Source organism: Cibotium barometz, chromosome 65 (genome assembly GCF_041138505.1).
Source record: "Cibotium barometz isolate CiBa-2024 chromosome 65, ASM4113850v1, whole genome shotgun sequence".
NCBI classification, from domain to species: domain Eukaryota; kingdom Viridiplantae; phylum Streptophyta; class Polypodiopsida; order Cyatheales; family Cibotiaceae; genus Cibotium; species Cibotium barometz.
The window spans coordinates 13,594,250-13,738,428 of NC_141110.1; the positions used below are offsets into that span (position 1 = coordinate 13,594,250).

General features: G+C 44.5%; 2 protein-coding genes across 6 annotated transcripts; both read left to right on the forward strand.

Annotated features, from left to right (window-relative positions):
• The first annotated feature begins 2,031 nt into the window (after nucleotides 1-2,031).
• Nucleotides 2,032-107,302, forward strand: LOC147602946 (Polynucleotidyl transferase, ribonuclease H-like superfamily protein). Of its 5 annotated transcripts, XM_086797113.1 has the most exons (8): nucleotides 2,037-2,474; nucleotides 56,746-56,822; nucleotides 64,626-64,707; nucleotides 64,885-64,940; nucleotides 85,987-86,079; nucleotides 95,563-95,653; nucleotides 106,872-106,933; nucleotides 107,029-107,088. In XM_086797113.1, exons 1-7 carry the CDS (start codon nucleotides 2,117-2,119, stop codon nucleotides 106,889-106,891), a joined length of 777 nt encoding a protein of 258 aa, XP_086653239.1. In that variant the 5' UTR covers nucleotides 2,037-2,116; the 3' UTR covers nucleotides 106,892-106,933; nucleotides 107,029-107,088. The 5 variants fall into 5 exon arrangements, with proteins under 5 accessions (XP_086653242.1, XP_086653241.1, XP_086653239.1 ...); XM_086797115.1 differs by lacking the exon at nucleotides 95,563-95,653 and having other exon boundaries at nucleotides 2,036-2,474; nucleotides 107,029-107,302; XM_086797111.1 differs by lacking the exon at nucleotides 106,872-106,933 and having other exon boundaries at nucleotides 2,039-2,474; nucleotides 107,029-107,302.
• LOC147602947 (uncharacterized) lies at nucleotides 42,881-44,007 on the forward strand. Its single transcript, XM_086797337.1, has 3 exons — nucleotides 42,881-43,026; nucleotides 43,144-43,305; nucleotides 43,405-44,007. The coding sequence occupies exons 1-3, from the start codon at nucleotides 42,943-42,945 to the stop codon at nucleotides 43,525-43,527; spliced, it is 369 nt and encodes a 122-aa protein (XP_086653463.1). The 5' UTR covers nucleotides 42,881-42,942; the 3' UTR covers nucleotides 43,528-44,007.
• Nucleotides 107,303-144,179: the final 36,877 nt, after the last annotated feature.

The following is a 144,179-nucleotide window of genomic DNA, read 5'->3' on the forward strand; positions in this document are numbered from 1 at the left end:
CTCATATCATCTCTTTAACCCACAAGCTTCCATAGGCATAGCTTGAGGTACTCATGTTTTTCAACAGTATGTATCGATATTATCTGTTTATGTTATCACTTGATTATAAATGTATTAACATGTTAAATCGTATGTGTTGGTTATTTTCCCCAACACTTTTAGTGATCCTACTGGGGTTCATGTCTCTTTTATGGATGGAGGCCATGAGTATTCCTGATGCAGCGGGCAAGCTCAAACAAATGTAGAAGAATGGTACAGTTCATACCAATAACTGTGTATAGGTCATCGACTCGCTTTATGTTTCAAAAGTCTTCATGCTGCCATTGGAGGGTGCAATAGCCATTAGTCTAGCAACAACTGAGGAAGAAATGGAGGCATTCTTTGGCCTGAAGGGGTTTGGTAAGGAGCACAAGATAGCTAATCATCCCAACCATATCAATCATCTTCATTTTTTACTTATCAAAAGAGATACTCATGTTAACACATAAGACCAGTTAGTGGGATGGTTCTTCACTACAGACATGGGCAAACAGATGTCATGGGCTACCTTGTTGTGTAACCAACTTATCAATAGAGATACTCATGTTAACACATAAGACCAGTTGGTGGGATGGTTCTTGACTACAAACATGGGCAAACAGATGTCATGGGGGGCTACCTTGTTGTGTAACCAACTTTTTGTAGAGATAAAGCATTAATCAGGAAAACAAAAATTTCTTCTTATCTTTATCTGCTGGGCCTAATAGTTTCTTTGCGACATAAACACAAGCAAAGGCACTATTTCCCCACAAGCCCATTGCTTCAAGATTGACCCCTAAACCCCAATTTGTAAAGAAGAAAAAGATTAGGACTGGACACATCGATGAAAATTAGGTAGCGAAAGCACATAAAAAAGCAACACAAAGAAGGAAGTAGCAACATGACAAGGCAGTGGAACCCAACCCCAAAACACACCACTAAAATAACTGGAGAAGGGTTCGAACATACTCATGAAACCCTTGCGATGCCTTCATCATAATTTTTCCTAAGGAAGTCATCCTAGATCTTGTGCAGTCTCCCTCCATGCCCCCTTCGCGCAACGGATTTGGGGGTGCTAGCAGCCGAAGTAGCACTCCTTGTGCGGTGCAGGGTCCTCTGGTGTGCCTTGCTGGTAGGAAGATCCATGGCAAATCAAGGAGAAAAACCAAGAAATGGAGATTTACCTTCGGAACGCACAAGCCAAATTAGCAGAAGTTCTAACCATCCGAAACCGGTTGGAAGCATAGAGAGAGAGAGAGAGAGAGAGAGAGAGAGAGAGAGAGAGAGAGAGAGAGAGAGAGAGAGAGAGAGAGAACACTTGGTACTACACATGAAGAGGCTACACATAGTGAGCAAGAAAGTAATATTAATGTCTACAAAAGACCCTCTATGAGACCATAAGTGATACATTGAGATATAATGATACCTTGGATATATTGAGCCATGAATGAAAGAAAAGGAAAAATGGCTATCACTAGTGTATACAGATGTGATATCAACATGTGACCCTATATGGGAGAAACTAGCCGTGATCAACTAATAATGATGCCCTCCTCAACCAATATGGATCTGATGGTGGGCTGAGAGAGTATACAGCCTGTGTGATGGAAGCTTATCAATGACATTTCAAAGAACCTCCTAGATTTGCATTTGTCTGCCGATGGAGGGTTGTGATGCTCTAGGTCGGGGGCGTTTGGCCTGAAAATAGATCAAGCTCTATCAGTGTGAAGACCATTCTAGGGCGGAGGACCGGACTACTAGTGTGGGCAGTGGATGCATGACAACTGAAGAAATCTGTAATGGCCCTCTAGGAAAGCACAACCTTTATGTGGCACCAACATCTTATTCTAATCATGCGTGATAGCATCATGACCTGTAGCCTCTCTATGCTCTTCTAGATAGCCTCCCCTAGCATTGTTGCCCAACATATCTTACTAAATGAAGGAAAAAAATGCTATCAAAACAACCCCCAAGGTTGAGGAATCTCCCATATTTGTTAATCAATTAATGCCTTTAACAAAAGGGCCTTAAGACTAAGGCAAGCAACCTTATGGCAGCAATTATGAGAACTGCTGTGTGATTCCCCGCACCTGTGTGCATGGCCAGGCCAGCGAACTTGTTCTCCTTGTTGTCGCTGGACCCCGAAACGAAAGCAGAAGAAGAAGGAGAAGAGGGGAAGGTGAGCTCCATGCCCTCCTCCAAGAAGAAACGCCGGAAGCCCAAGAAGGAGAATGTCGAGGCCTTGATTTCTAGCCTTAGCATTCGTGAAGACTCGCAGGACACCAAAGTCGACGCAAGCACCCTGTCCTTGGATTGTAAGGACGAAGACTGTATTGGGTCGCTAACAAACTTAACCACAGGCGAACACGTTGCTGCTCCGATCCTCTCCATGGAGAGAGGTGCAACCCTTGGATGCTTGAAGTGGCCTCTCGTGTGGATCGACCTTGAAATGACAGGTATGTTGCTGACCTTAGCTCCCAACTCGTCTCACCTTTCTCTAAGCCCTGGAACGTTTTGAAACAAAGATTGCTATATGGTACAAAGCAAACCTTTGCCATCTATTCAAGGAGTCTGCCAGGGAATTACAAACTTGATTCTCTTAATGCCTGCTGCATTGCTGTAGCATGCAGTGCAGATACTCATGCACGCATGGGTGCGGTGTGTGTGAGGTTGACTGGTCTCAATTATTGAGCATGCGAGTAGAGACGAGAAACCATTCTCTGATGGTGTGCATAGGTGGAGCAAACAAAAAGTGTGCATTCCTCAGTCTCTATCTACGGCATGTCACTGAGGGTGTTCTGAGTATGTGGGTTTTATGTGTGTACATTATTATTCAAATTTATTGACCGTTTTGGACCTTCTTTCCCATCTTACTGTGCAAGACATTGCACAGATGAAATCTTTGATTTGCAACTTTATGATTTATTTGAGCAAGCTCAATAACCATTCTGCATCTCATCTAGACAGTGCTCTCTCGATGCGTAATGCTGACCCCAACTAGGCAACCAACTCTGAAGAATGGTTTAGCAGAAGCCCTAACTGTGATGCCAATTATAAGGCTATTGGTCAAGTGCATGTTGGGAAAAGCATAATGAGTGATAATAAAAGCTTAATGAGATCATGGAGTGATGAAAGAGCTATGGTGGTTCAAGATAAGCCATGGTGGTCACATGAACAAAAGTGTAATTAACTAGTACTTAATCCAAGATTAAGAGAGCATAATGACAGCACAATAAGGAGCATCACATAGCATATAAAATTCGTGTTTTTCTCATTAGGAGGGCCACCATTTTATAGCCAAAGTGTACATGCTTGAATGACATCATTGCTTACATCTCATCAAGAGCATCCAAGGCCATCTCCCTCCACATGGCTTCCTAGAATATAGCCTCCATGGAATCTTCTGAAACTCGCCTACTTCAAGTGGGGTTTGACCCTTACATTCACCTGGATTCTCTTCACATTACATGGTCCTTTTACATTTTATTGAGTGCTTTAACCTTAGACCATGACATTGATCATAAATTCCAACATATTCCAATACCCTCCCTTGATCATGGCATGGTATATTGCCCTCCCTTGATCCAAACATTACATGAAAGAAAAAGCTTAACTCATAAGGAGTATAGCTCTACAGTACATAAAAGAAATTAGCATCGCTCATAGGGAGCATAGCTTCTACATTGCAAAAAGAAAATGACATGACATGAAAACATTCCTACATGAAAACATTCCTCTCCCATACCCCATCATCATCATAGCATCATCATCATCATATCCATGGGCATCATCATCATCTGTCATCATTTGTTGGTCATGGAGACCCAACTCCCCATCAATCCCCCCTTGAGGGCTACATGGCCTACTGAGAGATATTGTGGGCATCATAACAACACATAACCTACATCATCGGTGGTTAGAGGTGTCCATACATAAACATTTGGGTAAGAGAGGGCATAAACATTGTTGGCTTTAGAAAGCCCATTCTGCATCTACCTCTGCATCAAAGGAGGTAGTAACATTGTTGCATGCTTGAATTGCTTCTTCGGAATCATTCGAAGTGCTTACCATATTTGCCTGGTTGGTGTAACATTTGTCGGCGAGGTGACCTGGCTTTCCACATTTGGTGCATATTCGCTTTGGCTTGTCTTTGTGGTAGCAATTCTTGGCAAGATGTCCTGTCCTTCCACAATGTGTACATTGGAGTGATTTGCCGGTTTGCTTTTGAACAAGGTATGCCTGGTTTGAGACAAGATCAATGGCTCTACCTTTCAGCTTCTTCTCTTCTTTCAAGAGAACACTCTCTATTCCCTCCAAAGTGGGATCCTGCATGTACTTTAAGGTCGGCATGAGTGTATCATACTCGGATGGCATTGACTTTAGGAGGATGGCTATGGCATCACTCTCCTTGACTGGTTCATTGATGGCTTCGAGCTGGGCCATCAAGCTCTTCATGGTGTTGATGTGAGATGCAAGTTTCTCATCAATCTTGTACTCTAGACTGTAAAAGTCTACTTTGAGACTGATTTTGCTGTGGAGGCCTTGAGCACCAAAAGATTTATCCAGTGAATTCCACGCAATTTGTGAAGATGTTCCATTACCAATGTAATGTATATAACTATCTTCAACTCCAAGGGCAATGAGAGCTAATGCTTTCTCATCCTTGGTTTGCCAAGAGATTTCTCCTTCTCGTGTGGCAGGTTTAGGTATAGTGCCATTGACTATGCCCCAAACTCCTTCTTTCATTAGTAAAAATCTCATTTTGACTTGCCAAGTGTGGAAGTCATGACCGTTGAATTTCTTGATGAAAGAGGATGATATGTAAGTTGACTCCATGATTGGAACTGAACAATGCAATAGATTAAAAGCTAGAATCCCCCTTCACCATATAGATGCATGAAATTACTCAAGAATTTCCCAAATCCATAAGCCTTTGCATAGTGATAATAATGGGGCCTAGACTTGATCCTAGGTTTTCTAGTTTTGCTTTTGGGTTTCAATGATTTTTTGATATAATCTTCATTAGATGATTCAGCATCCGAATGCATGACTACAAAGAGATATTCAACTCAATATGCATATTAGAATGTCATCTCAATAGATAATTATATGATGATTAGTGGAGATGATTAATTAAAGAGGGAAAAACTGCCCCCAAAAATAGAGTGAGCTTTGAGCAATTGAATGAGGCTCTTCCCAAATGAGAAACATAAAATGCTTTAAACCAAGTGAGAACCAAGGTATTGGCTCTAAGCTCAGCACTCAAACATGCCAAGATGTTGCTTCAATCTCTGTAAATCTGCTCTGCAACACAGCATGTAGTGTCACTGAGAAATTAGTTCAAACAGCAGCTACAGTGGACCATTGCTCATGAAAATCAACAAGGAGGAGCTTCATAGCATCAATGTTATGCTCATAAGAGGAATTTGCAAACCATTCTTTGTACAGCTCCAATTTAATGAATTTCGCAGCGCAGAGGCGGGCTGTTGCAGAGCCAAATTCGCCGCGTGTACTTCGTGGGAGCTCAAATGGAGCTAGGTGTAGAATGCGCCGGCTGTTAGCTTTCTTTTGAATCAAAAAGCTTGAGATTTGGTGGAGTATAGAGCTCACATGAAGCAAAAGACCAGCAGGGGGTGCAGTGAAGCTTTAATGGAAAGCTTGAAAAAATGAAAAACTAATCAATGTGGTTAATTACTATGCCTAGGGATAATCATGGCTCTGATACCATGTTGGGAAAAGCATAATGAGTGATAATAAAAGCTTAATGAGATCATGGAGTGATGAAAGAGCTATGGTGGTTCAAGATAAGCCATGGTGGTCACATGAACAAAAGTGTAATTAACTAGTACTTAATCCAAGATTAAGAGAGCATAATGACAGCACAATAAGGAGCATCACATAGCATATAAAATTCGTGTTTTTCTCATTAGGAGGGCCACCATTTTATAGCCAAAGTGTACATGCTTGAATGACATCATTGCTTACATCTCATCAAGAGCATCCAAGGCCATCTCCCCCCACATGGCTCCCTAGAATATAGCCTCCATGGAATCTTCTGAAACTCGCCTACTTCAAGTGGGGTTTGACCCTTACATTCACCTGGATTCTCTTCACATTACATGGTCCTTTTACATTTTATTGAGTGCTTTAACCTTAGACCATGACATTGATCATAAATTCCAACATATTCCAATAGTGCAGGTGTAACAGAGACGGAGCAGAATACAAGCACACATTAATAACCTAAACCACTACCGTATTTCTATTGTATCTTGAGCAAATGCTGCATGTAAAGCCTGCCAATTGATTCAAGGCTGAGCGTTAAAGAGTAAACCTAATATTTTACTCAAGAACAGTTTCCCTCGCAATCCAAGTTGCACGAGAACCACTCTCTAGAAGCAATGCTGGCTGGGGATGGAAGAAGAAACTCACTACAGGGAGTTGGGTTGTGACATGTCCTTGACTTTCTTAATCCAGGCCTAAGCGTACTGGTTAGGAACATTATTGCAAAAGCAATGATTAGACAGTAGAGAGAAGAGAGAGAGGAACTGTATTTTCAGTATATTGATATGATACAAAGGAATGTCTGGTTGTGGCCTTTGGCCTTCCAAAATGGGCTGAATCCTGACTAAAGGACTGACTATTGATTTGCCTCCATTTGGGGATCAGATAATCTAATGATTAACTAGCCTTGCTATTTATAGGCTCATGGAAATACCCCTATGGCAGCCCGACTGCTGTTGGGCAGCAGAGACGAGCACGAAAATCATTTAAATATCCTTTAATGATGCTGATTCCAAGGCAATGTCGCTGAGACTCCTGGGGTGGCCGCACCTCAGGCAAGTTGCTGACCGACCTGCGACTGCCAGCCAAGTACCAATCGCCAGACTCCTGTGTGCCGTCAGCCGAAGAAAGAGAGTGATCTTCCTCGGCCGAAAGCTATCCCAAATCCTCTTCCAAAAATCTGAAAGGAAGCACTGTGATAGGCCCTGAGATTGCCAGTGTGTTGCTGTTGCCGGTGTGCCATCTATCTCAGGCATCTGGATCCTGCGGCCAAGCCGAGCTGTATATGCAAAGAAAAGGGCATCCAGAGTCTCCACCTGATCTGTGGGATCATACCAAATCCACTCTCCAGGGTCCGACTGCAACCGTGTGAGAGGTCGGCACTCTGAAATCCATAGCTGCCCCAAAGTCTCTTCTTGGCCACCTTGGCCTGTGCTGGATTTATGTGCCATGCCTGTGCTCGAAAACCAATCACCCTCACCCTCACCCTTTGCAAGGTGCAGCCTCTAAAATCCTCCAAGGGGTGCTCTGATCTCTCTAGTCTGCCATGGGATCCAATAGAAAAGGTGAGTAGACCACTGTCCTCATCTACTCCATGGACTTGGCTGGTCCCATGCTCACAAGCTGCTTCTCTGAGGCCACTGGAACAATCTGTATGAGGGCTGGCCTGAGATGATCCCAAGCATGAAGTAGAGTTGCTGCGAATCTGTCCTCAAAGGCAGGACTAAAACCACGGGCTCGCATCTCTGTGAAGATCCATCTAGTACTCTGCGGCCATGGGCCTCCAAGGCTCAGAGTGCGGGCTGAAATCCGGGCCAAGAGGAAATCCTTCCAAGGCTCACCACCAGGTAGGAGTCCTCTAACAATCAACTTGCCCAGCAGGGCACGACTGTATAGCTAGATCGATGAGGCAAAGCCCCCCTTTGCTACGTGGTTGAATGATCACTCTCCATGCCACCTTGGCCTTGGCTAGCCTCCCATCACTTTCGGTCCACAAGAAGTTCCGGATCAAATGTTGTACCTGGCCAATACATGCTCGAGAAAAGGCCTAGCACGAGGTGATGTACCACATGGTGGCAAGCAGTACCTGGTTCGCCACCACCACTCTGCCTGCTAGGGATAGCCTCGCCGAGCTCGAGTATAAAAGCTTCTTCCGAATACTCAGAAGAAGCGAAGTGAGCTGTTGCTCGGGAGAGAGATCAATTGTCACATGCATGCCACGTGGACATGCTTCTTCTAATCTGGACAGGCAGTAGGATAGGGTCAGACACCTTTCTAGGGCTGAGTGGGACCAAGAGGACTGTAGCCAGTGACCAGCAGCAGTGGATGAGAAGGCGTGAACCAGGCGGCAACCTCACAAGGCTGTGAAGGGCAGCGTGGAGCATTCAGTAGTATAGCCGTAGTCGGTAGGCAGCCAGCAGTAACCCGACAGGAGGAAAACGCCCAGAAGTGCTGGTCGGCAACATTAAATGCTGGTTAGCCAGGTTTGGTCCAATCAGCTAGATTATAAGGGCCTATATAAAGAGGGCGAGGTCTCTTAGTCAGTCATTCAAGTTCCCACTTGGGACTTGGGTCACAAGTAGGAGTACATGTCACCAGCCTGGACATTTCTCAATATGAAAGGGGTCTGGTGGACTCGTGGATGTCTAAATATTTGGAAAGTACAAGCTTTGGGAATGGGGGATTATCCTAGAATACAAAGGACCACACTCCTAAAATTTAGGAGAGTTGCTCTCCGAGGAAATTCTGTTCGCGTCATTACATCTGAAATTGAGTAGATACGATACCAAGAGTTGGCAAAGTGCCTATGACAGAATGTCTACCAGTTGGGATATTTTTAGAGATAAGTTTATGGAAGGACCCATCTCTTAGATTGGGACATGTGGCAAGAAAGTGGACCAAAGTGAGACAAGTGGCCTGACACTTGTTAGAAAGTGGATCAAAGTGAGACAAGTGGCCTCACACTTGTCACTTCAGCTATTGTGTGGCTCTCCACTTGTCATTGTAGCATTCTCTTGCCATTTTAGCTCATGGGAGGCCCAAATCTATAAATTGGAGCCCTCTCTCTTCATTAATAGAGGCTCTCTTGCTGCACACTAGCCTCTACCACCGTTATAGGCTGCCCTAATGATGGCTACTCTCTTTCTCTCTCTCTTGAAGGTTGCCCATGAAGAATACCGGCTGTTGGGGACTGTTTTGGAGGCTTCCATCGCGAAGAAATACTGAAGGCAAGGGTTTCCATCTCTTGAAGGCTGCCCATGAAGAATACTGGCTGTTGGGGACTGTTTTGGAGGCTTCCATCGCGAAGAAATACTAAAGGCAAGGGTATTTAATCATTTATTATGATTTCTAGCCATTGTACTTGTTGTACCAGCCTTTGTACCTATTGTACCAGCCATTGTACTGGCTGTACCAGTCCTTGGTACTTATTGTACTTGTTGTACCACCCATTGTACCGGCTATACCCACTTATGTACTTGCTATACCAGCCATTGTACCTGTTGTACTAGTCACTGTACATGTTGCACTAGCATTTGTACTTGCTGTACCTGTTGTACCAGCCACCGTACTGGTTGTACCAGCTGTACCGGTTGTACCAGCCATTGTACGTGCTGTATCGGCTGAATGGAGAGTTATACTTGTTGTACCAGCTCTATTGCATGAAGACCCGTGGTTTTTGGGGAAGAATCAGTACCCACACGGAGGTATATGGATTATATTATTGGCTCGGCATTTCTACAGCCTATGTTCCGGCTTGGTAGCCTCGTGTTGGGCTGTGTCATGGCATTTGTATATGGATAATCCGGCATCTCCCATGGGGAGAGTAAGGCCCTCAAAGCTTGTACATGATATTATTCTCCTTGGGTAATAAAATACTCCAAGGGGGGGGGGGGTCGGCCCATCCCGGCCTCTATGCGGTGTCACACGTGCAAGCTTCATTTTCAGCATTTGTGGATGTTTTTGTCCAGCTTTTATATTTAAATGTTTTAATATACATTGATGGTATCAACAAGTGTGTCAAAGGTCCTAGTCCCCCGGGCACCCACCGCGAGTTTCATTGGTATCAGAGCATAGGCTTTCTTGGAAGCGGAGGCTTCCTTCTATCAATAAGGAAGAGAAAAGATCTCAAGTGGGGACCACACTTACCATCATTGCTGTTAAGCATGGTCAGCCGCTTCATAGCTTATGAAGCAAGAGCATGAGCAGTAGACAGGTTGTTGATCTAAGGATTTATGAATTCACAAAAATTTATCTTGGAAGTGTGGAGTTGGCTTTATGTGCACACATTTAGCACTCTTTTCATATGGATATTGTGGATTATATTATCAAGCTTACAGGCAAGCTATATGGAGATATATCTCAGGATATCTTAAGGATATGGTGACGAGACATTTCTTTTGGCTTCATGACCAACCTGGCAAAGAAAAGCTAAGTATACTTTGAGTTTGCAAAGTTGGTGCTTTTGCTATTTACTATGAAGTGTTTTTGATGTTCACTAACCCTTGTATAGCCATGCAAGGAGAAAGGTGGTGTCGTTTGCCTTGACATGGTTTCAAGGAAACATTGTTTATGGCTCCCTTTATTGGGATGGATTATATCTATGGAGATTTCTTTCTTGGACAAGATTTATATAGATAATAGCCTTCACAAGCAATTTCTATGAACGAATCTGTCCTAGTTTATAGAGAAGAAATATTTGAATCTCTCATGGATATGCTGCTTTTATGGATAAAAGTCCACCTCTACTCCAAGGTGTGGTTAGCACGGAGTATGTGGTAAGAGGTATGGTATACAGGTCTATGGATTCCTGGACTTCTTTTCTAGGGATTTGGATCCATCCTCAGGTTTATGGATTATGTTTATGACTCCCTTTTACTGGGATGGATTATTCTTTATGGCTCCCTTTATTTGGGATGCATTGGACTTATGGAACTAATGGTTCACATAAGTGTTCTCTTGTCCTACGTGCTCTCTTGAAGATTGTTTCTACCATGTGTGGGTGGAACAATAGAGAGCAGATGGAAGGGAACATGGGCACTTCAGAGGGTAGTGTTGAGCACAACATGCCGTGTATAGTGTTCTCTTGTCCTACGTGCTCTCTTGAAGATTGTTTCTACCATATCTGGGTGGAACGATAGAGAGCAGATGGAAGGGAACATGGGTACTTGAGAGGGTAGTGTGAGTTGGTGGCCGAAATGCCTACAAACTATTGGTGACCGAAATGCCTATAAACTATGTGTAGCAGAAATGCTTATGGAACACCAGGCTATCTATGCCTGCGAGTGATTGTTTTATCTTGTTACTTGAGCCCACCTCTCATCCAAGGTGTGTGGTCAGAGTACCAACACAAAGTGCAAGTGGTAAAGTGGACATGATACCTGGTTGGCAAGGGACTTATGTGTATGCCAAGGGGCATGTGGATTGGCACATGTTTGTGTGCTTTGAGCTTGGATTATGATATCTGGACTTATCGGACTATTTTGTCTTGCCTGTTTATTTGGGACATGGATTTATTTATCTTTATGCCATATTAGAATTACTATCTCCCCATACAGAGGCCAAGAGGTTCATTGTTCATCTCACCATGCATGTGAAAGCTCTATGGATCTATATTTGAGTCTGAGCTCAGCACACTGGTAGAGAGAGAGGGATACATAGCACCACGGCAGGGAGGATTTAGGAGGACCTTCTCCATGCTGGATCACATATTCACGCTTTGGGCTATCATCGAGTAGGCCAAGGCAGATGACTGATTATACTGTTGCTTTGTGGACTGCCGCAAAGCTTTTGATATAGTGCCTCGGGCTCATCTCTTACAGTGTTAACAACATCTTGGGGTCCCATGTGACATGGTCTGGGCTATCATTGCCTTATATGAGTCAGTTATTGGTAGGGTGAGATGCCCGGGAGGACTATCTGAGGAGGTCTCTAGCACCATCGGAGTGAAACAAGGATGCTCACTATCTTTGACCCTCTTTGGACTTTACATAGATGAGATCTCAGACTTCATTGATAGAATTGGAGGCAGAGGAGCTTTTCTAGGAGATATTCTTGTTTCCATCCTTTTATATGCTGATGATATTGTACTCATTGCAGATTCTGAGGAGGGGCTACAGAAGCACATGGATACTTAATAGGATATTTGCGCACAGAGGAGGCTCTTAGTCAACCTTGGGAAAACCAAGGTTATGGTATTCCACATCTCCTACCCAATTGCAGGCCACACAGAGATCACTTACATGGGTAGCAAGGTTGAGGTGGTGCACTCATGTCACGATTTGTGACTAATAATATTAGTATTCATTAGTGAAGAGTTGTTCCTTCTCGACTAGTCACCAGTCAAGGGACACATCTGTCAGAATATGCAGCGGAGATGATGACCAAATCTGGGAACACGAGCAAACGCAATGCAGAAAAACAGCACAAGAGAGGGAGAGAGAGAGGCGTGTAACTCTGCTCTATATATACACAAGAAGATCCGGAATATGATACACAAAAGTGTGGGGGCCATGGGGCCATTTTATATGGCCCCATATGAGCAGTCGGTGAGCATTATGGACAGCCGACAGCCTCACGACCAGGTCCTCTCCAGTCGGCCAGCCCAGAAATAGTCCACGACCTGCAGCTACTTCAGTCGGCCAGCTCCAGTGAATCAGCCCTCACACGTGTGGAGTCGGCCAGTAGTAAAGAGAAGCACGACCCATAGGCTAACACCTGGACTACTCAGGACAGCCTACCCCATCTGGTAAAAATAGGAAAAAAATATGGAGAGTGGGGAAAAATGAGAAAACACCTAATACGGGCGGGCACACCCACAACAGAGGCCCTGGTGTCTCAGTAAAGACAGGAGATGACTTCTAACACCCCTTCTCAGCTCCTGGCTGTGAAGCCAACCACAGGGAGCTGGGGTGCCGCCTGAGCAAATCTTGAGATAGTGACTTCATGAAGAGGTCCACCGTACTGTTCTCCGTCGAACAGAACTCTAGCAAGATGTCATCTTCAACGATCTGTTCACGAACAAAGTGCCTCGGGATGACCATGGGTTCCTCCAGTGGAAGCCCAATCCTGCAATGCAACCTCTACAACCTCACCACCTCACAAGCAGCATCACAAGCAGCTCGGTAGTGTGCCTCTGTCAACGACAAGGCAAAAGATGACTGCCTCTTATTGCTCCATAAAATTGCTCCTGGGCCTGAAGTAGATCTCCTCGTGTCTGGATCTCCTCCCCAATTTGAGTCACTCCAACTGTGGAGTCGGACTCCATCCATCAACCCTCCTCTTGTGTAAAAGAGTCCATGATCCTTTGCATGCCGCAAAAACCACAAGATACGCAATCCTGCCTCCCAAAGAGTCATCTGCAACCATGAGCTCAACTGCCTCATCAGGAAGCTCACGTCCAATCTGGTGTCCATCAACCAAATCAATGAACCATTCTGCTTCCGAGTCACAGAGGCATCACACTGCTCACAAGGATCAACACCTGTTACGGTGCAAAGCCAAGTCCTGGAAACCTGCTGAAGACCACGCACGGCCTTTTGAAACCTGTCAACCACCCCTTCTGAATCCGGAACCACAAAGCCTGGAGAATTCACCTCCTTCTGCAAGTAATCAACTGCCACCTGCCTGGCTTTTCAAGAGGTTCCCGTGGAAAGAACATTCTCATCTACAGGAATTTCTTTGTCCGGAATACTATGAGACATCAGAGCATAAGTTACCTGTTCAGTTTCCTCTGATTGACGAACACAAGAACCACCAACATCAGTACTGGAAAGTTCCTGCCAACTAACTGCTGCCATCAACTGGCAAGCTATCCACCATCTGGTCTCGGAAAGCCTGCACCTGCTGCATATCCACACTTAAGTGGCCATTACTAGATTGCCACTCATCACAAACCTGAGAACCTGGGAGAGGGAGTGCTGAAAGCTTGTAAACTCCATTCTCCACTCTGCCTTCCCAAACTACATGGCCTATTGCCTTGTCTCGGAGAGCAACAAAATGCTCATCAAACTCCACCGTACGCCAGTCTTGCAAACTTCATGCACTGACAACAGATGAAAACCAAGTGACGAAACATACAACACCTGGGAGGAATGCTTCCCCTCTCTGCCATCGGGAACTCTCTCTCCAACCTGCCCTCACTGTGAACTGGGATAGTGGATGTATCCCTAGTAAGAATGTGACCAGAATACCCGCAGAGCTCCTGTAAATCTGAACGGGAAGGAGTCATGTGCTTGGAAGCACCACTGTCTAGAATCCACTCCCGAGTATCCGTAGCGAGTCCTCCAACCTTCTCCCTGCCTGAAGAAAATGAAACATCAGTGTCCATCACCTCCAAGTGCACAAAAGCCGGAGTCTTCATGATTGCTGTCGAGGAATCTCCACCCTTCTCGGTCTTCCGCTTGGGACACTGCCTCCAATAGTGGCCTTTCTCGTCACAATCATTACAGGTCCTCTCTGCCTTTAGTTTCTTGCGATCAGCGTTGGACTTCTTCTCAAAAGACTTCTCCGATGAAGCCTCCCCTTTGCCCGTGTTACGACCTTTCGACCGTTGGCGAGTTAGGGCCTCCGAACCTCCGCCCTGTGGAGATTTCGTGAATCGTTCCTCCTTGTCCAAGACCATGGGCACAAGCTCCTCCCACGTGATGGTGCTGAGCCTGCCACTAGTAATCAAAGACGAGTAAAATGCTGAGTACTGAGAGGGCAAGTGCTACAGCAACGTTACGGCCATGTCTTCTGATGATATCTCCTACCCAGTCTGGAGAACTTCCTGCTGAAGAGACTGCAGTTTGTTAATATGCTTCCGCATCGTCGACGACTTTGCAGGGCTCATAACCCGCATCTGTACTTCCAAGGAAATCCTCTTCATGGGTGATACCCTGTTGTAAAGAGAAGCCAAATGCTGCCATAAACCTCTGGCCAGCGTCATATGCTTTACATGATTGATTACCTGCGGTGTGCAGTTGAGGAAGATAAACTTCCAAGGAAATCCTCTTCATGGGTGATACCCTGTTGTAAAGAGAAGCCAAATGCTGCCATAAACCTCTGGCCAGCGTCATATGCTTTACATGATTGATTACCTGCGGTGTGCAGTTGAGGAAGATAAACGAACGGACCCTGGCGTTGACACGATCCCACAACTGTGCCTGTGCCTCCCGGTCCTTTCGGATCAACAGTAACTCCCCTTCCTCGACTTCCGGCCGTGGAACCCCAACAACGATGAAATCAGCAAGGTCGTAAGACTCCAGAATAGATTCCATCATAACCTTCCATATGCCGTAGTTGTTCCCGTCCAACTGACAGTCCACTGGGAACGTGGGGAGTGTAGGGACTTCACATGCCTCTCGACCATCTCTAACAGATCCCCATTGTGGGGATGTACTCTGAAAAAGGGTGGGTGGGTGGGAACAAAGAAGAACTTACACTTGCAAGCAGGCTTTAAATTTGGCACCTAAGTCTAGGTGTCATAGAAAATCTAGTGGCACTTTTGCCATCAACCATGGGTGTCAAAATGTCACCTTTGGCTAAAATTTTGAGTGCCCCTTTTAATAACAAACATAGCTGCTGCTCGCAATCGTCCATAGCTGCTGGCAGCTGCTCTCGAGCCTCGCTTCTTGTCACACACAGAGATACAAGCAGCCGCGCGTGCTCTTTGCCTGTTTAAACTTTGCGTAGCTTAATTCTTTTTGCCCTATGTATATTATGTCGGCCTTTTCATATTAGTCCTGCTCCAGCTTGTGTATAATATTTGGCCTTTCCATATTTATTATGTATTGTGTACTATATTATATATATTTACTATATTATATATATTATATAGGATATATACCCCTGGTCACTTAGACCCCTAAGGCTAGGTGCCATTGGGCACTTCCCTTGTTTTTTCAAAGTGCCACGTTGGCACTTTAACCAGAAAACGGAGGTGCCATTTGGCACTTGAAATTGTGAACGGCTCCCGTATTGCCAAATTTAAAGCCTGCTTGCAAGTGGCTGTCCAGCAAATCAGCACGCCGTCCTCTTGCTTCTCCTCTTCCCAAACAGTCCCGTACAGTCCACCAATCAGCAACACAACAGTCCCCCTCTTGCTCACACAAATCCCAAGAACTATCAAGAGCCTAGGGCTCTGATACCATGTCAGAATACGCAGTGGAGATGATGACCAAATCTGGGAACACGAGAGCAAACGCAATACAGAAAAACAGCACAAGAGAGGGAGAGAGATAGAGGCGTGTAACTCTGCTCTACATATACACAAGAAGATCCCGAATATGATACACAAATGTGTGGGGGCCATGGGGCCATTTTATATGGCCCCATATGAGCAGTCGGCCAGCATTATGGACAGCCGACAGCCTCACGACCAGGTCCTCTCCAGTTGGCCAGCCCAGAAATGGTCCACGACCTGCAGCTACTTCAGTCGGCGAGCTCCAGTGAATCAGCCCTCACATGTGTGGAGCCTCCCACATCTGGTAAAAATAGGGAAAAAATATGGAGAGTGGGGAAAAATGAGAAAACACCTAATACGGGCGGGCACACCCACAACAGAGGCCGTGGTGTCTCAGTAAAGACAGGAGATGACTTCTAACAACATCCTCTCAAAGGGTCACACCACTTCACTTGGGACACGATTATCAGTCTAAACTTTAAAGACACATCTATTCATGAAAGGGCATGATCCTGCATAGGAACACAACTCTTTGATTGTAACTCTTTAGCCTCTATTTAAAGAGGGATCCCATGTGCAAGTCAATCAAGTCAAGTTCTTTAGCTTAATCTTTCAAGTCTTGCCATTCTAGTTCTTAATCATGTGATTAGAATAGTTAATAGAGAGATTAGAAGATAGAAATCCTCACAGTGGTATCAGAGCAAAATAGGATTCAGCCTGTGTAGCCTACTCCCTTCTTGTATATAGCTAGGGAGTTGTATGGAAGAAACAGAAAGGATGAAAACCCAATTTTTAAAACCCCTCTTCCTGTGCATGTGGGTCCTTAGCAGAGAGAAAGCAAGAAAAAAAAAAACAGAACAGCCAAGAACTCCCTCATATATATATATATACTCACACTTACCGGGAGGCACGCGCTTGGAAGAATCATGGTGATGTGTAGCCCTGCCAGCCATGAGCAGAACTTCTTGCGCTGCGAGAAGTTTTGCACTCATGAAGGGACACAACCCCTTCCTCCTCTGCAACAATTGTGAAGCATCACGCCCCCCACCCCCCCCCCCCCCCCCCTCTTCCTTTGAATCATCACAATAGGCGCTTCACAAACAAAGCTTACGCAACATTCAAAAAAAAAAATACCAGCTCGCCAAATGTGCCAGGCTGCAATGTTGCTACAAATCTCTCATCTCTGGCATGAGATTGGTATTTTAGGTGGGGCTGGGATTGGTATTGCCGAAATACTATGGTGAGAGACCTAAAATTCTAGCCCTCCCCCATCCTCCTTATAATCCCTGACCACCTCAGCCTATGTGGCCCAAGTGACAGTGCCCCATGTAATGATCTGGGTCGAGGCCTTGTCCATAGTGAAGATGCGGAGAATCCGTTGCCAGATGTGCCGAGCCTTCGGGCAATCCCAAAGACAATGTCGTTGAGACTCTTGAGGGTGGCTGCACCATGGGCAAGCTGCTGGCCTGCCTCCAACTGCGAGCCAAGTGCTAATTGCCAAGCTCTTGTGTGCCATCAGCCAAAGAAAGAGGGTGATCTTTCTAGGCCGGAAACTGTCCCATAGCCTCATCCAAAAATTTGAAAGGAAACGTTGTGACAGGCCTTGTGACTGCCAATGTGTTGGTGCTGTCGGGGTGCCATCAATCTCTGGCATCTAGATCTTGCGGCCCAGCCGCGTAGTATATGCAAAGAAGGGGGCATCCAGAGTCTCCTCCCGATCAACGGGGTCTTGTAAAGTCCACTCTCACGGGTCCCACTGTAGGCGCTTGAGAGGTCGGCACTCCCATATCCATAGTCGCCAAAATCTCTCCCTGGCCACCTTGGCCGGCGGTGGGTCTATGTGCCACTCCTGTGTCCGAAAGCCAATCATCCTCACTCTCTACAAGGTGCTGCCCCAGTCCTCTAAGGGAAGGCTGGATCTCTCTCGTCTGCCATGGGATCCAATAGAAAAAGTGAGCAGATCAATGCCCTCATTTGCTATGTGGACCGCCACGAGAATATCATGTCTGGTAAACACACCTAGCCACATTGGGGGGGTCGGGTCTGGGATAGGAGTCAGCCACTCCTGAGGGATAGTTGAGTCGATGTTGTTCCTAAGCCTATCTCTACCCTAGATCCTTGTTAGGCCTCTCTCTTGCACCTTCGGGGGTAACTGCATGTGTGCAATCCAATCTCCAAGAGACTTGGCTGGTCCTATGCTCAAGGTGTCCCATGATACATGCGGTCGGGCCCCCAACATGTGGCCATTGGGTAATATATAGGCTATATGAACAGGTCTTTGGGAGAGTCCGATGCCCAAGAGGCTTGTCCGACACAGTTGCTAGCACCATTGGTGTGAAGCAGGGGTGCCCGCTCTCCCCCACGCTCTTTGGGCTCTATATTGATGAGGTGGTCGACTACATCACACAGGGAGGAGGCTCTGGGGTTGAGCTATCAGGTATTACTGTCCATGTTATTCTTTATGCTGATGACATCGTCTTGGTATCCGACACGCAGGTTGGGCTTCAAAGACACCTTGTGGCTCTTGATGACTTTTGCGCACAGCAGGGTCTCACAGTGAACCTTGGGAAAACCAAGGTTATGATCTTCCAGACCTCACCCGCAATCAGGAGCCACACTACTCTCACATTAGCAGGAGGGCGGGTCGAGGTGGTGAGCTCTTATGTTTACCTTGGCATCACATTTACTAGCTCAGCTGGACGCTTCTCCATGGCTCAGGCAGTCCGAGACACAGTGATCCAGGGGTATGCAGCTCTTGCTGGCCTTGAGCGTCAGTGTCATCAGGCACATTTTCAGGAACCCCGCACGAAGGGGTGGCTCTTTGATACATTAGTGACACCAGCCTTGATGTATGCAGCAGCGGTTTGGGCACCAGGGCTTGCAGCCTCCACATGGGTACAGCTGGAGAGACCACAGATCTTGATGCTCTCGAGGATGATACGTAGCAAACCATCCGTCCCGCACGACATTGTTCGAGCTGAGTTTGCTGCACCACCTATGGCAGTGGAGGCATTGTGTCATGTGCATCAGCAATGCCATGGACCTTCTCAAGACTAAATCCAGAAGGGGCAAGCAGATAAAGAACATGAACCAGTAGAAGATGGACATGGAGCAGGACTTGGAGCAAACCTTGATCCAGATAAGTGCAGTCGGCTGGCTGCAGAAGTGAGTCGGCTGGCTGTAGGAGGTGTCGGCTGAACCAGGGGACAAGGGCAGCAGGCTGCGCATCATGAACAAGAAGACCAGTCGGCTGCGTTAAAAGGAAAAGCATTAAATGCTTTTAGAACTGGCCGACCAGCAGTCGGCCAGCTCCCACATTGTCCAAGAACCCTATAAAGGGCACCAAGTGCTCAATGACTTATTCATTCAAACCCACTAGGGGTTGGGATCACTAGAGGTCCCATAGGGGACAGGTTTTGGTGTTTTACCACCTTTTTATGAAGGCAGCCAAGGGCTGCAAGATATGTACCTTTTTGTACCATAGTATATACTGAATTTCCAGCACTTCTCACTCTTCTGCCCCCCCATTTCGCCAGTTCGCTTCTGCCCCCCCATTTCGCCTGTTCGCTTCTGCCCCCCCAGTTCGCCATTTTGCCCCTTTCCGCCAGCTTGCTTCTGCCCCCCCAGTTCGCCATTTTGCCCCTTTCCGCCTGTTCGCTTCTGCCCCCCCCCAGTTCGCCATTTTGCCCCTTTCCGCCAGTTCGCTTCTGCCCCCCCATTTCGCCTGTTCGCTTCTGCCCCCCCAGTTCGCCATTTTGCCCCTTTCCGCCAGTTCGCTTCTGCCCCCCCATTTCGCCTGTTCGCTTCTGCCCCCCCAGTTCGCCATTTTGCCCCTTTCCGCCAGTTCGCTTCTGCCCCCCCATTTCGCCTGTTTGCTCCCTTTCCCCTGTTTGCTCCCCAGTTCGCCATTTTGCCCCTTTCCGCCAGTTCGCTTCTGCCCCCCCATTTCGCCTGTTTGCTCCCTTTCCCCACCCACCCTTGGTCAGGCCCCCAAGGCAGCAACATAAATCTCTCTCTCTCTCTCTCTCTCTTCTCCCTGCTTGTGGGAAGGACTGCAGAGTGACCTGGAGGGATGGCCCCGAGTCTCCAAGAGAAACTCGAGGCCCTCGAGATGGCAATGAAGGCACTAATCAAGGAGAACAAGAAGACATCCGATTCCAACCTCAATGAGGTGGAAAACAAACTACATCGGCACATCATAGCTCTCGAAGCACGGGTCACGAACCTCGAACAAGAGAACACGGCACTCAAGGAGGAGGTGAGTGCATTGAAAGTGGAAATGGTGGCCATCAAGAATGCTGAGAAGGAAGAAGGGGAGATCAATGACAACACTCTCACGGCCATCAAAGAAGAGATCTCCAAGGAGATCACAAAGGACATGGAGGGAAAGCTCGAAGCCAAGCAATCAGGATGGGTCGAGGTGGTGAAGAAGAACATCCGTAAAGAAGTGAGGGAGGAGACTCAACGGGAAGAACACCAAATCATTCACACCACCATTGAGGAGGAGAAGATGAGGCATGCCCGCCGCCTCAACATTCGAGTCACAGGTATAGCCGAGACACCCGACTCCACTCCCGAGAAAGATGGACAGCTTCTCTATGCATGAAGCTCGGCTACAAGGAAGAGCACCCTCTCCCCTTCACCAAAGCATGGAGAGCTGGGAAAGACTCAACACGCAAGCGAGCCCTCATCCTACAGTTTGCAGGAGAGACGGAGAGGGTCACCTTCATGAGGAAGAGGGTCATACTACGAGGTTTAGAGGGAGCTCCTATTTTCTTGGATGATGATCTCACGAGGATGCAGCTTGAGCATAGGAGAACTTGCATGCCACGAGTCTTACACGCGAGGAGAGAAGGCAAGAAGGCCTTCTATCGAGATGGTCGGGTCATCATTGATGGCCGGCCCATGGATTAGCGGTTTGGGGCCTATGGGACACAGACCAGGCAACTGACACATGGCAATATGGAACTGTAATGGTTCACTATGGGTGCAGCCTGGACGACTGGAGCATGTTATGGTGGGGAGAGACATCATACTTCTAACAGAGACACATCAGAGCCCAGAGAGAGGGCTACCTCGAGTAGAGGGATTCCAGTGGGAGTCAGCATACAGGAGGACCACACGCCAGGGTACCTCGAGAGGGTTGGGGGGAGTAGCAGTCCTATTCAGACGAGAGCTACAGGGGAGACTGAGAGTGGTAGCACAGGATCCAGAGGCCAGATACATGTGGATCAGCTTACAGCTCTCATAGGACAGGGTTATATACATAGCTCTATGTTACTTTTCTCCATCAGGATCCTCCTATGTCATTACAGAGGACATGCCACAGGAGGAGGAGACAGGAGCCTCGCCATACACTTGTCTGTCAGAGGAGATTATGCATTATTCTACACTAGGGGAAGTATTTCTTACGGGTGACTTCAATGCCCACACACAGAGCAGACAGTGTGAGGTGTATGACTATGATAACATGGAGATCCTCCACCCTGTGGATCCAGAGGAGATAGGGACTAGTCGGGCATCAGAGGACACTGGACCAGACAGAGGACATTATGGGGACCACTTACTAGAGTTGGGAGCCAGGCATCGTCTCGTTATTTATAACGGGATGTTATAGTGGCCGGGATCAGGAGGGCTGACATGCTTTCCACATGGGGGTCATACACGGACCAGAGGCACGGTGGTAGACTACATTATGGGGTCTGTGGAGGCATCACAGCTTGTCACCTCATTCTCCATTCCACCTCGTCCTATTGGGGCGGATCATACATACTTGGCATTTTCACTAGCCGGATCACCAGTATCACCAGTCCCCCACATACCGACGCCACACACTACCATCTACTTCACACATGACATGGCAGACATATACACTGGCAGAGTAGAGGATGGACTCCTACTCATGGATCCCCTGGCACCTATGGATACCATTACGGCCCAGCTGGCGTCACTCCTACACACGGCTGCATTACAGAGCTTCCCACATCGTGTACACTCAGGAGAGCCTGCGAGACCTGGGACTATGCCCCAGAACAGATGGTATGATGACGAGTGCAGAGCTCTATACTCACGGCTCCGCATACAGAGAGCCTTGGGAGCCATCACAGAGCAGGAGTCGAGGAGAGAGATGAGGAGACTTACTCGCCGCAAAAGGCGGGCCTTCGCAGAGATACAGGAGCTAGAGATCTTTCATTTCTTCATGAGTAGAGATAGCCCTGTCTCATGGCGGCACTTCAGAGAGCCCCGGACCCCGACACCTATTGCAGACCCACAGACATGGCACACATATGCAGAGGGTCTATACCATGCCCCACAGCAGCCACCTATACCTCAGCCACAGGAGCCTCGACCTACCACAGCTAGCTTCTTTACCCACTCGATGGTACAGGAAGCTATCCGCCGCCTACAGCATGGACGGGCCGCCGACCATATGGGCCTGCAGGGTGAGCACCTCATATATGCAGTAGATTCTTTAGCTCCTTTTCTTGCACACCTGTTTAACAGGGCACTAGCAGAGGGTCTGCCTGCGGAGTGGACGATGCACACCATCGTGCCGATTCACAAAACAGGGGATATGCTCGATCCGAGCAACAACAGGACGGTTATGGTTGGCCACGTGCTGGCCAAACTCTATGGTGCAGTGCTGGAGCAAGAGCTTAGCTTATATGCTGAGCGAGCAGGTTTACGCTCATCAGGGCAGGCAGGCTTCAGGAGAGCTTTCTCTACCACTGACCATGTATTCACTTTGAGATGTATGATTGATCAGGCCAGAGTGAGGAAGAGAAAGCTCTATTGCTGCTTTGTGGATTTCCGCAAGGCATTTGACACAATACCACGAGAGAGGCTCTTTCAGCGCCTACAGTCTCTTGGCATACCAGCAGATATGACATGGGGCATCTATGCATTATACGAGCAGGTTTTTGGGCGAGTCAGATGTCCAGGAGGTATGTCTGAGACTATTGCTAGCACCATTGGTGTGAAGCAAGGTTGCCCACTTTCCCCCACGCTATTTGGGTTATACATTGATGAGGTGGCTGACTTCATTACACGGGGAGGCGGAGATGGAGTTGATTTAGCAGGTACCTCAGTACATATTATGCTCTATGCTGATGATATTGTATTAGTGTCTGAGTCTCCAGGTGGTCTACAGCAGCATCTACATGCACTCGATGATTTCTGCACACAGAGGGGTCTTACTGTGAACCTTGGGAAAACCAAGGTTATGGTCTTTCATACATCGAGACAGGGCAGGAGTCAGCTGACATTCACTCTCGCAGGATGCCAGGTGGAGGTGGTGACATCATACGTGTACCTAGGGGTTACCTTCTCTGCAGCAGCCACACGCTTCACCATGGGTTCAGCAGCCAGAGCTAGATTGACACGGGGATATGCAGCATTGGCTATGCTAGAGAGACAGTGTCACCAGGCGCATTTTCAGGAGCCCCGGACGAAGGGGTGGCTATTTGACACATTAGTCACACCGGCATTGATGTATGGAGCAGCGGTGTGGGCGCCAGGCCTTGCTACCCATTGGTGGACACAGATAGAGAGACCACAGGCCCTCATGATGGCACGCATGATACGCAGCAAATCGTCAGTACCTCATGACATTATCCGAGCAGAGTTTGCTGTGCCTCCTATGATGGTAGAGGCCATATTTCAGACCATATGCCTGCTAGACAGATTCAGAGAGATGCCACAGGACAGATTGTCATACAGAGCTTTTGAGGCATCTAGACAGCTGGCTGAGGCAGGAGACAGAGGATCATGGTATGCACAGGTCACACATTGGTTCTCACAGCATGGCCTAGACATGGATCATCTACCACCATTCCAGTATGACAGGAATGCACCACATATCCGTCTCTCATAGTGAGAGGAACAGAGTATTGAGGCAGGATCTATGGCAGCTCTATACACGAGAGACATGGATATCGCCTACACAGCCTCTTCCACCGAAGATGCTATACTACAGAGATCACTTCATGAGTATCACTGATGATGGATTTATAGAGAGGCCTAGATACATGGAGGGCTTTTTACCACACGGCTCCCGAGTGGCTATTGGTCAGCTCAGAGTTTCATCACACCGATTGGAGATTGAGACTGGCAGAGCAGCACGGATCCCCCGAGAGGAGAGGGTATGCAGATTGTGCAGAGAGGAGGTGGAGAGTGAGGAGCATTATGTATGCAGATGCAGAGCATATACAGCCATCAGAGAGAGAGATCCCATTTTATTCAGAGAGCCACATTCCCTACGCCAGATCTTTGAGGCAGCAGACCAGCGCATACTGGGGAGATACATTCTAGACATACAGCGCCACAGAGAGACATTATTACAGGCTCAGACAGCTCCAGGGGGGGGCGACAGACACAGATTACTACATTTTTTCAGAGATCCATCCCCCTCCCAGCCCCTACACGGCAGGGAATTACTCTCCAGAGAGCAGAAACACTTAGAGCCCGCAGGAGACAGAGGACACCTGGCTTTCGGACACCACGCCTATACCAGAGAGAGATGACAGAGATCAGAGCTCAGTTTCACAGAGAGGGTGCGGAGCGACTGGCTCGCTTCAGAGCACACCCAGGCATGTTCTTCAGGGAGCTGTGGACACCCCCTTCACTGATGTATACCATTTTATACCCCCAGTATGGTACAGGATGGAGCTAGCTAGGTTGCATATCATGATTGTATACTCCATGCATATAGCTTTGCATTCTCCTAGTAGTAGAGCTCCATCCCCTGCACACCCAGATTCAGCTTTTTTTTTGTTGTTCAGTACTTTTTCATTTTGTTGGGATGACAAAGGATACCCCATACAGGTACTCCGATTTGTCTCATAGGCCGAGTTCGGTCTTTCGGAAGACGTTAATAAAATCTTTCTTTCTTTCTTTCTTTCTTTCTACTCTCTCTCTACCTGCGTTTTTGCATCAGAAGGTTTCCAAGAGTGTTTAGGGCTGAAAGAAGACTACCCAGAGCTTCCGCGCGTTACATTGGTATCAGAGCATCAGGCTCAGCCAGGCTAAACGCTGATTCAGTCCCATATGATGGTGTACAGGTCCAAGGTACAGGAAAGTACACGGATTCGAAGCCCAAGGCGGGAACACAGATCGGGAAGAACTCCCAGGAGGTTTGTTGGTGGTGTTCCACAGTGCCAGATGGGGATGGCAGTTCCGTGAGCTAGATAGGTTCTCAGGTAACGGTCCCAAGGGAGGTTGATCCTCCAAGGGTGATGTGAGAGTGCCAGACTCAGTTCCAGGAAAGCAGACCAAGACGGTGTTCAGAGTCAGGGCAGGAATGGATTGTGGACTAGAGGAAGACGAGATGCATAGATCTTCATCAGAGACAGAGTGGTTTGAAGAACAGACCGGATTTTCAGAGAAAAAAGGTTTGCAAGGGATGGATGATGACAGAGGGACTTCGGAACAGGATTGGGATGATGACAGTCATCCAAGAGCAGGTTGGATTCCCGTCATCAAGTTTAGCAGAGGGGGATGTCATGTGCATCAGCAATGCCATGGACCTTCTCAAGACTAAATCCAGAAGGGGCAAGCAGATAAAGAACATGAACCAGTAGAAGATGGACATGGAGCGAGACTTGGAGCAAACCTTGATCCAGATAAGTGCAGTCGGCTGGCTGCAGAAGTGAGTCGGCTGGCTGTAGGAGGTGTCGGCTGAACCAGGGGACAAGGGCAGCAGGCTGCGCATCATGAACAAAAAGACCAGTCGGCTGCGTTAAAAGGAAAAGCATTAAATGCTTTTAGAACTGGCCGACCAGCAGTCGGCCAGCTCCCACATTGTCCAAGAACCCTATAAAGGGCACCAAGTGCTCAATGTCTTATTCATTCAAACCCACTAGGGGTTGGGATCACTAGAGGTCCCATAGGGGACAGGTTTTGGTGTTTTACCACCTTTTTATGAAGGCAGCCAAGGGCTGCAAGATATGTACCTTTTTGTACCATAGTATATACTGAATTTCCAGCACTTCTCACTCTTTCTCTCTACTCTCTCTCTACCTGCGTTTTTGCATCAGATGGTGCGTTTTTGCATCAGAAGGTTTCCAAGAGTGTTTAGGGCTGAAAGAAGACTACCCAGAGCTTCCGCGCGTTACACATTGTTCCAGACGATCTCCTTTATATACAGAATGAGGGAGATGCACGGAGAGATTATCCCGCCGAGCTTTTGAGGCATCCAGACAGCTGGCCGAGACTGGACACACTGGTTCTTGGTATGCACAGATGCTACAGTGGTTCTCACATCATGGGATAGACATTGAGCGGTTGCCACCTTTTCAGTATGAACAGTCTGCTCCACGGGGTTACCTCTCTCAATGAGAGGAACAGAGTGATGAGACAGGACATATGGCAGTGCTACATACAGGAGACATGGACAGCACCAGAGAGCCCACTACCACCGAAGATGCTGTATTACAGAGACCACTTTATGAGCATCTCAGGGGATGGGTTTATACAGCGACCGCGGTATATGGATACATGCCACATAGCTCTCGCGTTGCTATTAGACAGCTACGAGTCTCATCACATCAGCTAGAGATAGAGGTTGGGAGAGCGGCACGGGTTCCCAGAGCCGAGTGGATATGCAGATTGTGCCGCGAGGAGGTGGAGATTGAGGATCACTTTGTATGTAGATGTAGAGCCCACTAGGGGGTCAGAGATAGTTATGCAAGATTGTTTGAGGAGCACTCTTCACTACATCAGTTGATGGAGGCCTCGGACCAGTGAGACAGCTTGGCAGACTACTACTAGAGCTTCATAGTTCTCGAGAGAGACTCCTCCAGACACCCACTCCCCCTGGTGGGAGACAGTCCCAACTCAGATTTCTTCCAGAGAGCTATGCCAGTGCCAGCTGATGTACCACGTGGGGTGACCGCACAGAGAGCAGAGGAATTGAGAGCCAGGAGGAGACCTAGACAGACTGGACACAGAGCACCCCGACTCCGTCACCGAGAGATAGCAGCTATCCGGATGAGACACCAGATGGAGACACAAGAGAGGCTAGCTCGCTTTCATTCAGACTCAGGGTACATGTTCACGCCACTCACAGCCTCAGCATCGGCGATGTATGATATCTTATATCCCTCTTATGGCACTGGATGGAGTTAGACATAGATCTACATAGCATGCTTGTACTACCCCTTCAGCATATAGAGATGCATCTTGTGTCATGGCCCTGTGAAAATGGAGCAGGACAAGTGTGGGCATGGTGGTTGCAGGGTCAGAATATTTTATGATTCACATGGGGGGTGCCCGGACAGAGTTTAAGATGTGTGGACATCCCTAGGTGTGAAGGGGGGAACTAGAAACATTAATTTTTAATGTTTATTGGAGTTTGCCCCTAGGCCTTAGTGGCCCTAGGAACTTATTAAGTTGGGGCCCTAGGGATTAAATTGGGGAGGAGTTTTCTCTCTCTTCCCTCTCTCTCTTCCCTTTTTGGGGAATCGTGTAGCAAAAGGAGAGGCTTCTTCATGCGCTTGTGTTCTATCGTGGAAAAGCTGAAGAGAAAGGAGAAGGCGACTGATTTGCTGTGGCTGTAGCTGTTTTTCTGAGCAGAACCAGCCGTACAGCACTGTACGGCCAGGACTGGGCACTCTCTCTCTCTCTCTCTCTTTCTCCTCTGTTGCTGGCGGCGCACAGGACAGCTGCTGGAAACTCTGCGCAGAAGCCCTGTACAGGCTGTACAGACTGTTTTCCAGCAAGTAAACTTTGTACAGCTGCCGTACAGTGTACGGGCAGCAAGGTACAGAAGGTACAGGTGCAGGCGGCGCTTTTCTGGGTGCTGGACAGACCCGTGTATGCTGATTCAGGCTGGTACAGAAGTGGACAGCAGGCTGTTTATGCAAGTACAACGCTTGGCACGTATCCCGAGGCGGTACAGACGGGTACTGTGCTGAATTTCAGATCTGTACTTTCAAGGACAGCATAGGAGTGAGCATCAGGAGGAGGATACAGGCAAGAGCAAGCACACGTGTGAAGCAGGGTTGTGGATTCAAGTGCCTGCAGGCACAGATTAGTGCTGTTGCTTCCTCCAGTGTTGTTTCACGAGCTGAACTTGGTAAGCCTTGACTCTGTTCATCTATCTCTCTTTCTATTGCTTGATGTCTGCTACAGGTATGCACTATCTGGCTCCTTGTGAGAGGAGGAGTAGGGCAGATTGACAAGGGATTAAGACAGAGATTGAACAGCATATGTATGTTTGAGCTGAGAGGATGTATCATGCTCTTGAGTTATGCCAGATGTATGCCCATGGCTGGCCTGCTTTGTGATCTTGGCTGATCAGAGGGAGGCACAGTGTGTTGCTTGAGGACACAGATCTGTGTGCATAGATCCTCTGTGCTGAGAAGGATTTGTGGGCAGTCAGATTGGACTTACAGGTGTAAACTCTTGGCTGGTTTTTGTGTTGTACTCAGCCATACATATTATTTTAATTGAATAAAGAAATACCGCAAGGGGCGCCAAGCTTTGGGGCCAACAGGTGTCGCTGTGTTTTCAGATTTGGGCACTCTAGCTCCAATCTGTGTTTTTGTTTCTCATCTAGACTACAAGTGGACGGGTGATTGCTCCTACCGCACTCTGGTTTTCTATCAGAGGCCGGTTTCAAGGTTCCGTTGCCGGGACCAATCATCAACTTTCTGAAGGGGGTGAGCTCGTGGTTGCTTTGGAGAAAGCCATCGCTGAAAATTCAGCAATCATGTCTGATACAGAGGAAGAGTACTTCTATCAAGAAGAAGAAGAGCAAGAGACTTCTCCTGAAAGAGATGTATCTGAGGATATTTTTGCAGGAGAACAGGCTGCAGATGTTGAGCCTTATGAGGATGTAACACAGCCAGAAGATGTGCATGGTAAAGAGGATGATGATGCTCGGTTCAAAGATCGCTTGGCTAGTGTTATGGATACTTTTATGCAGCTCACACAGAGTGAGAGATTTGCTGAATTTATGAGATCTCGCACAGAGCCCCGCACAGAGCCCCAGAAAAAGAAGAAGAAGGTTCGTTCGAAGAATCTTTCTCAAGGTCATAGTGGTACCACTCCACAGGAACCATCTCCTGCCCAGTTTCCGAATATGCAGCATGCTTTTGGTGCTAACCCACAGAGTTCCTTCTATGGACAGCCACCTATTCCTCAGCAGAACATGCATCCAGGGTACTTTGGTGGTGGCTCGGTGTTCCAATCCATGACTGGGGGTTATCCTCAGGGAGGCATGGGTATGTATGGGCCTTTTGGAGCCAATTTTCAGCCTGGCATGCAAGGGAATATGTATGGTGGTATGATGCAGTCCGGTATGCAAGGAAATGTGTTTGGAAGCATGCAACCTGGGATGCAAGGCAATATGTTGGGTGGCATGCAGCCAGGTATGCATAGTGGTATGTATGGAAACATGGCTGGGATGTATGGTATGCCTGGTGTTGGAATGGGAAATGTTGACCCAATGATGGGTATGAATGTTGGGGGCAGCAATCTCACGAAACCACTTCCATATGATAATCTAACGCCTATGGGAAAGGCGAAGGATTACAAGGAAGGGGGAGCTGCAGTGAAGTTTGATACTTTCAGTGGGGCCAAGGATAAATTGAAGGCACTTACCTTTTTACAGCAGTTTGATGCTGCTTTTTCTGGCGGGAATTACACAGAGTCCTCAAAGGTGAGGAAAGCTGCCACTTTTCTCAAGGGCAATGCTTTGCAGTGGTGGTCTACTCTTCTTTTGCAGGGCATAGCACCCACTACATGGGTCCAATTCAAACAGGTTTTCTCTTCCGTATGGCTCACATCTACATTTGAGGTGGATGTTATGACCGCATGGCACAAGCTAGATGCTTCAAAGTGTGATAGTTTGGAGGATTATAACAAGAAGTTTTGGGAAGCTCTACTCCCAGTGACTTCTTATCGTGCCGTGCCTTTATCTGAGCAGGTAGAGAAGTATTGTTGTGGGCTGCCCAAGGAGGTACGAGATTACTGTATAAAGACAAGAGTAACGAACATGTCACAGATGATTGAAAATGCTATGACAGCTAATGCGTTACTCACAGGTGGTTCATCTGGGTTTAAAGGCAGTAAGAAATTGGGCAAGAAAGCTGAAAAATTTGGGCACGCTTCTCGTGATGCTAAAGGGTCTTCAGAGACAAAGTATAAGAAGTTGCCAATGCCCAAAAGGACTTCTGAGGAAAGACAGGCTTTGAGAGATGCTCAAAAGTGTTTTTACTGTACTGAAGAGGGGCATATGTCATTCAATTGTCCCAAGAGAACGTCCAAGAAGGACCCTGACAATAAAGGAGAGCCCAAGCCAAAGAAACAAAAGCCTTCTGTAGGCTTAGTTCCTGATCTTGTGGGGGAGCAGCTAGGTGGTGAAGCTACAGAGTTGTGCAGGGCATGGGGCAAAGTGAGAGATCAGAATGCTTTGATCTTCTTTGACACAGGTGCTAGAGCCAACTTCATTTCACCAGATTTGGCTGGCCGATTGGGGATTCGCGCAGAGGAGATGGGGCCGTTACATGAGGCTAATATGGCTTGTCCAGGGTATGCAGAACCCGTTACTCCTATCATTGGGAAGCTTCGGCTTCATTTGCAGGGTTATGTGGACAGTGAAGAGTTCTTCATCATGCCTTTGGATGGCTGTGATGTTTTGTTGGGGATGCCATGGTGCCACAGGGTACATGCGGTGGTGGATACTTACAATAGGAAAATTACTTTGACTCATAGAGGGAAAGAGCATGTATTGGATGTAAAACTCAAAGGGGAATCTGTTCCTATTGTATCCGCTTCGGCGATTTCATTAGTAATGAAAAGCATCTTTTTGCGTACTTGATTTATGTAAAGGATGCACAGGATGATGAGTCTAAGTCTAATTTGTCAATGTTAGATAAGGACAGGGCTGATTTCTTAAGTGAGTTTCAAGACTGTTTTTCCGAGTCATTGCCAGGAGAATTACCTCCTGAGAGGCCAGAAGATCATGCCATAGATCTGATTCCTGGTAGTACTCCACCGAATAGACCGCCGTATCGTGTTAGTGCAGCCCAACAGGAAGAGATTATGAGTCAGGTGCAGGAGCTATTGAATAAGGGGTTGATTCAGCCTAGCTCATCACCCTTTTGCTCACCTGTGCTCTTAGTGTAGAAGAAGGATGGTTCTTGGCGCATGTGTATTGATTACAGGGCGCTGAATAAGAATACCATCAAGAATCGATTCCCCATACCAAGGATCGATGACATCTTGGACCGCTTACAGGGCTCCACAGTTTTTAGTCGTATTGACTTGAAAAGCGGGTATCATCAGATACGCATTAGACCCGAGGATGTGCATAAGACAGCATTCCGAACCACGTTTGGGTTGTATAAGTTCTTGGTTATGCCCTTTGGTTTAACGAATGCGCCTGCCACATTTAACAGAATGATGGACAGGATTTTCAGGCCTCATAGAGAGTTTGTGGGCACATTCTTTGATGATATGATTGTGCATTCACAAAATGAGGAAGAGCATAGAAGGCATTTGGCCATTGTGTTTGCAGAACTCAGAAACCATAGGTTGGTGGTTAATGGCAAGAAGAGTGAGTTTTTCTTGCAGGAGATACATTTCTTGGGGCATATTGTGTCTGGTCATGGAGTCCGTATGGATCCAGCAAAGGTGGAAGCAATACTTAATTGGCCAGCTTTGAGGACCGTGCATGATGTACGCAGCTTTCTAGGATTGTGTTCCTATTATAGGCGTTACATACGGCACTTTGCTGAAATTGCTTCGCCTCTTCATGCTTTGACGAAGAAAGCAACTCCGTTTAGATGGGCTGATCGGGAAATTACAGCATTCAAAAAGCTCAAAGAAAAGCTTACTTCGGACCCAGTATTGGTGTTACCGGACCTCCGAAAGGCTTTTGTTGTCCAGTGTGATGCATGTGGAAGTAGCATTGGTGCAGTTCTCATGCAAGAGGGACACGTGATAGCCTATGAGAGTAGAGTTTTGCAAGATGCCGAGAAGCATTTGCAGGTGTATGAGAAAGAGATGTTGGCTGTAATTCACGCTCTTTCTACATGGAAACACTACTTGCTTGGGGCTGATTTTACTGTACAGACAGATCATCAGACTTTGCGTTACTTCCTCACGCAGACTAAGCTTTCAGAGAAGCATATGCGTTGGGCAAACTTTTTGTCAATGTTTCACTTCCAGATTGTGCATGTGGAAGGCAAAAAGAATGTAGTGGCAGATGCTTTGTCACGCAAGCCACAGGTCTCTGCAGTTTCACTTGCTTATCATCATGAGCTTGATGAAATGAAAGAGCAGTATGCCCATGATGAGGACTTTGAAAGGTTGTATGATCAGATGTCTGAGGGTCAGCGGCATGAGCATTACACTCTCAGAGATGGGTTTTTATTGATGCATGGCAGACTGTGTGTTACCAGGCCATTGCGACTCAAGGTTATGATTGAAAGTCATGCTCCACCGTATGCAGGTCATAGAGGTATTGACGCCACGGTCAAAGCAGTGGAGACTTTCTTTTATTGGCCAACCTTGAGAAGAGATGTTGATGCCTTTGTGAGGCAATGCATCGTATGTCAGAAGGTAAAGTTTGACCGTCAGAAGACACCAGGGTTATTACAGCCTTTACCTATTCCGGATAGACCTTGGGAGAGCATTGCCATGGATTTTGTATTTGATCTTCCACGGACACAAACGGGAAATGATGGCATCTGGACTATCATATGCAGGTTCAGTAAGCAGGCTCATTTCATTCCCGTGCGGAAGACAATTAAAGTGGATCATATGGTGAAGTTGTTCATGGCGAACATCTTCAAGTATCATGGCTTGCCTACGTCTATCATTAGTGACCGTGATCCACGGATGACGAGTTTGTTTTGGAGAGGGTTGTTTGACAACATGGGTACAACTCTCAAGTTTTCATCGTCATTTCATCCACAGACAGATGGTCAGTCAGAAGAGGCTAACTCTACAGTGTTGGATCTTCTTAAGTGTTATGTGTCAGAGCACAAGCAACAATGGGAAAAATATCTTCCTTTGGTGGAGTTTGCATATAACAACACTGTACATAGCTCGATAGGCAAGGCGCCTTTTGAGATTGTAGAAGGAGGGAAGAAGGTACCACCCATTTTGCATACAAAGGATAAAATCTTTGAGGCTGATCAGTATGTGGAGAGCTTGGATGAAGCTTATCGGAGAGTTAAGTTGGCCCTCCAGAAAACTCAGCAGAAGCAAAAGAAAGCCGCAGACCGTCACAGACGTGATTTACAGTTTGCATTGGGTGATTGGGTTCTTTTGCGCTTTGAAAAGGCTAGACTCAAGAAGATGAAGGGTAAAGAGCGCTTATTCCCTAAATTGAGCATGCGATATTATGGGCCTTTTCAGGTTTTGGAAAAGATTGGTGAGGTAACCTATCGTTTGAAGTTACCAGATCACTGGAGGATTCACAATGCTTTTCACGTGAGTCTTCTTAGACCTTTCCGTGGGGATGTGCCTGAGGATGTATCAGGTGAGGCTCAGCCGGAAGTTGAGGAACTTGATGAGGTTCTGATTCCAGAGCAGATACTGGCACATAAAGAAAGGAAGGTACGAGGTAAAGTTTCCCGTCGCTATCTTGTGAAGTTCAAGAACTATTCACCGATGGATGCGAAGTGGATGGAGGAAGGTGACTTAACAGATTCACCTCAGGTTTTGCAGCTTTATCTCGATGCCTTTGAGTTAGAGCTGACTCTTATTGTGGCTCATTCAGGTTCAGCAGAGCATGGGTCTGGAGCATTACCTGATGCTCAAAAGGGGGGTAGCACCTCCACTCCCTTGATACAGACAGGCTCAGATGACATCTAGAGGTCGCTTGGTGCAAATTTTATCCCACCCGAAGGTACTGAGGCTGACAGTACATCTGTTTATGGGACTTCTATGATATATGTGTACTAGTCACATGGAGATTTTTATGGATATGTATGGTTCACAGTGGTATACAACTTGGACTATTACTATGCCATTGGTTTGCAGTGAATATTGATACATGTGTATGGCTCAGAGAGATTGGGACGCTGATCTTGCCATATCGTATATTTCACTTTGGATATTTTGATGCATCACCAGAATGCAATCGAGGACGCTTGCCATCTTTCAAGAGGGGGGTATGTCATGGCCCTGTGAAAATGGAGCAGGACAAGTGTGGGCATGGTGGTTGCAGGGTCAGAATATTTTATGATTCACATGGGGGGTGCCCGGACAGAGTTTAAGATGTGTGGACATCCCTAGGTGTGAAGGGGGGAACTAGAAACATTAATTTTTAATGTTTATTGGAGTTTGCCCCTAGGCCTTAGTGGCCCTAGGAACTTATTAAGTTGGGGCCCTAGGGATTAAATTGGGGAGGAGTTTTCTCTCTCTTCCCTCTCTCTCTTCCCTTTTTGGGGAATCGTGTAGCAAAAGGAGAGGCTTCTTCATGCGCTTGTGTTCTATCGTGGAAAAGCTGAAGAGAAAGGAGAAGGCGACTGATTTGCTGTGGCTGTAGCTGTTTTTCTGAGCAGAACCAGCCGTACAGCACTGTACGGCCAGGACTGGGCACTCTCTCTCTCTCTCTCTTTCTCCTCTGTTGCTGGCGGCGCACAGGACAGCTGCTGGAAACTCTGCGCAGAAGCCCTGTACAGGCTGTACAGACTGTTTTCCAGCAAGTAAACTTTGTACAGCTGCCGTACAGTGTACGGGCAGCAAGGTACAGAAGGTACAGGTGCAGGCGGCGCTTTTCTGGGTGCTGGACAGACCCGTGTATGCTGATTCAGGCTGGTACAGAAGTGGACAGCAGGCTGTTTATGCAAGTACAACGCTTGGCACGTATCCCGAGGCGGTACAGACGGGTACTGTGCTGAATTTCAGATCTGTACTTTCAAGGACAGCATAGGAGTGAGCATCAGGAGGAGGATACAGGCAAGAGCAAGCACACGTGTGAAGCAGGGTTGTGGATTCAAGTGCCTGCAGGCACAGATTAGTGCTGTTGCTTCCTCCAGTGTTGTTTCACGAGCTGAACTTGGTAAGCCTTGACTCTGTTCATCTATCTCTCTTTCTATTGCTTGATGTCTGCTACAGGTATGCACTATCTGGCTCCTTGTGAGAGGAGGAGTAGGGCAGATTGACAAGGGATTAAGACAGAGATTGAACAGCATATGTATGTTTGAGCTGAGAGGATGTATCATGCTCTTGAGTTATGCCAGATGTATGCCCATGGCTGGCCTGCTTTGTGATCTTGGCTGATCAGAGGGAGGCACAGTGTGTTGCTTGAGGACACAGATCTGTGTGCATAGATCCTCTGTGCTGAGAAGGATTTGTGGGCAGTCAGATTGGACTTACAGGTGTAAACTCTTGGCTGGTTTTTGTGTTGTACTCAGCCATACATATTATTTTAATTGAATAAAGAAATACCGCAAGGGGCGCCAAGCTTTGGGGCCAACAGGTGTCGCTGTGTTTTCAGATTTGGGCACTCTAGCTCCAATCTGTGTTTTTGTTTCTCATCTAGACTACAAGTGGACGGGTGATTGCTCCTACCGCACTCTGGTTTTCTATCAGAGGCCGGTTTCATCTTGCCTTAGCACTCCATCCACATCCCCACTCCCCTTTATATTGTTTGTATATGGGCTCCACCGATCCATGATGATTCACAGTTGTATCCAGACACATGCACACTTTTTCTTTTCTTTCTTTTCCTTGTCTTCCGATGACCGGAAGAACACAGTTGTATTATTTTTTGTCTCATAGGCCGACTTTGGCCTCTGGTAGACGTTAATATATCTTTCTTTCTTTCTTTCTCTCTCTCTCTCTCTCTCTCTCTCGGTTCAAGAGTCAAGCTCAAGGCTCAAGCTCTCAAGCTTTGGAGGATCTAGATTCACAGATATACATAGCAGTTTAGAACTGCAATGGAGCACTTTGGACACATCTTGGGAGGATGGAGGAGGTCATGGAGGGACGGGACATCATACTACTTACACAGACGCACCAGAGCCCAGAGAGGGGGATACCCAAAGTAGAGGGCTATCAGTGGGAGTTTACATACAGGGGGACCACACGGCAGAGCACATCGAGAGGATCTGGAGGTATAGCGGTACTCTTCAAGCGAGAGCTGCAAGAGCGCCTACAGGTGGTAGCACGTGACCAGGAGGCTAGATACATGTGGATTAGACTGTAGCTCTCAGCAGACAGGGTGTTATACATTGCTCTATGCTACTTCTCTCCTAGAGGATCGAGATATGCCATGACAACGGAGGATGAGAGTAGAGGCGAGGAGGAGGACACAGGGCCATTGGGAGAGTCAGCATATGTAGCCCTTTCAGATGAGATCATACACTACTCCAACCTGGGGAAGTCCTCCTTATGGGGGACTTCAATGCACGGACATAGAGCTGGCAGTGCGACATTTATGATTTCGAGCACCCTGAGGTGATGCACACACTAGAGGTGGAGGACACGGGAGCCTGCAGGGTGTCAGAGGACATAGGGCCGGATAACACCAGATATGGTCATCACTTACTTGAGCTGGGAGCGCGACACCATCTCGTTATTTATAACGGGATGAGACAGTGACAGGATTCAGGAGCACTGACATGCTTTCCACGATTAGGGGGGGTAGCATAGTGGACTACATCATGGGGTCCATGGAGACCACACAGGCAGTGACATCTTTCACCATCCCCCCCTGTCCTATTGGTGCGGATCACACGTACCTCTTACTCTCACTGGCGAGCTCCACACCAGCACCCACATAGCCCACACAGGCATCGCATACAATCTTCTACTTCACCCATGACTTGGTAGACATATATGAGCATCATGTATGTGACGGGCTATTCCAGATGGATTCCCTGTCACCTCTAGACACACTCACCACCCAGCTGTCATCTCTACTACATACGGCTGCCACCCGCAGCTTCCCCCATCATACACACATTGCACACATTGCACACAGAGATAGATCTGGGAGCATGCCCCAGAATCGGTGGTATGATGATGAGTGCAGAGAGCTATATAGACACCTCCGTGCCTAGAGAGCACTAGGGACCATTACACAGAGACAGGCGAGCCGACAGATGAGGATCCTCACACGCCATAAGAGGCGTGCATATGAGGAGGCACAATACTGGGATACATACCAACCTACTCATGAGCAGAGATGCAGCCCCCCCCACTGCATGGCGCAGGAAGAGAGAGATGTCTGATTGACCAGGCTAGGGCGCGGGAGAAGAGATTATACTATTGCTTTGTGGATTTCCGCAAAGCATTTGACACGGTGCCACGAGAGAGACTCTTCCAGCGCCTACAGTCATTGGGGATCCCATCAGAGATGGTTTGGGGCATCTATGCTTTTATATGAGTAGGTCTTCGGGCACATACGATGCCCTGGGGGGCTATCTGATGTTATTGCTAGCACCATAGGTGTGAAGCAAGGATGCCCACTCTCTCCTACACTATTTGGGCTATACATCGATGAGGTGGCTGACTTCATTGGTCACGGTGGTGGGGACGGGGTAGACATCTCAGGTACCACAGTCCACATTATGCTATATGCAAATGATATTATTTTGGTCTCCGAGTCGCAGATGGGACTATAGCACCATCTCCATGCACTCGATGACTTCTGCACACAGAGGGGGCTTATAGTGAACCTTGGGAAAACCAAGGCCATGATTTTCCACACCTCAGGGCTGGTTCGACAAACAGGCCATCTTCACACTAGCAGGAGGATAGGTAGAGGTGGTAGACTCATATGTGTACCTGGGGATTAGATTTACCACTCCGCCAGGAAGATTTACTATGGCACAGGTAGCCAGGGATAGACTCACACGAGGGTATGCAGCTCTGGCCATGCTAGAGAGACAGTGTCACCAGGCACACTTTAGGGAGCCCCGCACGAAGGGGTGGTTGTTTGACACACTAGTCACCCCTGCTTTGATGTATGCTGCAGCAGTATGGGCACCTGGGCTCGCCACCTCCACATGGTCTCAGATAGAGAGGCCTTAGATTCTCATGCTCTCACGGATGATCCGCAGCAAACCCTCCGTCCCACATGACATTGTCCGGACGGAGTTTGCTGCACCTCCTATGCTAGTAGAGGCCCTCTTCCAGACGATCTGCTTCATACAGAGGATGAGAGATATGCCATCACATCGACTCTCACATAGAGCTTTTGAGGCGTCCAGGCAGCTCGCAGAAAGTGGAGATAGGAGATCATGATGATACAGTGGCTCACTCAGCATGGTCTCGACATAGATCACCTGCCACCTTTCCAGTATGATATACATGCACCACACATCCAGCTCTCTCACAGTGAGAGGAACAGAGTCCTTCGGCAGGATTTATGGCAGCGATACACTCAAGAGACTTGGATTACACCCAGTCAGCCTCTACCGCCGAAGATGCTATACTACAGAGATCAGTTTATGCGTATCTCAGCAGATGGATTCATACAGAGACCTGGATACTTGGATGTGTACATGCCTCACAGTGCCCGAGTGGTGATTGGCCAGCTCAGAGTGTCATCACACCAGCTTGAGATTGAGGCAGGTAGGGCAACATGGATCCCCAGAGCAGAGAGGATATGCAGACTATGCCAGGAGGAGGTTGAGAGTGAGGAACATTATGTATGCAGATGCAGAGCATATAGTGTCATTAGAGAGAGATACACCACCATCTTCAGTGGACATCCCTCACTCCGCCAGATCATGGAGTCCGCAGACTAGCGTAGATTTGGCCAGTTCTTGCTAGAGACACAGCGCCACAGAGAGACACTGCTACGGACTCATACCACCACAGGGAGAGGTGGGCGACAGCTCCAGCTCACTGATTTCTTCCAGAGATCTATCCCAGTGCTTATTCTGACACAGGAGGGGGTTACACTTCGGCGCGCTGCGGACCTCCGAGCCAGACAGAGACCCAGAGCAGTAGGCTACCAGACTCCCAGACTACATCAGAGGGAGATCACAGAGATACGGGCTCGACATCAACGCCATATCCAGGAGTGGCTAGCTCACTTACACTCACACCCGGAGATCATGCTCCGAGGTATTTTTGCCTCGCCATCGCCTATGTATCACATATTACACCCCCATTATGGTACTGGTTGGAGCTAGACAGATCTGCATTGCATTCTTGTATACCCTGCGCATATAGGTTGCATACTGAGCCTCTAGCAGTAGTGCTCCATCCATCACACCCCCCACTAGCTCAGTACCCTCTACTAGGTCATTTTGGCCTTCTGAAGACGTTAATATATCATTTCATTTCATTTTTCCTCTCTCAGGCTCTCTCTCTCTCTCTCTCTTTAGACTTTGGCAATGAGGTCTAGAGGAAAGGACAAGCATAAGGCTTTTGCCTTATGTACCACCACCGGTGAGAAACCTACTGGTAACTCGTCATGGAAATGGACGTGTAACTTTTGCAGGAAGGGTTACACAAGTAGCGTCACAAGGCTCCTTGCACATGTGTCCACGCTTGGTGGGGAAGTCCCAATCTATTTACTCAATTTCCCAGAATGTTCCAGGCAGCACAGAAAAACACTCTTGTTCGGCAAGCTCTTCCATCGTCGTGAGGCAAATTGACAAAGCCCAGAGTGACTTCTCGTTCTCCCTCGAGTTTCCCTACTACAGTGCCGAAGTGAATAAAGTGGCGCCGTGCGAGGAGATTCCCCAAGAAATTGCGGATGGTATAGTGAAGAAGTACTCGCTCATCCGCAACCAAGGCAAAGGTGGACTTGGGGAAGCTTCCATGTCTGGTACCTCCGTATCTGTGACTCCTTCGTCCGTTCCATCCGGCTTCGACTCCGCCTCGGGCGGTTCCAATTTCCAATCAAAGAGACCAAGGGAGGAGAGCTCTCCGGTAATGAGGCAAACCGCCATCGGTGCAAACATTAACAACCTCACCTATGTGAAGGCGACGATGAAAGCCGTGAATGAGGAGATTGCACGCACGGTGATCGATTGCAATCTCTCCTTTCATGTGCTCAAGGTTTCACAATGGCACAAAATGGTGAAGGCCATTGCGGAGGTGGGGCCATCCCATGGTGAATGGTATGGTATCACCTACCATGAGATGCGCACCACCGTGCTTGATGACGATTGGCAAGGATCAACGACAAACTCACACCCGTGCGGGAAGGATGGGCGAAGTATGGTTGCTCTACCCTCTCCGATGGATGGAGTGATTGGAAGAAGAGGGGTATCATGAATATTGTAACTTGGTTGAACACAATGCTAATCAATACACTTGAATACACTAAGATTTGATGGACACTTGCTTAAATACAAGAAGTAAATTGCTGAATTGACAAGAGACACACAATGAGCCGGAACGGCCGACCCCTCCCTCAAATAAAGTATATTGATCTTGGGAGAATCAAGTACATAGTGTCATGGGCATTTTTGACCAGATTTCCATACCAATGCATATGAATACAGTATTGCAAACAAGTGGTTGTCGATGTAGACTTGCAATCCACACTACCCTCTCAAGTGCCCATGTTCCCTACCATTTGCTCTCTATTGTTCTACCAACACATGGTAGCAACAATCTGCGAGAGAGCATGTAGGACAAGAGAGCACTACACAAGGTATGTGATCTTGTAATCCGGTTCCTTCCTCCTGCTACTTGCTTCCATATTTAAGTATTAAAGCTTACCGATTGCAAGTAGAGTCGATGACAGTGGAAGTCTTCGCGATGGAAGTCCTTGGAGTGAAGAGATATTCGATTTGTCGCATTTCTTCGCGACAAAAGTCTTCGAGAGGATGAAGGGAACCTTGGGAAAGCTTTCCCTATGGTTCAACTTGAGAAAGGAGGGCTGAAGTTAGGGTTTTCAGCAAAAAGACCAGAAATTACAGCAATAAAGAGAGCTGTTTTGCTGAATTTCAGTCATTGGGAGAGTGTAGGAGAGTGATTAGCATCCGGAAACACTCTTGGGGAAGCTTGAGAAACACCTTAGTAAGCTTGGAAATGGTGTTGGGAAGGAGAAAGTGCAGCCCAACAGTCCTCATGAAGGAGGCGCCCATCTCTAGAGAGAGGAGGAAGAGTGAGGTGGTGAGTTGTCCAGTGTAGGTTGCAGACAGGTGCTTTGTGGAGCAAGCTAGAGTGGACACATGGCTGGTTACTCCCTTTGTACAAAGGGGATCAGGTCTGGGCGGTGGACATTGGGTTATGTCCACCTCGGGACATCAGTGTGTGTGAACACTGGGTTGGTCATAATTTATAAGTGAGTTTTGGTCGCCCAAAACTTAATGAAGTGTGTACACACTCACTTATAAATTAGTGCTAACTCCTAAGGCCAAGTTCATGACCAATACTTACCACCTCTCACATGCCACATAACCATGTCAGCAGACAGTTTCACACGCACGGTTCGCAGGCGGGCGTCCCCATACCTGGAACTACACTTGGTCAAGCAAGCATGAAAACAGCATGCAATTTCAATTGCAAGCAAGCACGTAAAGATGCTATGCAATGCAGCATTGGTATGGACAATCCCCGTTCATGAGACTATACCAAAATAGACGTGCTCTAGGCAAGTACACGAGGTACTAGACCCAATGGAACACCAATCCACCAAGCATTTCCGGGCATGTACATGGAGACACAAGTCCCAACGGAAAGCCAAGTCCACAATATCACATGAGTGGCATCAATCCCCGGCATAAACAACTGCCATGGACACCAGTCCAATGTACATACATGATAAGAAAGCACGGGTGGACCAATTGGGTGGCCAAATGGTGACAAATATCCTTGTTTCATGCGCCCTCGGCACATACTTCTTACGCGCCGTGGATACCGGAAAGGTGGGGCAAAAAACATCGGGGGACTTTATCTATCGTCATATCCGGCAAGCCATCATAGAGGTATGTACTATGTCACACGTCACATGTGCATTGCGATTTAAGTTTTAACTCTCAAGTCTCGATCCTCTAGTATCTATGTAACATGTTCAAGCTTCTAACTTCTAAGAATGTCATTGCATTTGCCATTATGTTACTTGTAGGTCGGGCATGAAAATGTCATTCAAGTCATCACGGACAATGCGTCCAATTGTCGCAAAATGGGGCGCTTGGTAGAGGTGGAGTTGCTATCCATTGTATAGACTCCTTGTGCCTCCCATTGTCTAGACCTACTCATGGAGGATGTGGGGAAGCTAGAGTGGGTGAAGAGGGTGGTCGCACAAGGCCTATCCTTCTTGACAAAGAAGGTAAAGGTACTCGCTATGTTTCGCGAGCAAAGCGACTTGGAGCTTAAGAAGCCCTCTTCCACGCGGTTTGCCTACATGTGGCTTCTCTTGGAGCGGCTATATGACGTGCAACCGAAGCTCCAGATGACCGTAGTCTCCCCGGATCTCGTCGCATGGCTTGGTGACTAGTGCAGACGAGGCCCGAGCCGTTCAACAGCTATGCATGAGAGAGTCCTTTTGGCGCGAGGTGTGTCATTGTCATTGCGGTGACTCCCTTGTATAGGGTTTTGTGCATGGCCGACATGGAGGGGTCCACATTGAGGCTACTCACCCACTTCATGCGAGAGGCTCTAGTGGAGATTCGTGCGACCACTGTGCTTGATGATGACGACCCTGACATTCCTATGGAGGGGATTAGGTAAACCCATGTCCCATGTTTTCAAATCTCGCTTTCACATCTCTTTCTCGTTCCTGGCTTAACCTTAAAGTGAAATTTTTGCATTCTATGAATCCCACTGAGTCTCCACCCACTCTGTGACGCGATTCGATCGTGGCGCTTGTGGAGAGGAGGTGGTGATGGATGCATAGACCTATCCATGGTCTTGCGGCCTTGTTGCATCCCGCCTACAAAGTACCAAGGCTCTTTGCCGATGAGGAGCTACTTTTCGATCGGTATGCCTACTTGCTAAGGATACTTCCCATCCACGAGCAAAGAGACTTCCTCCAAGAGCTTATTCGGTATAATGATCAGAGGGGAGCCGCTTTCACGAACCCACTTTGCTTGAGTAGGAAGTCAATGGTCCGACCACTTTTTTGGTGGGAGTCATTTGGTTATCAAATGGCTCACGGACAAAAAGTGGCTTTGAGAGTCTTGTCACAGGTGACTATTGAATAAGATTTTTAACTTTAAAGTTTATAACTTTATAGTATATACTCTAGAGTCGTAACTACTAACTAGTTCTTACATTCTAATTTCTAACTCTCTTATTTTTCATAGGATTGCTCTTCGGGGGCATGTGAGAGGAACTGGAGTTCCTACTCACTCATACACACAAAGATACGAAACCGTCTCAGCACCATGCAGTTAGAGCGGCTTGTTTATTGCCGTGCTAACATGCGCATGGTGGAGAAGATGCATGACATGGAGATCTCCAAACAGGTAGAGATCTCCAAAGTTCAAAGTTCAACTCATTAATGATGATTTATAAATGCATGACTAAAGTCTAATAATTTATAAATGTTTGAACTTTGCTTTCAGGTGAATGTCGACGAGTTCAAGTTGACAGTGGACACTCTTAAGAGTGTCCACAAGGAGCGAGATCCAGATGAGGAGGCCATATATGCCGATCTCTACCGGGAGCTAGAGGAGATTGACCATTGAGTTTCTCGTACTCGCAGAGGTCGCGAAGCTAGAGGTGGCACACGAGTCACAGATGCACTGCTCGGCGCCCTACTTCGACCCCGGTGGCTACATATGTGAGGCGTGGCTCTGGCTCGACTTCGAGGAGCACTTTAGCACTTGTTGTTGAAGAAGAGGATGCTCCTATTGCAGGCATCAGAGAGCCCGAGTACGATGACGAAGGCAATGTCCTTAGCGAGGGCAGTTTTGGGTTGGCCTCTGATGATGGGAGCACCTCTAGCGAGGGCATTCCTTCCCCTAGTGATTTCTTTGAGGAGGAGGACTAGAGTCTAGACTTGGACATCTTTGTACTTAGTGTTGTGACTAGTGACAACACACTTTTTTGTATTTCCTATTGTAGGCCGTGGGCCACAACTCTTATTTATGGCATGTTCAGTGTTCATTGTTCATGACTCTTTGAGTTTTTGTACTAGTGTTTTAACTTTTTTCTAGTTTATGACAAATTGCAACTTCTCTAGACTTTGCATCTCTAAATGTGTACAAATATCTTCTTTTCAAGTGTTTTTTTAAAGTGGATTCAATCGAACTTATTTTTCAAAATTTGAAAGTCCTATACCGGTACCATCGTTTCGTACTTGACAACTATGAAACCTTGTCAGAATTTCTGCTCAGGAAGGGTTGGTATAAGTCCTCGTGCTTGTTTACGGCAATGTGCTCTTTTCTTGCGGGGAATAAGGTACCGGTTAGTTTGTTGAGCTTCGCGCTTTTGGATTTGGCCGGTAGCTAACTCACAGAAAAGATGTGCATGTGTGATACGGCATTCGTCGTTATACCAACAATTCGGAGGCATGGTACCTGTGTGGGCCTTTGCGGTGGACTGACAGGTGTGTGTGCGTGGATGATTGTTGTGAGCTGTGAGGAGGTGAGGGGTGCACAAGGGTCTACATCCAAGAGACGACGATAGAGCTGATTTGCATAAATAAGATCACAATCATGGGTGAAATGGATTTGGATGTAGTGTGAGATGGGCAGTGCCTATGGTGGGGTAGATGGTGTGCAGATGAGGGTGAAGGCGAGGTAGCTGTGGTTGACACCAAGCGGGCATGGTGGGATGGTAAAGTTAGGTATCAGCGAGGCTGGTTCGGGCTAGTTCAGGCTAGTTCGGTAGCCAAGCTCTAGGAGGCATCTCCCATAAAAAGTGATGCCTCCATGATCTTGTGAGAGCCATTGTATGTAGCCCTGTGCCATCCTGGTCTCTCACTTGCAACCTCATAGGGTCCTCAAAATCATACATCTGTATCTGCTCACTCTTTGTCCTAGCATTGAAGTCCCCAAGTAAGAGGACCTCGCCTAGTCCCAAGAAGCCAGTGATATCCTCGGAGAGAGCTGTGTATGGAGACTCCCTCCGCTCCTGTGGAGCTCGTGAAGAATCCAGGACGAAATAGCATATTGCCACATAGATGCATCGCAAGGCTGTAATCTCCAACCACACCCACATATAGCGGGCCTCCTCATTCCTCTTGACTATGCTAACCATGGGCTATAAGTGTGTTTTGAATAAAACCGCTACTCCTCTTGATCCCCTCACCCCTCTTGCTGTTCGGGTCTTCCCCTGGTAAGCTGACGCCCACTGGTATCCCGAGACATGCGGTAGTCTCTTGGTGTGTCTCTGTGTAGAAAATGATGTCCTATCCTGTGAAAGTCTCCTTGAATTCCCCCATGTCTGACCACAAAGTCCCATTGCAATTCCATTGCTATCCTTAGATGTGTGGTCCCATAGACCCTGTGTCGCTATTTGGGACTTTTGCGTATGATGATGACCTTGCCATCTCTATAAACTGCCCACTTTCCCACCTTATGGGCTTCCAGCACCTACGACATGCTCATTTTTCTATGCTCCACCTGTGTGGGAGTGAGGTCATCACCAATATAAATTTTCACCTTTGAGGGTTGCTCTATGATCCAAGATTGCTTGTGGGCTGGTGGTGTCCTTGAATTTCAGTAGTGGGCGGGCACGTGTGGTGTCGTTACCTGTTCTCCATGCATCCATATATCGTGTGCCTTCTATGCCCATTTTCCGACATAGTATGGTGGTGTCGTCTGCCTTGGTAGACTCCCCTTCTTGCAGCCCAACCATCCGCATATGTAATGTCCGAATCTCCCTTCTTTTATTCTCCTCAATCGTGTCATGAATATTAGTGGGCATGTGTGGTGTCCTTTGTCCACTCCTCAACTTCTTTCTTCACTACTGCATCCCACCCTCGTTCGATCTCTCTTTTGGTCTCCACAATGTCCTCCTGAAGCTTCACCTTGAGGTCTGCAACTTCAGAGAGGATGGAGGGACTGATTTCTTATTCTTTTTCCTTCTTGCAGTCCTATATTTCTCCATTCAACCTGGTAATCTCTTTCTAAATTCCATCTACCTATCTAGCATGTTCTTTCATCTTGGCCATTTCCTCTTGTATTTCTGCTATCTCCCGTTGGTGTTGATCTTCCTGGATAGTCAAAATTTCTTTCAGCAGTGGTCTTAGGCGCCTAGCTCGCTGCATTTGAACCGGTCTACGGTAACCCCGGGGAAACGGAGAGGCTCTTGTGTGTAGTGTCTAGCTCGTCTGAGAGGTGGGGGGTCCTGGGTGGGTTCTTCTCTCACGCGGTGGAAAGAGGCTTCCTGGATGTGGGAGAAAAAGGTCTTGATCCAAGGCTGCAAGGTATCTGTGCTGCCCAGACACTATTGGCGTGATCCAAGCAGCTGGTCTTTGTGTCTACGCAACTCCAGAAGGTAGAGCCCAAGACAACGCTGATCCGGATAGTCAATGACTCTTGGATAATGGCCCAAAACCCTCTCTGAATAGACAGTGGAATCTGCCACGTATCTTATAATACACAGGGCATCTGCAAACATAGTGCTCATCAGCCTCCACCTATACAATAATGTCCATGGCATCTCATCATGGAACGGAAAATAAATTAGAGAGAGAGAGAAGAAGAAGAAGAAGAAGATTGTATTATCGTCCGTTGGGGGCCAAATATGACCCATGGGACCAACAAACTAGTACAAGACAAAAAAAAACTCTCCTTCTGTCACTATGAAGGGTAAAACTAGCAAGCTAGTGTGTGGCATAATGTGACTCAAGCTCCTCTCTATGTTTGAAGAGTCGAGTGATGATTGTCCCCAAAACAGTGGGTGTGGCTGTAAGCAATACTAGAGAAAGAAAGAAAGAAAAGAAAGAAAGTTATATTAACGTCTATGGAAGACCCCAAGGGCCTATGAGACCAAAAGTAATACAATGGTACCATGGATATACTGAGCCATGGAAAACTGAAAGAAAAAGTAAAATGAAAAAATCTGACAGTACATGTGATCAGCAGATGATACTGTGTGGAGTGAGATATGCTGTATAGAGTGAGATATGCTGTGATTAGCTAATGATGATACCCGCCTTGGCCAGAACCGATCTGATGGTGGAGTGAATGTCAAGCCTCTGTCATGGGAGCGTGTCATGTCGGCGGACAACCTCATGAATTTGTCTTTGTGTGGTGGAGGGTCCTGATGCTTTGGGTCGATGCTCTGGGTCGGGGACATCTGGCTCGCAGAATGGATCGAGCTCTCTCGCTAAGAATTTCTCTAGGGCGTGGGTACGGGTGGTGGGCTCTGATGTCATAGTAGAGAGAGAGAAATGAAATGAAATGATATATTAACATATCTAAGAGGCCATAATGGCCTATGAGACCAAAATTGAGAGTACATCTGAAGTTGGTGTCTCATCAAAGAGAACAACTAAATGAGACTAAAAAGTACAATAAATTGATTGTCTTACAGTTATAAGAACAGAATTGTAAGACTCCGAGATGATACCGAGTAGAAAATACTGGAAAATGTATATTAGGTAGATCTATGTATGCTGATCCGTTGAAGTGTTGCCCTCTCCTTAGATCAAGTATCTCCGCCATGGGGCTGTCTAGAATGGAGAGGTCGTAGAAGCGAGGTAGGCACCTCCGATGCTGAGCAATAATGGCTCTGATCTGGCGATGGTGAGGATGCCGTGGTTGGGATCCTGGTGGGTGTGGCCGATGAGCACGACATAAGATGACTGCTCTATCAGTGGTGACTCCCTGGGAGCGTGGTGGATGCCCTGATGGCCCAATGGAGGAGGTATCAGGAGGTGTGTGGGCTGGGTGGTTGGTGCTGGTGCCGAAGAAATCTGTCAGGGTCCTCTGTCTAGGTACATCATGGCTCGGTCACCTGTCTGCCAAGAGGGTCTCTCTGTGTCTCCTGAGCTCAAGTAGGAACAATCCCATGCATCTCTGATCCTCAAACTCCATGACCCTGCGTAACGGCCCAAAACCCTCTCAGAAGAGGCAGTGATATCTCCTTGGAATCTCATAAACATCGGCAAATGTAGTGCTCCTTTGTCTTTGCCTCCTGGTAGCATAGGTGTGATAGGTAGCATATCGCCCGGTCTCAATCCGCAGCTGGTGTGATGAGGTCCGGATTTGTCCAATGGCACAACGTATCCCATGTGATAGGTGTACATCCATGTACGCCGGGCGGGTGATAAAATCATCTGGTGAGAGGTGTAGAAAATGGCTCTTGTAATGAGCCATTTTTGTGCCTAAGGGCTAAAGGGGGCTAGTCCATGTCCTCTTTGTGTCCACTCTGATGATATCCATCCTGATCACGTGGTTTTGCTCTGAGCGGGTGAGATCCAAAAATGGACAATCGAGACTGTATTGAAAGGATGGTAGTGCCTCTATCCGCAAACCATGTAGGTCAAACCATGATCTCATCTGAGTGTACCAGCAATGAGCATCTCCATCCTTTGCCAACTGTATGGATGAGGTCAATGCCAATCGGGAGTACCTCTGTTGAGGGAGCTCCCATAGCTGCTGTAAAAAGGTAATTGCTTGGAATAGGGCCTCGGTTACTACTGGTGCGGCACCCAGCTCAGCCCGAACAATCTCATGTAGTACTGATGATTTGGTTTGAATCATGTGGGCAATCATCATAATCAGTGGTCTCTCCATTTACCTCCATCCCTCATCTGTCCCTCTCTGAGATCTGTGATGTATGCTGGGCCCCCAAATTGGAGCTCCGTATAGGAGGGTCGGTGTGACAAGCGTATCAAACAGCCACAATTTGGTGCGCAGCTCTTGAAACTGTATGTGTGCACACTGCCTCTCAAGTGTCCCCAAGGCTGCATGCCCTCGAGCTAATCTAGCTGCTGCTGCCTCCTTCAGGGAGAAACGCAGTCCTGTGAAAGTAACTCCCAAGTAGACATATGACCTGACGTACTCAACCGGCTCCCCTCGGAAATTGAACTGAGGCTTTGGTCTCGTCACCCATGCCTGTGTGGTGTTAAACACCATAACCTTGGTTTTCCCAAGGTTCACTGTCAGATCTCTATCCGCACAGAAAGCCTGTAATGCATCCAGGTGTCTCTGTAATCCCTCCGGAGAGTCCGAGATTAGAACAATATCATCAGCATATAACAAGATGGGTATCAACACCCCATGCCAGGCATGCCCCTGGGCCTCCCAATCTGTCTACATAATCAGAGACTGCATCAATGTACAGTCCAAAGAGGGTGGGCGATAGCGAGCATCCCTGATTCACCCCTATCATGCTGGTTAGCATATCGAATAGTTTGCCTGGAGCTCGGACTCTACTGACTCATACAAAGCGTATATCCCCCACTGCATATCCTCAGGTACCTCAATGTCATGCAATCTGTGCATAAGCCTTGCACGTGGTACGGTATCGAAGGCTTTGCGGAAGTCCACAAAGCAGCAGTATATCCTTCTCTTCTGTGCCCTGCCCTCTTCAATAAGTGCCCGAAGTGTCAGTATGTGATCCAAGGTAGTAAATCCTCTCCTGAAGCCAGCCTGTACATGTGCTCGATGATCATGCCTCTCTGTCCAGCGGCTCAGCTCCAACTCCAATATAGAGCCATATAGTTTGGCCAAGTAATGACCAATCATGATCGTGCTGTAGTTGCCTGGTACCATGGGGTCCCCACTCTTAAAGAGTGGTACAATGATATGCTTTGTCCAGCTTGCCGGGAAACCCTCACAAATGGCACGATTAAACACATGTACGATGAGCGGAGCCAAAGTGTCGCGGGCATATGAGAAGTGCTCTCCAACTAGCCCATCATGATCCTGTGCCTTTCCATTCTGTAACTTGTCTATCGCATCTAGCACCATCCGCATAGTAAAAAAGGTGTTGCTAGCCGGTCTAGCTCCTAGTGGAGGGGGGGTGGGGGGTTGTCCTGGTGCATCATATAGCTCTCTAGCATAAGTATGCCATGCCTCAGGTATAGTAATCGGAGTACCAGGCTGTCTCTCTTGAAGCATCTTCCATGCCCTCTTGCTGTCCTTCCCCAGGAAGAGTTGGTAGATCTCCTCTTCTAGCTTAGCTAGATAGGCTCATTTCTTCCTCCGCACAAGGCGCCGAAAGATCATCCTGGCCTGTCTATGAGTGTGAGTCCCAATGGCAATCTCACACTGTAGCTGTGCTCGTGTCTCATGACACTCATCATCATACGAACTGTTCTGTGGGGCAGTGCTGCAGGGGTGGGTGGAAAGGATCATAGTGCAGGGAAATGCATATGAGGCGGATGCATGTAGTACACCTGCCAATCCTCTCGTGATCTCATCCAGAGGGTTATGCGGGTCTAAAGCGAACAAGCCATCAGATACTACATCTCGGTAAACCCCAACTATCTCACGTGTAAACTGATATCTCGGGTACCTAGGTAGATGAGTGGCTGACCCATCTTTCGGGGATCCACCTACTAATGTGAAACTCATGTATGCATGATCGGCTGCTATGCCAATGGGCCGACTGGAAATCATGAAACCCCGCACATGAGGTATCATTGAAGGAGATTCAATCAAGTAGTCCACTTTGCTTGCTCCCCCTTTAGAGTTCCAATGTGTGAGAGCATCTGATCCTTGCCATCTCGATAAGCCATTGTATATGACCAACCCATGTGCACTCCCAAGTGTGAGAAAATGCCTGCCATAATCTGTAATCTCCCCCTCATCCTGTGCCGATCTCTGCAACCCTACATCCTCTACTGTGATCTCCTAGTACATAGCCTCTTGAGTATCATACAGCTCTGTCTGCTCTGTGCCTGTACATGCATTAAAGTTTGTCAATAGTAATATGTCTCCCACGCTGGCAAACCTCATGATATCATCATATAGTGGCATATAGGGCGACTCTCCTGATGGTGCAAACCTGGAGTGGGCTGGGGGAAAGTAGCATACCGCCACATATAGCTCGCAGAGCCCCTCTCTGCATATTTGGACCCACATGTACCTCGCATCTGCATCTCTATGCACCACATGTATTTTGTCACGAAGCTCCTCCCTGAAAAGTATTGCCACTCCTCCAGATCCTTTGGTAAATGGAAAATAAAACAGAATGAAAACATAAATATAGCTATCTCACTGGGGTGATACAAAACTATCCATGGAAACTCGTCATGGAAAACTAAGAACATAAAAACATGAGAGAGAGAGAGAGAGAGAGAGAGAGAGAGAGAGAGAGAGAGAAATGAAATGATATGTTAACGTCTTCAAAAGGCCAAAATGACCTATGAGACCAAAAAGGTTACAACAATTGGTGGATCTGATACAATGTCTGTGTAAGGAAAGCTAAAAACAACTAAACAACTAACTGAAACTGAAACAACTATGAGGAAAAGTACGGTACTAGGGGCTCCTAATGGATAACATCTGGGAAGAAAACTCCAGCAACAAAGGTAAGCATCATACACATCACTATCCAAAGATGTCTCTCATCGGTCGATGGCGGATATCCTCAATGTCCTCCATGGTGAGTACTCTGACTGGACGTCTCCCATGCCGTGCTAGTATGGTCCTGATCCTCTGTTGTAGTCTCCGCCGGTGTCGAGATGGGCCTCTCATCTTGGGGCGCCTGGACCGCCCCAGCTCTATAGCCGAGAGAGAGAGAGAGAGATTTTATTAATGTCTTCCAAAAGACCGAACTGGGCCTCTGAGACAAATCAGTGTACCTGTGTGGGGTATCCTTTGTCATCCCAACAAAATGAAAAAGTACTGAACTAAAAAGCTGAATCTGGGTGTGCAATAAGTACAATGAGTGGGGGAGGTGATGGAGCTCTACTACTAGCAGAATGCAAAGCTATATGCATGGAGTATACAATCATGATATGCAACCTAGCTAGCTCCATCTTGTACCATACTGGGGGTATAGAATGGTATACATCAATGAAGGGGGTGTCCACAGCTTTCTTAAGAACATGCCTGGGTCTGCTCTGAAGCGAGCCAGTCGCTCCGCACCCTCTCTGTGAAACTGAGCTCTGATCTTTGTCATCTCTCTGGTATAGGTGTGGTGTTTGAAAGCCAGGTGTCCTTTGCCTCCTGCGGGCTCTGAGTGTCTCTGCTCTCTGGAGAGTAATTCCCTGCTGTGTAGGGACTGGGAGTGGGGTGGATCTCTGAAAAAATGTAGTAATCTGTGTCTGTCGTCCCCCCTCTGGAGCTGTCTGAGCCTGTAATGATGTCTCTCTGTGACGCTGTATGTCTAGAATGAATCTCCCCAGTATGCGCTGGTCTGTTGCCTCAAAGATCTGGCGTAGGGAATGTGGCTCTCTGAATAAAATGGGATCTCTCTCTCTCTGATGGCTGTATATGCTTTGCATCTGCATACATAATGCTCCTCACTCTCCACCTCCTCTCTGCACAATGTCCTCTCGGTCGGGGGATCTGTGTTGCTCTGCTAGTCTCGATCTCCAATCGATGTGATGAGACTCTAAGCTGACCAATAGCTACTTGGGAGCCGTGTGGTAAAAAGCCCTCCATGTATCTAGGCCTCTATAAATCCATCATCAGTGATACTCATGAAGTGATCTCTGTAGTATAGCATCTTCGGTGGAAGAGGCTATGTAGGTGATATCCATGTCTCTCGTGTATAGAGCTGCCATAGGTCTTGTCTCAATACTCTGTTCCTCTCACTATGAGAGAGACGGATATGTGGTGCATCCCTGTCATACTAGAATGGTGGTAGATGATTGATGTCTAGGCCATGCTGTGAGAACCAATGTGTGACCTGTGCATACCATGATCCTCTGTCTCCTGCCTCAGCCAACTGTCTAGATGCCTCAAAAGCTCTGAATGACAATCTGTCCTGTGGCATCTCTCTGAATCTGTCTAGCAGGCATATAGTCTAGAATATGGCCTCTACCATCATAGGAGGCGCAACAAACTTTGCTCGGATGTGCTTGGCTTCGAGTTTTCCCTCCATGTCCTTTGTGATCTCCTTGGAGATCTCTTCTTTGACGGCCGTGAGAGTGTTCTCATTGATCTCCCCTTCTTCCTTCTCGGTGTTCTTGACGGCTACCAGTTCCACTTTCAATGCACTCACCTCCTCCTTGAGTGCTGTGTTCTCTTGTTCAAGTTCCGTGACCCGTGCTTCGAGGGCCATGATGTGCCGGTGTAGTTTGTTCTCCACCTCATTGAGGTTGGAATCGGATGTCTTCTTATTCTCCTTGATTAGTGCCTTCATTGCCGTCTCGAGGGCCTCGAGTTTCTCTTGGAGACTCGGGGCCATTCCTCGAGATTGAGGAGAGAGAGAGAGTTATGTTGCTGCCTTGGGGGCCTGAGCAAGGTGGGGATGTGAAGGCGGGGTGCGGGTGCATGGCCTACCGGACACGCAGGCGGGTCAACATAGCGCCAGCAGTAGTGAGCGCCAGTGGCGAACAGAGAGGGTAGCTACGCACAGAGGCGCGAAGCGAACAGGGAACAGCGAAAAGTGGGCGACGACCAGTAGTGAGCAGCGAAACAGGGGCGGCCTGTCTCATCCCCTGTCGGTGAGGTGACTCCCACTGATAACCCTCAACCCGTGGTAAGCCCCTCTCCGGGCTCTCATGTGTCTCTGTCATCAAGATGATATCCCGGTCCTCCATCACCTCCTCAAGTCTCCCTGGATGTGTCCATAGGACTCCATTACAGTTCCAGATTGCTATGTGTATCTCTTTGTCTTCATGTTGTTTCCTCCGTGTCTCATAGGCCAGATGGCGCTATTCGACTCTCTTCCCATCAATGTAGATGTGACCATCCCTATAATGTGCCTTCTTTCCTTCTTTGCGTGCCGCCTTGATCTTGGGCATGCATAATCTTTTGTGCTCCAGTTGCATCCATGTGAGGTCATCATCGAAGTAGATGGGGTCCCCTGGCAAGCTCCCCAAGATAGCCCGTCTTCTCATAAAGCTCATCCTACTCTCCTCGTCCGGGAACTGTAGCACTAAGGCCTTGCCTTTGGTGGAGTCCTTTGGGGTTGTCCTCCATACTCTAGTGAATGGGAGCGGCTCATCCTCTTTTAGTCCTAGCTTGGTACATAGGTTCCGCCTGTCAATCTCGGGCGTGGAGGTAGTGCTCTCTGGTATCCCTGTGACTCGGATGTTGAGGCGCCGGATCCGTCACATCTTCTCTTCATTAAGAGTAGACTGCATCATGTGTAGACTGCATCATGTGTACATCTTCTTGTACCTCCTTCTTGATGTTCTTCTTCATCACTTGTACATCTTCTTGCACCTCCTTTTTGATGTTCTTCTTCATCACTTCTACCCATCCTTCGCGGGCCGCCTCCATTTTCCCCTCGATTATGTGGGTGAGGGTTTTGGTGATCTCTTCTTTGATTGCCTCTTTGTCCACCTCAAGAGTCTCTCCTTCCTCCTGTGGACGATCGCGTAGTAAGGATGCCACTTCGCCCTTCAAAAGGTATATTAAGCGTCTACTAAAGACCCAATGGGCCTATGAGACCAAAGTGGTACAATAATGTCCATGGCATATCTCATCATGGAATGGAAAATAAAACAGAATGAAAACATAAATATAGCTATCTCATTGGGGTGATACAAAACTGTCCATGGAAACTCATACTAAGAACATAGTGTTACGACCCTGTGTTTTTCCCTCTGGACAACAAGCAGGTCGGCACGGGCACGGGACGCACAGTGTGGACAGGCATCAATTGAATGTGAAAAGGAAACTCATAAGTGTGGCCAGCCCAAGTGTGAAAGGGGACAAAAGATATTTTAAATTTATAAGGTTTAGTAACCTTTGAAGGCTTAAAAAAAAAAAGAAAATCTTATTATTTTTTAGGCATGCGTTTTTGCTAAAGTTGCTTTTGGCATTTTTGAGAAAAGCAATTTGAATCGCATGCTTATAAAAGCAAAGGTGGCAGAGATTCGTGGTGTGGTGGTGAGGCGAATCATTTTGGATTCGAGAGCAGGGGGAAGGTCGCCGGATGGTCTTCACGAGCACATCCCCTGGAGTATTGCCACTACTGATAGGCGCAGCTGCACATGGATGGGTGCTGTAGCCGCTGCCGCCTCTAGGAGCCGCCGCCGCCGCTGCCGCTACTGCTACTGCTACTGCTACTGCTGTTGTGCTGATGCTGCTGTTGGCCACTCGGTGCTGCTGCTGCCGCCACCACTAGGAGCTGCTGCCACCGCCAGAATCTGTTGCTGCCGCCAGGAGTATTGCTTACCGCGAGGCGCTGCTACGCTAGGTGCTGCTGCTGCCGCCGCCGCCAGGTGCTGTTGTCGGGCTGCTGCTGGGTGCTGACAAGGTGCTGATGCACATGGCCTACAGCAGGGCATTGCTACACATGGGCAGCCAGGCGGGTGATTAGGTAGTTGAGCATGGGCTGCTACCAAGTAAAAAGCGACCAGGCGACTACATCTATGGGCTATAGCCAGGTAGGCATCAAGCAGGAATTTCTCTGCAGACAGTTGGGCAGCCAGACGAGTGTTAGATGGGAGGCCCTCTACGCCAGGTGGCTGCAGGTGTGGAAGCAGTCAGCATGGGTCTCTCGACACCGGCGGAGACTACAACAGAGGATCAGGACCATACTAGCACGGCATGGGAGACGTCCAGTGAGAGTACTCACCATGGAGGACATTGAGGATATCCGCCATCGACCGATGAGAGACTTCTTTGGATAGTGATGTGTATGATGCTTACCTTTGTTGCTGGAGTTTTCCTCCCAGATGTTATCCATTAGGAGCTCCTAGTACCGTACTTTTCCTCATAGTTATTTCAGTTTCAGTTAGTTGTTTTTAGCTTTTCTTACACAGACATTGTATCAGATCCACCAATTGTTGTAACCTTTTTGGTCTCATAGGTCATTTTGGCCTTTTGAAGACGTTAATATATCATTTCATTTCATTTCATTTCTCTCTTGAAGAAGGTGAGCTGCTGAAGGAGGCACCGAGGGGCTAATAGCCAAGGGGCTTCGCAAGCAAGCTTTGTTTACGAGATTTGGATACAGAGGATCAAGTTAAGATGCACAGGATGATGTTCTTGGAAGAGATGTGTGTTGCTCTTCGTCTTGGACTTATGTGTATTCAGGGATGGCTTGACACGTCCTCTATCTTTCTCTCTATGGGTTTTTGGCACCGTGATTGGATGGTGTATTTGTGGATTTATCTCTCATGGAAACAGGACATTGGTCTTTCGTGAAGAAACAGGACTTTGGTATCGAGGATACAGGTCTCTGGTTTATTAGATGAGACAGGTCTTTGGTTTCATGAGGAAAGCATGTCTCTGGATTCATGTGAACAGGTTCTAGTTTTTCTTGAGGTTACACGCAAGCTGTGACTATAGGAAGGACATATGGTTTGGTACATCCCTACTGCTGTCTGGGAAAGGGTTTGTGAGATCCATAGTTGAGATGGAGAAGACCTTTTCAAGCAGGGAGGTGTCGTACAGGTGTGCCTTCTCTATAGAATGCTTTGCTGTACTAAGCGAGAGTTCTTATTTGGAAAGTCCTGGGTGAAAAGCTATAAAGGGATCCTAATGGTAAAGGATTCGACAAATTGTACTTTGTACTCTTATTTAATCAAGTAAAGAAATACCGCAAGGGGCACCACTACGTTTTGGGGCCAATCGGTGTCCTTGTACTATTTGTAGGAGCACTCTAGCTCCCCTGTTTGTTTTACTTTTCCAGGTTCCCATGGGTGATGAAGTGTTTTGTGTGTGAGTGTTTGTTCCACCGCCCGTCAGATTTCTGAAGGCTGGTTTCACATAGAAACATGAGAGCAGCATCAGCTCCGAGTAGATGGTATACCACTCTCCAAAATATCAAGCATGGGGCTAATGTGTGTGTGTGTGAGAGAGAGAGAGAGAGAGAGAGAGAGAGAGAGAGAGAGAGAGAAATTGGTTCTGACACTTTTTCTCGTGTATGGTCAGGCTTGGATCTTGAAAATGATAGGATTTTGGAGATTGCTTGCATCATCACAGATGGAAAGCTGCAAAAATTACTGGAGGTTATCTTTATTAATTTTAAAATGATTTTTCAAAAGGTACTTAAATGTTTGCAACAATGTACATTGTAGATGCTGCATTGGGGCACTACCTTAGTGAGGAGCTTGCAATTGTCTACATGGAGCTATTTAATTGGATGATGGATAGTCATTCATTTTGGACCCGCAACCTACCCTCCTACTAGGTAGGAACTTAGAAGGGCACACATTGAGGCTTTTAGGTTGTATCTACTACACTTAATATCTGTTTTGTCAATATAATGACTAATTAGTTGTTGTGGAATCATGATTAACAACTGCCTAGGCCCTCCTACTAGGCCAACCATCTAGCTGCTGAACTGACAGTTCATAATAAGCTTGTCCAGTACACTACCACAGCCCTCCCCCTTGTTTTTCTGTGCCATGCACTTGTGCTGAGCTTCCATGCTCATCCACGAGCCCACTGTACTGAATTGCCAGCTGGCTGTTTCGACCATTGATTAGCCCTCCTGGTCACATGCATTAGCCCTCAAATGTATGTGTCATGGCTTAGCTGCCCGTTCAGGCAGTCGGCTGGTCAGACACTAGGGTCGGCTGGTCGGGTAGCCCTATAGGAGGTCAGGCAGCAGGTTGTGAACCTGGTCAAGCAGGTCGACCCTAAAGGAGGGCACATTGTCCCTTATAAAAGGGCATGCCCCACCCCCCCCCCCCCCCCCCCCCTCGTTCTGAAGAAGTAGACATTACCAGCGTCCTTGACCTATGAGGAGAAAGCAACCAAGATCCTCCAGATCCAAGCAGACTGAGTCACTATACACTTCAGTGATCGTTTTTTATTCAATCAGTGTACATGGTTTGTTGCATGTGGGGAAGCCTTGCTGTTCTGATCCACAGCCCTAAGCCTTATTAAGAACTAGATGCTGTTTAAACATGATTAAGACAGGAGAGACAGAGATTGGTGTCAGGGTGACATGATTAAGACAGGAGAGAGAAGAGAGAGAGGAATGTATGTACATGACTGAGCCCTAGGTCAGCCCTAAAGAGGGTGACCCTTGGCCTTTCACATGACTTCTACTGATGGCTAGACTGATGAATGAATGAATTGACTTGATGGAATGACTTGCTTCTTGATGAAAATGACTTGTGCTATATATATGTGAGGAAGGGAGCTGGTTGGCCAGTCCAGAAGGCTGTCGGCCTGCTGCCGGGACAAGATACCTTGGAAAAATTCCTTAAAAACTGCGCTTAACTACCATGCTGTCCACACAATGTACCTTTCCTTTTGGCGCTTGGCTACTGGCTGCAGAGGACCCTCTGTTGGCTGCCGACAGGGTCCCATCCCCTTTCATGGCTGATGATGATGCTGCTGCTGCTAATGTTGATGATGCTGTTCTAGTACATCATTAAGCTCTCAGATCAATTCCAAAGGCCTAGCAGCATGCATGATCAGTTCTGGCACATGACCCACCGCCGTGTTGGTAAGGGAAGAGCAGGAATAGGGACAACAGTGGAACATATGCACAGATCTTCAACAAGACTTGAGAGTGGAGATCAAAAGTGGAAGGTGTTCAGACAAAAATATGAGTCAAAGTCGAAGTCAATTAAAGTAGTAGGTCAAAGTCAAAGTCAGTAGCAGTCCAAGGAGGAAGGATGACCGAGTGTGCACCCCGTCATCAAGTTTTGCAGGAGAGGATGTCACGTGCACGCCCGTGCCATGGTTAATCTCCAGCATGAACAATCTTAATCCTTGATTAGTATAGCAAATAAACAGCATTTGGAACATCATTACCATCAACGGTTATGTCATGTGCAAGACATGTGCATGCTAATTCCCAGGACTAATCCTTGATGTAGTAGCTAGGTGTGGGCAGGGAAGACACTAGAGGAACCCAAGGGGCTGTCGGCCAGCATTTATGGAGACTGATCTGAGTCAGCTACAACAAATGAAGAGGACTTGTCGAGGGACCTAGCCAACAACAGGTTGGCCAGTCCATATTGGTTTTCCAAGGCTATAAATAGCATTGTGCTGAGTTCTTGTCATTCATTCAGCCTCCCATGGGCTGAGTCATAGATTAGAACTAGATTAGGTGTCTCCACCTTTTGATGGGGCAGCCAAAGGCTAGCCATGATTTGTACATCCTTTTTGTACTATAGAATATATTGAAACTCAGCTCTCTCTCTCTCTCTCTCTCTCTTCTCTCCATCTCTCTTGCTTGCGTTTTGCATTAGGTTGTTCTAGGATGGTGTTTAGGGCTGAAAGAAGACTCCAAGAACTTCCCCATGCGATAGGTTATGCGTACATACCCTTAGAGAATGCTTCCTCTAGCTTGGCTGCTTGTTGCAGAGACCACTCCATCTGCCACTTTGTTGCATTCTTCTGCTGGAACTGTGTACCTTCCTTGGGACTATGCTTCGTAGGATGAGTCTAATACCAATGTTGCATGTGTGGAAGCCTTGCTGTACTGATCCACAGCCCTAAGCATGATTAAGAACTAGATGTTGATTAAAGATAGAGGAGAGAGAAGAGAGAGAGAGAGATTGTTGTTAGGGTCTAGAGATAGAGGTACATGGACAGCCATCTGATCTCCGTCAAGATCTGCGTTAGACCCCCCACAAACCAATGGATGCAAACGAATGGCGCGTCCTTCTATTAAGATGGGTTGAAATGCCTGTATACCCAATCCTATATGTACATTTTTGACCCCTAGGTCAGCCCCAAAGGGGACCCTGGGGCTTTCACATGACTTCTACTGATGGCTAGACTGATGAATGAATGAATTTTCTTGATGGAATGACTTGTTTCTTGCTGAAAATGACTTGTGCTATATATATGTGAGAAAGGGAGCTGGTCGGCCAATCCATAAGGCTGTCAGCCTGTTTGCTGGACAAGATACCTTGGAAAAATCCCTTAAAAAGTGCGCTTAACTGCCATGCTGTCCACACACTGTGCCTTCCCTTTTGGCGCTTGGCTACCCGCTGCATAGGACCCTCTGCTGGCTGCCGACAAGGTCCCATCCCCTTTCATGGCTGATGATGATGATGATTGTGCTGTGACTGATGATGCTGCTGCTGCTATGCTGGTGACATTGATGCTACTGATGCTACTACTGATGATGCTATAGTGCTGATGGTAATGATGTCCTAAATAGTGTCTATCTGCTATACTAATCAGGGATTAAGACTGTTCATGCTGGAGATTAGCCATGGCACGGGTGTGCACCTGACATCGTTACACATCTAACAATACACTCAAATACACCGCAAGATGGGGGCCCTTAGGTGGGCTAGTTGGGACCAAATGGGTGTACTTGACATGTTTTTCTTTCTTTCTGCATAGGCTAGACTGATGTGAGGGTATGCTTCTCTCACTTTCATGGAGAGACAGTGCTTCCAGACCTATTTCTAGGAGCCCAGGACCTAGATGTGGCTATTTGACACCTTGGTCACTGTGGCATTGATGTATGGAGCACCCTTTTGGGCACCTAATCTCACAGTGGCCAAATGGCCGAAGATAGAGAGGCCTCAGGTCATGATGCTCTCTCATATGATACGCAAGAAACCATCGGTCCCACATGATATTATCCTTGAAGAGTTTGTTGCAGCACCCATGGTAGTAGAGGCACTCTTCCAGACAATCACATACATTCACAGGATCAGTGCCATGGCCCCCTAGAGAAGAGGAGGCTCCCAAGCTTGTACATATGAAATACTCCTTGGTAGTAAAATATTCCCAAAGGAGGGGGGGGGGGTCGTCCCATTTGGGCCCCAATTTGGAAATATTCTACACCATATCTACTCCTTGGTAGTAAAATATTCCAAAAGGAGGGGGGGGGGTCGTCCCATTTGGGCCCCAATTTGGAAATATTCTACATCAAGATATGGTGTTTTGGGCATGCCGTGATGTTTTTGTAACATTGGTTATTGTATTTTGGATAATTGGGCCTTTCTCTAGGCAGGGAGAATAGGAGGCTCCCAACAAATATATGAAATACTCCTTGGTAGTAAAATATTCCTAAAGGAGTTTGTGGGGGGGGGAGGGGGGGGGGATTCATCCCATTTGGGCCCCAATTTGGAAATATTCTACATCAAGATAAGGTGTTTTGGGCATGCCGTGATGTTTTTGTAACATTGGTTATTGTATTTCGGATAATTTGGCCTTTCTCCAGTCAGGGAGAAGAGGAGGCTCCCAAGCTTGTACATATGAAATACTCCTTGGTAGCAAAATATTCCAAAAGGAAGTGGGGGTTGGGGGGGGGGGTTAAGGGGAGGGGGGTTCTGTTCCATTCGGGGCCCAATTTGAAAATATTCTACATCAAGATATGGTGTTTTTGGCATGCTGTCACCATTTGGCCACGCGAATGGTTCACTCTTGCTTTCACACTATGTACATATTGGATTAGTGTCCATGGCTTATGGAATATACCTATGCAGGTGATTGACACGTGTCATGCTGTATAGTTGGATATGATATTCCACTGGGACTCGATGTTATCATGCCCGGAATATCTGGAGGACTTGGCTTTCCGCTGGGACTTGTGCCTTTGTGTACATGCCCGGAAACGCCTGGAGGATTGGCTTTCCACTGGGTCTGGTATTGCGTATACTTGCCTGGAAACGCCTGGTCTTATATGGTTTCATGAACGGAAATTGCTCATGCCAATGCTGCATTGCATAGCATCTTTATGTGCTTGCCTGCAAACGAAATTGCATGCTGTTTTCATGCCTGCATGACCTATGTGTAGTTCCGGGTAAGGGGACGCCCGCCCGTGAACCGTGCGTGTGAAACTGTCTGCTGACATGGTTGTGTGGCATGTGAACAGGTGGTATGTATTTCCCGATCTAGGCTCAAATAGCCCTTAGGACTTGGCCAATATTTATAAGTGAGTGCGTTCCCATTTCATTAAAGTTTGGGCGCCCAAAAGTCACTTATAAATTATGACCTCTTCCAAGTTCACACTCACTGAAGTCCCGAGGCGGACAAGACTCAATGTCCAGGACCTGATCCTCCCCTTTTACTCATAAATGGGCATCTCCCCATGTCCCTTCACCTGATCGGACCCCAATTCACTTACTTATTAAGAGAAATTCGTGTTTTCTCTTCATGAGGATTTTTGGAGGCTGAAAACTCTGTTTTTCCACCATTTCTCTCCATTTCCAAGCTCTCCATAGCCATACCCAACTTGCTAGGGTGTTTTCCAAGCTTCCAAGAGTGTTTCCAAGTGCTGATCACTCTCCTACTCACTCCCAATGACTAAAATTCAGCAAAACAGCTCTCATTTTTGCTGTAATTTCTGGTCTTTTTGCTGAAAACCCTAATTTCAGCCTTCCTTTCTCAAGTTGAACCATAGGGGAAGCTTTCCCAAGGTTCCCTTCATCCTCTTGAAGACTTTTGTCGCGAAGGATTGCGGCAAATCGAAGATATCAACACTTCTAAAGCTTCCAACGCGAAGGCTTCCGCTTGCAACTTCTTCTATGAAGACTGGTAAGGTAATTGGACAATGTATTATCATTACTTACTCAGTAGAAGGACAGGACTCCTTGTTTAGCCGCCCTGTGTAGTATTTCTCTTGTCCTATGTGCTCTTGAAGATGTTGCTACCTTGCTTGGTAGAACATAGAGCCAATGGTAGAGAATATGGGCACTGAAGTCGGGCCGGGCATCAAGGCAGCTCCTTGGTGATCTACATCGACACACCATTGTTTTCTAAATGCTGAATTTCATATGCATTGGCATGGAGGATTTGGCAATGGATGCCCGTGAAGCTATGTATTGGATTTCTCCAATAGTAATACAATTTACTCAAAGTAGGGGTCGGCCGTTCCGGTTCATTGTGTGTCTCTTGTCAAATTCAGCAATTTTACTTCTTGTATTTGAGCAAGTGTCCTTCAAATATTAATGGACTGATTCTGGCCTAGCCTTTTTATAAGTCCCAAATATGCTGGTCGGTCTGCCCTTCGTGGTGCTGGCTGACTGCTCCCTATGCTGGCCAACAAGGTCCTAGGCTTGTTCTAAGGCTGCCCTAAATACCTTAATCCTATTGTTGATCTGCTGCCTAATCAGGATTTAGCCTGGAAATCAGCCATTTCCATGTGTGCACATGACAGAGAAAGCGCTCAAGATCTTCCAGAGCCCAAGGCAGCTTGTGTAAAGAATCAGCTGGGGTGAGCAGAGTAATGCCTGCAGTTTAGCATGGAACTAAGCCTATGGTTAGTTCAAAGAGTTCAGTATACACTTCAGGGATCATCTTTGATCCACAATCACTGTACCTCATTACACATCCAACAATACAAGCAAATACACTGTAAGGTAGGGGATCTTAAGTGGGTTAGTTGGGACCCAATTGGGTGCACACGTGTCATCCTTTCCTCGAGCTAAGTACCAAATTAAGTAGGCCTTAACCAGTATGGTACTGCAACCCATGCAACATCTCTGCATTCATTGTCATACCACTCAGTTAGAGGAGTGTGGCCTGCAAGCGATATCCCTCTGATGTTAGTTTTACGAGGAAAAGATTGCAAGCCCACTTGCTGAATAGATCGTGTTAGATATTGGACTCTATCCTCTAATGAAGGTAAATGATGGATAGCATGTTGAGCATCATAGAAATGATGGACACCCGTTCTAATTGGTAGTCAAAGTAGATCTGTGTCACGTGTATGAGAGGAAGCTTGATGTAGAGGGGTCTGTTTTGGGACTACACATAAAAGGCTGAAACTAGCATAATCTCCTCCCAATGGAGGGGGGTGTGTGATGAGCTCTAGAATATTGTGGTAAAATTTGGGGATCCTATGACAAAGTCAACTGTAGTGGAGCCTTCACCATGAGAAAAGCAAGTAATCAATTCACATTCCTGTTCAAAATCCAACAAGTGGAGGTCACATGCAGTAATGTTTCCCTTACCATAAAAAAATCTGGATGTCTGTGTATCCTCAGGCTCAATCTCTGGGAGTCTAACAGGATTTTCTTCAAAGCTAATCAACTTCACTTGCTGGTCTGCAGTTCTGTCATTGAAATTCCTACTAGAAGTACTTGTCCCTCTTTTAAAAATTATAGCCCTCATATAGTGTGAGGACTGGTGATGCACCCTCTTTCACTTTGTGGCTCAGATATGATGATCCACTTGGTGGGAAATAGCATATGTATTGTGCTTGCAAATACTGGCTCAGATTTTCCTCTATTTGTTTCGCTCGCATGTGTTGGTTGTCTCCCCTCTGGACTCTTGTATCCCAGTGTAAAAGATGACATCTCTTCTTCTGTAGGTCTCACTAAAGTTACTTGGATATGGTTACATCATGCCATTACAATTCCAAACAGCCACGTGCAAGTGTTTCTTGAACCTTGACCATTGCAGTTTTTCCTTTCCTCTAGATGAAGCTGGGTGAGATCCTTATTGGCATAGATAGGGTTCGTTTTAGATTTTGTGTATGCATGAGGACTGCAAGGTGGCCTCTCCATTTCTTAATTTAATAAATTGGTCAATTATGTTTAGGGAGAGGAGAAAGGGAGGGAGGTAAGAGTGTGAGAGGTATTTTTGTTGTTTCATAATTTGCAAGTCCAGAAAGTGTTTTGTTAACACAGTAGGGGTTTGGGGTGTCAGTAATGACTGTTTTTCTTTTGGTTTTGGAGTATACATTGAAACAATCATGCTTTGAAGTGTTAGGGACCAGAGTTGATAGTCAATCAATCAGAAGAACCACTCTCAACTCTAGAAAGTGTTTTGTTAACACAGTAGGGGTTTGGCGGTGTCAGTAATGACTGTTTTTCTTTTGGTTTTGGAGTACACATTGAAACAATCATGCTTGTTGCTTGACTTTGAAGTGCTCTTGTTAGGGACCAGACTTGATAATCAATCAATCAGAAGAACTACTCGCAAGCATGGGTGAATGGTGTCAAACTCACCACACTGCCAATGGTGAGTGAGTTTTTGGATGATAGGCTGTCTGTGCTGGATGCTTTAGGCGTTTTACTCAATATATGTCATAGGAACAGTTCTGCAATAGAGGAATTACATTGTCATTATTTCTCATGGTCTTTTTCTTGCTAACTCGTGTTTGATAAGGGAGCTGCATGTTTCATGTTTCATACTTAGGGCTTGTTGAAGGGGTCCGTAAAAGCAAAGTGACAGAGAAGGACGCGGAACAAGAGGTTTGATACTTCTTTGGCACTTCTCCTTGTCAATGAAGCCATGCATATATATATGTGTGTGTGTGTGTGTGTGTGGCGCATAGGCGATGGTCGCACAGGCGCACACAACTTACGACCTGTGTGCTTGTTGCGACCCGTGACCTGTGCGATTGATGTGCGACCTACTGTGCGCTTGTATCTTCTGTCCTGTGACCACCTCTGATCTGCGTCATCTTCTACCTTTCGGTTGTCTTTTCTGGACATCCCTTTCTGAGTGTGTGTGTGTGTGTGTGTGTGTGTGAGGGCCTGTGTACAGTGAACTCTGCAATCATGGCGGCTCTTTACGAAAGAAAAAGGAATCAAGAAACCAAGAAAATACATTTCAAAGTCAACAATTCAGGGGTGCTCCATAGCAATGAAGATGCTCAGTTTGTTTATGATGTGCTGCATGATGAGTTTGAACATATTCAGAGAACCTGGGATAAGCCTGTACCTACTCTCAAATACAAACTCAAGCTGTCTCGTGTGGTCTTGCCGATCAGAAAATATTCACAACAAAATGCAATCATAGTGTTCTTTCTGGGTAGAATGCCCACAACAAGCAATGTTGCACAATGGCTTCAGTCTTTACTAGGTGGCAATTACGTGGAGGGAGTGTATTACGCAGACAAAGGATTTTATGAAGTGTTGCTCACCGAAAATCAGTATAAGCTGCAGATGCTGGAAAAATTGCCATTGTACTTTGGAAATCAAATGGTGCATATACATGCGAGAAGATTTGCCCGGGCTTGTTTCTTCTCTTGGTACAGTCATATGCCCACCTCGTCCTTCGGGTAATAGGAACATGTTTTGTTTACTTTGGGACACGACTCAACCCACGCCCTCGTCCATTGCAGTGGAAGTAGACGAGGTTCATATTTGTGAAGCTTTTTATGAGTTGAAATGGGGTGCATTTTCTAGTGCATATTACACGTGGTAAATTTGGTCATATGGCCACTCAATGTCCCATAGTGTTGCATCCTCCACTGCCTACTGTGGTCTCACAGTCAACATCAAATGTTAATGTGAAAGTTCAGGCTCTTGTTGAAGGCAGGCAAACCGATAAGGGAAAAAAAGCAGCCTCATCTGTTGCAAATGCAAATATATCGTATTCACAAGCTGTGCAAAAAGGCAAAGAAAAGGGAAAAGAAAAATTGGCAAATGATGGTTGGCAGACGCCTAAAAGACCAGTGTTGCAGCGTAGGCAACCGTTGCTAGCAAGAAACTGGGCCTTGGATGATTCCTCCTCGCACATGGCTGTGTCAAATTTGCAAAATAATATTGTTGGCAAGAAGTGGGAACAAATGGTAGAGCTACATAGAGCGCACTCCTATGAAAGTGCAAGAGATGAAATTTGCAAATGTAGGCACATGAAGATGAAATGTAAGAAAATATGTGCATAATGATAATGGGGAACACATGCCAATGGCAGATGCCTGAGCAGGTCGTGTCATCTATTTTCTTGTACATATTTTTCATGGTAGTCCCTCTTAAATGCTTTACGTACAATGTCACTGGTCTCTGTGATGTAAATAAATGGAGGCGTTTCTGGTGCTATGTAAATATGATGAAACCGGATATAGTTTGCTTGCAAGAACATAATCAGGATGAGTTCATAGGACAAGTAGGTCACTTTGCTGGTTATGGCATCTTTTACGCTGTCCTAGGTGCATATTCAGGAGTTGCCTTGTCCACCACATGGCTTTTTCTCGATGTAGAGCCCGCTTGGATAGATCGTATTTATTACATGCGGATCAGGATGATGATTTTATATGCAAAATTTAGGTGGATCACTCACAAGTGTTACCTGATCATGTACCATTGTGTATGGGGCTATACTTGAGGCAGTGGGGGCATGATCGGTATCTTGGCGGGCACTACTTTTTCAGATCACACACTGGTTATTCTGTCCTTAGAGGACCCCTGGAGGCAAGACATGCATGCAAGCTCTATGATTCCGGACAGCCCCATTCAAGACCTTGAGATTTGTAGAGCATGATAGAGCAGATATGGGTGGGACTGGATTTTATTTCAGGCTCTCTTGCGTGCACCTTGGATGTGGGCTTGGGGGAAATCAACAACTTCTTATAGGAGGCAGCCCAGCGCAGATTGGAGGGATTTCGGGAGCAAGAGAGGAGTCTGAGAAGGGGTCTGCCTTCTCTTCAGCAACTTCAAGAGAGTTCCCCAGATAGCCCTTGGATTGTGAGCTTGCTGCCGCCCGCACGGAGATTAGATCCATAGAGGAGAGGAGGGTGGAGTACCATGCCAGGGCTTCCTTCTGGACCCAAGCTGGCGACAGAGTCACACGGGATTTCTTTGAGATAGCCGGCCCCCTCAAGAGGAGAGACGACATTTGCAGGTTGCGTGGCCAGAATGGAGCTATTGTTTCTGATCCCCCCCATGCGAGAGCCGTCGCCACAGATTTTTTCCGATCTCTTCTCACTGGTTTCCCATTATCCCCACAGGTTTTTTCCGATCTCTTCTCACTGGTTTCCCATTATCCCCACAGGTGATGGATGCGTGCGAGAGGGTCTGATGGCACACGAGAGAGGTGGCTCCCTCCGCTCTCCGGTCCTTCTTATTGACTCCATTCACTGCAAAGGAGTTACCAAAGGCACTGACGGCACTTCCCATGGGCAAATGCTCAAGGGCGGACGGGCTTCCAATCTCTTTCTTTCTTCGTCACACTGGGACCCCATGGAAGGCAGCCTTCGAGCTTCCTTCAATGAGATTATGATCACTGGTGCCATGCTAGATTGGCTTTCAGAGGGTTTGATACACTTGATTCCCAAGGAGGGTGGTGATAGATTGGAGATCCGACAGTGGAGACCCGTTACCCTTCTTGGGACCGCCTACAAGATTTTGGCCAAGGCCATCAATAGGAGACTTCAGCCTTTCCTCGTTGACTTGATTCATGACACTCAGACAGGCTTTGTTCAGGATTGGAGCAATGTGGACAATATCTTCACCTTCTGGGAAGCAACAGCTTCGGCCAGGATGCGGCAGCAGGACCTCATAGTGCTCCTCCTAGACTTTGAGAAAGTCTATGATAGGGTTGATTGGAGCTTTCTGGAGGGCACTATGAGCTGGATGTCCCCGTGGAATGGATCCGAGGTCTCTCAGGACTCTACTCAACTTCTGAGAGTTAGGTTCTCATTCAAGGAGCCCGTGGAGATAGATTTCCCCTTCCGCTCGGTCCGGTAGAGCTGCCCTCTAGCACCTTATCTTTTCTTATTCGTCGCCGAGGTCGCGAGCTGTATTCTCTCAACTCAGGAGACGGGACTCCAGGGATTGCATCTCCCCCTCTTTACTCAGGAGGAGCTGTTGGACTCAGAGTTTGCAGATGATACATCAGCTTACTATTCTGGAGATGTTGGGAATCTCCAGAGATTCGCTGAGGCGATTGAGATCTTTTGTCGCGCATCAGGAGCGCAGATCAACTGGCAAAAGTCGTGTGGCTTCTGGGACCTGGTTAGGCTCTGCACCCACCCTGACTTTGTGTCCAGTTGAGGCTTTTCAGTGGATTACTAGAGGCACTCCAGTTCGCTATATTGGATGTAGGTGGGCATCGATATCTCTTCGGAGCAACAACTCGTCTCTCTTCTTCTGAGCATTCGGAAGAAGCTTCTGTAGTGGAATTCCACGAGACTCTCCCTAGCTAGTAGAGTGGTGGTGGCGAACCAAGTCGTTCTTGCCACAATGGCAGCAAGGCAGAGCACCTTTAGGAAGGGGGAAATGGCTTTGGTAATGACAATTGTGAGGTTCGGGAGGGCGAGTAGGATGGTTCACGGGGATTGCTGCCATGGTGGTTGGTGTAGGAGGATTAGGGATGAGTAGTGGAAGGTAGGTCACCTGGGGAGTGGGGGGCAAGGAGGAGGTGTAGCAGTATGGAAGGGTTGTGGAACGGCGATGGCGGGGACGGCCGAGGCGGGATGAAGAGTTTGTTGCTGATGAAGTTGACGGAACCCATTGAGGTAGTATCAGTCTTTATCTTCATGTCCTCCTTTTTCACAAAAGGAGCAGGACCTCCTTTTTGGGCATTCTTGGACAGTGTGTCCAAGTGACTGGTATATAGCACACCATAGCCCCTCGTTTTGAGTTGGAGCAGGGTACTTTCTTCGCTCGGATGTTTCTGGCTCACTTTGAGTGCCTCCAACTTTTGCTTTAGCTGAGCCACCGGGTCACATCCGATTGTGTCACTGTTGGATGTTTAGAGCCTACATCATGCTCAAACATGAGTCGTGCATTTTCAAGTTGGGAGGCTAGCTCCTAGAATTCTAGCAATGTTGTTGGTGTGGGCTGACTCTCTCGAATCTTTTGCTGGGTGGACCTAGGTAAGGCTTTTGTAACCCACTGACACACCATGAAGTTGCCAGCGTAAGTCGGTAAGCGGGCCACGAGCACTATGGTCAGTGTCGTGAGTTTCGACACTCTCTCCCCTGGTAGCAATTGGAGCTTCCCTAGCTCTTGGAGAATGCGGTCCTCATTTAGTGATCTGCTACCTTGTACAGGTTCACACTTCCACTACAGGGGGGATTTGTAGGCATATGCTCACTTATGGTAGTGCTATGTGTGAACAGGGCTTAACCAAGGGCACTTTTTCCCATGTGGTTTTTCCCCTTGGACATCAAGTGTGAAAGGACACTCTAACATATAATATTTTGTACTTCTATATTATATGGATGTGGCACACATGCAAGGGTTGACTTGCATTTTGTGGATACCACACTTTTGGCTCTCTCTCTCTCTCTCTCATTTTTGTGTGTGAGCTTCTCTACCCTGCACCTAACCCTAATGTGCAGGTTTGTGTGTGTGAGTGTGTGAGTCCAACACCCAACATTTGGTATCAGAGCTGGGAGCTGGGAGCTGGCCTTGGAAATCTGCTGCTGGAAAAATTTCTGCGAAATTCCGTCCACAGGCTGCGAAATTCCGTCGCCTGCGTTTTTTCGTCCGTGAGATTCCGTCGCCGTTGTGTTTCCATCCATCGGAGCTCAGCCGTCCGGCCGCCAGGATCGGGCGGCACTACTGGGGAGCCCACCGCCGCCGCCCAGCTCGCGGGCGGCGCCGCCCTCAAAGGCTGCCGTGGTCCCGTCAACGCCACCAGCCCAGGCCCGTCGACGCTCAGCACAGCTTAGCCGTCCCATTCCGTCGACGACTGCAGGCTAGCCGTCCCAACGCCCGTTCGCGCCTGCCGTCACCGTCGTCCGCTCGCGCCTGCCCTCCTCACCGTCTCCCGTTCGCGCTGCCCTCCTCACCGTCTCCCGTTTGCGCTGCCGTTCCGTTCCGTCTCGCTCCCGCCAGCGACTACAACGGCTTCCCGTTCTGACTTGCTTCTCCGACTCCAGTCGCCCTCCGTTCGCGCCTGCCGTCCTCACCGTCGACCGTTACAGGCCATTCGCGTTAGCTCACGACTCCAGCACGCCTAGCCGATGACAACGCTTACCTCCTCGCTAGCCCACGACTCCGTCTACCTCTTCGCTAGCGACTCTAGCGCTGGTCTCTCGCTTGTCCGCCTACCTCTTCGCTAGCCAGCGCCCGTCTGCTTTTCTCCCCGTCGGCTGCCCACAGCCATCGTAACGGCTCACACCTGCTCTCAGTGTGCTCTGCAACGACTCCCTACAACAACAACTCCCTCCAACACCTTCACTTGCAACGACACCTTGCCTGAAGGTATTTTTCTGTACCAATTTCTAGGTCAAATACAAAATCTGCAGCCATTGCAGGGCAGGTCATATGCCGATTTTGCAGACAATGAATACTGTGCAAGTCAGATTGAAAAGAAAATTGCAGATGAAATTTGGGGGTTTTTGAAATTGAGGTCAAAATCAGCAAATTGAACCTCTCTTATTTGCAGAAATTTGGGGGGTTTTCAAAATTGAGGTCAAAATTCGCAAATTGGAGCTCTTACATTTGCAGAAATTTGGGGCTTTTGTGAAAATTGGCCAATTAGATGCACATTGAAGCGATTGGAGTGCATAAAAATTGGGGATTTTCTGATTGGAGCATGTAATTGGGCATTACAGCTGCGATTTGTCGCGTATGTATACACATTGAGTGTAATTGGACAATTTGGTGCAGGTTTACACTTGCTTTGGTTTGCAGGCATACATTTGCACAGGACATTTGGTTGCCTGGCAGTGCACATTGGTGCTTGGTTTGCTTGTAGTTATACTTTGTTGACATGGCACAAAATGCTACGGATGTATTTGGTGTGCTCACCCAGAAGGACAAGCTGGATGGATCTAACTACTCCCTCTGGAGTTTTATGATCCGTAATTTGCTGGTAGCCAAAGGGCTTTGGGGCATCGTGTGTGGTGATGACACACGCCCACATACCATTCAGCCAGCCACGCCTCAAAGGGGAGGTGCTCAAAGAGCTCCTGATGTAGATCCTGCTCCCACACAAGAGCAGAAGAGATGGGACTCTAGAGATGCACATGCCATGTCATTGATAGCCCTTTCAGTGAAAAGGACTATTATTCCGCACATTCGTTCATGCAAGACATCGAAGCTTGCATGGGACACATTGGAAGCAATGTATCAGGTACGCAACGAGGCAAGAGTTGCCTACTTGAAGAGGCAATTGGATCTTCTTTCTATGGATGAGGGTGACTCCATGGCAGATCATCTCACCAAAGTGAAAGATTTGCAGGAACAATTGCTCAACATTGATGAGGTTATCCCAGACAGACAGATGGTCACCAACACTCTTCATTCTTTACCGCCTTCCTACTTGGGTTTTCACACCTCTCTCAACCTCTCAATGAGAGGAGGTGGTGATCCCGTCACTTTTGAAGAGCTCGTGGGTTTACTCTTGCAGGAAGAGCAAACAAGAGCAAACATATCGAGCAACCGTGGTGGAGAAAAGGCATTTACAGCCAAGGATAAGGGTAAAGCAAAGAGCTTTAAGCATGGGGGACAACAGTCTAGCAAGGCTGGTCATGGACAGCCCTCTTCTAGTGGTGAAAAGTCTGACAAAGGGGATGCAAACAAGCCCAAAAAGAAGGGCAAATGTCACTACTGCCATAAGCCTGGACACTACATCAGTGAATGTAGGAAAAGGATTGCAAAAGAGAAAAAGAAAGAAGCAGGCAATGCAGTAGCAGACTCTTCGGATGACAAAGCACAGCAATCAGCTAATGTAATCCAGGAAGAGTACACTTTTTTGGTCACATGCACTAGTGACACACCAGGTGCTTCAGACACTGATATGTCTTGCATTGCATCTGACAGACAGAATGCATCATGGTATTTTGATAGTGGTGCTTCGAGCCACATCACTTCATGCAAAGATGTATTTCAACACTTGGTTTATGCTTCAAATGGCCGCACTGTATCATGTGCAGATCATACCACATATCCAGTAAAGGGAATTGGTAATGTCATACTTATTGCAGCCAATGGTGCCAATATATGTATGAAAAATGTATTGTATGTTCCAGGGATAAAGAAAAATCTGCTCTCCGTCTCAGCCATAAACGACCAAGGTTTAAAGGTTGAATTTGAAGATGGGAAGTGTTTGGTAAAAGACCCATTAAAGGGTTATGAAATAGTCACTTCTGGAACACGATACAAAGGCTTGTATAAGCTGGACAGCTATGACAAGCGCACTTATGATGTAAATACAGTGGCTGCCCACACTCCTGCTATGCATGATGCAGAGCTATGGCATGCTCGTTTTGGGCATGTAAATTTTCAGAGTTTGATGCTTTTGCAGAAGCATCATATGGTTGATAATATGCCGCCTCTTGAGTCTCCGCCAAGACATGTATGTGAGGGGTGTATTTTGGGAAAGATGCATCGGAAACCATTCCCCAAAGATGGAGCTGTTAGAGCTGAAAATAAATTACAGCTCATACATAGTGATGTATGTGGTCCAATGCGGACACCATCCATAGGGGGGCATCTTTACTTTGTCACATTCATTGATGACTACTCCAGGTTTGCTTGGGCTTACCCTTTGAAAGCGAAAGAAGATGTGTTTACATGCTTTCGACACTTTGTCGCAATGGCTGAAAATATGTGTGCATGTAAAGTCCAAACACTTCGCTCAGATAGAGGTGGAGAATACATGTCAAATGCATTCAAGGATTATATGCTTCAAAAGGGCATCAAACACCAATGTACTGTGCCTTACACACCGCAGCAGAAGGGTGTAGCTGAGAGGAAAAATAGATTTCTCATGGAGATGGCAAGATGCATGGTGAAAGCACAAAAGTTGCCTCACAAATTCTGGATGGAAGCTATAATGTGTGCAACTCATGTGTTGAACAGGTGTCCAACAAAAGCTTTGAAAACCATAACACCATTTGAGGCTTGGTATAGCCGAAAGCCAACAGTGGATTATATGCGTACATTTGGGTGTTTGGCATATGCACATGTGCCAGAACAACTCCGAACAAAGCTTGATGACAAAGCAATTAAATGCATTTTTGTGGGCTACAGCAATGAAAGCAAAGGATACCGTCTTTATAATCCAACTACACGAAGGATTTTTGTGAGTAGAGATGTGGTATTTGCTGAAAATTCAGAACAGCCCATGGTCAGCTTGTATAAAAGCAATGATACAAGCTTCCAGGACATGTTTGATGGACTTTTACCCATTGCAATTAGGGGGGATTCAGATCAGCCAGCCCCTACACAAGAAAATCCACAGGGCCTAAAGGCAAGCATGTAATTGGCACAAAGTGGGTGTACAAAGTCAAAAGAAAGTCTGATGGTACTATTGACAGGTACAAAGCAAGACTTGTGGCTAAAGGCTACTCCCAGAAAAAGGGAATAGATTATGAAGAGACTTTTGCTCCTACTTCGAGAATGACCACAATAAGATCTGTGATTGCATTGGCTGCCCATAAAGGGTGGAAAGTGCATCAATTGGATATCAAAACTGCATTCTTAAATGGGGATTTACAGGAGGAAGTATATGTAAATCAGCCCATTGGTTTTGTAGTTCCTGGTGAGGAACATAAAGTATGCAGGTTGCACAAAGCATTGTATGGGTTAAAGCAAGCTCCAAGAGCTTGGTATGATAAGATACATGCTCATCTAACCAGCCAAGGTTATGAGAATAGTCCAGCTGAAAGCACATTGTATGTGAAGAAAACCGATGCCGATATTCTCATAGTCATCTTGTATGTAGATGACATGCTCATTACAGGTACAAGCAAAGCACAAATTTCAGATTTCAAAGCTGATTTGAAAGCTGAATTTGATATGTCAGATTTGGGGCCTTTACACTACTATCTCGGCATACAGTTTATGCATACAGATGATGGCATTGTTATGCAGCAAACTAAGTACATAAAAAGTTTGCTAAAAAGGTTTCACATGGATGAATGTAAGCCCATTTCTACTCCGGTAGAATCAGGTGTACGGCTTACTATGCATGATATTGGAGAGCCTTTTGAGGCCGGCCTTTATAGCCAGGCAGTGGGATGCCTCATTTACTTGTGTAACACGAGGCCAGACATATCTTTTGGGGTGTCTTTGTTGAGCAAATTCATGCACAGCCCAGGCACAAAGCATTGGCAAGCAGTCAAACGCATCTTTCGTTATCTTAAGGGTACCTTGGATCTTGGTTTGTTCTATCCCAGGGGGGCAGCTTGCAGCTTTATGCATACAGTGATTCAGATTGGGCTGGTGATTACGATACCAGGCAATCCACCAGTGGGAATTGTTTTTTTCTTGGCAGCTCATGCATATCTTGGTTGAGTAAAAAGCAACCCACTGTTGCTACATCTACTTGTGAGGCTGAGTACAGGGCAGTCTTTACAGCTACAGTAGATTGTGTATGGTGGAGGAGACTATTGGCTGATCTTCGTGAGTGTCAGCAGACACCCACCACCATTCTCACTGATAGCCAGAGTGCTATGGCCGTGGCACGAAATCCAGTATTTCATGCACGTACCAAGCACATTGAGATTCATTATCACTATGTCAGAGAGAGGCTACATGCAGGGGAGATCAGTTTATCTTATTGCCCTACACAGGATAATGTTGCAGATCTATTCACAAAGGCTTTACCTCGAGAAAAGTTTGAAGCTTTCCGCAAAGCTTTGGGCTTACTCTCATACAGAGAGTGATCTGCTACCTTGTACAGGTTCACACTTTCACTACAGGGGGGATTTGTAGGCATATGCTCACTTATGGTAGTGCTATGTGTGAACAGGGCTTAACCAAGGGCACTTTTTCCCATGTGGTTTTTCCCCTTGGACATCAAGTGTGAAAGGACACTCTAACATATAATATTTTGTACTTCTATATTATATGGATGTGGCACACATGCAAGGGTTGACTTGCATTTTGTGGATACCACACTTTTGGCTCTCTCTCTCTCTCTCATTTTTGTGTGTGAGCTTCTCTACCCTGCACCTAACCCTAATGTGCAGGTTTGTGTGTGTGAGTGTGTGAGTCCAACACCCAACAATAGTTACCGGTTGATTGGCAATTGACTAAACCACTTGTCTGCAGAACCTTCGAGAGTGGACGGGAAGAGCACCAAGAAGGCATCCTCCCGCTCAAGACCGTCCTCTTACAAACGGAGATGAACCGTCAGATGTGGTCATCCACATCCTCAGTGGATTATCCTTTGAAGGTGGGAAGCTTGACGTTGACTCGGCCTAGCACCGTCAAAAGCGGCAGGAGGATTGGCTGGACCAAGAGCGTTGGCTTGGCGTACCGCGTTGTCAAGGGTGGGGTTACCAAGGTTAGCCGCCATAGGAAGAGGTGGAGGAGGTTCCCTGGGTGGCACGTAGGTGAACCTCTTCCGACTGTAGCAGCGTATTGAGAGAGGATGTTTGGATGGGCTGTCTGGACTACCACGAGAGCATGTATTGGGCATGTAGAGAGGACGCAACACAGAGGAAAGGGTGAGCTAGCAAGACTCCCAGTTTCGAGGGTCCCATCAGATGTGCCAAATTTTAGTGTACCTGTAGCAGGGCTAGTTGCCCGGCACACTACATGGGGCTCTTCTCTAGACAGTATGTCCGGAGTCCTCGATGATCACAATGCTACAGAGAAGACATTGTGTACTGGAACACAACACAAGAAGAGAGAGGACTGTGGAAGAAACGAGAACACTTGCACTAGTCAGAGAACACTGATACATGTCCTTCATTGTACCGTGCACACTCAACAGAGGTCATAGTGAAGAGGACGACACAGCTCAAGCTGATGACAAAACATAGGGTACAAGTGGTATAAAGGATTAGCATGAAGGATGCCCTTCAGGATGATGGTGAGGGATGTCGGATAAGGATGTCCTCCAAGATGGGATAAAAAGGATGTCCTCCAAGATGGTCGAGGGGCAATATATGCTTGAGGCCGCGTCGGTGGCATCCCCTATCTTTGGTGGATGCCTTGAGGTGGAGGTGGCAGCGTAGCCTTTGGAGGAATCTCCTATCTCTACGAGATGTCGTTGGATTGTCAGTCACGGTGCCGTTAGTGCCGTTGGAGCCTTCAATGCTGCATGCACCTCTTTGTGTTGGTTGTGGTGCGTCTCCGCTTCGGATGATCCCAAATGCTTGGTGCCTCCGTTGACTCACTGTGATGGTGTGTTAGTGTGACACTGTCACGCTGTTGCGGTGGACAGTCTGTGTGGGCACCCTTGGCGCCTAATGGATAAGGCATTTGACTTCTAATCAAGGGATTGTGAGTTCTTGTCCCACCGGGCGTGCCATATTTTAGTGTACTAGCAGGGCTGGTTGCCCGGCACACTACGTGGGCACTGGGGCTCTCCTCGGGACAGTATGCCCAAAGTCCTCGATGCTCACAATGCAACAGAGACGACACCATGTAGCGGACCACAACACAAGAAGAGACAAGACTGCAGAAGGAACGAGAACACTTGCACTACTTAGAGAATACTGATACATGTCCTTCACTATGCCGTGCACACTCAACAAAGGTGACAATGAAGAGGACGACACAGGTCAAGCTAATGACAAAACACAGGGTACAAGTGGTATGAAGGATGTCCTTCAGGATGATGGTGAGCCATGCCGGGTAAGGATGTCCTCCAAGAAGGTGGATGCTTGAGACCGAGTCAGTGGCATCTCCTATATTTGGTGGATGCCTTGAGGTGGATGTGGCAGCATAGTCTTTGGAGGAATCTCCTATCTCTAGGAGATTCCGTTAGTGTCAGTCGATGCCGTCAGTGCCGTTGGAGTCTCAATGTTGCGTGCACCTTTTTGTATTGTTTGTGGTCGTGCGTCTTCGCTTCGGATGATCCCAAATGCTTGGTGCCTCCGTTGACTCATTGTGACGGTGTGGCAGTGTGACGTTATGCTGTTGCGATGGACAATCCGTGTGGGCACCCTTGGTGGCTACAATCATGATGAGGCAACGGTCTCCAAATAGGGGGGGTTGGTGGTGGGTTCCTTGAAGGTGCTCAGGGAGGGGGGAGGGGGGGGGGGGAGGGGGGCTAAGATAACTGCTCATAACGGTTCTCTAACAAAATTGTATCCTTCTGTGGCCTGCCAGACTTGCACGCTTGGTGACGCCATTTTGCTTTGGAAGTGCAATGGCAGTTCTGCCTCGGATCGGCAGTCTGCCACTCTCCTATATTGCGATCCTCAGAGGCCAGACCATGGTGCTCTGATGCCTAGGGGCTGGGATCCCGCTCCCCCTTGATGAGGAGATGAACTAGGAATTGGGGGGGGAGTAACCATTGGAGGTGCTTTCCTAGATTGATGACGGGGACAAGCTCTAGCAAGGTGTCCCATCTGCCGGCAAGTGAAGCATCGACCGGGGAGGTCAGAGTACTCAACTCTTTGCAAAATAGAATCTCCCTGGAGGCAAGGAAGCTATATGATATGAGGAACAGACTCCAAAGAGGCTATGTAGATATGAAGAGATGGAATCTTGGTCATCCGAGCTAAAACTGAAGCAGTGGTTTAGGGGGGATTCCATCACTCTCCCGATTACACCACCTATCACTAGGAGGAAGGGAAGGTATTCCTTCTTGAGACTAGGAAAGCAAATTGTCACAGGAAAGCCTAAGATGCTAGACTAGCCAGAGGGTCGGATGCTGGGTCGAAGTTGTGGTGCCACCTTGCAAAGAAGGCCTGGGCCATACGTAGTGCAACGGGGCTCAACTGCATGACTCTGTCCGATGCTGTAGGCGAGTCAAACTAGATATGGTAGTATCCACACCCCAAAGGATGAACACGAGTGATCTTTCGAGGCCCGCCGATAAGGCCTGCCTACATAAGATCCTTGAGCTTTCCACATGCTGGGCGGCTACCCACAATCTTGCAGACAAAGGTGGAGGCCTCCAAGGAGGCAACTGTTTAAGCAAGGAGTTGGAGGTCTGCTTTTGAGAAGGAAAGGCAAGGGACGGCGGCCTTGGTTAGGGATGACAGAGCGACTGCCATGCAGTCCTCCTGGGGGTGCAAAGACCAGTAGATGCCGACGCTTGCCGAAGATCAAGAACAACCTGAAAGCTAAAACACCTGACGAGGGAGAAGATAGGCTAGGGCGATGAAAGGGGTTGAGGCGCGGGGGGGCGCCCCCCGAGGGGGGGGGTGGGGGGGGGTTGTGTGCTGACTGAAGGGGGCAAAATGATGAGGAAAGCAAGGCGGAAGAGGGGTTGGTGGCAAGGAAAGGGGCCAAACAAGAGGCGGTGTAGACTGGAAAGAGAGGGAAGGCTAGGGGAGGAGGCGGGCAAGAGTTGAGCGAAGGCAGAGGCGGGCTAACGGGGGAAGCTATAAGCCGACAATTTTATTTGCAGAAGATGGTGCCCATTTTATTATATGCAGATGACATAATTTCGATCTCGAACTCTACACAGGGATTGCAACAACTTTCTTTCTTTCTTTCTACACATACACCGTGGATCTTTTTGATCCTCCATAGCTTTGGCTTGTACCTATGTAAACCCTAACCTACAATTGGTATCAAAGCTAGGTTATTCTCTTTGCACCGGTCACGTCTCTGCTTGCCGTTGCCGCCAACCTATGCCAATTGTTTGTACGACGCTCTCTGTCCCATCACCATCAGCAGTTGCTTTAAGTGTCGCCATCTCCACCTGCGCTAGCCCGTCTTCTCCTTGTTGCTGCTATTGCTCACAGCCACCGTTGAGCTCCACCCCAACCGCCTTGCCCTTGCGCTAGCCTAAGCTGCCCTCTGTGCAGCATCTGCACTGTGCAGCCCCCCATCGACCTGCTGTAGTAGCCCGCCACCTATGCGCCAAACTGTGTCAACACTGCTCACGCTGCCATCTGGTGCCCACACTTCTGTTGTGCTGCCCATACCAGTTGGTTGTCATTTGGTCGCAGATCTACACCACACCTGTACCTGCATGCTTCCACGTCAGAAAAAATCAGGACATTTTGGAGATAAGGTGAAATCCATCAAATTGATGCTCTTACACTTACAATATTTTGGGGCTTTTAGAAATTTGACCAAATTGAAGCGGTTCCGTCCAGTGTATTATGCAAGCAGAAGCTTGTCGAAGCCATAGAGGAATTATTCCACCATGGAGAAGGAATCATTGGGGATGATCTATTCAATCAAAAAATTCAAGCATTATTTATTGGGTAATGTTTTCGAATTTCATGTGGATCACAAAGCACTCTTGTATCTGGTGAACAAGTCATATTTAGCAGGAAAGTTAGCCAGATGGATGGTATTGCTACAAGAATTTGAGTTTACATGTCTTCCGCAAAGACCATGCTTTGGTGAGCCCCGAGCCATGCTTGTATGTGAGCCTCTGAGCCATGCTCATACTAGCCTCTAAGTCTGAAGTGGAGAACAAGCCTTGTTCTTGCTGTAGTGGAGTACGTGGTGAAGTCCAGAGAATATCTTGACGCTGCTATTGAAGGTCTTCTCAAGTATCTCCACCTTTGCTCCAAAGGGTGGTTTGTTGGGATGTGTGAACAACCCCTAAAACGATTAATGGTTCTAGTAGTGTGTGAACATAATCTTATGAGTGGATAAGATAATTGTGCCATGTGATAAGTGTGTGTTAGTTGTATGGGTTAAAAGATAAGGTTGCAAGCCTACAAAACCATTGTACTTGGTGAATATCAATCATTTCTATCATATCATTAAGTCGTGCAATACTCTCTCTTGATCTCTCTCTCTTCGTTTGGAGCATCATCGCCATCTATGAGTCCGTTATTGAATGAGTGAGAGCTCCAAGAGGTACATCATAGGAGATATCCAAAACTATTGGGGTGAAACAGGGCTGCCTTCTATCACCCACTCTTTTTGGCCTCTACATTGATGAGATCTCGAGCTTCATTGACGGATTAGGCGGGACTGGTTCCACACTGGCAAGCGTATTGATCCCCATACTACTTAACGCAGATGACTCAAATTCAGCCGAGGGGCTTCAAAGACAGTTGGATGCCTTATTGGACTTCTACACTTAGCGGGACCTCTTTGTTAACCTTGGTAAAACCAAGGTAATGGTCTTCAATACTTCCCGCCCCTTCACATCCAGATTGAGCTTCACATACAGAGGGGATCTTGTGGAGATTGTCTTATCCTATGTCTACCTTAGTGTCGCTTTTAGTGGCCCACGCTTCATTATGGTTCGCGCAACACATGCCAGAGTGACACGGGGATATGCAGCCTTGAGCTTACTTGAGCAGCAGTGCTTCCAGGCACATTTCCAGGAGCCTAGGATGAAGGGTTGGTTTTTTTGACACCCTCGTCACACCAGCTGTGATGTATGGAGCAGCTTTTTGGGTCTAGATTTATCCGATTAGCGAGTTGAGAGGCTCAGGTCATGATGTTCTCCTGTATGATCTGCAACAAACCATCAGTCCTACACTAGATTATCCAGGCAGAGTTTGCTGCAGCCCTGATGGTACTAGACGCACTCTTCCAGACAGTCACATACCTCCATCGCATTACTTGTTGGTGTTGGACTCACACACTCACACACACACAAACCTGCACATTAGGGTTAAGTGCAGGATGGAGAAGCTCACACAGAAATGAGAGAGAGAGAGAGAGAGAGAGAGAGAGAGAGAGAGAGAGCCAAAAGTGTGGTAGCCACAAAATGCAAGTCAACCCTTGCATGTGTGTCACATCCATATAATATAGAAGTACAAAATATTATATGTAGAGTGTTCTTTCACACTTGATATCCAAGGGGAAAAACCACATGGGAAAAAGTGCCCTTGGTTAAGCCTTGTTCACACATAGCACTACCATAAGAGAGCATATGCCTACAAATCCCCCCTGTAGTGGAAGTGTGAACCTGTACAAGGTAGCAGATCACTCTCTGTATGAGAGTAAGCCCAAAGCTTTGCGGAAAGCTTCAAACTTTTCTCGAGGTAAAGCCTTTGTGAATAGATCTGCAACATTATCCTGTGTAGGGTAGTAAGATAAACTGATCTCCTCTGCATGTAACCTCTCTTTGACATAGTGATAATGAATCTCAATGTGCTTGGTACGTGCATGAAATACTGGATTTCGTGCCATAGCCATAGCACTCTGGCTATCAGTGAGAATGGTGGTGGGTGTTTGCTGACACTCACGAAGATCAGCCAATAATCTCCTCAACCATACACAATCTACTGTAGCTGTGAAGAATGCCCTGTACTCAGCCTCACAAGTAGATGTAGCAACAGTGGGTTGCTTTTTACTCAACCAAGATATGCATGAACTGCCAAGAAGAAAACAATTCCCATTGGTGGATTGCCTGGTATCATAATCACCAGCCCAATCTGAATCACTGTATGCCTAAAGCTGCAAGCTACCCCCCCGGGATAGAACAAACCAAGATCCAGGGTACCCTGAAGATAACGAAAAATGCGTTTGACTGCTTGCCAATGCTTTGTGTCTGGGCTGTGCATGAATTTGCTCAACAAAGACACCCCAAAAGATATGTCTGGCCTCGTGTTACACAAATAAATGAGACATCCCACTGCCTGGCTGTAAATGCCGGCCTCAAAAGGCTTTCCAATATCATGCATAGTAAGCCGTACACCTGGTTCTACTGGAGTAGAAATGGGCTTACATTCATCTATGTGAAACCTTTTTAGCAAACTTTTTATGTACTTAGTTTGCTGCATAACAATGCCATCATCTGTATGCATAAACTGTATGCTGAGATAGTAGTGTAAAGGCCCCAAATCTGACATATCAAATTCAGCTTTCAAATCAGCTTTAAAATCTGAAGTTTGTGCTTTGCTAGTACCTGTAATGAGCATGTCATCTACATACAAGATGACTATGAGAATATCGGCACCGGTTTTCTTCACATACAATGTGCTTTCAGCTGGACTATTCACATAACCTTGGTTGGTTAGATGAGCATGTATTTTATCATACCAAGCTCTTGGAGCTTGCTTTAACCCATACAATGCTTTGTGTAACCTGCATACTTTATGTTCCTCACCATGAACTACAAAACCAATGGGCTGATTTACATATACTTCCTCCTGTAAATCGCCATTTAAGAATGCAGTTTTGATATCCAATTGATGCACTTTCCATCCTTTATGTGCAGCCAATGCAATCACTGATCTTATTGTGGTCATTCTCGAAGTAGGAGCAAATGTCTCCTCATAATCTATTCCCTTTTTCTGGGAGTAGCCTTTAGCCACAAGTCTTGCTTTGTACCTGTCAATAGTACCATCAGACTTCCTTTTGACTTTATACACCCACTTTGTTCCAATGACATGCTTGCCTTTAGGCAATTCCACAAGATCCCAAGTATTGTTCTTCATGATAGAAGAGATTTCAGCTTGCATAGCTTGCACCCAATGCTCATTCTCATGTGCTTCTTCATAAGAAGAAGGCTCTTCTGAATCAAAGAGACCACCCATGGCTAATGCAGACTCCCCACGATGTATATTCAATGCATGGCTGGAACTAGCCCTTGTTCTACCTGTGAGAGTGGAGTTGCAAGTTTGCTTTCTTGCAAAGTTTTCAGCAACCATCTTGGCACTGACTTGGCTGTGTCTATGGCTGTTTGCTCTTCCCTGACAAGATGTTCCACTTCTTCCATAGAAGGGGGCTGAATGGCTAGCTGTTCTACATGTTCTACATGAGGATTTTCTTGTGTAGGAGCTGGCTGATCTGAATCCCCCCTAATTGCAATGGGTAATAGTCCATCAAACATGTCCTGCATGCCTGTATCATTACTTTTATACAAGCTGTACATGGGCTGTTCTGAATTTTCAGCAAATACCACATCTCTACTGACAAAAATCCTTCGTGTTGTTGGATTATAAAGACGGTATCCTTTGCTCTCATTGTTGTAGCCCACAAAAATGCATTTCATTGCTTTGTCATCTAGCTTTGTTCGGAGTTGTTTTGGCACATGTGCATATGCCAAACACCCAAATGTACGCATATAATCCACTTTTGGCTTTTGGCTATACCAAGCCTCAAATGGTGTTATGGTTTTCAAAGCTTTTGTTGGACACCTGTTCAACACATGAGTTGCACACATTATAGCTTCCATCCAAAAATTGTGAGACAACTTTTGTGCTTTCACCATGCATCTTGCCATCTCCATGAGAGATCTATTTTCCCTTTCAGCTACACCATTCTGCTGCGGTGTATAAGGCATAGCACATTGGTATTTGATGCCCTTTTGAAGCATTCAATGCATTTGACATGTATTCTCCACCTCTATCTGAGCGGAGTGTTTGGACTTTACATCCACACATATTTTTAGCCATTGCTACAAAGTGTCGAAAGCATGTAAACACCTTTGCTTTCGCTTTCAAAGGGTAAACCCAAGCAAACCTGGAGTAGTCATCAATGAATGTGACGAAGTAAAGATGTCCCCCCTATGGATGGTGCCCTCATTGGACCACATACATCACTATGTATTCGTTGCATCTTTCCCAAAATACACCCCTCACATACATGTCTTGGTGGAGACTCAAGAGGCGGCATATTATCAACCATATGATGCTTCCGCAAAAGCATCAAACTCCGAAAATTTACATGCCCAAAATGAGCATGTCATAGCTCTGCATCATGCATAGCAGGAGTGTGGACAGCCACTGTATTTGCATCATAAGTACGCTTGTCGTAGCTCTCCAGCTTATCCAAGCCTTCGTATCGTGTTCCAGCAGTGACTATTTCATAACCCTTTGATGGGTCTTTTACCAAACACTTCCCATCTTCAAATTCAACCTTTAAACCTTGGTCGTTTATGGCTGAGACGAAGAGCAGATTTTTCTTTATCCCTGGAACATACAATACATTTTTCATACATATATTGGCACCATTGGTTGCAACAATAAGTATGACATTGCCAATTCCCTTTACTGGATATGTGGTATGATCTGCATATGATACAATGCGGCCATTTGAAGCATAAACCAAGTGCTGAAAGACATCTTTGCATGAAGTGATGTGACTCGAAGCACCACTATCAAAATACCATGATACATCGTGTCTATCAGATGCAATGCAAGACATATCAGACTGAGGTTGATGACTAAGGTTGATCAAGGCACCTACTGATGCGGATCCTCCTATAGGACCTAACTTCCATGGGCTAAATGCTAAGGATTCACCTAATGCATGCCTGACCTTTCTAATGCTTCCTCTGCTTGCGTTTACCTTGCTTGGACCTATACACTCCTTATGACACTGCCCTTGAGAACTGTGACAATGCCGTTGTGTTGCAAGTATGATGGCCTTTGGGTGGAGGTTTGTCCTTGCGCGATGAAGGTAGGGTGGGTGTGGCTACTACTCAAGGCATGACTACTAGTCCGGATATGGCAACTTTACATATTTTGATGTGAAGTTGTGGGACCTGCAATGCTTGGTGATGTGGCTGCACCCAATGCTCTGATACCAATGTGACATAGTGAAAGCCTTGATGCGGTTAATCACGGCCCTTAAGCACTCTGTAGGAACCTTGATGCAAGATGATGAGAGAAGAGAGATAGACAGGCTTTCTGCACATGAAAAAGGTTTACATGTATGCTTGGCCATAGGCCTTCCCAACAGGGCTACTGACTACTCATGACCAATCTCCAAAAGGGAGAAAGATGATTTATGAGACAATGCACTACCTCCTTATATATGATGCATGGATGCTGATTGGCTAGTTCTAGGGGCTGTCGGCCAGCTTTTGTGTCCTCTGACATGAAATGTGTGACATAAAATGCCAAACTCTTCACCATAAATACTAATAAATGCTGCCAACTCTCACACAATGCTGCCGACTGATATTCCTCTGCTGCCGACCTGATATATGTGTGCTGAACTCCTGCCGACCTGATATATGCTGATGAAGATGCCCTAAATGCACCTAATACTGCTGCCTAATGAGGGATATGATCAGGGATTAGCCATGGCACTTCCTTGTGCACGTGACATTCTAGTAGAAATAAATTGAGCCAATTCGTTGAGTCGATCAACAATCGCCATATTTGCATTACTTCCATGAGAGGTCTGTGTTAAACCTACCATAAAACTCATAGAAATGCTTTGCCATTTCTTTATAAGTGTTTCCAATGGATGCGATGGTCCACCTCGTCTTAAGCACTCAGCTTTGTTGACTTCTCATTGTTGACAATTCTAAACATATTGTTTGACATCAACCTTAAGCCTGGGCCAAAAGAAAGTACTTTGACTAGATCCAAATTCCTTTGTACACTTGGGTGTCTAACATTGGAACTGCCATGACATTCATACATATTCGTAAGTGGATCTGCCAGTAGTGATAGTATGTTGAAGGATCTTCCTTATTCCTGGTTGACTCTCCGCTGCTATATATTTATATTATACTTTACATTTTTTGAATAAAGAAGTTGGAGGCAAGCTAATGCATTCCATGGGACTCCATAAACTCTACCATTCTTTTTTCTAGTATAACTGCATTCTTTTTTTTTTTTCTCTTAATTGTTTCCATTTATATTTATTTATTCTTATCAATGTTGCAGCGGTAACACCCAGTTTTGAGTGCTGATGTGTTTGAAATTTTTAACGCTTTCATGATTCGTAGATGCGTAAGGGTCATGCTATTGAATTCTAGTGCTTTGTTTGGATGGTGCATAAAGCCTTGCTGATTTTTTTTTCTTTTGTTGAGGGGTGGGTGTAGGTCCTAGATTTTGTCCGCTTGCATACAGGAAATGGAACAAAGCAGCCTTTGCTTGCTGGCAACTCTGTCTATGTGGACTTAATGTTTCTCCGGGTCAGTGCTTGTTTTTATTTGTTGTCTCTGAGCTATGAAAATAGAAATATGTATCTTAGGGATGTTTTTTATTAGAATTAAAGGATACACAAACATACTTTTTTTTTGTAAATATTGTGTTGTTTATAAAATATTAGATTAGATAATTAATGTTTATCGTTTAAAATATATTGCACATAATATCTAGTGGACTGTTTTTTGTTCAAATATTGTAATGTGTAGAATATGTAATGTTAAATCCAGGCTTAGTTAGTACGAAAGGTACGGTACGATAAAATACGGTACTAATTGGTACCTTAAAATTTTGAGGTACGGTACGATATTAGTACGTTTTTTTTAAAAAAATACTTCCTAAACTTAAAAATTGTAGACAAGAAGCTACAAAATAGTAGAACCATGAACATAATGTCATCATGCCATTAGAGTACAAAAAACGGGCAAAAAACGGCTACTTCCAACGGGCAAAAACTGGGAAAAATCGTACCTAATTGTACGGATACGTACGGTACCGTACGGTACGAATCGTACGTACGATCTGATCCGTACGACGTACGGAACTAAGCCTGGTTAAATCATAGTACTTTATCATTAAGTGATTTAGTGAAGTATTATGTGACATACTATGATGGTTTATGTTGGTATCAACTACATTTACTATTATTGGCAAAATAGTGTATATTGTATCCTACCCACCTACCTAGCTACTTACATACATAGATACATGCATACATACTTATGCACTTATGTATGACATACATTCATGCATGCATACATACATACATACGTACATGCATGCATATATAAACACATATATGCATGCATGCATTCACTTAGTGAATATACACATTGTTAACCGATTCCTTGATTAACGAGGCGGACGTCTCTAATGGGTCCCACCAATAGTGATTCCCATAGCCACAAGTGTTTACAAATGTCCAAGCTTCAAGACATAATTTTCAGCACTCTGTAATAATGTTGTCTGATTCCACAGTTGAGTGGACGGATGGCTTTGATGGGTTCCATGTCCTAATATTTTTACGAAGTCGGAGCTATAACAAGTGATCGGTATGACTGGTATAAACTTTCCAAGCCCGTTTCCAAAACTCGACCACGCCTTGCGGGCTGTTTCAACTTGCTCTCCCAAACCATTCCCGACTTGCCTTTGATGCCTCACCGACTTAGAGTTTTGCACAGCTTTCCAGTTTATAGCCCATTGGCTTCATGAACGGTTCCCACATCATACTTTCCAACGTGCCGGCCCGGCCTCATGTTTCGGCCCGTCAGCGCAGCTTACCTCGGCACATGACTTTCCATCAAACCCATCTGGCGTAGTCTCCTTTTCGGCCTGTCAACACGGCTCCATCCATAACAAAGCCTCACACACGAATCCGACTTCATCGGCCTGGCCCCGTTGCAACCCATCGGCTTGGCGTCACCGTTTTGGCCATTTTGCTCGTTTCCGCCGTTCTTACCATTTTCCCTGATCGTTTGCTTGATGAGCCTCCTTTCAGGGTGAAGGGGAGGCAAATCTCGCAAGGACGCGGCAATGGACGAACACCCCATGGTCCTCGGGGGCAAGGGGTGCCTGCCCGAGTGCATGAGTGAACGTCATGCCTACATGGTCCACATGGTCCGGTCTTGCCTCTTGAGTGAGACCACCCTTCCATAATATACAGCCCTTCGCCGATGGTTGTAGCCTTGCCATATAGCCAAAAGCAAGGCTATTGTCTAACCCGATTACAAGTGCACATTTTTGGTATTCACAACTTTTTTGAATAAAGTTTGGACTTGAAGCTCCTCTGAAATCAAAGTCTCCCAATCCCACAAAAGTTGGCGAGGTTATCTACATAGCCCTGTCGAAGCTCTTGTCTAAACTAGTGCAAGGGAATACAAGAACTAATGACAAAAAGAGGATGGTTTGCAAAGCTTGGGGACAGCTCAAGGATTAGCCCGCACTCTTTAGGTTTGATGATTGTGTCACAGATAACTTTATTTATGTGGAGGTGGCATTAGCATTGAACATAGATGTAGGGGAGACCGCTTTTGTGGAAAAGCAATTGCACGTGACCCCTATCATTGGGAAGTTGCGTATACATATCTAGGGGTACCTTGATCAGGAAATTGCTTAGACAAGAGCCTTGTCGAAGCTCTGTCTAAGCAAGTGCAAGGGAATACAGAAAATAATGACGAATAGAGGATGGTTTGCAAAGCTTGGGGACAGCTCAAGGATCAGCCTGTACTCTTTATGTTTGATGATTGTGCCACATATAACTTCATTTATGTGGGAGATGGCATCTACATTGAACATAGATCTAGGGGACATGGGACCCCATATTGAGGCGGAGGCCACTTTTGTGGAAAAGCAATTGCAAGTGATCCCTATCATTGGGAAGTTGTGTATACATATCCAAGGATACCTTGTTCATGAGAATTTCTTGGTTGCACCATTGCAGGGATGTGAAGTATCTTTTAGAAAGCCGTGGCATCACCGCATTGAGCCACACAAGGAGCATAAAACAAACAGGATTACGTTATGCATAAGCGCCGCATGCATGTTATTGATGCTAGCCAAGAGGGAAACTCCATCCGAGTTGTATCTCATGTCCATATTAATAAAGCAATGAAAAAGAGTGTTTCTGTGTACTTGGTTTTTGTACGTGGCATTGTCAAACGTGATGATGTAAATGTAGACACACTTATGAGTGACAGGCTGAAATTTTTAGATGCATACAACGATCGTTTTGACGCATACAACGATTGTTTTGATCCATTGCCACGAGAGTTACCTCCTGAGAGACCCGAGGATCACTCCATTGATTTGGCACCGGGTAGGACACCGCCAAATAGACCTACATATACAGGGTAAGTGGAGCGCAACAAGAAAAGATCATGAAACAGGTGACCGAACTATTGGATTGCCTTTAAACGAGCTTACTAGTAAGAACTCGTTTTCCAATCCCACACATAGATGACATCCTCTATAAACTTAATGAGTCTGCATGTTTCAGTCGCATATCTTAAGAATGGATATCACCAGGTGTGTTTGGCACCACAGGATGTACACAAAAAGGCATTCAAGGCATCATTTGGTTTGTATGAGTTTTTAGTTATGCCATTTGGACTCATGAATGCCCCAGCCACATTTATTAGAATGATGGATCACATTTTCTGTGAGCATCGGAAATTCATAGGTGTGTTTTTCAATGACATCTTGCAATAAAATGAGGAGGAACACTGCCAACACTTGGCTATTATGTTTGAAGAGCTTTGTAAGCACAAGCTCTTCATCAATGCAAAGAAGAGTGAATTTTTCATCTTAGAGATTCATTATTTGGGGCATATTGTATCAAAGGATGACGTCAGGATGGATTTTGCAAAGATACAATCCATTTGGAATTGACCTGAGCTATCTTCTGCACATGAAGTACGAAGCTTTTTGGGTTTATGCTCATATTCGTGGCGTTTTATCGGGCACTTTGTATGGATTGCTTCGCCATTGCATGAGCTCACTAAGAAGAAGGTAGTCTTCAAATGGATAGTTGATGAGAAAGAGTCTTTCTTTTGTCTCAAGGATGCCATTATGACTAGGTCGGTATTAATCATCCCAGATTTGTAGAAATCTTTCTGTTTTGAGTGTGATGCATTAGGAATTTGCATTGGGGCTGTTCTAAATCAAGAGGGACATGCCATAGCTTATGAAAGCTGTCGTTTGTATGATGCCGAGCTTTCTTTGGGCATCTATGAGAAGGAGTTATTGGTTGTAATTCATGCCTTGACTATTTGGAAACACTACCTTCTTGGGGCTAATTTTATGGTCAAGACCATGGTTGTTTCTCGTACCAGTACGAACCTATTCGTACCGTACGGTTCGTACAATACGGTATGAGTTTTTTTCCTTTTTTTTATCCCCTCCCCCCTTCCAATCTTGAGAAAAAATTCCAAAATACACAAAAAAGAAAAAAAAAAAGGAATCCTGCTCAACGAAGATCCCAAATGTCCGCAATACTTCGCAACTTTCGTGTCCACTCAGTATTCCATATGGGGTTGCTAAGAGACCTAAAAAATCTGGCAAGGTAGACTGGTAGTGTACACTTGAGTGGCAGGATGAGAGAATCTTGCTACATCACATGGAGATCCCTAGTATTGGTAGGCTAGATAGTCAGATCCTCAAGTTATGTACGAGGGAGAAGATTTGGACAGGGCCATTTTGATCTACAAGGGAGTCCCTAAACCTATCATCCTAGATGCACTGCCTGCATTTGTGCAAGGATGGTCCCTTAGTCATAAACGCTACACTGGGAGACCTTTGGTATCGCATTACCCATGCAGGCTCTTTTTTGGAGACAATTGGGAGATCGAACTGGGAGAGACACATCTCCATGTTCTGGTTCCTCAAGCACTATAGACTCCTCCCCCCCCAACCTTCCCTCACATTCAAGCTTGAATCTCCATAGTTTGTTAAGTGTTTAAAAAAAACCGTATTCTATCATACGGTATCTAAAATTTCATATCGTACCAAAAATTCCCGTACGGTATCGTATTTTCGTACCGTGACAACTATGGTCAAGACAGATCATCAAAGCCTAAGCTATTTCTTAACGCAAACAAAGCTTTCGGAGAAGCATATGAGGATGGCAAACTTCTTGTCCATGTTTTATTTTCAGATTATGCACACTTCAGGAAAGAAATATGGTGGCAGATACATTGTCCAAAAAAGTTGGATGTGGCTGTAGTGTTAGTTACCACACATGGAGACTTGTTTGCCATACGTGAACTATACCATATAGATGCTGATTTTGGGCATATATGGATATTTTAATGGCTGGTTATGTACATGCCTCCTATGTGATCAAAGAGGGGTATCTCATGAAGAATAGTTGCCTATGTGTTGTGTAAAAAATGAGGCCAAAGTTATGGGTGCCATGCTCCTCCGTATGTAGGACATAGAGGTATCATACCTACTACGCGCATGATTGAGCGCTATTTTTTTTGGCCACATATGTGCAAGGATATTGAGGCATATGTAGGTGCATGTATCACATGCCAGAAGGTCAAGTTTGACAAGCAAAAGGCTCTAGGTTTTCTTCAGTCGTTGCCTATTCTCTCACAGCCATGGGAAAGTATTGCAATGGACTTTATCATGGATTTGCCTCATACTCATCAACAAGGCAATGATGCTATTTGGACCATTGTTGACAAGTTTAGCAAGTAGGCACACTTCGTGCCAGTCAGAAAGACCATTAAGTCTGAGCATATGGTCAAGATATTTGTGGCACCACAGGTGTTCAAACACTATGGTATGTCTTAAGTCCATTATGGGGGATAGAGATCTCAGGACTACGAGTCTCTTTTGGAGAGCTATTTAACAATATGGGCACTAAGCTGGGCTTCTCGTCAGCTTATCATATCCCCAAATGGATGGGCGAAGTGAGGCTGTGATTCAGCTATGTTGGATCTCCTCAAATGCTCTATTGTTGCAGATCAGAAAATTGCTTGGGAGAAGTATCTATTGCTGGTAAAGGTTGCATACAACAGCACAGTGCATGTCTCCATGGGAAGGGCCCCGTTTGAAATTGTTTATGGCAAAGTGATATTGCCACCCATCCTACACACTAAGGATGAGCTTGATGGTGAGCTTGTTAAGAGCTCGATAGTCAACACAGAGACGTGAAGACCCATCCTTCTTGACAAAAAGGATCGGAGCTACAAATGGGGAAACACTAGTCGTATGAACCCTGACATAAAGAGCTCATCTAGCTGGTGACCAATTCGGCCTCCGTAGACTTGTTGAGGAGATGTGGGAACTTGCTTAGAGGCTCCGAGCGTGGGAGGAGCTCAATCCTATGGTCCTTCGAACGTAACAATGGTAAGAATCTGGCATAGAGTTCCTTGTATCTTTTCGATGTGCTAGTCCTATTCGTAATCATCTTAATGAACACCACAGGACGCTCGGCACCCTTCCTAACCTCTTGCTTCAGACTTGTTTGCCATACGTGAACTATACCATATAGATGCTGATTTTGGGCATATATGGATATTTTAATGGCTGGTTATGTACATGCCTCCTATGTGATCAAAGAGGGGTATCTCATGAAGAATAGTTGCCTATGTGTTGTGTAAAAAATGAGGCCAAAGTTATGGGTGCCATGCTCCTCCGTATGTAGGCCACGGCCCTTGGGCCTCGAATTTCACTTGGGTACTCTACCTTGAACCCTGCTTCCTGTCGCTCAGTGGGAGTCATAGTATAACGGGCACGACAAGTGGCATGTTCGGTAATGAATCCTCGGTGCGCCACAACTGTCAAATAAGGCAATGATACACTGCCCTCCTACACACCGGTAACACCTAAAGAGCTCTCAGGGCTCAAACTCGGGTGAAAACCCCCCCTCCTAGCTTCCAACTTCATGCTAATGAGAGCACCCACTGCAGTAGACGAAATAGACAAAGTGCTTGGGGTCAACTGAGGGATTGAGAAAGTGGCCACACCACCACAACTATGCTAGCTGCTGGAATGGCCAGGGTGACTAGGCTTGGGTCTGGGAGGACCTTTGCCCTTGGTTCTTCTGTCCTTTCCCTTGGGGTTTTCTGCTTCTGGGAGGAGTGGTAAGGTCAAAGCCTGTTTGGGCTTTCCATGGTTATACCTCATCTTCATGTCCAGGGCCTGTGGATAGCATTCGCCAGTGTCTGGGGCAAAGTGACTGGACGTTCTACTGAATTTTCTGGTCTAACCCATACAAAAAGGCCGCTAATCTCTCCTTGTGAGACTTCTGCAACTGGATTCCTAACTGGTCACCTTATTGCATAGGTAAGAACGGGCTACGAAGCCTAATGAAGGCCCCAAAACTCGTCCTCAAGATACTCAAGATCTTGAGGAGGCAAGAACTAAGTCTTGAGATCCTTCTCAAATTCGGCCGATGAGGTCGTCGGATCATTCGTCTCACGAGATCGGTGTGCTGATGTAGCCAATCATGCCACCAAATGCTTGTATCCCAAGAGAGGTGCATAAGGGCGAGCCTGATCTTTTGATGGTCAGACTGTTCGACAACTAAAACATATGAACTGAATTGATGCAACCAAGAATGAATGGTATTGGCGTCGAGCTTACCATCATTGTGACCAAACTGATCTTCTCTGGAATGGCCTGAGAACTTGATGGTGTGCGTGCGGTTTGTGGCTTTATTGTTGTGAGGAGAGCATCGAATTCTTGTTTGTCGCTTGGCGGCCATGGCATTGAGGTGGTGCTGCCACTCTTGCTGACGCTGGTCTTCTTTGGTTACTTGCTTTGCTTCAAGAGAAGCCTTCAATTGTTCTATCTCCTGTTGATGGCGATGAGTCATGGCATTGAGGTGGTGCTGCCACTCTTGCCAACGCCGGTCTTCTTCGGTTACTTGCTTTGCTTCAAGAGAAGCCTTCAATTGTTCTATCTGCTGTAGATGTCGATGCGCTTGTTCGAGGGCTTTTTTGCTGAATGGAAGCCTCGAGCTGCATCCTCTCCATGGATTGCTGATGTGTGAAAGAATGCAGCATCGTCATAACATCTGCCACTAGAGTAAACTAAAGTGCTGGAGTAGAAGTCTGGTAGGGAGAAATGGGGATCTCTTGCTGCCCCTTCTCGACTTTGGAGTGATCTTCCTAGGTAATCATAGTGGGTGTTAATGTTTGTGCCCGAACGCAGGTAAACCATCCACTAGAGGTGTGGGAGGTTCATGGGTGCTTTCCGGGGGCTAGTAAACCAACTACCCTTTGAGGGGTAGGAGTCACCTGGTATGGCTCACGGAACCTGAAAACCGACCACACAAACCCTTTTCTTAGGGTTTTTTTTTCTTCTTGAGCACTCTCCTATCGAAGCCAAAGCCTTGGTTCCAATAACATGCACTTGCTTTGCGGAAGTGTTTTAATGATAAGATATTGGTGCTTTATACTTGCTGAAAACTGAATTGGTAGAGATGGCACATAGAACACCAGATTGGGTCCAAATTACTCTCAAGAGCTCCCACTGTTGCCAATGTATTTGCTTGTTTGTATTGCAAGAGTAAATAAATGTACAATGACCACTTAGTGCTCTCCACAGGCTGTGAACAGAGAACACCTGTGTTTGGAATGTATGGAGCTGAGATGGACTGTTTTGGGCGGGCTGAGTAGAGGTGCCCACGATGGTGTGTTTTGCTGCCTTGCTGCATTCTCTTTTGGGCGGCCTGTCTTAATGCATTTTGCTACTGGATCTGGCTGCCAATGATGCCTTCTTGCTGGCTGTGTTTGACTTCCCCTGGCTGCCCTTGGAATGGTGCATTAATGGGCTGAATGCTGGCTTGCACAGCTGCCTTGTTGTGCTTGTATATTTATTTTTTTAATGATCGATGAGTCATGTACTTGGGATTTAGATTATGCTATCAATCCCTAAACCTTTAATTTTTGTTACCTGCCTGTCTCAAGGGCTGTTTTGGTTTCTTGGATGCCAAGTGTTCCTGTTTCGTGCCACTTTGTTGGCAACTACACAAGCAGTAGAGAGGCACTGCAATAGTGCCTGACATTCATCCGCATGATTATGGTTTGGAGAAGGAAAGGTACTATCCAAAAAGTGTAGAGCTCATTAAGGATGATAGTCTTTTTAAAATTACTTGATTCTTATGAGATCTTAAAGATAGGTAAATGTGCTAAAGTTTCTCCTACATGGTCCATTCGCAGAGAATAGGAAGATAGGTAAAATTGCTCATGAATGGAAATTACCAACAGCATATAGAGTACATCTCAGTGTTTCATGTAAACTAAAGACAAAAGTTGAAGGACAAGGATAACTTGGCAGCTGGAGGCTCTTGTTGATTTCATTGAATCATCTAGTCCTCAACATAAACTAGAAAGACTTTTGATATACAATTAGCATAGGGATTCATGATATAGAGTGCAAAGAATGTAGTGGTGAAATAGAAGGATAGGTGAGAGGAATTTTATCCTAACACTGTTTTCAAGAACGTAAAGGTTTTTTAAGGGAAGCAAAAGTTACATTTGGTGTATTATGGGCCTAAGGACAGATATGTGTAAAGGGTAAGCCAAGGGCTGAGGTGGCTAGTGTTGAAGAGGGACGTAGATCTTAAGGGAAAAACAAAACTTGTAGAAGCCTCTTCAGGAAGATATGAGTGAGGAGAATTATGTTATGCTGAGGTTGAGTCATGACCAGGAGATGAATTGGGGAAGATGTCCTTTACGCTCTATAAACCCAGCCAGAGGACCAACCGGTGCCCATCCCCATCGAAGTGGTTAGCTTTGAGCACACTGCCAACCTCAACACCAACATGAACAAGGGTTAGTAGGCGGAATAGTTACTTGAAGTTCCAAAGGCTGTTCTATAGGAGCTCCAACATAATATGTCTTGCAAACTTCAGTCACCCTATGTTTGTGAAGGTTTTCTCTGAGAAATTATGTTCACTTCTTCTTTACCATGTTTGCTATCTTACTTTAAACTAAACCTTGTGTGTTTGTGAACAGAAATACATGCCTCAGTTGGCTGCACTTTTCCCTCATGTGGTGGTTGATGTAAGCAGCATCAAAGCTCTCTGTTTGCGGTGGTTTCCAAAAGGTAAATTAATCTCCCTCCCCCCTTCCTCCTCTGCGGCCCCATGACAAGTCGGGGTTACAACATCAAGGGGGATGAAGAGGCAAAGCTGGTAATGTTGGCAATTGGAGAGACTAAAGGCATACCGTTCTGTCCAGTTAAGCCTCACACAAAAACTGCTCAAATGATTAGCATATAGGGCAATCATTACCTGAAATGGCCAGCGCCTGGAGGGCATGCTCCAGCTCATCATCCAGATAAGAGCTCAAAAGGGGGAGAACGATGGCTGCAGTGTACTGCTGGACCTGCTGATGCCTCGGCTCCTCTGAGGGGTCACCAGCTCTGATGTGAAGGGGTGTAGAACTCCAATGTGAAGGGGTGTAGAACTCCAAAGCAAGGGTGCAGAGGCAAGGTGGGTCCAACTCCACCCTTTCATTTGGCCCAAAAAGATTCCCTACGATGGTGGGGGACAGGCTGCGAAGAAATCATGTGATACCGTGTCGTCGGCCACCTCCATGTAAGCCCCAATCCGAGGCATAGTAACAAGAAAAAGCCATTTTCTAGCCAAAATGTAGAAATGCCGTTGCTCTCAAGCTACCATCTCTGTTTTCGTTTTCCATTTTCTAATCTCATCTCAAGAAAAGCCGAGGCACCGCGGGGGGGAGGGGGGGGAGGGGGGTTGTGTGTGGGGTGTGGGGATTCATCTTTGACCCCTAGTGCAATATTTTTGGTCTTGAGAGTATTTGGTTTTATTTTTCATACTTATGTGTGGTTAATTAAGTTAATGGTTGATTCTCTTAGTCTGGCTTCCTTCCCGAGCGCAGGCAGAGGATCTTATCTGCCTCATCGTGAAGGCGGGAGGTGACAGACACTCTCCCAGTTATAGATACCAACCTGGCATCATAGGTAGCACACCGGTCGCCAAGTCACAGTGGGGAAGAAGTAGAGCACCGACATTCCTCGCACCCATATATCGAAGAAGCCCATCTGGATCACGGTGCAGTCAAGGAAAGCCCAAGTGAGGCAGCCAACGCCTTCTCAAAGTCCAACAAGACCACTAGATCCTATTGGCAGGTCTGGGCCACTATTGTCTTCTCCCAAAAGGCGAAAATGTTATCGAAGACACTCCTATCCTGGATAAAACTTGTTTGGGTACCATGAATCAAGTTGGGGAGGAAGGGTTGCCAATACCTTACCTCCAAAGGATTGCCTCCTTCTAGGATCAGGTGATTGAGGCCCTTCGCAAGGCACTTTGTTAGGCTGCCTGTATACATGATCTCGTTGAATGCTGTTCGGATGCCAGCCTTCATGAGATCTGAGTGTTGCTGAAAGAGTAAAACCGGTAGGCCATTCTCTCCTAGCCACTTCCTATGTGGGAGAGCCTAGAGGGCATGCTCCAGCTCATCATCCAAGAAGGGGGTCTAAGCTCAAAAGGGGGGGAATGCTAGTACTGCTATACCTGCGTCTGAGGGGTCAGAAACTCTGATGTGAGAAGGGATATGGAGAACTCCAAAGCGAGGGCACGGAGTCAAGGTGGGTCCTCCAGCTTCCCATTTGGCCCCAAAAAGATGCTGGCGGACACCATCCCTACGATGGTGGGGGGCAGAGGCTGCGAAAATATCACCTGATACCGTGTCCTCGGCTTGCATCCAGGAGGCCCACACATGATAGCTGTACTCCCTCTGAGAGCCTCCAGTACCTCCAAAGACGTGCAGGTGGCCTCTTCTGAGGGGTCATGGACACAGGGTGGGTCAAACTCCAGCCTCCCATTTGGCCCAAAAAGGGAAAAGTAGAACTCCAAAGCAAGGCACGGACACAAGGCGGGTCCAACTCCAGCCTCCCATTTGGCCCAAAAAGATGCTGGACACCATCCCTATGGTGGTGTGTGGCAGAAGCCGCGACGATATCATCTGATAGCCTTTCATCCAGGAGGCAGCCCACACATGATAGCGGTACTCCATTCTTTGAGCCTCCAGTGCCTTTAAGGACGTGCGGGTGGCATCTATCAAAGCCCCAATCCAAGGCACAGTAACAAGAAACAACCATTTTCTAGCCAAAATGTAAAAATGTTGTTCCTCTCAAGCTACCATCTCTGTTTCCATTTCCCATTTCCTAATGTCATCTCAAGACTTTTCCCACAAATTTCTGAATTTTGGTTTTTCTCAAATTTCTTCCCCATCTCCTCCAATCATGATCCATTCCTAAATTTGACTGGAGCCTTTATTGGGCTGCCACCTGAAGATCTGAAATAAGGCCTTGACCAGGGAAGCAACAGTGGATCTAGGGTAGAAAGCAAAGGACTCTCTGATCTCTTTGATGCGCACACCCCCCTCTGGGTCTTGGTCCCTCTTGGATAAGACAACCTGAAAGTCGCACAGTCTGCTGTTTAGCTGGCTGCCAAGGATCCCCAAGGTACGGGAGAACGAGGGCATGGTCGGAGAAGGTTGAAAAGACATGGCAGTAGGATTACCAGAAGTATAAAGAACCCACACTCTCGCAGGCTCTTGATCAATAATGAGAAAATAGTTTGCAGGCTCTCATATAACTCATGAATCAAACAAGAATTGACTAATAGAATTAGACTCTAATCAGGAGGACGGGGGCCGAGTTTTGAGTTGACCAGATCAGTCCGTCAGGGGTGTCCTCTCGCCCCGTTTCTTTTTCTCTTCTTTGCTGCCTCTACTATGAGATCCAAGATGAGGGCAGGCTTCAGAGAGTGGAGGTGGAGTCGCCTTTGGTTGCAGAGTGCATCTTTCAGAGGATACGGGTGGTGGCCGCTGCTTCTTGGAAGTGGCATATTGACCCAGACCCTGCAGATGTGGACTCTGATTGGCGCATATGGGCATATGTAGCGCACCCCTTGGCCCGGCTCCAGTGGGACCCAGGCGAGTACGAGTGGCATGATCCTTATGCATCCCTTGAGGCCACAGAGATCACCTTTTTCCAGTGTACTGTTCGGTTGGGGCGATATATTTTGACGGCGAGGAGAATGGTCTCTCCAGCTGCATCGGGGCACTGGCGGCTACATGGACTCTCTCAGGTGTTCCTGGAGGATTTTTGGACCAGGATCTGGGCTAGTCGTCAGGCACGTAGGATCTCGACTTTCGAGTGGGCTGGTCGCCCACAGGGGCTCTGCAGTTGGCACCTGGCTTGTCTACAGCGGTCTTCCGGCGGCCTGCTTCCGATGCGGCCACCCTAGGGAGACACAATGACATTGCCTATGAGACTGCCCTCAGGCGCAGCAGATTTGGCTGCGGATGCTGCGCATTCTAGCCCCCCTTTCTCCAGAGGATATGTATACGTGGGGTACCGCTGCTTGGTCGACTTCGTCAGGGCCTGCTATGGGCTATGAGACGGAGCAGGACAGCCAGGCCATCAGATTCAGCCAGCCTCGCCTTGTTCCTTCACCGGACTTCTCGTCCGCCGGCTGGACACAGGAGAGGGATCTACGATGGGAGCTCCTCAGGAGCCTCACCATATGGTTCACCTGGAGGGCCCGGTGCTTCAGGGCCTTTGAGGGGAGACTGGAGCCACCAGTAGAGACGGTTCAGGGGATCTGGCAGGAGTTGATCCACACCCTGCGAGGACAGTATGACCGCATCCGGGGCGACTCGGATGAGGCGATCTTGCGGCGCCAGGCCTTTCACACCACTTGGCGCAGCGGCCCCTTCTATACCCTACACGCGGGGTCCCCTTGTTGGCACTATAGGCCACCTATTTGGCTTTTCCCCTCTCCTATTGTATGATATAGCCTCTCAGTTCTTTGTACTGATACTTGTACTTTTCAGCACCTAGGGAGAGTCTCCCTGGCTGCCTTGCTTTGTTCTCTGCTCTGTTTTCTTATGAGCAGAGAGGATCTTTTGTAGCCCTACGGGCGTTTTTATATAACTAATGAAAGGATCTTTTCTCGGGGGAAAAAAAAAATTAGACTCTAATCATCAATAAATAGAAGATATATCAAACATGTTTGTGTGATTAGTGGTCTCTGTTAACACACACACATGCTAATTCATGAAAACGTCGAATTATGCAGTAGAGAGAGAAAACACAGCTTATAGAGACACAGAAACACGTAGATTTGGCCCCAAATATTTTCTTAGCAATGTACAGAGATGAAAACTACATTCAATTGTGCTCTAAACTCTTGCGAGACTCTTGCAAAGTGGCTAGAAACATTCCTAAACTCCACGCTAGTAGGCACCTTCTTTTTTCCCTGTTTTTCCTCATATTTTGACTCCTCATGTCCACAAACTTTGGCTACTCAGTTTGCAAGACTTGTGACTCCCAAATCTCGTCTTTTTACTCTGTAAAGCTATCTTTAAGGTTTACGACAAGCTAACACTTCTAAAATTATTTGTTGACTCTAAGATTGCCCGGGAACTTGAACTTTATTCTGCATCCTCAACACTTCCTCTTAAAAGAAAGCTCTCGTCTTCCAATCCAAGGTGTCTTCTAAATTTCTCATGCTTCTCTCTTGCCAATGCCTTTGTGAGAATATCTGCAATCTGATCATGTGTGTTGATATACATCACATCAACTTCTTTTGCCCTCTCACAAAATGATATTGCACTTCTACATGCGTTGTCTTGGCATGGAAGACTGGGTTATTAGCCATGATGGAGCTAATATTGTCACAAAATATGTTTACTGGCTTTTCCACTTCAAACCGTAAATTGTCCATCCATAAGACTTCACATGAAGCTTGAGTAAGTGCCTTATACTCATCTTCTATACTGCTCAAGGCAAGTGTGGGTTGCTTCTTGGGTAACCACGATATGAAACCATTCCCAAGAGAATATGCCATACCTGTTGTACTCCGTCTTGTATTAGGATCTTCTTCCCAATCTGAATCACTATAGACTTGAAGTCTCGTCTTGTTTTAACATACCTCAAGATCTGTTTCATTGCAGCAAAATCAGGTTTTCTCAGCTCATGTAAGAATTGGCTCACAACTCCCACACTATATGCAATATCCAGTCTAGTGATGGTCAAATTGACCAGTTTGCCCACAAGAGTCCTATACACAGATGAAGGCAACTGCACACTTATGGTAGTGCTACGTGTGAACACGAGCTAACCAAGGGCACTTTTTCCCATGTGGTTTTTCCCCTTGGATATCCAGTGTGAAAGGACACTCTATCTATTGCTTTGTACTTTCATATTATTATTATGGATGGACATATGTGGTAGGTTGACTCTTATCACCTCCATTGATTCTCACTCAACATTGTGTATTGTCTCCATCTCCATCTCTGTGTGGCTGTAAGCTGAAACCCTAAGCCTCTCTGTCTACGCTGTGGCTTTGCAACATTTGGTAGCAGAGCTTGGCCTACTTCTCTTGGTGGTGGACTGCTTCTATCCATGCCTTCTCTAGGAGACTGTGCGGTGCAGATTTCTCTCTGGCCCAGCTGTCCATTGCAGCTATCTAGCCCACCAGCTTTGCGCCATGACTCTGCTTAGCCCCCTTGGCGGCTCTAGTGTGGAGTGCACCGCCTCTTTCCGCCGCCTGACTGGGCGGCACAAGTGCGGGGAGAACCACTGCCGCCCAGCCAGTAGGCGGTGCTGCAAGTTTAGCGGCACTCAGCTCACTTTTTGGCTTACGTGGCAAAGGGCCTATATGCTTGCGGTTTCGGCTCCTCCTACACATCGCCGTCCCGTCCCGTCCCGTCCCGTCTCCATTGCCATCCCATCGCCGTGACCCATCGCTGTCGGTTCCTCACCGACTTAGCTACCGTCATCATCGCCTGCCTGAAGTTCGACCAGCATGCCGTCACCCATCTGCTCTCAGTCCAGGGTTCTGTCGAGAGTCTACAAGTCTGCATCTCTGAATCTGTGAATTTTATGAAGCTTTCAGCCTGTAGGTACAACACTACAGAGCACACAAATTTTGGGGCTTTTCTGAAATTCATGCAAGTGAGTACAAATTGAGGCAAAAACTGTATACAACTTTTGGGGCTTTTCTGAAATTCATGCAATTCAGCACAAATTGAAGCCAAAATTGTATGCAAAATTTGGGGCTTTTATGTTTGGAACATTTATCAGGGTTACAGAGCATAGATTTGAAACATATGTACACAAATTGAGTTTTTTTCTGGACACTATAGAGAATCTGCAAGAATACACTTGCTTGAGGTTTTATTTTTTTGCAGGCAGAAAGTTTGCATAGGAACATTGGGTTGCCTAGCAATGCACGTTAAGTGCTTCTTGGTTTGCACGTTAAGTGTGGATTCTGACATCATGGCTCAAAATGCTGGAGATGTATTTGGTGTGCTATCCCAAGAGGATAAGCTAGATGGATCAAACTACTCCTTGTAGAGTTCATGATTCGGAATTTGTTGGTAACCAAAGGGCTTTGGGGCATTGTGTGTGGTGATGACACATGCCCACCTACCTTGGAGCCAGCAACACCTCAAAGGGGAGTTTCTTAAAGAGCTCCAAGAGCTAAGGTAGAACATCTTGCTCCAACACAAGAGGAGAGAAGATGGGATGCACAGGCCATGTCTTTGATAGCCCTTTCTGTCAAAAGGTCTATCATTTTGCACATTCGTCCTGTAAGACAACAAAGCTTGCATGGGACACTTTGGAAGCAATGTATCAGGTATGCAACGAGGCAAGGGTTGCGTACTTGAAGAGGCAATTGGATACTCTTTCTATGGATGAGGGTGACTCTATGACAGATCACCTCACCAAATTGCCAGAACTTTTATACAAGTTGAGCATGGGCTGAACTGAATTTTCACCAAATACCAACATCTATATTGACAAAAATCCGGTGTGTCATTGGATTATAGAGACGGTGTCCCTTGCTCTCATTACTATAGCCCACAAAGATGCATTTGATTGCTTTATCATCTAGCTTTGTTCTGAGTTTCTATGGCACATGAGCATATGCCAAACATCCAAACGTACACATATAATCCACTTTTGGCTCTCTATTGAACCAAGCCTCAAATGGTGTTATGCTCTTCAAAGCTTTTGTTGGGCACCTATTCAACACATGGGTTGCACACATGATGGCTTCCATCCAAAAAGTATTGAGGCAACTTTTGTGCTTTCACCATACATCTTGCCATCTCTATGAGAGACATGTTCTTTCTCTCAACTACACCATTCTGCGGTGGTGTATAAGGCTTAGTGCACTGATGTTTGATGCTCTTTTGAAGCAAATAATCCTTGAATGCGTTAGGCATGTATTCTTAGCTATAACAGCTCCATCCTTGGGAAATTGTTTACGGTGCATCTTTCCTAAATACACCCCTCACATACATGTCTTATTGGAGACTCGAACAAAGGAGAATACTGAAGGTTTATATTCCACTGAAGGGAATTGAGTATCCTAGAACTCCAGAGTTGTTATCCAAGTTGTATCCAAAAGGAGCAACTTTATAGTTTTATAGTATTGTTATGGATGGATATATGTGGTAGACTGACCCTTATCACCTCCACTGATTCTCACTCGACATTTTGTGTACTGTGTCCATCTCCATCTCTATGTGGCTGTTAGCTGAAACCCTAACCCTCTTTTGTTTGGTTGTGGCTTTCCAACAAAAGAAACATCTTCAAACAATGTACCTTTCTCTGCATGAAGCTTATGATTAGCTTCCATAGGTGTTACAATTGGTTTGCAATGTAACATTCCAAGCTCGTCTTTGATTCAAACATATGCCATGCATTGTGTTAACCTCTATTGAAAAACTTCAACTCTCCCAAATTTTTCAAATCTTTCATCTCAAACTCCTTGGACAGCTCCCTCTTTACCATCTGAACATCAAATGCATTGTTTCCGGTGACATTAAGATCATCCACATATATCACCACAAGCGTAACACTTGCCATTGAAATAAAGAATGATTTGCCAACCTGGTTTGAAACCCAATATGCTTCAAGTATATTCTCAACCTTTCAAACCAAGCATGGGGTGCTTGCTTCAACCCATACAATGCTTTATGTGGCTTGCAAACACAAGACTTCTTGGCTTCATCTTCCAACTGATGCATATATATTTCCTCATGCAAATAACCATTGAGGAAAGCATTCTTGACATCTAGTCAATGTAAAACCCAACCTTGGCTTGATGCAATAGCCAAACGCTCCTTACCGTTGTCGTCTTTGCAACTGGTGCAAAGCTTTTACCATAGTCCAAACCATATGTTTGTGCATAGCCCTTGGCTACTAACCGTGCCTTGAATTTACTTATACTTCCATTTGTATTATGTTTTATCTTGTAAGTCCACTTGCATCCACTGATGGGCTTATCCATAGGTTGTGGGACAAGTTTCCATGTACCATTCTTGTAAAGAGCATCCATCTCTTCTTGCATTGCAACTCTCCGCTCTTTGTTTCCTTTTGCTTCTTCAAAACTTGTAGGTTCAACTCATTAATTCACCTTTGCCATGTATACATAATGACCATTATGTTTCACATAATGGTCATATGTGAGTCTTTGAACTGGATTCTTGTGCTCCACTCTTTGCACTTCTTCTACCACCGTAGCTTTCATTTTCAAAGCACCCTTTATTTTTTGGCCACTTCCAGGCTCCTTTGCCTTGTGTTAAAACACCTTTTGGACTTCTTTTATCATGTACATGGTCCACATCCAGACTTCGTATATATGAAGAAGGGGAAGCTGCAGTTTTTTGCGCTTATCTCTGGGCATGTTTGGCTGATTGCTGTGCACTCACTGAAGTTGATCTCATGGACTGAACCGTATGGCCTTGTTGTCCATCATATAAAGGTTCCCTAACACAATTCACATGACGCGTTACGCGTTACGCTTCCTGTTGCATGTGGAAATTGATCACCAAAACTGCCCTGCAGAATGTCACTGTTTCCCTCTTGTGAAGGCAAAACAGACATATTTTCCAAGTCTTTGAAGATGCTTCAAACTTGGCTTTTTCCCATATCTACCATCATCAAATGAAGCATTTGAAGGACATTTCCAGCCTCCATATGACTGAACCATATCATAATCCAACTCCTATGCAACCCACCATTTGTTGATTTTCATCCGGTTTTGCATACGATGTCAAAGCTTACATAAAAGCTTCTTGTTGATAGGATCATAACCTCTATAAGTCTTACTTACTCCAATGAAGACACACCTCATGGCTTTAGCTTGCAACTTAGTCCTTACCTCTTCCGGTACATGAACATAACCTATGAATCCGAAGATTTCATGTCTGCAACATTCGACTCTACTCCCATATAACTCTTCTGGAGTTTTTCATGTTTGCAACATTCGACTTTACTCCCATATAACACTCTTCTGGAGTCACATTTCCAAGCAGAGATGTAGGTGCTTTATTGATTAAGGACACGGCATATGCACAAGTTGCCGCCCAATAGTAATGTGGCATATACATCTCACTCAACATTGCTCCTGCAATTTCAGCTGTGTGTCTATTTTTCCGCTCCCCTACACCATTCATTTGCGCCATATATGTTGTTGTCAATTGCCTCTGTATACCATTCTCCCTCAAATATGCATCAAACTCATTAGACAAGTACTCACCACCACCGTCCGTTCTCAAGCACCTGATCTTCAAGCCGGTTTGATTCTCTATCAAAGCTCTAAATTGCTTGAACTTTTTCAAAGCTTCCGACTTTTGCTTGATGAAGTATATCAAAATTTTTCGAGTGTGATCGTCCACAAAGGTAACGTAATACCGGGCACCACCTATGCTCTTGTCCTTTGTAGGGCCGCATATATCTGAGTGAATAAGCTCTAATGGCATCCGCCTCAATTGTCCTTGTTTAGTGAAAGACAACTGTGATGACTTTCCATATTCACAAGCTTCACATACATGAATCGACTCACTTGTCTTGAATGAAGGCAGCCCATTCACAATCCCTTTTGCTTGCTCATCCTTTAACCTGTTTGCATTTACATGACCAAGTCTCTTGTGCCATACATCAAATTCTGACATATCCTTTACCTGTGCATACATACTACAATACATACATGCATCCAAAGCAAACAACATGCCTTCTCTCCTGTCCTTTGCAATAAGCTTATATTCAACTTTGTAATCCTACTCAAAACAGCATATAGGGTGGAATACTACCACCATATCTTTCTCATGTTGGAGAATAAGCCTTATCCAAGTACAAAAGGATAAAGGTGTGTGAAGAGCCTCCAAGAGGGCAACATATGTATGTGTGTGTGAACCCACTCTTAGAGCGGCTCACTTAAATATCTAGATATTCTACCTGTAATGACATCAGCAGTTATGTTGTATTACTTCAATCAAGTACAATGTTTTCACAGGCTCTAGGCCTATAAAAGCATTGTACTTGATTGAAGCAATACACCACAAGTCACATCATTTGAATCATGCAATCAATCTCTATCTTTGTGCATTGTCGCTAACCTTCTCTTGTTTCTCTGTTCATCAAATGCCATTGCCATGTTCCTCTTCTAGCCATCTTAGCCCCTCTCTCTTAGGGCCTTCAATGCGTATCAGAGCCCGTCACCAATGCTCCCCTCTGCTGTGTGCAGTAATTATGCGCGGCTCTCTACAGCGGCTCATTTCCCCGGCCATCCCTGTGTGGCTGCCTCCAATAAGCTTGCAACCATTTCCACTCTGCTGAGCTTCACTGCCATCTGCTGCTGCTGTGTGCCACTGTCCAGCCGACTGCTCACGACTAGGTAGTGCTCAGTGTGCCTCTCTTTATCTCCTTGCGACTCTTGTCCACCACCAACGCTGCCACCTCTGTGGCCCAGCAGCCATCAACACTCTTCATTGTTGGCCGACTCCAAACAGCAAAAACGACATATTCACATTCACCCAAGAAGAGCAGCCGATTTGAAGAAGAGGGAATTCTCCATCTCTTGCAGCAAAGCTCAAAATCAGCAAATCAAAAAGCTTTAATAAATCAGGAAAGTAAAATCAACTTGGGGCTTTTTTCATTCTCTGCAAATTCTGCTTAATTAGAGCAATTAATCCTAATTACTTTGTCGTTTTTCAAAATTGAGGGTGCAAATCTAGCATTTAAGTATGCTAAAGCATCATAGATCAAAACTCCCTTGTTTGGAAGACCTAATTTCTAGAAACCCAAATTTTTGGAAAACGTAAATTTTTGGGGCATTTTTTGTAAGGGACAGTGGCATTGGAAACTCTCCTTTGCTAGGCCCTTCCTAGATTCATAGCATATCATAGCTGCCCACATGTTCATTGAAAAGTTCAATGGGGAAAGTTTCCACACGTGTCAGACTAAACTGAAATTTACTCTCATGAAGCAGGGCCTTTGGCCTTTCATTGAAGGGGAAGAGAAGATGCTCGAGAATGAAGTTGCAGCTTAGGGGTCAAAGAGCCTTTTGCCTCATAACCCTTGGCCTCTCTCATAATTTCATACACCATGTTGAGAAAGAGAGAAATTTATGTTGCTTTTTTTGGCAGATGCTGAGCGCGCACCAACAAAGAAAAAGACTCATAGAGCTTTGGAAGATATTAAGGAAAGCATTGCAGAACTTAGATACATGCAAAAAACTATCTTTAAAGAAGCTAAGAGATGAAATCTAGCTTTTAATCTTAAATGTATTGCACTTTTGCAAAAGATGGGGTGTTGTATGAACTCTTTGTGACACGGCAAAAAAGACCCTTCGAGCTTTGTAAGATTATGAAGAACCATCTTCAAAGAAAACACGAGGTGAAATATATCTTTATTTTTCTAGGGCAAGGTTTTTCATAATGTAAGGTATATGAAGTTTCGAGTGTTGTCAAATTCAGTGCTTTCAAATAGCAAGAAGTATCTTTCCATTTTTTGAAAGAATACTAATTTCCCTTTCCCAAGAAATAAAGATAGGTCAAGAACGTGTGAATTGAACCCTGATTCTTTGTTATATAAGTAATTCACTATCAAGGGGAAAAAAAGAGATGGATCAGTCTTTTTGCTATTGTAGTAAATGTAATCAAAGAAAATTGCATCCTCCATTGAAATTTTGTAATTGGTTAACTTTAGAAAAGATTTCACACTTTTAAGAAAGATGAACTGTATAGAGTTGATAACTGAAGTGTACTAGTGACCCTCAAGTGTAAGAACACGAAGAAGACAAATGAGTCATATATAAAAAAAGGGTGTGTTGAGTAACCCTGGATAGTGTTGTCAATATGGAATTTAACATACATGTGATCCCAAGCCACACCACTTTAGTTAGTATTCTACCATATAAAACCAAAGGAAGGCTTCTTGACAAAGTTGGGTCAATAAATTTAATGGTGTTATTCTTGGGTAATATTATTACCTCACCGATTGCCAATAACTAACATTTAAGGGAAACATGAGGGTATCATGAAGATACAACTCATGTCAATATCCAAGGATCTCACAAAGTACAACGAGCAACCATTCTTGCAACACTTGAAGACCACATGCAAGTTCATTGCATGCAATTATACAAAGGCACTTGGAATCAAAAAAGTATTAAGTATGTAGCTTTTCCACTATGCTTCGTAAAATTTCTTGCAAGTTCATTCATGCATGCAATCATACGAAGGCACTTGGAATCAAACAATTATTAAGTCTATAGCCTTCCCATTGTGCTTGGTAAGCATAGCAATAAGTTGGTATCTTGATCTATAAGACATCATTGAAAATCCTTTTTACAACATATCTATTCAACAAGGTTTTGGGGCAAACAAATCTTGCAACTCATAAGAATTTATAAAAAATAGGAGGGAGTGAGTAAGTATACAAGGGCAATAAGAAGCATATTGAGTGAGTGAGTAAGTATATAAGGACAATAAGAAGCATATTGAGTGAGTGAGTAAGTATATAGGGACAATAAGAAGCATGGGCAAAAGATTTGATGACTCAAGTCTCAAATAGTACTTCATAGGTGATCTCAATGATGTAATCCATGAGAAATTTTAATGCTAGAAGATGGTAACAAGACTTGGAGCCTTGAAGCAAGATATCAAACTAAAGGATATATTGTTGCATTAGATGGAAAGGGGCTATGATGAGGAGTCGAGCTCCTCTAAGACTTGTAGTGAGAGAAGCATATGCAATGTAATGAAGAGTCAAGAATTGGCATGGCTAAGGTGGCCAATGAAGTAGTCTCAATGATCCAAGAGTAGCTTAAGGTGAGTAATAACAAGGACTCTTGATCAACCTCATCAAGAATCCAACCCTAATTTGATTACATAGGGTGCCTATGTGGCTTGTGTTACAAAGGAGATGCCATTATAACATATGAAAATATGTGGGTGACCACATGACATGAAAAAATGCATGTACAAGGATCGATGTAAGATCCTCCACGAACACCAAGTTTAGCAACAACCTAACTACAATTAGAGTCTTGTGCAAAATCAACAACTAGGCCTATTTCTAACCCAAACCAACCACAATATGTAACACCTATAGCCAACATGGTTGTGGGGTTGGATGGAGGAGCATATGGGGATGATCAAAGAAGTGTGCTCTAAGCGAATGAAATGGTGTGTGTATAGTAGAAGCAACATACAACACATACAAAAAACTACAAATATGTAAAGCAAAATAAGCACACTTCAAACCCCCACCGTCACAAGGTAGGCAAAGTGTATAAGATCCATGCTTGCATGTACCTCCTTTCACAAATCTATCCACAATATAATTCCCTTCTTGCTCAAATCTTTATGCCTTGATTTTTGCTTTTACTTACAAAGTGCTGAATCATGTCACAACCTAGTTCCCTCGCAAAATCGTCATGCCTTATGATTCTTGCCTTTATAATTTCTCTACATAGAAATATCCTAAAAAATCAAACACTAAACAATCATACTATTGCATGTTCGTCTCCCTAGTTAACATACCCTAAAAGGCAATTTCTTACATATCTTAAAAAGCATTATCCTAAAAATGAAACACTCCAAAGGTTAGACTATGTGTTGATAGTAATCAATAGCATGCATCTTTGCCTTCATAATCACTTCTTGGTGCCAACAAAGTAGGTTGTAATTCATGATGCCAACAAAATCAATGTCTTTAAATGACTAGGGGTGATCTTCAACAGTTAAAAATGTGGTATAACCACCAAGGTGTACCGTGCAGGTCAATGACTTAGAATGAGAATTTCTCAAGATGAAAGTGAGCCTTCATCATAAAATAGGAAGGCCTCTAACACTAACACTAATATATAATATGCAATTGATCATCCGAAGGAGAGAGAAGCAAAGCAGACCAAGGCCTCAAACAAGAAGAAGTCTCACACAAAAGGATGGAGCAGGCTTAATGAGTCCTCCAAGAAGGGCCCTCCCCACAAATCATCCAAAGGTAAAAAGTAACCACCTGAGACATCCACCTCAAAACTACCATCAGCATGGATCATGGATTCCGCATGTCACAAGTAGAACTCAAGGATAAGAAAAAAGGGATTCTAAAGCTTGGGGTAGTCACTTTATACAAATTTATGACATCATGTGAGTCAATTGATAGGATATAGTCAAATCTTATAATATACAATGTATACAAGGGGGGTGTATTTTTAGGCCTCCTTTAGAGTATGTAAATATTTGAGGATAAGTATACACACATTAGACCTTCCAATTAAAATAAGATTTTATGTATTAGGGGGTCCTAAAATGTCTCAAAATATATAAAGGGGGTTTTTATATAAGGCCTCAATGTGATAAGAGCATTTTTAAAGAATGCTTGCCCCGATTTCTAAATGTGAAATTTGAAGATATATCATTTAAAGATCTTGAAGCACTAGATTTGTCCATAATAAATATCTCAATTAACTCAATGTATAAATCGCACACTCATACCCTTAGTATGTCTCTAAAAGCCAATCTAGCATCACCAGTAGTGGAAGGTGCCTTTAGGTGTGAATGACCAAAGCAATGGATATATGAAACAAAGAAAGGATGAAACACTCATTAAACCATATTTCCAATTTATCCAAGATTTCTATAATCACAATGAAAGGCATCTTCATGGAGATAATGGATCTATTTTAAGAATTCCAACAAAAAATTCTAGAGCTAAAACAAGCTGATTCAATTGAAGAGGTAAAGCAAGAGGAGGACATAGAAACAAACTTGCAACATTTTGAGGGGATCAAGAAACATAAGCATTGGAAGTGAAAAATTCCTAATGAAGATGCATGCATAATATTTGAGGATCTTGAGATAAATTATAAAGACTTCACTGCAAAACGAAGAGCCTGAAGGAGCAAAAAATAATCCAATAAATGAGGATAAAGATGTAGATAGTGTGACACAATACAAGTATTAGGAGTAGCAAATAAAGCACCAAAACATCATTACAAAGAATAATAGAGACACATGAGTACACAATTAAAGATAGCATCAAGAAGATAGAAGATATAACACCTAAGAAATATCTCCATGGTCATTACTACTAGTAAGATTTTGAAAGCGTTTTGGTTATATACACCCAAGAACATTTGGTGGAATAATTTTGAAATTGTATATATTGGTTATATGCACCCAAGAACATTCGGTGGAATAATTAAAGACATGCAAGAGATTAATAAGATTACCTTTGGTAATGTAGCCAAGAACGTTGGTGAAAAAGTTCAAGAAAAAGTGGAACATGCAAAGAATTCATAAGATTGCCTTTTATGAGGATTGTAAAGAGCCCTAGAGTTTGAATAAGCTCAAAAAATAAGTGTTCCTAGTCTCCAAGCTAAAACAAAGGAGGATTCTATGTATGGCAACAATCATAGTTAATTTTTCCAATAACTTCATAAAGTTGGTGCACAACTTCAGCCATGTCCCTATGACTGTTTTCATGGGCTTTCTTGAACTTTTGGGCAAGGGAAAAAGGGGATAACTCCTTAAATAAGGAAAAAAAGGTGGGACCTATCCTTCAAGAAAGAAGATCTGCAAGCCGATAAGGTACACCCTTCTGGAAGTTTGGGTGAAAAAGCTAATCCTAAGAAGAAAAATCTAAACCTGGCACACTAAGCAATCCCAAAGCCGCTCCGCCTTGTCCAACCAACACCCTACCCAAAAACCCTCCACCATCAGCATCCATCAGATTTATCCAGTTCATCCACATTTCAACTCCTCGTTCTTGAGTTTTTTTCTCAATTTAACCACCTCATCACCCCATCCATGAACCCCTAATCATCAAACCATTCCATGAGGGGCCCATCCTCAATGTGACACCACTGCCAAACACACAGGAAGAGGCCAATGAAGACGATGGGAAGGACCTAGGGGTGTCCTTACTTGCTATCCATAAACATAACTCACTCATCCACCCAATGTATAGGACCTCACCTTCCAAGGTAACTTCCATGATAGCCTTGGCATCCCCTTGATATGTCCAAAATCCAAGATCAAGAAATGGCCAACCTTTAGGCCTAGTGGAAGATCGACCACATGGGAGGTTGAGCATTGAATGAAAAGATGCCAATGAGTTGTCAAATTGTCCATTTTGGGGATCATTTATGAAGGGTGTAAGGGGCTGTCATAAAAGGGTTGACTTTTTTGATTCCCACTTCCCTTTTTTGGAAAATGCCCATATCTCCCCAATTTAAAATTCAAAAAATATTCCCCCAAACAAGGAAATTCTAATTTCACACTAGACTTTAAAAAAAAAACTTTCACATATTCAGGTTTCACGTCTTAATGCCTTAAGGCCTCATGCAAAAAAAAGGGAAAAAAAACTCTTAAGGCCTCATGCCAAAAAAGGGAAAAAAACTTTCACGCCTTAAGGCCTCATGCAAAAATAAATAAAAATAAATCCGTGAGCCACATGTTTCATGCCGTGAACCATTCTTAACTTTCACATTGTGAAACAGTCCCCACGCCAAAAAATAAAATAAAATCTGTGTCACGTGTTTCATGCCATGAACCATTTCTAAACTTTCATGTCATGAAACAGCCACTGCACAAAAAAAAAGTTCCATGAGCTACATGTTTCACTCCATGAACCATTTTTGAATTTTCACAACTTAAGGTTTCATGCCTTAAGGCCTCACGCCAAAAAATAATAATCAAATTTGATAAAATCTATGAAGTCCGTTTCATGTCGTGAACTGCACCCTGTTGGTTCACGTCGTGAAAGGTAGTTCGTCATCAAAAGAAAAAAAAACTCTGGAAAATAGCCCTGTTTGGAGGCTCGTATCTCCTAAACTGTGAACCCGATAAACATGCTCTAGTGTAGATCGAAAAGGGGGCATTGAGCTCTTGAAAATTAGTCTTGAGCGTTTGAGGGCAAAATCCATCATTTTGGTCTCTAACCAACAGCCTCAAAATTTGACTCAGAAATCGAGGCAAAAAAACGGTTCTTAAATTACTACAAATCGCCCAAAACAGCGCAAAAATGACTGCAAACCATATTCAGGCTACTTTTTGAGGGTCTAAACGATAAAATCATGAAAAACTCATAGAGACAAAGTTGTAGTACTCCAAAAATGCTACAACTCTCTCATACAGAGTTTTTCTAAATTCCTTTTGGAACACCTTCAAAAATGGGCTGCGAAACATGGAAAATATTCTCGGGAAAAAATTTCATCTTCAGACAGTGATGGAAAATAGGTTTTGAGACCTCCTCTTCCATCTGGGATGCTACTAGGGCGTTCACGTGCATGTAATGCCTAAACTAATTAGGGCAAATGGACACTCACTGGACCCAATGAAGGGTACGCCAAGCCTCCTGAGGCTGTAATAGACTGTAAAGAAACCTAAATAGTTTTAAAAAAAACTATGCTTGCTCATTAAAGGAGCAATTGGCAGCGTCAAGACATGGCAACAATAGAATGGCAACAATAGAGGGACTACATGGGCCGGCACCCTCACTGAACCCAATGACTGACATCTTCGAGCCATTGAGATCCATGCTCCAACTGTAACTCCCAATATCAATTGCCATGCCAACAACAAGCGTGTCATTGGGATTTACACCTCCTTGTCCCTTCAATCCAATCGAGCTTTGGTCCTTTGCCTAATGTTCCCACAAATCCTATAGGTACCAACCCTCTTCAATCCCTAGATGCTCATACCTTGGACATACTGACTAATCTAGGAAGGGGGGTTGCCCAAGGACTAAGTGACTCCTTACCCACATTCGCACTCACATGCGGTCTCAATACACATGCAAAAATACGACTATAGATTTCCAAAATCATGGGCAAATACGATGGAACGACTGATCCTATTTAATTCATACAAATGTTTGAACATAGATGCAAAGCCTTTGGAAATCCTAACTGCCCCACCAAGGTACATGTGTTGAACCTTTGCTTAGTGGGAAAGGCTAGCCGATGGTTCATCACATTGATGCCCATGCGATCAAGATAAACTTCAAGACTTTGAAAGCAGCCTTTATCCATGGCTTTTTAAGATAAGGTGATCGATAGAGTGCAACAAGAGAACTCTATTCAATTGAGCGTAAACCAAACAAAACCATTAGAGGCTTAAAGAATAACAAGATAAAACTCTTGGACTCATGATGTGAGGCATGGGAAAAATTAAACGATTCTCAATTGAAGACAAGGGACAACAAACTGTCGACACCAAGGTGGAATTAAAGGACAGGGAAAAGGAGCCTGTTGAGGACATAAACCCAAACGAGCCAAAAGGTACATATGATGCGGAAGCATCCACCTCATAGGCTACCACTCAAACACCAAAAAACCCATGGGTAACACAGAGAACAAAAAAGCAAAACAAAAAATTCGTTCTCGTTTCGCATGGGCAGACATAATGAAATCCTAATGAACTAAAGAAATTCAGAAGATGAAACAAGTTCCAGTACGTTGCTAAGTGAGGATGAAACAAGTTCTAATTCGTCACTTAGTGCACCTCACAGACCAATCAAGAAACTAGAACCCACCCAACCACCCCAAACTGAAAATCATGATCACATGACATATGTGGAATGCAAAAGGCAAAGCTTAGGAGAGCATGCTTAGCATTGTTGAGTTTCATACAAACAGAATCACCGGTTGTGATTGAACCTCATAATGCCAATCCTAAAGAAGCAACCAAAATACAAGAACCAACGGAGTATCGCTTCCCCTTTCAAGAGGAAGACGTTCTCTCTACAGAAGAGTCATTAGAGACAGATTGCACGAATTATGCGATTGAAAAAGCACGTGAGGAATTTGATGAATCCCTTATAAAATTAAAGCAGTCTCTTAAATCCTCACTTGGAGGAGTGCTCTTCTCTTATGTGGCGAAGCCAGCATAGCATTAACAATTGCACCTTTAAAGATTAAACATAAGTTATACCAAGACATCAACAGCTACATAGAACAGGACTGTGAGAATTCACAAGTCTCCAAACAAACCTGAGTTAGAATTGTCAGAGGACCGAGTGTGCCATTGTACACACTGGGTACTCTTGAAAAAGCTGAGAGCCAAAAATAGGATGAAAGTGAATGCTAGGAATATGAAATAGAAACAAGATCTAAAGTTGAAACAAAAACTGAAACATCCATGGTTCTACTTAAAGATTCTATCATGATATGGTTGGATTTCCCTACAGGCAACGATGCTAAGCGTAAATGCACGGTGATTAACCCTCAAGCTAGTCATAACATTATGACAATAGACACTTGGGTGTCATTGTTGGGACTGTTAAAATATACAAGTGAATAGGGTTGTTACCATATTATAGTAGTGATGTGTGTGAACACACTTAGGACCGCCGGGGCACTTTTTCCCTCACTAGGAGGTTTTTTCCCCCGTGCATTGTATATACGCCCATTATCTTCTAGGGCTTGTTATCTTTCATTTTTGGCACTCATAATACACTACTGTGTTGTGCTCAAGCTTCCTCATCTTCTTGAAGTTGTGTGTGCATTCCTGCAACCCTAATTCCAACAATTGGTATCAGAGCAGGCTTCCTTCTCCCGGGCAGCATCACCGGCACCTGCCGCTTCATCTCCTCCGATTGCAACGAGGTTTCACGAGCGTCTGCAGGTTAGTATATGCCGTGGTCGTTTCAGAATTTTGATCTGAAGTCATTTCGCCCTCCGTTTTTGCATTCCAAGTACTGCGCAGGCAAAATCGTCCTACTGTGCAGATTTTCTGTCAAGATTAAAATCTGCAGGACAGGTGCCCATTCGTCTGTTTTGGGCTGTGCTACATAGCACAGGTCGATTTTATACAGGTTTACCTCTTACAGACAGCATTTACATCTAGTAGTACAGTCATTGGCCATGGCTGACAACAATGATGTGTTCCGCATGCTGGCTGCTGAGGATAAGTTGGATGGCACCAACTATCCATTGTGGGCATATATGATGCGACATGTATTGGTAGCAAAGGGGTTATGGAATATTGTGCAGGGTATTGATGCACGTCCTATTGTGGCTGGGAATGCTGCAAATACATCAGAAACAGGTACTGTTGATGATGGTGCAGGCACAAGTGCTGTAGCAGCTGTTCGAGAACCACCACTTTCAGCAGAGCAGATTCGTTGGGATGGTAGAGATGCGCAGGCTCATGCCTTGATTGCGCTGTCTGTCAAACGTACCATTATCCCACATATTCGCTCCTGCAGGACTTCTAAGGATGCTTGGGATGTACTTGCCACATTGTATCAGGCAAGAAATGAGGCTCGTGTTGCTTATCTCCGAAAACAGTTGGAGAATGAGCATATGAACGAAGGTGATTCTATGGATAGCTTTTTGACAAAGATCAAGGATTTCAAAGAGCAGCTCATTTCTGCAGATGAAATCCTGTCAGACAGTTCACTTGTGCAGACTGTTTTGAATGGTCTACCAGATTCTTATCAGGGTTTTGCTTCCACTCTTCGCTTGATGATGAAAGGCAATCCCAATGCCTTATCATTTGAGGAGTTAGTTTCTGTTTTGCTGCAAGAAGACCAGTCAAGGCAAAACAGGAATAGTATGCGTGTCGCAGATCAAGCTTTCGTTGCTAGTCAGAGAAGCGGGAAAGGTAAAGCTGGCTTTTCTTCTAGTAAGCAGAAATCTGCAAATGCTGCGCAACCAAAGAAGGAAGACAAAGATGAGAAGAAGGGTGACAAACAGAAGACATTTTGCAAGTACTGTAAGGGAAATGATCATGTCATCAAAGCGTGTCCTAAGCTGGCTGCGAAAGAGGCTAAGAAGAAAGAGGCTGGTATGGCTGTTGCAGATGCCTCTCCTTCTAACAATGAATCTGCTAATGTTGTGCTAGATACAGAATGGGCATTCAATGCGCAGTGCAGTTATGACCCATCTTTGCATGACACATGTATGTCTGCAGTAGATTCAGATGTATGGTACTTTGACAGTGGTGCCACTAAGCATATCACCTCGCAGCGCAGTTTATTCACTTTCCTTGAGTCTGCTCCCACAGGGAATACTGTCACTTGTGCCAATAACTCCTCTTATCCCGTTAAAGGAGTTGGACAGATTGTGCTGAATGTTGCAAATGGCAACACCTTTACACTTTTTGATGCATTGTATGTGCCAGGGATCAAAAAGAATCTGCTGTCAGTCTCCGCATTTGCCAAAACAGGTTTGGTTGTAAAATTTGTGGATGACAGATGTACTGTTCATGATCTCTCTTGTGGTGACATCATTGTAGCATCTGGTTCACTATGTCGAGGGCTGTATAAGCTCAATATGGATGGCAAATGTGTAGAGGATTCAGCATGTGCTATTATGGATACGCAGGCTATTTCAAATGCAAAACTGTGGCATGCACGTTTTGGTCATCTGAATTTTGCAAGTTTGCTGCGCCTGCAGAAATCTGAAATGGTGTCTTCTTTGCCTAAGCTTGAGGCACCTGTCAAGCATGTTTGTGAGGGCTGCATATTGGGTAAAATGCAGCGTGCTTCCTTTCCCAAAGATGGATCAGTGAGAGCTGAACGCAGATTACAGCTTGTTCACAGTGATGTTTGTGGTCCCATGCAAACTCCATCATTTGGAAACTACCTTTACTTCGTGACTTTCATTGATGATTTTACCAGGCATGCATGGGTATATCCTTTGAAGGCAAAGTCCGAAGTGTTTTTGTGCTTCAAACAGTTTTTGGTTATGGCTGAAAATGTGTCAGAAAGTAAGATGGGCACCCTCCGTTCAGATCGAGGGGGGGAGTATATGTCTTCAGAATTTAATGCATTTCTGGCTGAGCGTGGGATAAAACACCAATGTACAGTGCCGTATACACCACAGCAAAATGGTGTGGCTGAGAGAAAAAACAGGTCTCTCATGGAAATGGCAAGATGTATGGTTAAGAGTCAAAGTCTACCACATGGTTTTTGGCTTGAGGCTGTCATGTGTGCCACTTATGTACTAAACAGGTGTCCCACCAAGGCATTACAGGTTGTCACTCCATATGAGGCTTGGCATGGCCGCAAGCCATCTGTTGGCCATTTACGTGTTTTTGGTTGCCTGGCATATGCATTAGTGCCTGTGCAACATCGCAGAAAATTGGATGACAAAGCTGTCAAATGTATTTTTGTTGGATATAGTGCTGAGAGCAAAGGCTATCGTTTGTATCATCCACAGACAAAGCGCATTTTGGTTAGCCGTGATGTTGTATTTGTGGAAGATGCAGTTCAGCCCTTGGTTTCATGTACTAAGGAGACAGATATCAGCTCACGTGATGTCTATGATACATTGTTGCCTCTTTTCAGTGGTGCACAGTCAAGTGCAATACCTCATGAGGCAGTTTTTCAGCCTATGCAGGTTTTAAATGATGGCACAGATCAGCCTATATCTGATGCAGATGTGCATGATGCACTTGAGGATGAGAGACAAGAGATTGAGGGCTCTAGGAATATGCCTAGATGGCTGGTGCAGACTTTGCGTGACAGCAAGTTGGATGCCCCTTTGTCTAGTCGCACTCGTTCTGGCTCTCATGGTGCCTCTTATGCGTCAGATTGTTATGCATTGGCTGTTTCTAGTATGTGCGATGAAAGTGAGCCTGTTTCATTTGATGAGGCACAAAGTTCAGAAAATTGGATGGCTGCTATGCAAGCAGAATACGATGCTATTATGAAGAATGGTACATGGTCTTTATGTGACTTGCCCCCTGGCAAGAAGGCCATTGGCACTAAGTGGGTATACAAATTGAAGCGTAAGCCTGATGGCACAGTGGATCGCCATAAGGCTAGGCTTGTTGCAAAAGGTTATGCTCAAGAGAAGGGCATTGATTTTGATGAGACTTTTGCTCCCACATGTCGTATGACCACTGTTCGTAGCATCTGTGCATTAGCAGCTCATAATGGTTGGAATGTACATCAGCTGGACATAAAGACTGCGTTCTTAAATGGAGATTTGCATGAGGAGGTGTATGTATCGCAGCCTCGTGGTTTTGTTCAAAGAGGGCAGGAAAACAAAGTGTGCAGGTTAAAAAAGGCTTTATATGGTTTAAAGCAAGCTCCACGAGCTTGGTATGAAAAAATACATGCATATTTGACTGCACATGGGTTTCAGAATAGTCCAACAGAAAGCACTTTGTATGTTAAACGTGTGGATGGTGTACATCTAATCATTGCTCTCTATGTCGATGACATGCTGCTCACAGGACCAAATGAGAGTCATATTGCTGATTTTAAGGCTGATTTGAATGCCTCTTTTGAGATGTCAGATTTGGGGCATTTGCATCATTATTTGGGGATACAATTTAAGCAGTGTGATGGAGGAATTGCTTTGTGTCAGACAAAGTATATTGAAACATTGTTGCGGAGATTTGGCCTTGAAGACTGCAAGCCTATTGCTACTCCAATGGAGACAGGTTTGAAGTTGAGTCTTCATGATGCTGGAGATCACTTTGATGTCACACTCTATCAGACAGCTGTTGGTTGCCTCATTTATGTATGCATTACGAGGCCAGACATTCAGTTTGCAGTCTCACAGGTGAGCAGATTTATGCATAGCCCAGGCATTAAGCATTGGCAGGCAGTGAAGCGTATCTTTCGCTATTTGAGTGGTACTCGGCATCTTGGGTTGTTTTATCCCAAGGGGGGATCATTGCCGCCAGATTTACATGCTTTTTCAGATTCTGACTGGGCTGGTTGTTATGACACACGCGTGTCCACGAGTGGTTTTTGCTTCATGCTTGGAAGCTCATGCATATCATGGTTGAGCAAGAAGCAGCCTACTGTGGCCACTTCTAGTTGTGAAGCTGAGTACAGGGCAGCTTTCACAGCTACGGTTGAGTGTGTGTGGCTCAGACGCCTTATGGCTGATTTGGGTGTTGGGCAGCCATCTGCCACCACCATCTTCACTGACAGTCAGAGCGCATTGGCAGTTGCGCGGAACCCAGTGTTCCATGCTCGTACGAAGCACATTGAGGTGCACTACCATTATGTCAGGGAGAGACTCTCTGCAGGAGAGATCAGTTTGGCTTATGTGCCAACACAGGATAACCTTGCAGACCTTTTCACAAAGGCTCTGCCTCGTGAGAAGTTCGAAGCTTTTCGCAAAGCTTTGGGCTTACTCCCTTTTGTGGATTCGTCCACATAGCTAGACACTTCCCTATACATGAGTGCTAGCTCTTGTTCACCGCATCACTCCAGGGGGGATTTGTTACCATATTATAGTAGTGATGTGTGTGAACACACTTAGGACCGCCGGGGCACTTTTTCCCTCACTAGGAGGTTTTTTCCCCCGTGCATTGTATATACGCCCATTATCTTCTAGGGCTTGTTATCTTTCATTTTTGGCACTCATAATACACTACTGTGTTGTGCTCAAGCTTCCTCATCTTCTTGAAGTTGTGTGTGCATTCCTGCAACCCTAATTCCAACAAGGGTGTGTGCGGGAACAAGTCCTTAGCAAGAGGCTGTAATTAAAAGAGAATCTATAAATGTGAGAGAAGTTGTGAAAAGGTGAGAAGCATCTACTGGGAGAGAATAAAGGGTGGCATGAGAAGATTTAGGAGGTGTGGAGATATTCTGGGAAGAGGTGGAGAGAATCAAGAAAAAGAGGTGGAGTGAATCAAGGAGAAATCAGTGGGATTAGATACTTGGATGTAAACTCTATAAATTGAAGCATTGGCCTAATGAGAATTTGCTGGTTTTTTATTATCCATGCCTACATTAAGCTATCAGTTAATTGCTCACATCGTAATTATCATCTAATCTCTTTTCTAATAATGTTGATTCTAGCATTTGATCCACCATAGCTCATCACATTGCTACAAATTTAACATGGTATCAGAGCCTAGCCTAGAATCCATCAAGTTTATGAGCCATTATCTTGCTAATTACTTAGCTAATTAGGATTAGTAGATAATTAAGTTTTTTAAACCTCTTCTTCAAAGAGCTCTCTACACCCCCAGCTAGTGGAGGGGCTTGATCTCCCTCCAGGATCAACATTAGGGCAAATGCTTCTAGGCAAACATAGCCACCTTGCCCACGATTCAGCCCATCCAATCAGTGCGCCAAATCGCTGCTCGTAGCTGTCGAAATTTGCGAATCTACAGGCGCCTTTTTTTCTGAAGAAAATGGAGATCTTGTCTGCACCAGGTACAATGGCTCTAATTCCTCTTGGTCCTAAGGGTTTTCAAGGGTGCTCTACAAGCTGGTAAAGACAGTTTTTTATTTGATCAAGTCTACAGTGAGATCCAAGCTCTTCATCAAATCTACAGGTGACTTTGGTAAAACAGAGATTAAGCATTCAATGTTTGGTCAAATCTTGTGTTTCTTGGCTTAATCCTCCACTAGACTAATTGCTATTGATGGCCTTGAAAGGATTTGAGCTCATTTGAACTCTAAGGTCCCAGATCTGGACTCCTCGCATACTCTGTTTTCTACACACAAAATAGAGGATTGATTTGCTAATTAGTGATTAATCAATACTAATCACTATATTTTGGTACAATTGAGGGTTCAAATTAACCATTGGGTATTTGATACAGATCCCTATAACTTTAGATTGCAATTCAGAGATGGTTTGATACTCCAACCATTCCGTACAGATTTGTTACCCTTGGTTTAATATAATTTCTGGTGAATTTATGCTGATAAATCTATTGTAATCATCACCTAAACACCAGATTGAGTTGTAAAAGGGTAGGCACTATCCTTGAATCTTGAAATTAGATCAAGAGATAGCCAAATTTAAAGGGGAGCAGTTTTACACATGGTAGACAAAAACCATGTATCTGCTCATGAGGAAAAATTTGTGGGGGCTAGTTGAGGGAAGAGATGAATGCCCAGAGGTGAGAGGGAAAAATGAGTGGAAGAGTAGGAATGAGAAAGCATTAGGACTTATCACACTCAGTTTAAATGATGAAATCATTCAACACATCACAGGGATACAAAAAGATGCATGGGATGAACTCAATAAATTATTTAGCACTCAAGCAAAAAATTCAAAGATAAATCTGTTAATGCAATTCTACAAACTGGATATGAAGGAAAGTGAACCTTTAATCACACACTTGAACAAATATAAAAGCATTAAGCAACAACTGGCAGTCCCATTGGTGGCAAAAAGGTAGAAGATGATGAGGCACTAGCAGTGCTTCTGAAGAGTGTGGACAAAGGTGAATATGAAAACATTGTAGCAACATTAAAGAATGTACGTGAATTGAAGCTGCACGCGAGATAGAAGGAGCTCTACTAGAGTAAGAGACCAGAGTCAAAGAGAAGAAATGGACTCAACAGCTAGAGAAGAAAAAACATTCTTCACCCTAGAAGGATTCTCTCGAGGACGAGGAAGAGGAAGAGGCAGAGTAGGGGGAAGGACCTTCACTTGTCACAACTGTGGAAAGCCAGGACACATGGCAAGAGACTGCTACAGCAAACCCAGTGGAGAAGGAACGACATCGGCAAACTTCATGGAGGCTCCTAAGGAAGTGGAGTCAGATTATCTTTTCTGAGAGAGAGAGAGAGAGAGAGAGAGAGAGAGAGAGAGAGAGAGAGAGAGAGAGAGAGAACCCCACAACCCAATGTAACTTGCCCCAATAGAGTAAAACCACCTCTGCGCCACCGATGATGTAGGCCATGTTGTAGATGTATGTGTGAGCACTTTAGTCAAGGTCACGAGCACTTGTAGTATAGCCTTGGACACATAGAGAGAGAGAGAGTGTCAAGGACTATGAGTTTAGGGACTTGAGGCATTGGTCGTGGACTACCAAGTAAGAGGGAAACTTGGTATAGGGTCGAGGTGTGCTAGGAGTATTCACTTGAGGGGAGGTGTTGAAATATACAAGTGAACAGGGTGTGTGCGGGAACAAGCCCTTAGCAAGAGGCTATAAAAGAGAATCTGTAAATGTAAGAGAAGATGTGAAAAGGTGAGAAGTATCTACTGGGAGAGAATAAAGGGTAGCATGAGAAGATTTAGGAGGTGTGGAGATATTCTGGGAAGAGGTGGAGAGAATCAAGCAAAAGAGGTGGAGTGAATCAAGGAGAAAGTGGGATTAGATGCTTGGATGTAAACTCTATAAATTGAGGCATTGGCCTAATGAGAATTTGTTGGTTTTTGATTATCCATGCTTACATTAAGCTATCAATTAATTGCTCAATCTTAATTATCATCTAATCTCTTTTCTAATGATGATGATTCTAGCATTTGATCTACCATAGCTCATCACATTGCTGCAAATTTAACAGGGACAACCTAAAATCATCCCTAAAGACAACGGTCTTGCAAGAGATGCCAATGGACAAAACATTGAAGTTCCAGGTTACTTTAGCTATGCTACTCAAATAATCGATGAAGATGTGGAATTTAGATTCCATGTTACCCCAAATCCCCTTAAGTGTGATATCATCCTTGGTGGAACTTGGATACATGAATTGTTGTATTCAATTGATGAATCCATGCAAACAATCACCTTGAACACTCTTGTAGGTGTTGTGCAATTGCTATTCCGAGAGGAAGAGACCTTGTAAGAGTTGGAACTTCTGACATATCTTACGGAGAATATCCCAAGAATTATGGTTGGATTGGAACATTCCAATAAAATCACCACAATTCAAGCACAACTTTATCCAACACGAGAGTAGAACCCGATGACCCACCATGATGGTTGACAACACAAAGTTGACAATACCCTACTGCCCCCAGGAAGAGGATCCAACCCCAATGGATTTCTATGATACTGAACACAAAAAGTTACAAGCCTCTTCCATTGAAGCCCCTCTACATAATGACCTACCATCTACATCAATGACCAACTATGATAAAGCATCTACCCCTTCAGCTCCATCCTCACCAACAAAGGCTAATACCACAACCTTGCAATCAGTAGCTATTCTTGAAAAAGTTCCCCAAGCGCAATCATATACCTCTAAAAAGTAACTCAAAGAAAAAGCCCTGGATCTTTCACCTCTTCAACCACCACCCTCACCACAAGAGATGGCTGCATACTCAAAACCCTCATCTTTGAAATCCACTCCACAAGAGACTCCAGTCTTATCATCATCAATAACTTCCATGAGTCTCACAACTACAATCTCAGCGCCAACTGATGTGAAGGAGTGCCCCACTCCTTCCACTTCATTCAAAAAGAAAACTCCACCATGACAACCAAAATCAAGGTATCTTAATGGTATTAAAATGTGGGTGGAGAAGAAGCTACTTGTAGCCCAAGGCTACTACGAAGGCACCAATCCAATTTGGTGCCTCGATCATCAAAGCCTCTTCCAGCACTCAGAGGCCAAGGAAAAATAAAAGTACTCCATAACACCGTCCACAGAAGCCGATGCGAGTTTCTCAAAGAACTCCAATAAGTCAACAAGTGTGGTGCCAAAAGGATTACTGCAAGCACAAGGGTACTACCAAGGTAATACCAAAGCTTGGATTCCTAAGCCATGTTTGGGGTACTTTGAACATACAATGTATATTGAAACTAACCCCCTTACTTGGAAGTTTTGTATGGTTAAGTATGTGTTGAAAGCAAATTTGATCTTGGGGCATAAATGGAATATTGCTGCACCAATAGCATTGTGCTTTGCTAGCGAGAGGGTTATTACCATGATGGTTGACAACACAAAGTTGACAATACCCTACTGTTGTGCTTTGCTAGCGAGAGGGTTATTACCATGATGGTTGACAACACAAAGTTGACAATACCCTACTGCCCCCAGGAAGAGGATCCAACCCTAATGGATTTCTATGATGCTGAACACAAAAAGTTACAAGCCTCTTCCATTGAAGCCCCTCTACACAATGACCTACCATCTACATCAATGACCAACTCTAATAAAGCATCTACCCCTTCAGCTCCATCCTCACCAACAAAGGCTAATACCACAACCTTGCAATCAGTAGCTATTCTTGAAAAAGTTCCCCAAGCGCAATCATATACCTCTAAAAAGCAACTCAAAGAAAAAGCCCTGGATCTTTCACCTCTTCAACCCCCTGGTCCACCCTCACCACAAGAGATGGCTGCATACTCAAAACCCTCATCTTCGAAAGCCACTCCACAAGAGACTCTAGTCTTATCATCATCAATAACTTCCATGAGTCTCACAACTACAATCTCAGCGCCAACCGATGTGAAGGAGTGCCCCACTCCTTCCACTTCATTCAAAAAGAAAACTCCACCATGACAACCAAAATCAAGGTATCTTGATGGTATTAAAATGTGGGTGGAGAAGAAGCTACTTATAGCCCAAGGCTACTACGAAGGCACCAATCCAATTTGGTGCTTCGATCATCAAAGCCTCTTCCAGCACTCAGAGGCCAAGGAAAAATAAAAGTACTCCATAACACCGTCCCCACAGAAGCCGATGCGAGTTTCTCAAAGAACTCCAATAAGTCAACAAGTGTGGTGCCAAAAGGATTACTGCAAGCACAAGGGTACTACCAAGGTAATACCAAAGCTTGGATTCCTAAGCCATGTTTGGGGTACTTTGAACATACAATGTATATTGAAACTAACCCCCTTACTTGGAAGTTTTGTATGGTTATGTGTTGAAAGCAAATCAAATCTTGGGGCATAAATGGACTATTGTTGCACCAATAGCATTGTGCTTCACTAGCGATAAGGTCATCATGATGGTTGACAACACAAAGTTGACAATACCCTACTGTCCCCAGGAAGAGGATCCAACCATAATGGATTTCTATGATGCTGAACACAAAAAATTACAAGCCTCTTCCCACTCAAGCCCCTCTACACAATGACCTACGATCTACATCAATTACCAACTCCGATAAAGCATCTACCCCTTCAGCTCCATCCTCACCAACAAAGGCTAATACCACAACCTTGGCTATTCCTGAAAAAGTTCCCCAAGCGCAATCATATACCTCTAAAAAGAAACTCAAAGGAAAAGCCCTGGATCTTTCGCCTCTTCAACCACCACCCTCACCACAAGAGATGGTTGCATACTCAAAACCTTCATCTTCGAAAGCCACTCCACAAGAGACTCCAGCCTTATTTAACAATAACTTCCATGAGTCTCACAACTGCAATCTCAGCGCCAACCGATGTGAAGGAGTGCCCCACTCCTTCCACTTCATTTAAAAAGAAAACTCCACCATGACAACCAAAATCAAGGTATCTTAATGGTATTAAAATGTGGGTGGAGAAGAAGCTACTTGTAGCCCAAGGCTACTACGAAGGTACCAATCCAATTTGGTGCCTCGATCATCAAAGCCTCTTCCAGCACTCAGAGGCCAAGGAAAAATAAAAGTACTCCACAACACCGCCCCCAAAACCGATGCGAGTTTCTCAAAGAACTCCAATAAGTCAACAAGTGTGGGTGCCAAAAAGATTACTGCAAGCACAAGGGTACTACTAAGATAATACCAAAGCTTGGATTCCTAAGCCATGTTTGGGGTACTTTGAACATACAATAATGTATATTGAAACTAACCCACTTACTTGCAAGTTTTTTATGGTTGAGTATGTGTTGAAAGCAGATTTGATCTTGGGGCATAAATGGACTATTGCTACACCAATAGCATTGTGCTTCGCTAGCGATAGGGTCATCACCATGATGGTTGACAACACAAAGTTGACAATACCCTACTGCCCCCAGGAAAAGGAACCAACCCTAATGGATTTCTATGATGCTGAACACAAAAAGTTACAAGCCTTTTCCACTGAAGCTCCTCTACACAATGACCTACCATCTACATCAATGACCAACTCCGATAAAGCATCTACCCCTTCAGCTCCATCCTCACCAACAAAGGCTAGTACCACAACCTTGCAATCAGTAGCTATTCCTGAAAAAGTTTCCCAAGCGCAATCATATACCTCTAAAAAGCAACTCAAAGAAAAAGCCCTCGATCTTACGCTTCTTCAACCACCACCCTCACCACAAGAGATGGCTGCATACTCAAAACCCTCATCTTCGAAAGCCACTCCACAAGAGACTCCAGTCTTATCATCATCAATAACTTCCATGAGTCTCACAACTGCAATCTCAGTGCCAACCGATGTGAAGGAGTGCCCCACTCCTTCCACTTCATTCAAAAAGAAAACTCCACCATGACAACCAAAATCAAGGTATCTTAATGGTATCAAAATGTGGGCGGAGAAGAAGCTACTTGTAGCCCAAGGCTACTACGAAGGCACCAATCCAATTTGGTGCCTCGATCATCAAAGCCTCTTCCAGCACTCAGAGACCAAGGAAAAATAAAAGTACTCCATAACACCATCACAAAAGCTGATGCGAGTTTCTCAAAGAACTCCAATAAGTCAACAAGTGTGGGTGCCAAAAAGATTACTGCAAGCACAAGGGTACTACCAAGGTAATACCAAATCTTGGATTCCTAAGCGTGTCAAAAAGTCCCCTAAGCCTACACAAAGAGAGAAAGCTCAGCACCAAAGGCATCAGCCACCACCAATTTATAATGTTCATCAAAGATGGGTGCTTGTGAGCGTGCTTCAACAACAAAGGTATTATGATAGTAATACCTTCATATGGTTTCCAAAATCAAACAAAGTGAAGAAAGCTTCACCCACCGACTACAACGCCAACAGCTTCACCTAAAGTTCGACAAGATCGGAGGCCCAAGCAACACCAAGAAAACTAGTCAACCCCTCTGGTGCATTCAGCACCTACACAAGAGCTTGTGTGTTCAATCAACCCCAATGGTAACCAACTAGAAGATGTACCTACCGCCTCAACAACACTTGAATCACAAATTCAAGAATCAATTCCAACGTCTGCAACAATGGAGACTTATGAATGCATCAAAGATAAACTCACAATGCTCTTTTTACCCCTCTCGATGAGAAACATGAGTGCAAAAGCTATGCGACAGACTTAAGAACCTATTCTCTCAAAAAGGAGAGTAGCCCACAAGAACCTGTTGCTCGTAAGACGAAAAGAAAAAAAGAAAAAAACAAAAAAACAAAAAAAAACACACAAGGGAGTCACACATATGGAATACCTAAAAAATGGTAGAATATCACAAGCAACTCCCAATGATCTTCAATAGCCATTATATCTTTGTTAAGCTTATAGCTTACTATTCTTTTGGCTAAGTTAATGTAGCAGTTGCTCCATGAGTACATATTCATACTCATGCACTTGAGGACATTTGTACCAAGGCCTCATCATCGACAACTTTCCATGAGTACATATTCATAATTCATGCACTTGAGGACATTTGTACATCTCTAGATGGGGATGCCATGGTGGGCAAAAGCCTGGTCTCAACAGTACAACCCATTGCATGGAACTTTTCTTTAAATTGCAAACCTCTCCAAACGAAGCTAAAGTCTTCACAACACAATGATATATAATCCTTCACGAAGATATTTATCTAATCCTTGTAAGTTGACATAATCCTTTCAAGCCTTGCCAACAAGTGGCTACTTCAACTAGAGCAGCTCAATAAGAGTCTATGTGACTTAATTCTTGTACTTCATGTATATCTTCTTCATAAGAGAACTTAAATATACATAAAAACAAAAAAAGCACATGGGGAGACGCATGTAAGAACAGGTCCTACTCAACAACATTTGACGAGAATCCTGCCACAAAACAGGACTCCATCGAAGGCTAATTTATTCAAATGATGAATGTCGGTTCAATGAATCAGATGAGGAACTGAGAATCACAATCTCGTTCTAATGATTGTATCTACGTTCCTCCGGATCCTTCCTTCTCTTCTCCCACATTATTAACATCTCTTAGTTTCCCAACTAGCACAAATCCCATGTAACTCTACTTATGATTGCTAAAAACACGTGAGCAAAAAAATATTAACAAAAAAAGCTCAAAATATAAAAATGTATTCATTTGCAAATACCCCAATCCCCCCACTCCATTAGGAATTTTTGCTAACCTCTAACCTTTTCATTTACTAACTAACCTTTCTTATTCCTTCCGAAGGAACAAGGACCATTGAATGTCACTCAACATCAAAAGCCATCAACTTGTCAATTCTCCCTACACAAAGATCTTCAATACGAGGACACGACCGGCATTAGAAAGGGGGAATTGTTAACCCATTCTTAGGGTTAACAAGATCTACTAGCATTATCTTATATCAAGGAGTCAAGGTAGATACACCAAAAGATCATACATATAAGATATGAAGCAATGGTGTCTAAATCTACAGCTTGGACAGGCGCCCGTAATGGTCCTATGGAATACTTATGGTGATTTCCACTTCAAGAGCATGTGGTAGTAAGTTAGGATGAAGTCCCAAGTGATGTACTTCATGTGTATTATGAGAGTAGTCATTGTAATAGCATTAGGTCTCTTATGAGCCTAAAGTGCCCGGACAGCCACAGTTTAAGTGAGTGTGAATACTTATGGTGGCCATGTATATAAGTGAATATCTCTCGTAATATAGGGACTCTCCCATTTTTCAACAATAGAGTCTTGCTCTTGCTAATCCTCTTGCTAATCTCTCTCTCTCATGCATGCTAGTGAGTGTGTGTGAGTGATGTAAGGTGAGAGGAGGGACGAGTACCCATACTGCAATGCAGTGGTGTGACAATGCTTGTAGGAGACGTGCTGGAATTGCTTCTGAAGGAGTAGAGTTTGGAGATCTCGAAGGTTACAAGCTCGGTAATTAGAAAGATCCTCATGACAGTTGTGGTTCACTAGGTAATCTCTTGCTGGATGATGTGTCTCAAGGAGGGTTAGGGTGAACCATAACATTTATGAGTACTTAGAAATAGATACACTCAAGTTTTCTCAAGTAATGGACTTGATGAAAACTTAGATGGATAGAAATAGCTTAGAGAAAAAAAATGTGGACCAAAGAAAAGAGCACGAGTTTTCTAAAAAGTTGCTATGAGAGACATCTTAACCTCAACTAGACGTAAAGTTCACCAAAGCAACTTTACGCTGCAATACCAAATGTTGCTATGAGAGACATCTTAACCTCAACTAGACGTAAAGTTCACCAAAGCAACTTTACGCTGCAATACCAAATGTGAGAAAGTAATGTGATGATTTCTTAGAGTGGAGACAAAGTTAGCAACATACACACACAGATGCAAAAAATAAGTAGAGATACAGTGAAGTTAACACTAAAAGTAGATTAATGAGAATGAGTGAAGTACAAGTGAAGTGGCATGATAATGTAACTATTTACATAGACTCCCCTTAAGTAATAATAGACAATAGCATGGTTTTTTCTGATAAATCCCAAATCAAATTTGTGTATATTTAGGTTGGAGGGCTAGAAGGCATCGATTGATGTGGTCGAACGGTAGACCTTCACGTGGAGAGACTGTAAAAATGAAGTGGTGGCCCGCGTGTGTGGAGCCACATACGCTTAACAACACAGGAGCAAACTCAACACTATAGAGAGAGAGAGAAGCTGGTAGTGATGTGTGTGGATGTAGGTTAATAATGGGTTGGGACACTTTTTCCCTATTTATTAGGAGGATTTTCCCCCCAAGGATATGTATACACTCTTATGAGTAAGTGTAAGTGACCTTATCATGTCACTTCACTTGTGCTTTTCTCATACTCATTAATCTACTTTGAGAGTTGTGCTTCTCTCTATCTCTTCTTGCTTGATGCATCTATGTGTGTATTGCTACCTTTGTCTCCACTCAAGCTCCACTCCAATAATTGGTATTAGAGTAGGTCCTTGTAGCTCTCACTCCCCTGTCATCTTCTCTTTGACTTGTTCTTTTGATTGGTCTTAGATTGAGCTATCCTCTTAAAAGAGAAGATATATCTTATATTGTGATGTTAGCTACGTTATTAACTATGTTAACAAAATTTTTGTACATTTTTGGGCAATTCGGGCACGTTTGAAATGTCGTCTCATTGGCATCGAGCATTGGCATCGAGGCATGCCTTATCGGGCACGTTTGTATGCTATAAGGTTTCTCTAGACATCTTGAGGGAGTGTCGATTCAAACTGTCTTTGTTTAATTTTGGGTTTTCTGCATTGTAACAGCATTGGTGTGTAGACAGGGTCTTCTTCATCTTCAACATTGCATCTTTAAGCTCATCATTAATAGCTTCAATAACATTGTCAACATTATCATTGATTTCTGCGTTCATGCCAAGTAACATTTCCACACTTTACACTGTTATTTTTTATACACTTTGTAGGTTTCCTTGATCATTAGTGATTTGTTGGTGCATTTCGTGGGCATTGATAGTACCTATGCATTTTGTGGCAGAGATTAGTTATTTATAGGCTTCAATAGTAGGCAATGAATGTATTTGGGAATTTAGTAATAGTAGGCACCTATCTTGGTGCATTTAGTGGGCATTGATAGAACCTATGCATTTTGTGGCAAAGATTAGTTATTTATAGGCTGGAATAGTAGGCAGTTAATGTATTTGGGAATCTTTATGCTGAGAATAAGCTTGATGGGACCAACAACTACCCATTGTGGTCATATATGATGCATCATGTATTGGTCACCAAAAATGGCTTTGAAATGTCGTCTCATTGGCATCGAGACATGCCTTATCTTTCTAGCATAGGATAGTATAGGTACTTTGGATGGTGACACTACTTCATATATAACTGTGGCATTTATCTCCATACCTCTCACACTAGAACGGTGGTGGTAGGATGGCAGGGATGCACAGGCACATGCATTGGTGGCACTCTCTATGAAGAGAAGCATTATTCCTCATATTAGCTCATGTAAAACTACCAAGTAGACTACCAGATGCATAATGAGACATGAGTGGCCTACTTAAGCAAGCAATTAGAGTTTGTGCATATAAATGAGAAAGATTTAATGAATGATTTCCTCACAACAAGGATTAAAAATCTTGGGGAGTAGCTTGCATGTATTGATGAGGCCTATCCAAACAATTCATTCGTGTCCACTATTCTCACAACTTTATTGTATTCTTACTAAGGTTTTGCATACATACTTTGGCTCATGAGACGAAGGGCAACTCCAATGCCCTTACGTTAGATGAGTTGGTTATAGTGCTCTTTATAAGAAGAGAAGCCTTGGCAAAACTGAACTTGTGGAAGATCATGCATTCTCTACAAGTCAAAAAGGTAAAGGTAAACTCTTTTCTTAGGGCCACTATATGCCAAAGGCAAAATCAGCCCAGTCTTCTCTCATAAGGATGCCGAGAAAGGGGGTGATAAGCTTAAGAAGAAATTAAAATACAACTACTATCGGAAGCCAAGCCAAGACAAGACATGATACATTTAATTTTCATGGATGTGTCCATAAAATCAGCCCAATCTTCTCTCGTAAGGATGCCGAGAAAGGGGGTGATAAGTTTAAGAAGAAATTAAAATACAACTACTATCGGAAGCCAAGCCAAGACAAGACATGATACATTTAATTTTCATGGATGTGTCCATTCTTCATAAATTGGGATTTAGGGGTTAATCTTGAAGCAAAGTTTGTGGAGGAACAGTCTCTTTGCTTATGTTTATCAAGACATTGGGAAATAGATTGAGATAAAGAGTAATTTTTTGTTTTCCTTGATTGCGAATTCAAAAGCTTTATCTCTACAAAACGTTGGGTGCACAACAAGGTAGCCCATCACACCTATTTTTTCATGTGTGCAGTCAAGAACCATCCCACTAAACTGGTCTTATATATTAACATGAGCATTTCTATGATAAATAAAAGATGAAAATGATTGATAGGGTTGGGGTCATTGGCTATCTTGTGCTCTTTACCAGACCCCTTAAAGCCAAAGACTATCTCCATTTCTTCCTCAGTTGTTGCTGGAGTAATGTCTACTGCACCCTCCAATCACAGCATGAAGACTTTTGAAATATAAAGTAGGTTGATAACCTTGCACACAATCATTGTGGTACTAACTACACCATTCTACTACATTTGTTTGAGCTGGGCCGCTACATCACGATTATTCATGGCCTCCGTCCATGGAAGAGATGTGAACCCCAGTAGGATTGTCAAAAGTGTTGGGGCATGAATAACCAACACATATACGGTTTAACATGTTAATACATTTATAATAAAATGATAACATAAACAAATAATATTAGTGCATACTATTGAAAAACATGAGTACCTCAAGCTATGGCTATGGAAGCTTGTAGGTTAAAGAGATGATGTAAGACCCTAAGCTAAGGTGGATGCTACCTAAACATTAGGACCTCAATGGAAGGCTTCTTAGGCCCTTTTATTTGGCAGTTTAAGGAGTCAAACCTTTTCTCTTAAGAAGAAACGTTTTCTAATTAGAAGCTTCAAAACGGCTACTTTATTCGAATTTGAATTTTGGGGGGAAAATAGAATTTAAAATCTAGTGGACAAAACCATATCATGTAACATATCTATGGAAAGCTCTTGATGCGTAGATCACGGATCTATAATCTCCGCTCAAATTGGAGCTTGTATGTAGAAGTTATGGAGGTCCGAAAATTGTAAAATTGCCTCCCCCCTTTTTGGGAGAAAAAGTGCACCCTTTGACCACTCTTACACCTCTCTTACAAACCCAACATTTCAGTCCACATGGCAACCTCCCATTTGGCTATTCCTTAATCACCTTGATTAGGCTTGGGCAAATTAAAGGGCCCAAGAAGACCCCATTCACTTCCTAATGATACACACATGATTGATGAAAAACTAAACTAATTAAGCTTTGCACTAAGTTTAGTTAGGTTTCAAGATTGAGACTTGTACTCATAGAAAGACGAGAGCTTGCTTGATTTGATTGCTTGAAAGTCACGCCTTTTATTAAGGTGGATACATCTTGGCTTTTTTAGCTCATGTGGAATAATTTGTGCTTGCTCATGCTAGACTTACTTACAGACTCTCTACCTTCCTTGTGCTCCATGGCACCATATTTCTCAACACTCCCCTTGGTGACATATTCTTACGCTACTACAAGGTGGTTGAATGTGAGGTTTACAACTCTAAGCCCCCCTTGGGTGCTTAAGGTGGTAAGGTGTGGTGGAAATAATAGAAATGAGATGAGATGGGTGTCTACTCATATGCTGACCCCTTTTTTAGAATATATAGGCTAAAAAATAGGCTTAGATAGAGAGGTTTTGTTGATTTCTTGCTTAGAGAAGTGAGGTGTTTGTGGTCTCCTTTGCTTTTCTTGATGAAGACCTTGTGTGATTACCTTTATACTTCTTTGTGTAGCTTCATCCTAGCTCTTTGTCTCATGGCTCTTGGTCTTTGCTCCTTGTCTTGACTTCTGGCTCTTTTCTTCTTGCCAACGTCTTCTTGTTTGTTGTTGGCTTCTTTGGCGGCTCGAAATCAGTGCACAAGCGTGTTTTCTCCTAACTAGTTTTTTGCTTCCCATGTTCACCCCCCTCGTGGGATGAAATGAGCTCAAATTTGACTTGTGGCCTTTTTTACCATGATCCAAGCATGTCTAAAAGGAATTTGGGTAATTTGATGTGTGGGAAACAAATGGACTAAAAGACCAGGTGATAAAATGATTCTACATAGTACATGATGATGTCCTTGAATTTTGCTAATTCCGTGAAGATAGAGAAACTCCTTGAGGTGCTGGAGATGCTCCTAGAAGGGCTTGGAAAATGGTGGTGTATGTGAGGAGAACCAGCTCCTATAAGTTCAACCATAAAAGACTAGAAAATCTTCACTTAATTAGTTATAATGAGTGAGATTAGAGTTGAAATGTAAGACTTAGTATGCTGAGATCTGAGAGTGTGCTCCAAACTAGGAAAATGATGCTATAGAAGTGCTCAAGTATAAGGGATATGGCTATGGAGATTGAGAATCAATAGGAGTGAAGGGGATAGATGTGATTATTATTAATGATAAGTGATTAAGCTAATAACACAATTAGTGATTAAGCTAATAGCACAATTAGTGAGACTATGTGAGGGCTATGGAGAAGCTAATAATGAGAGGGGTGGATTTGATACCACATTAAAGAACATGAGTACCTTTGGCTATGGAATCTTGTGGGTTAAAGAGCTGATGCAAAAGCTAAGGTGGATGTTGCCTAAGTACACATATTAGTATGAAGAGCTAAAATAATTAAAATTTAGACTCAAGCTCAGTTAGGTTACAAGATTGAGACTTGGTTTCATAGAAAGACTTGAGAGCTTGCTTGTTTTGATTGCTTGAAAGTGACCCCTTTTATATGAGGTGGGTACATCTTGGCTTTGTTTTTTCATGTGGGATAATTCTTTCTTGCTCATGTGGCATATTTCTAGACTTAAACTTACTCCCTACCTTCCTTGTGCTCCATGGCACTGTATTTCTTAGCACATACCATACATTTACAAGATAAACAATGATGGCATAATATATCTCTATGTTATTGTAAAAGCTCTCTTTGATCTCTGACTATTTTGCTAATGATTTTCATTACACATTGTGAGCTTGTGCCTTGTGCTATAATATAATTGGATACAAAGTGACACGTATGGTTTTAGTATATTGATTGATATATAAGTGTGGGAATAATGACTAAGGTTTAATACTATATGGTTACTATGAATTAACTTCTACCATCTCTCCTACTTCATCTTTCCCATGCTTGAGATTAGTCTCAATTGGAGTTGCTAAGGGTTTAGTATTATTCATATTGAATGTTAACAAAATCTCTTTAGCATACTTAGACTAGGACATGAAGACACCATTCGCATTTTGTCAAAATTCAATTTCTAAACATTAATGAAGTAGAATAAGATTTGCCATATCAAAATTCAAAAAAAAATATGCTTTTATCCCTGAAACATTCTCTTCATTGTTGCTTGAAAGAATTATATAATTCACATAGAGGATGATAATTAGTAAATCAATCCCATCATTAAGTACATAGTGTATGCTCACAATGGGATTGTTAGTAAATCCTTTAGAAAGAAAGTATGTATGAATTTTTTGAAACCTAGCTTGAGGAGATTGCTTGAGACCATACAATTTTTTTTTTGCCTATATACTTTTTCTTCATGTCTTGCAAGTATGAAACTAGATGGTTGCTCCACATAGACTTTTTTGCATGTATACTTTTTCTTCATGCCTTGCAAGTATGAAACCAGATGGTTTCTCCACATAGACTTCCCTTTGAGATCACCATTCAAAAATGCTGTTATCCATTAGATACATTTCATCCACAATGAGTGGTAGTACATACTAAGTTGTTGAATGGTTGTCAACCTGGCTATAGTAGGAGACTTTTTCATTGTCTACACTTATTTCTTGTGTTTAAACTTTAGCTATAGTAGGAGACTTTTTCATTGTCTACACTTATTTCTTGTGTTTAAACTTTAGCCACTAAATGGGATTTGTATTTGATTAGAATGATACTTAAGTTTGTAAACGCACTTGTCACACGATGTTTTCACCAATAGGTGGGTTAGCCAACTCCCAAGTATGATATTTTGACAATGGAATTAGATTCCTTTGCATGAAATCTACCCTAACATGATTAGTAGTCCTTAGCTTCATACAAGATATCACTCATGTTATACCAAGTATGGGATACTTAATTTTACTATATCAAGCATGACTAGTCCTTAGCTTCAAATAAGATATCACTCATGTTATATAAAGTATGGCTTACTTAATTTTACTATCTTTTATAACCCATTTGGGTTGAGGGTTGCTAGTACCTTGTGATAATGAAGAATATTCCACTAAATTTGGTGCTAAGTTGGGATAATTTTGAGGGTTAAATTGATCATGTGACTATCCCATGCACTTTCATGGGTGTCAAAAGTATCAAAATTCATTTAAATGGATTGCAAATTTTCCTCTTCTTGTAAATTACATCCCTGCTGGTTTGAATTTTCATAGTAGTGATTTATAGAGCATGAAGCCCTTTGCTTCACCATTATAACCCATGATAATGCATTTAGCTCCCTTGTTGTCAAACTTTGTCCTTCTCTAAGGTGATGCACAAGCATGTGTAGTAGGGCTAAATACCCAAAAATGATCAACACCACTATTGTTGGAATGGTGTATCTTGTCTTATCTTGTTCTTAAATATATTTATTGGGAATCTTGTCCTCTCTTGTCCTATCTTGTTCTATCTTGTCCTTAAATGTCTTTAAGTGGAATCTATTCAAGACATGAAGAGAGGACATGAAATGTCCTCTCTTGTCCTAGCTTGTCCTATCTTATCCGATCTTGTCCTTAAAAATGTCCTATCTTGTCCTTAAATATCTTTGTTAGGAATATTTTCAAGACATGAAATTTTACCATTTATTCAAAATATGTGGTCCAAGCCTTTACCTTTACGTATACATCTTGCCATCTTTGTGTTACTTTGGTTCTCTCTTAGCAACACCATTTTATTATGATGTATAAGCTACCAAAAATTGATGCTTAATCCCCTTTGATTTGTAAAACTCTTTGAAATCATGAGAAACATATTGTCCTTCCCTATCATTGTGAAGGGTGTTTAACCTATGACCACTTTGGTTTGCAAACAATGCAAAAATTAATGTGAAACACATAAAACATCATACTTTTCTCCCATTGAAAAGATCAATGAGAATTGAAAAAAGACATAAATGAATGCAAAAAAAGACATAAATGAATGCAAAAAAGACATAAATGAATGCAAAAAAACATAAATTGAAAAAAGACATAAATGAATGCAAAAAAACATATAGCTCCACCAAGTTTATGAGACCACAAACATCTCTATGAAGGAGTTGAAGTGGTTTTGTGCCTCTTATAGAGTCATCCTGTGGAACTTTTCAAGTATGCACCCTTCACATTGAAGTGGGCTGCTCAAGATTTGGCTTCACATGCCTAAACCTATCCTACCAAAGGTTACCTTATTTTGTCATGTAGGTTATATATGCATGGTGATAAACATATTATGCATCAAATATATGCAACTAGAACATTGCCGCATGTTGGATCTTGAACTTAGCATTGCCCACCCACCACCACTACTTATCAAGACTAGGCACACAAAAAAAAAGATTCTTCTTTAACCTTAGTACATATAATACCTCCCTCAAATGTTGTAATTTACACTCAAAGTATAAATCCCTTGCCTATCAAATGCTATGAAAAGCAAGGGATTTATACTTTGAGTGTAAATTACAACATTTGAAGGAGGTATTATATGTAAAACATGAGGTAATGGGTCTGTTCTCAATCCATCAACTATCTTCTATTCAAGACATGAACAGAGGGCATGAAATGTCCTCTCTTGTCCTATCTTGTCCTTAAATGTCTTTGTTAGGAATCTGTTCAAGAAATGAAATTTTACCATTTATTCAAAACATGCAATCCAAGCCTTTAAGTTTATGCATATACCTTGCCATCTCTGTGTTACTTTGGTTCTTTCTCTCAATATAACACTAGTTTATTATAAAGTATTAGCTATACCAAAAATTGATTTTTAATCCCCTTTGATTTGTAAAACTCTTTGAAATCATGAGAAACATATTCTCCTTCCCTATCATTGTGAAGGGTGTTTAACCTATGACCACTTTGGCCAATGCCAAAATTAATTTGAAACACATAAAAACATCATACTTTTCTTCCATAGAAAAGATCAATGATAATTGGAAAAAGACTTGAATGAACGTGACAAAACATATGGCTCCACCAAGTTTATGAGAGCAAAAACATCTCTATGAAAGACCTGAAGTGGTTTTGTAGCTCTTATAGAATCATCCTCTGGAACTTTCCAAGTATGCACCCTTCACATTGAAGTGGGATGCTTAAGATTTGGCTTCACATGCCTAAACCTATCCTAACAAAGAGAACATTATTTTGTCACACAGGTTATATATACATGGTGATAAACATATTATGCATTAAATATATGCAACTAGCACATTGCCACATTTTGGATCCTAAACTTAGCATTTCCCCCACCATTACTTATTAAGACTAGGTACAAAAATACGATTCTTCTTTAACCTCAGCACATATAATACATCCTTAAAATGTTGTAATTACACTCAAAGTACAAATCCCTTGCCTTTCATAGCATATGATGCATTATTGACACATTGTACTACATAACTTCCATTTGGAACAATTTGAAAACCTTGTACGAAGACATAAGCTTTGAAGCACCATACTAAATACCAAATAGTTGAGCTTGGGCCTTTTATAACATAAGGGGAATCCATAAATGCTATCCCAACATTTTTCTACAAGCAATAATCTCAGAGACATAATCCTTGAAGCACCATTGTTGTACATACCAAATGGCTTAGCTTTTGTCTTTTACAAAAAAAAGGGAATTCTTACATACTTTCCCAACATTTTTCTACAACCAAGAATCTCCATAAATTGTTGTCCCAACACTAGGACTTAGATTTACCATCTCTTCCACATATAAGAAACTACAATAAAAAGAAACACTTGTAAGATTAGCTTGCTGATCTAAAGCTACATGTGTATCATCAACATGGTTTCCACTACTTTAACCCTTTTTTTTGTAATAATGGCTAAGATTTCTTGAAATATTTGCACCTACCTTCTTTTACTTTGTAAAAGTGGTACTTTTCGATGAGGAATAAATTAATCATTTATCTGAATATTTGGACTTCAATAGATTTCCTGAATTTTCTTTTTACAAACCGAGTGAATATGAAACGATTGAATTTTTCCTCTCAGAGTAATTACTTATTCATTTATCAAATATTTATGAAAATTAAACATAGAATTAAAGAGAATCTAATTTTGATATAAAAATTCTTTATGCATCCATTTATGCATAAAAATAATTTAATAGGAATAACACTTTTAAAATAAAAAGATTTCCAATATGCATCTTTCTATGCATAGAATTTAAATCTAATGAAAATAACACTTTTATAATAAAAAAATTTCCAATATGCATCTTTCTATGCATAGAATTTAAATCTAATGAAAATAACACTTTTATAAAAAAAATTCTATTATCCATCTTTGCATGCATAGAAATTAAATCTAATAAAAATAACACTTTTATAATAAAAATATTTCTATTATGCATCTTTCCATGCATAGAAATTGAATCTAATGAAAATAACACTTTTATAATTAAAAAAATATCCAATATGCATCTTTCTATGCATAGAAATTGAATCTAATGAAAATAACACTTTTATAATAAAAAATCTTTCTATATGCATAGAAATTGAATCTAATGAAAATAACACTTTTATAATAAAAAATCTTTCTATATGCATAGAAATTGAATCTAATAAAAATAACACTTTTATAATTTAAAAAATATCCAATATGCATCTTTCTATTTATGCATAAAATAAAAAGAATTTCTTTTAGAATGCACAAACGGTGGGGATTATTCTTTTTGAATAACATAAAGATGAAACTCATTTCCACAAAATTTAAGAAAATTTTGCCATAACCTCCTTTGTATGGCTGACCATTTCTCAATTTTTACATTTTAAATTTACTTTAAAATTTATCCCAAGATGAAATAAAGCACTCTAATCTAATCAATTTTTTACTTCTAAAGAGTAATCAATAGGAAAAGTTTAACTCAATTTATTTGTTACTCATTTTAGGATAAAGAAAGGCTGAAATTCTTAATGAAGAGAGAGGGGAAGCCTTTTCATCAAGGCTTATAATCCATAATCACATTAAAAAGCAAAGAATTCAGAAAACCATAGATTAGAATTAAAAGAAAGTAGAATTACTAACTTACATGGAGTTTTGTGAGCTTTCCTTTGGCTTGAGAGATTGAGGGTTCTACTCTTGTTTGGATCAAGAGTGGCCACTAATTCTTTGTAGAGGAATTAGTCAAAAACAAGTGAATTATCAAATGAATTCAATGTTTTTGGCTCTGGGGAGGAGGAGTAGAGTAACAGTGCATAAACACTATTAAGCTTTTACAAAGGGGGAGGCTTCTATTTATAGGAAAAAGTGAGCCTCAAACCAAGCAAACTGATTCTATAATTTTTCAAATCAGTTTGGTCAATTTTTGGGTCAGTTCAGCTTACTTTTTGAAACTAGACTTGAATTAGGAGAGAGGAGAGATGAAATATCTTATTTTATTGATTTAAAATTGAAACCAATGATGAGGAAAAAGGCGCCTCCTTCATGAGCGGGAATTCCCATTTTGAGGTATCAAAAATCAGTTTTTTTAACTATTTACTCATTTTTTTGGGGGGGTTTCTTTATTTCTTCAATTTATCTCCTCCCTACATTTGGATTAATCTTATTGGTCCCTCAAAACCTTAATCCAAAATTTTCATCAAAAAATCTAGACCCTTAGGCTAAGGCCTTTAAAGTAGATTATAATTTATTTCTAATGCACCTTAGGAAATTCTTTTTTAAACTTCTGTTTTCAGGGAATTTAGTTTAATAAGAAAGGATATTTTTCCATCCAAAGATATCTAAAAACTGAGTTACCTCTCTCTAGAATATTTTCTCACTCTAGGCCAAAACAGGTAGAAACAAGATCTTTTACAGGGGAAGAAACTGGACATCTTGAGAGGCTAAGGAGGAAGCTTACATTCTCTCCCACTTGAAAAACACGAGATGTCCTCATCTCGTAGGTGGAGTATGATCTTTTTCATCTTTATCTTCTTCTTCAATTACTTTCAACGTTACTGCCTTGGAAGTGGACAACTGATTTGGAAATATCTCTCTTTGCCTTCCCCTATTTTGAGGCGGTGGTCTTGCATTACTTTGGATTGAGACTGCGGGTTGGTTAGAGAATCTACCTCTGGGATTTTCTTGATTTTGGCGGAAAGAAACCTGATTACTCTCGAAGGAAGGAGCTGGAGTCTGGAATCATGATCCCTGATTTCCCTGCCCCAAAAACCTTGATCCAAAAGGTGTTGGGCAATCCATACTGTGATGTCCAAATCCTTGACAGTTATAGCATTTCACTCCCTTGTTCAAGGGTGGAACTTCTGAAGTTGAATTCCAGGGGATTGAGTTTCGGGAAAAGGACATTTCTTCCATTCTAGAACTTCCCATATCCTAGGCTTGACCCTGATATCTTTTAGGTGGCGAAAGGTTGGAATCACCTTCTAGAATTAAAAACCTTTTTAAAGGTGATGGTGCTGGCTTCGGTGGGACTTTGACATCAAAGGCCTTAGTGAAATCCTTCGCCATCCGCACTGCTTCAGCCATGGAAACTGGCTTGAAATTCTTCACCAGGATATTCAAAGGTTCGTTCAGTCCCCGAATGGACCTCGCCACCATCAGGTGTTCTTCAGGGCCCACGTAAGAAGTGCTACTTCTGCCGCTGCTAGCAGCCCTGAATTCATTGCGTGGTGGGGACAAGGACCTTACAACTGGTATGAGAGTCAATTTGGCTAAAGTGGATCAACTGAGAAGCCAAAAATGTTAAAAATTCAAAGAGTAGCAGTAAAAGGTTGAAATTGTGTAATAAATTCATACAAATTGTTATTCATACCTATGGATTAGGGACCATTGGAAGAACCTATGGATTAGGGGCCAATTCCTTAGTCCCTCATCCACCGTACCGAAATCGAACCCGGATATCCGGAGGACAAGAGACTAATCCATAGGTTCTTCCAAAATCAAACCCGGAAAAACATGCCATTGCTCGGAAAGCACGGGCGATTCCTCCAAGATAAATTTTTCTCTAATGTAGTCAAAAGCCTTAACTAACTGAATTGATCTGACCAAACCCGTAAGTCCCATAATCAGATCAGGAAAAGATTGCACTTGGATCATAGAGACCAACACTTTTTTTCTCATTGAGAGGCACAGCCGTTGATTCTTTTCCTTAGAACAATTTTTGTCCGAGATTTACTTCATCTATCGTACCATAACAAAATTGAGTCTCGATTTAGGGATCCACCATCAGTCGAGCCTAACCCCATCCAGTCCCATGGGTTAGCCAACCGCCCAACCACTGTAGTGATGGGATCCAATTAGGAATTTGGTTAGGTTTTGTCCCGGGTACCAGGGAAGAGAGTTCCCAGGCCCCCTAGCCGGATATTCATGCAAACTTAAAACTAGTCACACCACTTACACACCCAATATGAAATTGCCTTTTTCACAGATTCAGCTATCTTCAAAACAATCATTTAATGAAATCATAGTCACTGATCATAATCCTCCAAAAATTTTCGGTTGAATTCAACAATCATTCCTTCCTCAGTGTACCTATGGCATCATTGGCAACCAAAACGCTCACCACCTGTCCACTCATTCAGGGGTCTTTTTGATGGTTCCTAGCTCATAGTACTCGGCAATATTCACATATCAAAATGGAATCTTCGTTGAAAATTGACAAGATCAACCAACAGATCCATATAAAAGAACCATGGACTCATCCGTTGAGGACCAGCAAGGTCAATCAACTAGATCCATGCCCGAATTCAGAAAACAACTCTTACTCCTTGTTCCAATATCTTCCACGACGCACGTGTGGGTATCTTCGGCAACCACAGAGCCCGAGCACCGTATGGTCAACACCCTCTAGGATCCTTCGTAGGTCACCTAGCGCTTCACTCATAGGCCAATTCCTTGGTCCCTCATCCACCGTACCGAAAGCTCACCATTTTAATCGAACTGAGGCTGGTCAAGACCTCAGCCAACCTTGCTACACGAAACGTCCTCCATTGACTCTCCGTTAGTTGTTTGCAACTTTATGAGATTAGGTCTCCACGACCTCATTCACAAGACGGTCAAAATGCTTCCCCAGCATTCTTGACATAAAAGAGTCATTTTAAAAAACAGGTCATAAATACAGTTTCTATAGTGAACTCTCGTCTTTCCACATTGTTCCGCATCATTCCTCATTTATTTCATCTGTATTCTCTTTCTCATCACATCATAATCCTTCACATCACAATTCACATGACACAACGTCAATTCTCGTCCATCACATTCAATTACATCACATCCATTTATTTCATCTGTATTCTCTTTCTCATCACATCATAATCATTCACATCACAATTCACATGACACCACATCAATTCTCGTCCATCACATTCAATTACATCACATCCATTTACACCCATCACATTCATTCATTCATACCACCACATACATTCTTATAACCATCCCATCACATACATTCTATCCACATTATATCACATCACTTCTGTCCACACCATATCTCATTCATACACATCCATCCAATCATTCACCTGTATGACTACCCACATCTATTCATACATTCATATCTATCACTTCACATCCACATATATTCATGTCACATCGCATCATTTTTCATCACATCACATTCCTTCGCATACACATCCACATCACATTCTTTTACATACATTCACATCCATTCTTTCACAAACATCCCATATCATTCATTTACATCTTGATTCACATGAATCACATCTTATCACATATATTCATCTCACATCTCTTCACCCCTATTCACATCACATCCATCCATCCATTCATGTATATCTATCTGATTCACATCACAC

Coding starts and splice junctions, on each gene's coding strand:
- LOC147602946 (XM_086797111.1), top strand. CDS start 2,117: ATGGCCAGGCCAGCGAACTTGTTCTCCTTGTTGTCGCTGGACCCCGAA. Junction 2,475..56,745: donor GATCGACCTTGAAATGACAG/GTATGTTGCTGA, acceptor GTGTATGGTCAG/GCTTGGATCTTGAAAATGAT. Junction 86,080..95,562: donor TGGACTTAATGTTTCTCCGG/GTCAGTGCTTGT, acceptor GTTTGTGAACAG/AAATACATGCCTCAGTTGGC.
- LOC147602947 (XM_086797337.1), top strand. CDS start 42,943: ATGGTCCGACCACTTTTTTGGTGGGAGTCATTTGGTTATCAAATGGCT. Junction 43,027..43,143: donor CTTTGAGAGTCTTGTCACAG/GTGACTATTGAA, acceptor TATTTTTCATAG/GATTGCTCTTCGGGGGCATG. Junction 43,306..43,404: donor ACATGGAGATCTCCAAACAG/GTAGAGATCTCC, acceptor CTTTGCTTTCAG/GTGAATGTCGACGAGTTCAA.